Below are 144,179 nucleotides of genomic sequence, written 5' to 3'. Positions count from 1 at the left end.
ATTTGTTTTGAATTTGAATTAGTGTCTGCCATGTTGAACAAGCATGTACTGGTGAGAGTGCGAGAGAGACAGAGAGAGAGATATCCATTAAGTGTAAGGAACTCAATCTATTGAGGTTGTGAGCCTTTTCCGTTGCCATTACACAGTTGCCGGGGCGTGAGCGTGATTAACAGACAGGTATGGCGTCGAGGATACACTAACTAGCGATGCCCTGTATGTCCCCATCAGTGCACACAAGCAGCAGTAACTCAGCAGAAGTGATTTGATGACCATGGCTTTGAAGTGATAAGGCTCGATCCTGAGAAATGGCCAATGATAGTGGTCACCAGGCCGTCCCCATGCGGCCCCGGGCCTGGTCTTTTTAATGCGCTTAATCAATTATGCAACATCATTGAGAGCTTGTCCACCACTCATTCACAAATGACAATGACTCTTTCAGGTACTAACCTCCAGGCTACAGATAGCTTCATCAGAGAGACTTCCTTGTTGTGATTGTCAGTAATGGTTGTGTTGGAATAGTATGTGAATCTGAAGCTATCCGCAGCCAACAGACAATAATGATGAACAATTGTTGCATTCAGATCTGTAATATGGTAGACGCCTCACAAATCTTGATCGGAGTAGCACCACGAAAGTTCATTCTAAACTGTTTGTTCATTAATTTGAAAAGATTTTAAAAAATATAATATTTCTCCAAATATCTCAGCTTTCGTGCACTCATGTACACAGTTTTTTAATCAATGGAAAAAAATGTTGTGGTATGTTGATGATTTTTGATTGAAATCTTAGTTAATTGAGTCCAATGAAGTTACATAAACTGCTTGTACATTCAATAGGGATTAGGGCTTTTGAGAACTGCCGGATCTGCTTGGATCCATTTTGTCCCATAAGACGGTAATTAATTTCTGAGAAGAGTAACGCTTCAGGGCGTGGTAAGAGTTGTTACCGAGCTCTTGACAGAAATGAAAGTCTTCCTCTCAGCTAGAAAATTTATTGAAACTTGAAACTCACCTTTTTCTGACTTTACCTCCCTTGTGAATGATTTCTCTACGGTAAGTTTTCCATTTTGTGCAAGAAGCTCTAAATAAGTGCCCAAATTTCAATTATTTATTGATTAAAGTTAAAAAATCTAGAGACAACCAAATTAATCATCCCCTACTATGCACATATAGTGTTATCTAATAATTAACCACAGACAGTAGTTTACTCACACATAATTAATACTGGAGAGCTTAACTTAAATGCTCAGCTCTTTTGCTTGGTTAGGTATTCCTTTAGTAACTTCTCTTTGAGGGTGCAGGAGAGAAGGTGAAGGGAAACAACTCATATATATTTGATTAATTAGGGTTTCAAAATTATTTATGGAAAGGATTAGTTTATCACTTTCAGAAAATCCCATCCATCCATCCATTATCTGAACCTGCTTATCCTGAACAGGGTTGCAGGGGGGCTGGAGCCTATCCCAGCATACATTGGGCGAAAGGCAGGAATACACCCTGGACAGGTCGCCAGTCCATCGCAGGGCACACACACCATTCACTCACACACTCATACCTACGGGCAATTTAGACTCTCCAATCAGCCTAACCTGCATGTCTTTGGACTGTGGGAGGAAACCGGAGTCCCCGGAGGAAACCCACGTAGACACGGGGAGAACATGCAAACTCCACACAGAGAGGCCCCGGCCGACGGGGATTCGAACCCAGGACCTCCTTGCCTTGAGGCGGCAGTGCTACCCACTGCGCCATCCGTGCCGCCAACTTTCAGAAAATGCTTTGAGCAAAACTTGTTTTATTGCGCATTAATTAACACTGCTTAATCTATTTTACATCAACAGTCATTGGACTCAACCTGTGCAGTGTAGCTTGATCATAGGTCTGTATTAGGAGCAAAACGGATACAAATGTGCGTTCAAGACAACAAATTTTTGCGCTTAACTATATTTGCAGCAAACAATCACTGTTGAACGATTTTAAATGAACATTCCATTTAGTTCACCACCAACGTCTTTATAATAGAAATGAATAGGACTAACAATGGCATCTAGCTGATTCCTTGCTTACCTGTGATTTATTTTTAACGGTAAGAACGAATATTACATTGGTTAAAGTATATTATAACGGACAAATAATCATCAACTTTTGTTCTCTCTCTGTTTTCCCCTTTATCAGCCATTTTTGTTCGTGGCACAACACATTTTCAAACTGTTAGCTTATGTCAGCTTTCCAGTTTGCCATCTGGAAGGCATGTCAGTACTGATACTTTAACTTTATTTTTGTTTATGGTACAATACAGAACAACATTTTAAGGGTTTAAAGGGTAATTACATTTTAGATCTGTAGACATGTTTGTTGTAGTATTGAGTGCAATTGCTCTTGAAGCCAGCTAGAGCTCCTCCTCACTGTATTGCAGGCAGGTGAACCAGAGGAGTGCACTTGTGTCAGATACTGTGCCCCTGGAATGTGTGTACCAGGAGCAGCCTGTAAGGGCAGCCTGTAGCCTAGTGGTTCAGGTACATGACTGGGACCTGGAAGGTTGGTGGTTCAAGCTCGATAAGATCCACACAGCTGTTGGGCTCTTGAGCAAGGCCCTTAACCCCACATTGCTCCAGGGAGGAGCAATGCGACTATAAGTCGCTTTGGATAAAAGCATCACCTAAATAACTATAATGTACATGTGGCACCAGAGTCACTCTTTGGTGATTCAAAATTGTATGTCTCATCTTTCTTTGCTGCTTACACGTTCATCTGCATTGACCGGTTTGAGCTCCTGGCTTTTCAGATACCTATACTACAGTTTAATCAGGGGAATGCTTGTTCGCTCTCAAGTAGATAATGTCGGACTATTGAGAGGTACTCGGAATTTTTTTATTTTTTTTATTTTTTTTACAGTACCACCATTATTACTTCAGAAACTTGTGAAAAGTGGCTGTTCTATCAGGAGAGATGGAGAGATTTCGGTAATGAATTAACATAGTAATTTTATAAAGCAATTAACTGGGGACGGAAAGAGCACCATCCATTAAAGCGTCCCTGGAAAGACAGAGCTCATTAACGGCTGGCTCTGTAATTAATGTGATTCAGCTCTGCCACTCACTCTGCTGAGCTGGAGAGTCCTTCAGACGTAGCCTGCCTCCTTCAGGAAGCCCCCAGTCAGCGAGCCTCCTGCCTAGGAAGGCAACTCTTGGGTTCAGCCCAAGCTGTCCAAATACTAGTTAATATCCCCTCTACAAAAAATAAATAAAAAAGCTACACAATGTCATGAGCAAATAAGGGCAGCACTTTATTTGAAGGCTCCTACAAAGAAGAGATATTTAACTCCTTCATTAGCTCTACACAGCGAATTCATAGGCACTACATAAGCATTCATAAGTGTTTATGTCAACTGACATAAGCACTTAACTGACATTGTCAGTTCACTTGATATGTCATGGTACGGTAATGTCATTTGGTTCATCAATGTTGACATACAATAACACGCCATATGCCTATTTGTGGTTATTGACATAAACGCATATGAATGCTTATGTCATTATTATTAAGTTATATAGCTCTTATGTAGGAACATTCAAATAAAGTGTTGCCCAAATAAGAGTCTATTAGCAAATGTTCTAGTTGATGCAGAATTATTATTTTTTTGGCGCTGTATTCCGTTATGTGACTTAGACACCACAAATACATTGTGGTTCTAGAAGAAGTACAATGAAGTGATAATAATACGAATTCAGTTTTTTAGTTAAAATTAACATCATTTAACATTTTCACCATTTGTTACGGGCATCTGTACAACACAAATAAATGTTCCTGTAACTGTCAATTTAGAGCTTTGCACAAGACAATGTAAAAGCCTATTGATTCAGACTTATTTTGGCTTACCCTGGCTTTTCTCTTGAGTAAGTCCAAGTCCTCAGATAAATCTGGGGTGAGAAAGGGAGAAAAAGGTTGCCAAATCACCTTTACATTTTCACAGCTTTTGAAAGGGCTTGGTTTAAATAAAAGGTGACAGGAAATGTCACAAAAAAGAAAAATCCAAATTAGATTTTTTCTCTTCTCTGTACCTTTGCATATCTATTCTTCTTCTTCTTCTTCTTCTTCTTCTTCTTCTTCTTACTTTTATTATTATTATCCATCCATCCATCCATCCATTATCTGAACCCGCTTATCCTGATCAGGGTCGCAGGGGGGCTGGAGCCTATCCCAGCATACATTGGGCGAAAGGCAGGAATACACCCTGGACAGGTCGCCAGTCCATCACAGGGCACACACACCATTCACTCACACACCCATACCTACGGGAAACTCTCCAATCAGCCTAACGTGCATGTCTTTGGACTGTGGGAGGAAACCGGAGTACCCAGAGGAAACCCACGCAGACACGGGGAGAACATGCAAACTCCGCACAGAGAGGCCCCGGCCGACGGGGATTCGAACCCAGGACCTCCTTGCTGTGAGGCGGCAGTGCTACCCACTGCACCATCCGTGCCGCCTGACTTAAAATAATAATAATAATAATAATAATAATAATAATAATAATAATTATTATTATTATTATTATTATTATTATTATTATTATTATTATTATTATTATTCACAGTAGTAGTAGTAGTAGTAATGTTGCTGATCTGGTAGCATTATTATTTATTACTGTTTGTATTCTTATTTGTTTTTATGTAACAATTTGTATGTGTCACCATTGAAATTAACATCCTGTTTGAACAGTTGACATCATTTTGTTCCAGATGTCCCTACATGTCTAAGCATTCTACTGGCCTAAATGTAGTCATTATTTTATACAACTAATTTATCAGCTTCCCTGTGTTAAAGCAAATTAAATGAAAGTGCTTCCGGCAAAACATATGTCGCATTTGCATATGATCTTGTAAATTAGGCATTGTTAAACATCTTAAATGCATTTCAAGGATGTGAGCAACATTCCCAAATGCAGTTTAATTGATAGAAATGTCGTACCACAGACATAAAATTAAATAAATGTTTCACATTAGCCTTTTTAAGAAAAATGAACAAATTAAAAATGTTCATAATGACTGTAGTGTCTTTGCTTTTCAACATGGCTAACACTTTTTCACTTTCTTTAAATACACTTTATTTTAGAGTCAAAATAGTACATTATGCACATAATATAATTATATTTCGTATATCACACTTTAAATATGTGGTATATTTATATGTACCAATATTATGTACCTACTATATAATATACAAATATATTTCTGCATGGCATTGTATTTAACCTTAATACAAATTGGATAGCAAGCGTTATAATATTTAGTATCCACCTGGCAGACAAATTCGATTATGAATGCTTTTGTAATGATGATTCAGAAAATCAGATAAAATAATAATAATAATGGTTTGTGGCTGTGATACTCTGCAGCTCTGTAAATGTCAAGCGTAAATCTATATTTACCTTTGACATATTGTAGAATAACAGGCGTCATTTGGGGCTTTAAAACCTGCCCCTTGCCCCCCCCCCGCCTGACTTCCTGGCCCGGAGTGGGAGCCGTTCTGCCGTCCTCAGGCTGCCAGGGCGCGGTCGCCAGAGTCGACTCAACCCTCTGAATTATTTACAAGCACCCTGATCTCCCCTGTTACCGAGGGACACCTCGAAGTCTGCCACTGTTTCTCTTTCAAAAGTTATCGGGAAGGAGGAAGACTTATATCCACTGCTGACATTATAGATGATTGCGCTGAATCCAGGCTCCACTGAGCAAGTGGATTTTCTGAATACCCTAAAAGGCATGGGTTGCCAAAAGTAATGATTTATGACAGCTGGCTCTTTTTGATATGCTACACATGAAAGAATAGGAATGCAAAAGAACAGAACTGCCATACAAAAAACCACAGCAATGAAGAATCAAACTGATGAATGGTGTCTTTTATGATACAATTCTTTGACTAATACTGTATTTTTTCACTTGCTACAGGAAAACTACGTAGGTTGAGATTCCTGCACGGTATGTTAGCATACACGCCATAGAGTGTGAAATCGGAGAGGGATGGGGTCCTCGCAGTGCAGCTTTTTTCATATTTGTGTGTCAGGATCTCTCTCTGTGTGAACGTGGCCCCTGTACCCTGAGAACAGGAAATTAAAGTTTCACACTGGCCAGGTTTCACCTGATTTCGGCCCTGATCCCACTCCCCTTCTGCTGCATGCTAAAGGAGGTTTTTCTTCTTCACTTGTTTTTACATGATGAGATATAAAGAATGCTCCTCACAGCAAGCTTGAGGGGGCTCACAAAAGCTCCTTCCATGGCATGCGTTTAAGCAGCTGTAATGGGAGAGCTATCTGAGGCAGCTATTGTACCTAAAAGAGATCCAAGGCCTAATCCTGCCTTTATCTGTTATGGAAACATGGAAAGGGTTGAGGGATGCCTGCCAAATATGAAGATGTGGTGTCCAGGCCTGCACCCTTCTGTCACTCCACTACACACTGCTCGCCCTGCTGAATTATGGGACAGAACCCACTACCCGCATGGGGCTGAGCCTCAAACCACCTTCATCTATCTAATGGCTTAATTTAAAAATGCAACACTTCAATAAACAATGTTCAAGCTTTATTTGAGAATCACATGCAGCATCAATAGAATAGACCTCAAGGTTAATGCAGTCACATGGAAAAACGAACAAAAATAGATTTTTTTTTTTCAGCGATGTTTATCGATACAGTAGACATTTGCTCAGAGTCAGCATTAATGTTGTCTGATTTATGTATTTATTTTGTTGCATTAATGGACCTGTAAACAGAAGGGTTGTGAGGAGATGGTGATGAGACGGCAGATGTCGCGTTGCCTAATTGTGAGCCACCGAACCCCACAGTCCACCCTCATGGGGAGGAAGCCTGAGTGAGCAGCCGTCAAAGAGCTGGGTACGCAGAAAATAGCCAAAGCTCATTGAGGTCACCTGCCCCAGGCTATGCAGCCTCCTCACTGAAGCTCAAGGTCAACACAAGGTCCACATGCTCCCAACGTAACCCCTATCAATTCCAAAGAAGAACGTGAGTAATCTTCATCACGTTATCATCTTTGGTTGGATGGGATGACGCTGAATGGCTGCTAAATGTTATTAGCTTTATTTTTAGCGAGAGGGGTCAGTGCAACCACAGTCCTGTGAGTGCAACCTTCAAAACATTAAGCTGTTTTACAGACATCGTGGGGTCCATTAAAATGTTTGAGACATACGTCACTTGTAGCAGGTATTTGAAAACACAGGACTAATATTGCTCAAGGTCAACACAGACAGTCCTTCACATGAGAGCAGGAGGAGGAGGAGGAGGAGGTCGAGGCCAGGAAAGGTTCTAATTAAGATCGGTCATCAGATAAAGACAGTGTCAAAACGACCGATAACTCAACACCAGCCGCTGTAATTAGTGCTGTGTGCTGCATTAGAAGGCGGGTGCAGGGTAGGGGGGGGGCAAGGTCACCGTCATGACAACAGTAACAGGAGGGGCCAGCTTGTAATATTGTAGCAGGTTGACTTCCTGTTTCACATAGGAGGACTAATGGTCAATTAGTAAGTGCACAGAAGGATGCCTAAATATACCCCCTAAATGGTGTGGTCATTGCCGTTGGATACGTACACTCAGGTGCCCATGTTATTAGGTAGACCTGTACACCAGCTTGTTAATGCAAATCTGCCAATCATGTGACAGTAACTAAATGCATAAAAGCATGCAGACGTGGTCAAGAGTTACTGCTGTTTTTCAAACCAAATATCAGAATGGGGAAGAAATGTGATATAAGTGACTTTGAGCGTGGAATGATAGTTGGCGTCAGAAAGGGTGGTTTGAGTATCTCAGAAACTGCTGATCTCTTGCACGACACAGTTTGCAGAGAATGGTGTGAAAAACAAAAAACAGTGAGTAGCAGTTCTGTGGGCAAAAACATGTTTCTATCGTTTCAATGGCAACACATGTGCTTGTAAATTCTCGAGAATTCCATCAACAGAGATGAGGTCTTGATTGGTGTACATACCTCAGTTCTTGCTACAAACAAAGCCGTGTAATTGTCAATAACCACAATTATCCATATACAATCAAATATCAAATTTAATATAATCATGTTCATTAATTATGTGGCTTAATCAGCTTGATGATTATAATTAAGACAAGTAAAGAATTTGTACTCTGATCTTAGAATGTAGAGCAGACTTAATAGCAGACTATTAGTAGAAAGTCGTTTAAGAGCTCAACACTTGCATGAGGATAATCTCAGAACTTTTATTAGAGTACTACTCTGTAGTGCACAGAACAGTGCGCAAATGTCAATTCCAATTCCAAAATGAGCCACAATCAACTCAGGTTCTTGTAATGTTGAAAAAATAAAATAAGTGGATGTAGGAATTCAATTTCATGTTGTTTGTATTCATATTCCTGTTATTGTTTCTGTGATTACACTTCATATCTACAGATGTATTTAATGCCAATAAAGCATTTTTAATTTGAATTTGGATGTAGTCAGATATCACTTTGGAGAAACTAGCCCCAGGTGAGAAAATATTTGTTTACTCAATTTTGAAGTGTATTCATTTGATGGTTTTCACATTGGACAGTTATCTACCACCTTGGTGTCTTGGTCCTTGAATTTTTAATTATAGTGATTGTCACATTCATTATTGAATTTTCCCTGATCCTCAGATCCCCATTGATCTAAAGAGATTCTGCTGCAGATTGGGCTCAGTGTTAGAGACGCATGGTGATAAGGAATGGCACATGTTCCTTATCCTGTGTCTCCTGCTCACACAGAGCTTGCCATCGAGGCTCGTAACAATTCATTCCGGTTTTAGCACCACATCTCTTGGCAAGCAAACCTTCTTCGGTTGGTAAGCACTTTGACTGTCTGATCGCCATGGAGATAAATCCTGACCACTCTTGGAGTTCTCAGTCTTGCTTACTGCTGCTGTTCTGTGTATCACCCCTGTACCTCAGACTGTTATATTTCACACCGTGTAAAACCGCCTTCTCCAAGGCTGCTTTAAGCCACTTAGGCCAAGATTCAGTGCAACAACACTTTAGCAGTGGCTGAAGAAATTAAACAAGATTCACGTTTATTTCTTCTTTTCGTTTCTAACACATCATTTTCCGTTTATTTAGTGGCTGACAGACCCATAGCACTGTGTACATGCTAATGTAGAGGTGTGGGGCCCATGTTAAGAAACTGATATGAAAACAGCCCTTGTCGTTGTGTTATATCTGTCACCTTCTTATTGGAAAATCTGTATTATAGATAAACATTTTGTTAATCATAATTATCACCTTCTTCTGGCCATTACTATTACAATTATTTTATTGATTTAATTATTTAACATTATATATAAAAATGATATCGTGTTAAGGTTAAGGTGGCAGTTTGAACTTGGGACTAGTCACATTGTGAAGGTGCAGTATACTGATAATCAGGCATTGTTCTCCATGATCTTAATTTTAAATTAATTCCAAATATACTTTTATTTTTTACAGAATCAATCATTTAGCTATGGTAAAATAGTATTTAGGGCCTGTTCTATATTGTTTTCATGAATAATCATGATTGTTATTGTATTGACACATATCATTATCTCTGTGCTTGTAGATTAAGAGACAAGTCTGTAAATGCTAAATTGGATGCAGTAGGGGATTGTTCCTGTTCTTATTTGTATTACTGGATGAAGGTAAATTACTGGAAAAGGTATCTACCTTTTTTCTTGTAAGGTACCTGTCTCTGTATGTCAATAATTATGCAATAATTTTGTATATGTGTCATTTGAAACAAAATCATATTTTTCTATGAGGAAGTACTCACCCACTGGCATGGATATTTTATTAAGTATTACTCATAGCTACATTTCCAATAGTGAACTATGGATTACATTTTATAGAATCAGATCAAAGTGTTTATAGAGCTGGGTTTTTTGTTATTGAACATGACACACTGAGGTACTGGAGTTTAATACCTTGAGATTTCTGGGGAATCGCAGATTTTCTGTGGCTGTTATGAGAATGTCAGCTCTCAAACAAAATTTCAATGGTACAATAAAATTCATGTTATTAAATTAGCACAAGGCTCTACGGAAAACTTACCCAAACCAAACATTTCATTGCTGCATGCCTTCAACTTTTTGGAAAAAGATTTTATTCCAAAAGCTCTAATCCCAGCCAGTAATGCTGTTTGTGCTCTGAAATCAATAATTACCTTCCTCCTGACCAATCCCATGGACACAATCAGACCTTAGATCCCAACCTTTCTCCAATGGCTCATTTTCATTGGACAGTTTGTCTCGTACTTCACCTGAGCATACTGCTTAGATTGTTCATAAATCAAACAGGGTGTGGTGGAGAGGGTTTTTTTAATGTATCTAATATCACCTTAGGGGCTCATAGTGGAACCTGAGGAAAAACAGAGCTGTGTCTGGGCTCATTGTTGTGAGGAAAAAAGTACGCCTCTCGAGCCTGCAGAAAATATAGACGGTTTATTCCAATACCAGCAGTGACAGAGTGCACAAATGACCCTTTGGAGTCAACAGAGTCAGACTGAACCCAGAACCTGCGCAATGATTACCATTTATACTTTACCGAGCCATGATCAGGAATGATACTTGAATGATACACAAGAATAGAAAGGATATAGTGAATCTGTGTGTATTGAATTAGCATGTCAAGCCAAGTCACATCTATTTATAAAGCACATTTGAAAACAAGCAGAACTTGACCAAAGTGCTGTACAAGTACAGTACTGCATAGGGAGTAAAAGTAAAAGTAAAAAAAAAGAGATCATATAAACACAGAGACGACAAAAGGCAAGGACATGACAGCTTAGTCTCTAAAAGTCAGAGAAAAAAGGTCTTTAGGTATAATTGAAATATTTGAGAAGTGAGGACAGTTCTAATGTGAAGAGGCAGAGCATTCCACAGCTTTGGGGCAGCAACTGAAAAGGCTTGATCACCTTTCAGTTTAAGTGTGGAACTGACAGGATGACATTTCTATTCACTCGAGTCCCAGCCACTATTCCATCATTAATCAATGGGTACCAACTCCTATAATTCCATCAGATATTTCTTACATTGTACGTAATGTAAAATATTCATTCTGACTGGAGAAGCCAAATGCTACCAGTCAAATATACTTTCTGCCAAAATAAGCAAAAATGCCATTCCTCTCTGATTATAAGGAAAGATGAGCGTTTGTTTTCTGGTGAAAGGGTGTTGCAATCCAAATCAAATTTGAACCACAGATCTTCAAGTTACAAATCCAAATGTTCTAAACAGTTGGTTTCAGCTAATGGGCTAATGGTCATGTTGACATAACTGATGTCTTCCTTGGGGTAATTGTGGTTGCACTGATGCAAATTGAAACAGTTCTTGGCATAATGACCGCTTTTCACACGTTTAAAATAAACTTTTCTTCCTTGAAACGCAGTGACAGTGTGGTGGCTGGGGACCACACTAGCAAGGAGATAATGAGCCGTACACTTTGGCCATTAAAAACAAACCGATTCTACAGGAAATGTCGGTAGTATGACTCCTTCCTGTCAGATTTGATAAATACACACAAGATGGAGGCTCTCAGATGGAACATCTCTCTCCAGTGGGCCGGGGAATTGATGTCTCCTGAATTCTGTTTACAGGAGCCGGGGGAATCACAGGCCCTACTTCGCTGGACTTTGTGCCAATCCACGAGGCAAGGGAAGGAATAAAAAACGACGGCAAGCGAAAAAGAAGAGAGCGCAGAAAAGGTGCCGACGAGTGCCGACATTGACGACGAGAGAGGTCCTTTGCCTCGGTTTGTTTCCCACCACAGAGTTTGCCCTTGACTCCCCTCAAAAGCTGATTTGTCTGGGTCATCCCTTCAAACCTCGGCAAAGATTAAACAAAAAAGCTTGCCGCCAAGTCGGTTTTTAAAGTCTTGTTATGTTCAGCTCATTTCCCATGAATCCAACTCGTTCTTTTGAAGAAGGCTAGTTCACGGTCTACTGGATGGTGTCACATAAAAAGAATAAATTAATGGCGATAGTCCATTTTCCTTTAACTCTAATAATCAAGGGCTTTCGAGATTTGTCTTTTTCACAGACCACGCTTGATTTACCCATATGTAAAAATTACATATACAGACATTTCTGGTTGTTTTTCAACAGAAACTCAAATTCATTAATTTAGCTTGCACTATTAATCCTGTCTTGACTTGAATGTTTGCATTTGTAAAAGGAAACAAGGTTGGTTTTTCAAGAGGAAAGGCTTTTGAGAGAGGCTTCACTCTTAGGCCACATGAGAAAAATGGAACTCTCTCATATCCAATCTAAATTAAAAGGAAATCTGTATATCAGAAGCTTACATGTAATGAAAATGGGAAAATTGTTATATTGATATGATATTGTTATATTTCCTGTTTTTTTTTACAGCAGTAAAAATGTATTGGAGCCAAAGTTTTTTCCGGGTGGCATAAATGTGCAGAGAATATAAATAAGTCCTGTGATTGAATATAAGAGTCAAAGCCCCAGAAAATGGAAGACTCCACTGGAGACATTAGACACTCCTGTCATATCCAGAACTTTTACCACCGCCCTCCAGTCCCTGTGGTAAACAGTCTGTGAGCAGGCCTTAGCTCTTCAACTCTTTTCCATACATGGGAAGAAAGGTTATTCATCTGGGGGTCACTGGGTGGGGCATCTAGGGGCCCACAGTCTGGCATCAAACCTCAACAATACCAGTGCTGACTGTGGCCTGAAGCCCCGGAGGTATGTACACTACAAAAAGTGACTGTCTTAAAATGCCTTTTAGTCTTGTAAGACTTTATTTTGTCTTATCAAGTAGAAAACATTAGCTTGTTTTAAGTTAATGATTACTTGGCAAGACAAATCTTGAGATGAGATTAGCTTGACAAATTCAATTTTCTTGGCAACTTAATCAAAATAGTTTTACCACATTGGCAATATTTTCATCTTATTAAGCTAAACTTATTTTAAGTCTTAATACAGTCCCGGCCAAAAGTTGTATCACGTGAGTGGACAAAAGTGACAATTGCTAATTACCCAACTTTTAATTAGCTAATACAGTTAGGAAACAACACAAATTAATCGTAAGTGTCTAAAGCTTATTTAGATACTAGCAAAAAAATTTTTCAAAGATGGTTATAAGGTTTATTGCTTGTATAAGAATAAAATACTTTGGTTTTCGCAGTGTATTGCCTACAGCATTGCCCAGCGTGGGAGAGTCAGTCAGCCGGATGACCGTGTCGCACTAAGTGGCCGCCCCCTACCAGTCAGACACCCACAGTCAACCCGCTGAACCTATACACAAAATGTCCTCCTCTGCCTCATATATGTGTGAGCTCTGATGTTTGTAAACAGCTTCAGAAAACAGCACAACAGTCTGCACTTTTCCAAATGAATAACAGTGGGTATAGCAGTGAGCGTGGATGGTGAATATGTTCAGGTATTGCCTTGTGTCAAAAAGAGGAAGGTTGTCATGTGTGCTCTGTCTCTTAAATGCACTAAGGCATCCTTTGTCATAATATTGCTACAAATGATTTTAAAAGAAATGAGAGCAAATAAAGCAAGAAAGTAAATGTTAAATTTAACCTGGAAGGTTTCATGAAACAAGTGCTAACCTATTATGCCCTGTTGCAGGTGGACTTCATAACGACAGGCATAGAAATTAATTCATGAAGTGAAGAAAGAGGACAAATTCTTTTGGTCATACTGTTTAAATTGTTAACAGAAAGATAAAAAAAAAAGGAGGTGATTCAAATTGTGCTTCTGGGTGCTGTTGTAGCCCAAGGCAATGCTATGTGAAGTTTGAAGTTTGAAGTTTGAAAAGAGCAGTGTGTTCTCCCTGTTTTGCAGAGAACCTGTCCATGTTCAGATCTAAGCAGCTTTTATGAGGCTATGCTAATATTGTGAGGAGATGTGATTTCAGCAGTACACCATGAAGCTGGAGAAAGATATGTAGTTTTGCATATATGTGAAAATCCATTTCTACACCTATTTATAGTTGGAGATGAAATAGGACTATGAAAGGTCACATTCCATTTTTACCATTGCCATTAATCGCCCCCTTTTTATAAAATAAATTATGAAACAAATCATTATTGGCATAAATGTAGTTTGCACTTTAAATTTTTAAAAGAGTGTCAGTGAGTGTGTGAGTTTTTCATATATGTAGTCATTCATTTTTTATTTTTAATATTTTACCACTCAGACGGAGCCAGTAGGGCGCAAAAGAGAAATCATAAAAAGCAGGTAAATAATTCAGCATATTGAATCTGCCACGCGTCACATCATGGGCTTTACGTGGTGTTTTATATTGTTCGAGACTCTGGGTGAAAAGCAGTTTTCCTTCCTTTAATGCTCTGTTATTGTCAGCACGGTTTAGTCTGTGTTGGAGGGCTGGCATTGCACCAGGAGGGGCTGGCTCCCAGGGGAGTGCAGGTGGCTCTGCGTGTGTGCCAGCTGCCGCTCCTTGTACTCATACTTGGCCTTAGAGTCAGAAGCCGCCGGGTTGCAGGTGCCCAGTGCCAGGTATGCCAGAACAGCACATCGCAGAGACCTTACAGCTCGGAATCTGCTCCTAATTAGGCCCGCATTTTTCTTTTGCCAGCAAGAATAATGGTTCAACAAAATGCCATTTAATAATGAAACGTTCAGTCAGAGAGTGTGTGTGTGTGTGTGTGTGTGTGTGTGTGTATGTGTGTGTGTTTATGGGGGTGGGGCATTCATGCAATCTCACCAATCTGGTGCTTTGTTCTAACTTCAACTTCAGCATTCACATTTGTTATTTATTCAGGGACATTATGAGGATGAAGTGACAGTGATGTGAATGCATGATAAAGTGAAAGTATTTGGGGAAAAAGGTTATTGCATTAAATTAATTCTCCAAAGTTAAATAAAAAGCAGGGAACTACACTGAATTTCCTTTTTAAATGAAATAAAAAAATAAAATGTGAAATTAAAGAATGTGTTTGGGATTTTCTCAGGTTCCCTTTGTCTAATTGTACATTTCATCTAAACCATTCAATTCAAACTATGCTGTATTAGAGGAAAGTAGAGTATACTTCTGAATATCTGAATGGTTCATTGACAGGATTTATTTGAGTATTCATTGGACTTTAGGTTAATTCACTGGTCAGCTTTTAAACACTTTACATAAAGTTGAATTATGACATGCACACATGGAAATTAGATGTGCCTAAGCACTTTAATAAATCAATTGGTTACTCAAGAAATTTGCTTGCACACTCAAAAGAAAGAGGCTGAGGTATCAATCTGTCATGAATTAAGGCAAGAACACTTGGTCGGAGGGAAGTCATAAACATTACGTTTCGTTCAGATTGATACTCAAGGTTTACCTCTGTGACCCTCAGTCACTTTACCATGCCACTCATTAGCAGGGGCTCTCTGACTGGAGAGGAAACAAGCCTCTTTAAACTTGAACATTTGTAATTGCAATGTAAGTTACATGAAATCATGGTCTAGAATTCAACTTTAGAAAATTATTTAAGCTGTTTCTGCATGGTTGCCCAGTTCTGTTGCTCAGAATTTGTCATCTTCACAGCGCGAACACATTCATACGCAGTGCATAAGCATACATACAGTAAATGCTTATGACAATAATCAACATAAGGATCAGTTTGATGTGTCAGTTCATATGTCTATTTGTACTTATGAATGCTATGTAGGAGCCAAATTTTCACACAGAAATACTGTTTTTTTCCCCTTTTCCCCCTCAAAACATTCCCCCCAACCCATCCACCCCCATGGCAACACCCTGCCTCACTCACCCTCCAGGGTGACCCTTTATGGTTAATGACTCAAAGCCTCCACTTCTCTCCCATTCACTTTCTTTGTTATCTGTTTGTAGACTGTGATTTCCCTATCTCTAAGGGTCTAAGGATGAAATGCAGGATCCTTTAGGAACAAGGGGTTATCCAGTCTACTGTTCAGTTACTGTTGTTTTTGTCACATTTCATGTTTGTCATTTCATGTTTTATGTTTAGTTATTGTCTTGGTTATGTTATTGTCATGTGACGTATTATGTTAGTCTAGTATCATCACATTTTTATGTTTCATGTCATGTTATGTTTCATGTTTAGTTGTTGTTACGATTTAATTGTTAGTCTTGCCATGTCATGTTATTTAGTTTATTGTCATATTTTGCAAACTTATGTTATGTTATGTCACAATTTATGTTTCATGTTACGTTGTACTGGTCATTGATTAGCATACTTTTTTTTGTCTTTCTGCAAATCTTGCATTCCTGCTTTCTCTCTCTCCCTTTCTGTCACTCACACCCTAATTGTTTCAATTTCCCTTGTCTAATTACTAATCTACTAATGCTAGATCAGGATTGGGTAATACTAACATTCTAATCATGTGTTCATGTTGCCTTACGTTTCTTGTGCATGTCATTTACTAATTTACTAATGCTAGGGCAGGATAGGTTTATTACTAACGATTACTAATTACCTCGTTAACTTGTCAATCCTCCACACTTGATTTCCATTCTCTTGCTGCTCTCAAGCTAATTGCTAGCTAACTGTCTTCACCTGCATATAAAGCTCAGTTTCATGTCGTTGCTTGGTAAAATTGTTTGCCTCCTGTTTGTCAGTTCATCTTTTGAGCGGTTTTGTCAAGCCATTGTCTACCCGTTATCATCCAAGCCTGTTTATTGACCAAAGATTATTGTCTTCTGTTTTGTTGGCCATTGCCTGCCTGTACCACGACTTTGCCTGCTGTTTTTGTACTTTTGTCCTGCGGAGCAGACTTCGGTCTTGACTCCGTCATCGACCCTGAGTCTGCCTGCCGTCCGCCTGTACTTCTGCCCCGCTGACAGCTTTCCTGGCTACTCGACTTTTTGCATGGTGTACCGATTATGAGACTGCCTTCTCCCTCGGTACTGCGCTTTGGTTTTTTGGCTGAATTTTTTTTTGTATGAACATTGCTTGTTTTTTTTTTGACCACGCTCTCTGGATATTCCCCAAATAAAGCCCTGACGGGACTTTATTACACCACTGTTTCTGAGTCGTGCATTTTGGGTCCAACCCCCTACGCACCCGTCTCAGTGGTCAGGCCTATGAGCATGCAAATGCCCTGATGCACACCCACCTCCATTTTCTCATAGCTTAACTCTGGTGACATATTCTGTCAATTTGTGTGCTCATCTTAGCCAAAACAATCCCCACCGAACATGAAAGAACGGACAAGAGGCATAACCCAGCTACCGAGCCAGGCATTTCTTATTCTAAGGCTTTTAATGCCTTACCTTATGAAATATGTATGGATGGTATAGAGGGGAACTACTTAAGTTGGTATACTGACTGTACATTCCTGCTTTCCCAGTTCATGGCTGCTTGGCTCCAATATTGCATTTTCTAATGGGTAGCTCTGTCCCCACTGACCTCTTAGTCTTGGCTAAAACAATGCTGTGCAATGCAGAGAATCCATTAAAAGCCGCTGAGGGTGGGTCTGTAGGAAAATAAAATCTGGGCAAAGTGTTTGCTTGCGCCAACCATAACCAAAATAAGTATTTTAGTGCCACTAGCTGGTTCTTTCAAAGTAAACAATTGTAGACTTTGTAGAGACATTTTAAACCGTGGAAAAATACTTATACTAATTAATAGTAATACTAAGTAAAGCTACCGTTTCATGTCTATGGACCGACCATTTTCTCTACTAAGATTTGAGATACATTTTAAATGAAGTCAAGATTTCATAGAATGTTCAATAAAACATAGATAAAATTTATATTGCCGATATGTGAGGTTGGTTTATTTTATTATTTTTTTGTTGGTGTTGGATTATAATTTTTTTGTTTTGCAATTAGATAAGGTGAATCCCCTGGGGAAGTTTTTTGGGTTAAGTGCCCAATGGCAGGGTTTCTTTTTCTCTTTAGAAACCCAGATGCAGGTCAGTCAGCATCCCTATATACCGTCCAGCGGCTCTAACCAGCAACTCCAGTTTTCAGTTCTATGCTCATCTCTGCCGACTGAAAGCCTCCCATCCCTGGGCAATGCTGCACCAGCTAAGCTCTGTACTGTATCTCCCAGTGAGGCTTCCAGCCTTAGCCAGCACTAGTATGGTCCTGGATCTGATATCTGACTGCAGGGCCCATCCATGCGCTAGAACAGGTGGCTGGGACTTTTACTCATTACCAAATTACTGGTAGGTTTAAAATCTCTGAACAATTACATTTACAAACACATTTCATTCAGTTTATTGTATTATTTCATTATTTATAATTATTTCATTGGTGAATGTGCTCTTTTATTCTTTCAGAAAAATTCAAAGACAAACCTTTTTTCTCATTTTGATGAGCCTCCTGGAGAAATATTAAATATTATGAATGATTTGCATTTCTTGTGTCCAAGCTTTCGTCTCTGTCTGGGTTGATCAAAGAAATCCAATTCTTTTTAGTCTGATGTAACTGAGTCTGGGGATAATGAGGCTAATGCATCAAAGGAAAATAAAAACTCAAAAACTCTTTTCCTTTGGTTTTGGAGCTTGTTTGGTGTATTCTTATTTGGCATTCTAGTCAAAGGAAGACCAGCTGTCTTTTCAAGTGTGCCTGTGTAGCATGGTTAGCTCAGCTAGTTCGCTAGTAAGCACGGATGGTGCAGTGAAAGCGAAGGCTGGTAGCAGGTTATCGCAACAACACTCCCCGATGACGTAACCCTCAAATTCAAAAGAACGTTGTTACCCTTGGCTAGAGGCGAGTTCATCTTTAGCTGACTGGTAACGTGTTTGTTCAACAAATATTTGGACAAAGTGAGAGGCTGGGGTTCAAATCGGAAATTTCTCACCTGTTACACCTGGATCAGAGTAATTTAGTTTATTTAGCTGATGCTTTTCTCTGAAGCAACTTAACAGTTGATTAGACTAAGCCCACCTCCCCCCTGGAGCAATGTGGGCTTAAGGGCCTTGCTTGAGGGCCTTGCTTATTGTGGCTATACTGGGGCTTGAACCACCAACCCTTCAGGCTACAGGCTACAGACAAATGACAGTTTATAGTGCTGTGAAAAAGTATGTCCCCCCTTCCTTGGTCACAATTATGCAATAATAGAAGAAATCAAGAATGGGGCAAACACTTTTTCTTGCCACTGTAAAAGCTTTTTTGCTGTGGTTTGTTGTCAGGAAACAAGAGTCAAAGTACCGAGAATAGTTGATCCTCGAGGAGATGCGGAATCTCTGCTCTGTCATTTTGAAAGTGCAGCCGGTGTATATGAGGGATCAATGGACAGCAGGGTCTGAATGGGGAGCTCTCCCACCAAACAGGGCGATGCTGACACTGCAGCCTGTCCATCTCCTGACTGTCCATCAAACCCAGAGAGGTTTGACAACCAGAACTGCCCCTACATCCCCTCACAACTCACCCACCTGCCTCCCATCTTTGCCTTTACTTCCTGCTGGCAAACATTTCTCGGCTCATTTCAGCGATGTCAAAATAATCTAATCAAAGTGGGGCTGCTGAGGTGGAGTGAGGCTTGGAGCGGGGCTGAGCAGGAGGCTTCCTGGTCGCGTCCCACGGGTCCTGCTCTCTTCCTTCTCACTCTTTACTCTCCCATGCTTTTGCTTATTCTGTAAAAACGACAGAAAGAAGATAAACAGTAATTCCAGTGTTTTAACTCAACCTGACGGATACTGCAGGTCAAACTCTTGTAGCGCTAACACAGAGGAGCCATGCTGTGTGGTGCCAGTGACCTTATCCTTCTCTCCAAGGTCTCAGTAAAGTGGGTATTGTTATTTTTTTTGAAAGCACATCAATGATTGCCCTCTGGTTGGAAGTGGGTAAAGTTGCTGGCCTGGCATTTAAAGCAATGTTTGTTTACCCCCATCCTCTTTCTTCGTGTTATCGCAAGACCAACATGTCCACTGCTCCCTGGTCTTTAAAGTAAGATGAATGCCATAGATTTTGCCCTATTTATAGATCACCATTGTAGTAGCCAATGGAGAGAGAAATGGAGCTAATTCTGAACCATCTCAGGTATCTGATTCTCCCCACCTCTGTACAGCCACTCAGCTGAATAGTTCACCGGTATGACTGTGATCTGAGATACACAAGATAGTACCAACTGTGAGGATCTGCTCAGAACATTGGTTCAGAATACTGATTGCTGTGGTCATCCTTTCCAGAATGTTTAAAAGCTGAAGTTCAGATTTTCCCTCAAACACAAAATAGGACATTTTGTATTTGAATGTCCTTAACTTGTAAGTGCAAACTGAAACACATTTCAATTACTTTTATGTATAGCACAAAATAGCAACACTTGCTTGAGTAACACCTTACTATGGTTTAAAATTGACCTAGACTCTGGTTGACCCATGTTTGTGTTTGATTTTAGCAATCGTGACATGCTCTTTTGGCTAATTTTTGATAATTTGTATTCGCCCCCCCCCAGGCACGATCTTTGTCCACCCCCCTGTCTCACAAGCAGACAGTGTCTACCACAAGCACAGACAGGATTACAGGAGTGGGAAAAGTAATGAATGAGCAGCCATTTCATTAGCCGTCTGAGTGTTTGCCACCGGCTTATCTCCGAGCGGAATGCCAGGGCTGCTCTCTGGCTTTGCCCGCTTCGCCATGCATTCCCCATTCACTGCAGGGGGCTGTGCTGTTAATGTGGTGCTGGAGAGATAACCGGGGATTGTTTTCCGGGAGTTTCTCTACACTCACCCCTCCCACACATACAATCACATGTACACAGTTCTTTAGATTTACTTCCAACTTCAGTGTGCAGCAAATACACATACTCTATTCAAATGTGAAAAATTTACATTCTACTTCCATCAGTATATCCTGAGTACGCTCTTGCTTTATTGTTCTTTAGTAGCTAGCTTTACAGAATTATTTCTTGGCAGGTATCTTAACAGAAATAGAGAGAGAGAATTACTGTCACATATTGTGTTCCTTTTGCATGGTACCCTTAATAATCTGATGTCGAGGTGATAATTGTGTAGGTAGGACTGCAGACCTGCACATTTCAAGTCAGCACTTGAAACGAAGGCTACAGTATAGTATTATGTTTTCTATGTTGTTGCTGAAGCAATTAGTCTTTAATTAAATGCAAACAAATGCCTTCCAAATACACAGATTGTATATTTAAAATATGATTTTGATGAAACGTAAAAGTAGCTTATTACTGTTTATCACAGCATTTAGTTAAGAGAATTATATCCATGAAAATCAATGAAAACCAAATTATTTCAAAATGATGGTCCTTTTATTATTTATGTAGTCAAAAATGCAATTGTACAGTCAATATATGAAATATATAAGCTGTACACTTATTACACTACAATCCCTCTCTTAACATTTGCCAGGTAAAAATGTACAATTCTGCACATACTGTACTGCACTTTTTTGATGTATTATTTATTATTCATAATGTTATATTTATTCCTTGTCACCACAGGCATCTTTGTATTCACATGACAAACTCTGTACTGTATGATCGATGGCTAATGCTCACACTATGAGCCAGGGATGGTCTCGTTTTCTTGGTCACCCTGAAGTGCTGTAGCTTTGTCAAAAATAGTTTAAATTCTGTTTCTTAATCAGCTTATTATGTCATCTGTAGAATCATCAGTGCTAGGCTAGTTGCTGGCTCAGGCATGCACAACTGCAACCCTCTGTTTTAATTCTTTATTATGAAACCTCTATTATGAAAAAATAAATAAAAAAACCTGTACGTCAAACTGAAAAAGCTGTCGCTGTAGTCGTAATTCACCCCCCTCTCTCCTCCGCACCCTGCTGTTTCTCATCACGACCCAGATCTGCTGACACGGCTTATTAGACTGCGTGACTTCCTGTTGAACTACAGTACGGAGGCTGGCTGTTACTGTACATTACGTAGGGCCGTTAGAACCACTGCTCATCATGTTGGTATTGACGAGCCTGTCCATCAACACCTACGCTAATTATGACTACCATTTCACGAACAGGGACCTCCCCCTCCAGAACTCTTCCTACGCAGTTGGAACAACAGGTCATTTTTCAAATGCTGTTGGTCTGCCTTGTTTCTGCTGGGGGAGATTAACTATAATGATATTTTAGCTCATCCTTTTAATGTGTAAAAGAAAACATCTCATAGGGCCAGTAGGAAGATGTGTGGTTTACTCACAACCAGCCGCCTAGCTTATCCTGCCTGAGTCTATGCACATGAAGCAGGGAATGTTTCACTCGTTTAACACTTGTTGACCCTGTAAATCTGAAGATGTTTCACCATTGCGTTTCACTATTCCCCAACCTACTCATTACTCCTGATGACTCCTAAGTCTTTCAGAAGTACGGTGTTGTCATAGCAAGAGATTGGTTGTCTTCAGGTCTTGTGCATGTGCAAATTAATAATGCTACTGGTAGTGTTACTAGAACTGACATTGCAGTGTGTGAATGTTACAGCTCATTAATTTTATCTCCATTTAATTTGGTTGTGACCTGCGTCTTGATTACACTCCCATAGATACATGTACACTGTATATATAGAACATAAAATTGAATGAATATAGCTTGGCTAGTACTAAACAGATCATACTGCTATAATGTGGAAGGACATATAACGTTTTAACATTTCGTCACAAAGAATGTATATTAGAAATAATTTACTCATATCAATGATTCCTACAATGTCCCTCACCCAGTAATACAAGAACTAGGTATTTTTGAGGGTAAAAATTCCCCTTGAGAATATTGTTTGGCTACATAATAACAACAGTCAGTTGCTAGACAGTAGCTGTCCGGTTGATTGACATAATTAATTCAAGTGAATATAACTAAATGCACTACCTTCTGTAGAATGTTCTATACATTGCTGGCTGTTGTGTGCGATGTAATATGCGTGAACACTGAAATATCCACAATACCAGACTTGCTGACATTGCGGCACATTTTCTGTCCTTGTCAATGTATGCTTTGAAGATAGACTTGTGACAACGCAGCCTGCTTGTAATTGTGCCGTTGTGTGCAGACGGAGCAGCTGGTTGTCACCGGATGCCCTGTTTGTGGTTGTTTCTTCTTTCCTGGCCTGATGGAGATAAATGGGGGAGTTGGCCTACCAGCTAATCAAAAACGTTATTGGATTTCCAGTCATGAAACAGCAATGTAAACGCGATAAAGAAATCAAATGTTCGCTCTTTTTTATAAGCACTCATCTGACTCCTTGCCATCTGGAGGGGAATAAGCTCTGGTAATTGTAATGTTGGAAGAGAGCTGAAAGTACAACAAAAGTAAACCTTTGCTGCTAAAGCAGGTAAAATGAACTAAAAATAATATGAACTAAATACAATTTTGCCTTCAATTTATCATCCTGCAAATGATTGCTTTTTTCACTTTTTATATTTTACCCTGCTTACTTGAAAGCAAACCTCAAATCTGAAATACTTTTCGGAGATGAAAAGGCTTAAACCCCTGTGTATATTTGTATGCAAGTAATAAGTATTTTCTTGTATTAGACTGAATGAGTCATACTGTTACTTAAAAGGAAATCCTTCTATTCATATCCCAGGCTTCCCGAAGGATGTAAGAAAATTGAAGTGTGTTTGCGTGTGTGTGTGTGTGGTACCTAAAAAAGAAGACTGAAAAAGAAAATATAGGACTTGTTTGTTATTGGACATTTTGCCTGCGTACAGCCAAGAATGACACAATAATGGCATTATTATGTTCAAGATCGAATGGCAGACTACTGCTTTAGACACCTGTGGCAAGTCACTGGCAAGTTAACACACACTCCTGCTGACAGCTGTCGACAATGGCAACCCACCCCACACAGCACGAAAAGTAGTCCCCGCACTGTAGCACAGAAATCGCCTCTCTCGCCTCGGCTGCGGAGGAGGAAAGCCGTCTCTCTATCTCGGCCTATTTCGGTGAAGGCTCCAGAGATTGTCTCCAAGGAGGTTTCTCCAGGTTGCAGTTTCCCCCACGGCACAGGAGCCAGCCAAGCTCCCAGTGCTGCAACATGTCTCACTCTTCCTTCAAGTTTTTATGTGTGACAGACAGCAGCCTACTCCTTCCCCTGCCCACACTTCAGAGCGGGTCTGTTCTCTCTGGAGAGCCCCTGATAGAGGCGTAAAACACGACAGGCTGTGGATACCCTGGCGCTTTCGCTCACTGCCAGGACTTATGGCCGCATTGTGAAATATGTAAAATGCCCCAGATGCCCAAAGCGGTCAGGGGTTTTTGTAGCCCCCGGGTTCAGACTTGAGTGAAAGAGATAGATATAGCTTCTGCTCGAGCGGAGGGGCGATCCAGGGAAGTAGTCTCTGACAGCTGGGGTGTGGTCGGAGCCCGTGGTGAGATCATTTAGCATGCTTGATAGAGCTGTCCCCATTTGATTGATTCTGGAGCTCCAGGGTGGGAAGAGCACCTGTTTATGCAGCCTCTTACTGCAAAAATGTCTGCCTCACCAAGAATTTTTGGTCTTGTGCTGAGACCTTTTTAATGTTATTTTGAAAATATACTTATTTTGCACTTTTCTAAAGCATGCTTTATTTCCAACATGTCCATGAGTCCTATTTGAGACCACATCCGGAAAGTATTCACAGTGCTTCACTTTTCCCACATTTTGTTATGTTACAGCCTTATTCCAAAATGGAATAAATTCATTTTTTTCCTCAAAATTCTACACACAACACCCCATAATGGCAACATGAAAGAAGTTTTTTTGAAATTTTTGCAAATTTATTAAAAATAAAAAACTAAGAAATCACACGTACATAAGTATTCACAGCCTTTGCTCAATATTTTGTTGATGCACCTTTGGCAGCAAATACAGCCTCAAGTCTTTTTGAATATGATGCCACAAACTTGGCACACCTATCTTTGGGCAGTTTCGCCCATTCCTCTTTGCAGCACCTCTCAAGCTCCATCGGGTTGGATGGGGAGCGTCGGTGCACAGCCATTTTCAGATCTCTCCAGAGATGTTCAATCGGATTCAAGCCTGGGCTCTGGCTGGTCCACTCAAGGACATTCACAGAGTTGTCCTGAAGCCACTCCTTTGATATCTTGGCTGTGTGCTTAGGGTCGTTGTCCTGCTGAAAGATGAACCGTCGCCCCAGTCTGAAGTCAAGAGCGCTCTGGAGCAGGTTTTCATCCAGGATGTCTCTGTACATTGCTGCATTCATCTTTCCCTCAATCCTGACTAGTCTCCCAGTTCCTGCCACTGAAAAACATCCCCTCAGCATGATGCTGCCACCACCATGCTTCACTGTAGGGATGGTATTGGCCAGGTGATGAGCGGTGCCTGGTTTCATCCAAACATGACGCCTGGCATTCACGCCAAAGAGTTCAATCTTTGTCTTATCAGACCAGAAAATTTTGTTTCTCATGGTCTGAGAGTCCTTCAGGTGCCTTTTGGCAAACTCCAGGCGGGCTGCCATGTGCCTTTTACTAAGGAGTGGCTTCCGTCTGGCCACTCTACCATACAGGCATGATTGGTGGATTGCTGCAGAGATGGTTGTCCTTCTGGAAGGTTCTCCTCTCTCCACAGAGGAACGCTGGAGCTCTGACAGAGTGACCATCCCCATTGGTCACCTCCCTGACTAAGGCCCTTCTCCCCTGATTGCTCAGTTTAGACGGGCGGCCAGCTCTAGGAAGAGTCCTGGTGGTTCCAAACTTCTTCCATTTACGGATGATGGAGGCCACTGTGCTCATTGGGACCTTCAAAGCAGCAGAAATGTTTCTGTACCCTTCCCCAGATTTGTGCCTCGAGACAATCCTGTCTCGAAGGTCTACAGACAATTCCTTTGACTTCATGCTTGGTTTGTGCTCCGACATGCACTGTCAACTGTGAGACCTTATATAGACAGGTGTGTGCCTTTCCAAATCATGTCCAATCAACTGAATTTACCACAGGTGGACTCCAATTAAGCTGTAGAAACAAGATCAAGGTTGATCAGTGGAAACAGGATGCACCTGAGCTTAATTTTGAGCTTCATGGCAAAGGCTGTGACTACTTATGTACATGTGATTTCTTGGTTTTTTATTTTTAATAAATTTGCAAAAATTTCAACTTCTTTCATGTTGTCATTATGGGGTGTTGTGTGTAGGATTTTGAGGAAAAAAATGAATTTATTCCATTTTGGAATAAGGCTGTAACATAACAAAATGTGGGAAAAGTGAAGCGCTGTGAATACTTTCCGGATGCACTGTATGCTGTATCATTCTTTCAACATAGTTTGCCCACTAACTGTTTTGGTACCTAAGATGCCATGTTTAAACTAGTGTGATTAATTGATAGATCCTGCATTAAAGTGTATATTGCAGAGTATAGAGTGTATATTGCTATGATCTCATTGATATACACCTCATTCACATCATTTAACTTTTTAACCAAATTGTCAGGATTCAGACAGAGGAACCAATCGCTGACTCAGCGATAATATAATAAGGCAGGCTTTTGACAAAGGGGCAGATCCAAAATGTAGTCCAAACAGGCAATGGTCATAATCCAAGCAAACAGGTGCATGCAGGGCAGGCAGAGTACAATCGGAAAACAGGCAGTGTTGAAAAACCAGGAAGTCCAAACAAGCGAATGTACAAGTAGAAAGTTCAAAAACCAGGCAGAGATCAGAACCAGAAAATCCAAGAGCAGAGCAGAGCAGAGCTTGACAGAAAATAACAGGGCACAGGTACAGGGAAGCTAGAACCGGGGTATGGAACAGAATAACAAAAAGACAAACTAACAACCAGAAACAGAAAAAGACAGGTTTAAATACACTACTAACAAGCACTAAACCAAAAATAGGCAGAATCAATGACAGGAGACAGGAAAGAACTACATATATTGAATGGGGAGGCGGAGAAACAAAATGGGACACAGCTGAAACCAATGGATGAAGGTGAATGGAGCAGGAAACAGACTACAGAAAGCACAGAGGTTAACAAAAGACAAAAATGCTGGGGACTTAGACATAAAATAGATAACAGAAAAACACAGTACCTGACACAAATATAGCCGGGTTTTCACGTTCAGGTGAAAACTTGGCTACATTTGGTTGAAAACTGCTTCTATTTGGACATACCCAGGCTATATCCAGTTGAAACCTGAGCTAAATTGGGGCTGAATGAGTCAGTTCATGTTAAATTGTCTCTCAATCCCAGATTTCCTCCTCTCTAGATGTCTAGATGTCTTTTGCATCACTGGGATGTTATAGGGGGGTGTTCAAATGGTCCTGGCCTCAGTAGTGCTGTTCTATAATCCTCACTCTTTGTAGGTGCTTAAATAGTAACAGGGCTGCCCTGGCTCACTGTGCACATTGGCGCTGGGACACGTCTGCCTCTGGTTGTTTTGTGGTGGTATCTCCCAATAAAAGTGAGACCTGAAGTTATTGCCTTGCCATGTTTCATACGCCTTTGTCAAATTCTGAACCCCAAGGAAACATTATAACATTTTCCAAGCGCTGTCAAATGAATGGCCCCTGTCTGGTTTCATACAGAGGACAGCCTGTGGTTGATTGAATATATTCACAATATCAGGGAAAGGGAGGCTGAGAAATAAAACCGGATAAAACTATAGAGGATATCACGTTCTGCAGGGAATCAACTGTACAGGAACTGACTGCTTCTTTGATCAAAATAGTGTACTTGCTCAGTGTGCTAAATTAAGGAGGCCTGCCTTCTGACAGGGCGGGCGGTGCTTGTTTTTGTGTGCGCATTCGTTCTGTGGTTAGCCCTCGTTATTCATGCAATAATTGCGTTTTGATGAATGGCTTTATTTGCAATGCTAATTCGGCTTACTGTCTTACTTACTGTGTTCCAAGCCCTGCCAACCGCCACCCCAGCCCCCAAGACACATATACACTTCAGCATGCAATGCACTGGTAATACTGTGATAGTTCTGTGCTGCCTTTATGGCATATACGATGCTGGATAATGACAGCAGTAAATAATCAATGTTCCTTTTCTTTCTTCATTTCAATTCGCAAAGTGTTTTTTTAAAGGCGGATCGACAAGGAGTTACATAATTGCACCCCTATTTATACACAGCAGAAATATTAGAGCCACTTTACAATTAGGTTATATGAATTGACATTAATTCATGTACTGTAGGTGTTCAACTAACTATCCACTGAGAAGTCAATCTGTACAGTTTGCCATGCACCTTATGATAAAGTGTGACCAAATACTTTTCCTGTCCTTTTGAAAATTCAACTAATATCAGAATTGAATATGCACTCCCATCCAAAAGATTATTTCAGCATCTTGTTTTCCCCAGAAGAGTCATTTCCTCAGTTCATGGAACAGAAAGACAATATTGAGTCAAAGAAATCAGTAAAATTGAACGCAACATGAAAGCAAAAAGTCTCATTATTACAACAAGATGACACTTGTTACTGACAGCAAAAAACCCACAGACCATAGGGACATCAAAATGGTGATGGGCTTGACTATCATCATGGCAAAGTAGTTGAAGAGTGATTATTAGATGAAGGCTCCTTCATTACTTTTCACATTATACCCCCAGTAAAAAAACACACATGCACACATTAAAGAGATTTAGGGAGCTAAAACAGTCTGCCTAGCCCATAGCTGAAACATTCCACCGATAATATGTATGTGTGCATATGAATTCAATGTTAATAAACTGTGTAAATAATAATGTTCATTTTTTGTCATTCACTTTGAAACATTCTGTTGAATTAAATCATAATCTGTAGTATTAACATGTCGTCTAGACATTTGTTCCTTTAGCAAGTATATAACAAGTATTTTGTTCTTTAGCAAGACATAATAAAAGTCAAGGAAGCCATTATGAGGCTGAGAAATAAGAAAAAACAGTCATAGGCTTCCACAAATCAACAGTTTGGGACATCATTTAGAAGAAAGAGAGCACTGGAAGGAAACACTCTTCGGGAGGCAGCCATGGATGTGTCAGTGACTTCTGTCCACAGAAGACTTCACCAACAGAACTACAGAAGCTACACTGTAAGTTGCAAACCACTAGTTAGCTTCACAGAATAGCTAGGTTACAGTTTGCTCAGAAGTAGCTAAAGGAGCCTGCAGATTTCCGGAAAGGACATTATGTACTGTCATTTCTACAAGGGTATGGTTAAATAAAATCTGAGAATGTGTGATTGCATATGTCAAATTGTGGAGTAGACAGCCAAATCAAGAAAAAATATATACAGTACCTTTGTTCCAAATGTTTTGGGCTCACTATACATTTATATTTATACATATATTCATATTTATATAAATATTGTCAAAAGCACTCGGGTACATGGAACCCCATCTGAACATGTTGAAGCAGAGGGGATTTACTATACCAGAGTCTTGGGTTTGCCATCCGTATTTTTACAGGGTCATATTTCTTAACTCACTTTCCAGAAACTATACTCCACCAAACTTGTAATCAAATTTGTATGGCCTTATTCTATGCTTTCTTATGCTATCAACTGGAAAATGGTTACCACATGTTGCAAACTGAAACTAGTTGGACTTGTTTGTATTCCCACAGAATGCACTGATTTATGTCACCAGCGCTGTGACTTATCCATACAATTATGCAAATCACAATAAACCACAGGAAAATGCTACAATTATCCTATGTATGTCTAATTGTAAACAAATTATGATGTTGAGTTCAATGAAATTTTATTTGTCGAAGCTGCACGTGAGTATTCATTTTGTATTGTAAAATATTTATATAGAATTATGTATGCTTTTAATGCACTTGTGATCCTTTACATACTGGCAAGAATATAGACTCAGGATTGGTACCTGCCAGCTGGGATAAAGCATAACAACACATAAATAGAACTGATTTCCCTGCAACAGAGGGGAAAAATAGAGTGTATGGATTCAAAGCCATTAGGCAGAATGCCTCAGACCTTTAATTATTTGTTTTAGCAATCTCCGTAATCGCTCTCTTAACTGCATTCTGAAAAAGGCAAAATAATATCAGCTTACTAGAAAGGGCAGTGTAGGGGCTGGGGTAAATATTTTTATTATGTTTAGTTTAGCTTTTTTTGTTTTGCTTTTTACTATAGGCCTCCTGAAGAGAAGGTTCCATTTGCACAGCCCAGCTGCTGGTGCTCCATTTCAGATGGCTTTACTGTACAGACAATCTACAGACACACAGCACAGACTCAAACTGAATATACAGTGTCATGTGTCCATATTCTGCTGGCTTTTCTGTTTCTACACAAGAAACAAAATGTAGCCATTTCATTGTGGCATAAAGTGTGAGGCAGTGGTTCGTCCTGGCTCATTTAAAGCTTCCAACCTGCAATATCTTTCCTACCAGACAATCTGCAATTACATCTTCTTAATTGTGGTACGATTGCTTTGTTTACCCTCTTCTTTAATATCATATGGACATGCATCAAGTCAAAGATGAGTTTGTTTTCATCAGTGTCTCTTCCACTCAGTAACAATAAACTTTAGATTTTCTGCAAATTAGTTAGCAATGAGTGGTCTCTGTACTTGGGCAGACAACAACTATGACACTTTTATGGAAGTGTATTACTTTGGACTATTTCAAGTCGTAAACACAGTCCCGGTGAGGTCATGATTGGCTGGAATTGTACATAGCAATCGCACAAAGGCGCATCAGAACCCTATTATTGGCGTGTAATTGGGAAGAAAGGCATTTTAGCTGAAGAATCCATGTCCAATGAATGTCTTGGGTTTGTTTACAGCTGTTGGACCCTTGCGTAACGCCCTTAACCTCCATTGTTCCTGCTTAGACTAATCAACTGTAAGTTGCTTTGGAAATATTATTCACCTGATCATAGGTTTAGCAGCTCTGCATCCTGTTAGAATTGAACATATCACAGTACTGTTTCAGTCACGAAACAATTACATTGTACCAGAGGTCAGTAATCAGTACAAGAGCTATGTTATGGAGCTGTATTTGCCTGTATTTAAAAATGTTATTTATATGTACTTCCCGATAAACATTTTCTAAAACTTTGCCTGATTGAAAAATCAAAGGAAGCTTGTAGTACAGTTAACACGTGTGTTTGTTCAATCGTTAAATGTCCTGTTTGGTGTGTTGTGTAATCTAAGCACTCGGCAGAATTCCTGTGATTCTATCCATCATTTCAGTAGATTAATTTCAGATGTTACTCCAGTTTTTCTCTGTGGATGAAGGATAATTACGCCCAGGACACGGATTCTGTGGCATTCCGTGGCTTTCCGTGCCCCACCGTCCCCGCAGACAACTTAATCCAACCATCTGAACAAGGGGTCACAGTGATCAGGCTAAATACGGCTGCAGGTCTGCCAGATGTCTGTCGGACTCCTGCCAAGCTATGGGGAAAATGGAGGCCTGGACTGCATCGGAGCACCTTGGAATTCACAATCAATACCTTTGTTCGGCAAGGTTTCATTTTTAGGCAGGTATATCAGGGCTGACCTAACCCTGGGGCGAGGTTTCAGTTTTGACCTTGTACCTGCATGGCTGGAAAGGTGGCTCGATTAGCCCCTGTGGACATATCCTTATCAACAATGGTGGGTTGTTAAAAAACGACTTTTGAAATCCACTGTGGTATAAAATAAAAATCCGAAATAGTGAATATTAGCGATGACATCAGTCTGAAAGTGGATGGAATCAATGAAATGCACAGCTCACTTCAGGGAAATGTAGGCCCTCTCTTTCTCCTCGCTTCACGTCAGTAGAGATTGATCGTTGCCATTAATCTCTAAAGGACAGGCCATTCCTAGTGGGATTGCATTACACCCCCTCCCTCTCTCCCTCATTTCACTTTTATTTGGGAAGTTTCCGTAGTGGCTAATGATGTGCCACCTGATGACTTTTTGCAATCATTGCTGCTGATTCTTCATCATGATTGGATGATTTTCATTACTACAGACGAAGAGTGGCATAGAACTGTATATTTTGCTTGATATTGGCACATTGACACATCAGCTGGCTCGTAATGATGTCTGTGCAGATATTACTTTTTCAGACATTACTTGTGGTAAGGTATAGTTGTTGTTTTGTGTACATTTGAAGATTCTGCGTAATAAACTATATTATAATCTCAAAGGGGTAAAAAGAGAAATTTGTTCATACTGGCAAAACCTTGTTCTTTGGTTTTGTATTTGTATTTATGTGAGCTCATGTTAGTGCTTGTTTATGTGTGTGTGTGTGTGTGTGTGTGTGTTTATGTGTGTGTGTGTGTGTGTGTGTTTATGTGTGTGTGTGTGTGTGTGTGTGTGTGTGTGTTTATGTGTGTGTGTATGAAATATATTTGCTGTAAATCAGTGGGTTAATATCTTGTACACCTAGGAATTTTATGGGGAGAAGGGGCAATTTAATATAATTTAATGGCTTTGACAATCATGTATATGAAATATATAGTACACTGTGTACAAATTATTATTTATTATTATAGTGATATTATAGTGATGATATACAGAATTGAGGACATTGGCCATACTAGGTCCATGTGTATGGGTACCTGTATATGTAGACAATATAAAAGTTGACATAGGGGAGCCAGCTATATTGTCAAAATATCTTTTTGTGCATATAATTTGTAATAAGCATAATTTATCATTCAAGGCTTCTCACACAGTGACTGAAATGCACAGATCATTAATATGTTTTATGGTTCCCGAATGCTAAATCACCACGTTCGCTTGATTGCTTTAAGTCCTAGAATGAGGTGATCGATTGTAAGCACAGATCTAACATGTGCTATAGATCTCTGCTCACATGTTCTATGGAGCACTGGAGAGGCACACATAACGGGCCCCAGAGAAAGCAGAGGGAATGAGAAGAGCTGTAGCCCATTGGCAGCAGTAGCAATGTAAATAAGACAGGCTCCATATATTTCTGCTCAAGAGGACATTATCTTCTGCATTATCATACCCATATGTGCAGCTGTAATGCTGCAAAATATGTATTTTTTTCTTTCTTTTTTGATTTGAATGAGATATTATCACCACTGTTGCTGTCGATAATGACTTCCTTGTAGGCATTAGTGGCAGAGATGGCTTCCGTCTGACTCAGTGTCACTATTTGTATCGGTCTGAAAGAAGATGTGTGCGGCACATAATAATGAGGGAACATTGGTCAATCTGATACATTAAAGAGGGGAAATATCAAGAACAAGCAAACTCAATTAACACGGGAGGTGCAGCCTCTATCGGGTAATGCTTCAGTCAGACAATCTGGGGAATGGCTTCGTGAAAGCAGCGAGTCTCACACTCAAAATGGACGTATTGTTCTCGGTGACATTTGCTGAACCACGGCTGTAGGTAGAAGAAGATGAAAAACCATAGATTAATGTCACCGCTAGCCAACAAGAGAAAGGCTACATTTCACTCATTCCATTAAAAAGAGGTCCTTCCTCGACAGTTTCAAATCTCTTAGTTAATGTCACTGCCTACAGGTGTAATCTTTTACTAGGTGTGGGAGAACAAGGTCCGTGTGGCAGTGCCGGTCCCCGATCATCCATCAAATCCCTCTTTGCGGGAAGCGGACTCTCAACATCACCTCTGGTGCCCCTTTATAATTCACTTAATTAAGATTGTGCTCAAGCAGGCGATGGCCTAATTGGTTTTGAAATAAAGGCTCTTGATGCCTGGCTTAGGTGGCAGATCCATGGAGCTTCACCATCAAATCAAGTTGGGCTCTATCCTCTCATATTCATCAGAGGTGTTTTTGCACAGAGCTGATCCACAGAAAATATCCGGTGACTGGATAGAGCTCAGGTGGAGGTAAGCTCTGAGAAAATGCAGACACACACTTGAAACTGTGAATGAATACAGTTTTCTTTTCTAATCAGCCTCCAAGAATGCCAATTTCCACTTTTCATAATGTGTTTAAAATGAATAATTAATCTTGCATTTAAAAACCTGTGCCATTTCGAGATCAGCAAGGTTCTTCTGACTTCCTTTAGATCATTTTTATTGAGAGCACCCGTCTTTGCTGAGTGATGGGAAATGCATAATGGGATAAACTGATATGGAGAGAACACAGATGGCTGTGTCTCAAAACCCTATACTAATGGGTGTGTGGTGTTTATGTTTTATTTTTGGTATATTTGATTTGTGAACATAGTTTGGAAGTTAACATTTTGGTGGTCCCCTTGTACTTGTCTGATAAAGACTTCAATTATCAGGTGATTAGCGCCCTTATCACAGAAGAAAGAGAAACAATATAGTTATTACGGAATAAGAGATTGACAAGGCCTGGTGTTACAGGGAGCTTCCTGTTATTTTAGCCTCCATTTTGTTTCAGAGCAAATGAGATGTTCAGCAATACCAATTAGCATCTGATATTCAACAAGCAACAGAGATAAGGGGGAATTGACTGAAATACATGTGCGCAGAGAGACAATGCGCACACACTTGTCGCTCCATCTGATAACGTGACATCTAAGAGGCTTCTGTCCTGTGTTTCGGTAGAGAACGTGAAAGGTCAAGCAGACATGGATGACAGATTAGTCTCATAATTGCATATAAGCTCCAGTAATAGCTCTGGCCCATTTTTCATTCAGCAAAGCATGTAATTGGCGTCCCCAAAAATCAAAATGAGTGTTGTTGATGCATAGGAGCTCCCTCGCAATCAGAAAGGCACTCTTATTTTTGACACGCACACACACACACACACTCATTATTCGCAATTTTGAACCGGATTGGCGTTTGCTGCGGGGGTTTAATTATAGTCGGGCCTGGGTAGGGAGGAACCCTGGGTGCCTGGACTCCCGAGGGGAGAAGGAGAGGCGGACTGGGGACGTGATTTCGGGATGCAGCCCCAGCACGTTCTCCACCTTGAACAATCAGAAAAGGGTAATGAGATCAATTACTGCCCCGGTGCAGCTTTTTAAAAAGAGCTCGCGCGTCAGACGGCGGGGAGACATGGACGGCGCGTCGTTCCGCGGTGCCCTTTTACCCGCCGCGGTCTGAGCGGGAGCAATCAATCGCCACTCCCCACGACGTCTTGGCTGGAGCTGGGGGTCGTGGAGGGAGGCCCAGCGTCGCGGAGACGATATCGGGGACGTGTCATTACAGTCCCAGTGGAGCCGGTGACTCAGGAGTGTGCCCTCTGTCAGCCGCCCGACATTCAGAACAGGAACTGCCTATTGATCTGGAGCCAGATTGAGCTCTGTTTGCATTAGGGGCTGATTGAGTGCAGGAGCGTGCGTTTGTTCTGCCTTCTCATGTCTTCATTCTGTCGCTGTTGTTGAAGGTTTTAACTTAGGCTAGTTTCAGAAGTGGTTAGATATGACTGACTAGTGTGCTCATATTATAATTTCTGGATCCCCTTTTTTTCCACTAAATAATACTTTTGTTATATAGCTGATGCTTTTATCCAAAGTGACTTACACTTGATTAGACTAAGCAGGGGGCAATTTCCCTGGAGCAATGGGGTTAAGGGCCTTGCTCAAGAGCCCAACTGCTATGCAGATGTTATCGCCTTGCCGGCCCTGGGGCAGGTAAGATAGAGGCCTCTATACACTGTGGCTACACATAGGTGGAATTAGTGTATTAGACACATTAGGAAAGGAGTAGTTGCCAACTGTGTAATTTGTGTTTTGTTAGTCAGATAGGCTTTTGTTTGTTTGATTGGTCAGTCAGCCTATCTTTGGTTCTAGCTTGGTTTTGTTTATTTCATTTATTTGGCAACATCTGTGTCCCTTGGCTTTGTGTTCTTTTGTAAAAACAACTGTAAATAGCACTTCTTGCACTTTTGTCACATATATACCTTTTTGCACTTTAATTCTTCTGTGGCCCTCATTATTTACACCAAACTCGCTCAACACCCTTCCATCTGGTCAAAAATATATCTCATGCATTCCCTCTTACCCCTAGACCCCCGAGGGATGCAACAGCAGCTACCACCAACCTTGCAGGTTCCAGGCATGTAGCTTAGCTACCAGGCTACAGGCTGGAAGATAAAACATTTGCCTGTTATTTGTTACCGGCATTGTTGTCAGCTTTTACCCACAGTTGTTAATTATTTCTGCGAACCGCACGCATAATTGCCAGGAGATAATTAAAAACATGACCTTTATGAGCATTTGAAAAATCATAGCTGTATAATATCGTGACTTTACGCTTCCCTAAACACAGAATGGCTATCCGTGGAGGGATGGCTGTTAAAACCGGTCTGGCAGAATTAGAGCAATGCTCAGCCTGGATTAATAGATGCAACACTAATTAAATTTCAAAGTAAATAAATGGTGTACCTAGCAGACCAGCAGCTGCCTGCTGCCGACTTATAGTTTATCTCTGCCTCGAATCGGTCATGGTGCCTGCCCCGTGCCACAGTCCTCAGCTCATCCAAGACATCTGCTTTATTTTTCTCATCTACTGTATGTTCCCCTATTTCCAAAGTGGTTTTTTTTTCTTGAATTCAATTTTCTTCACATAAAAGTAAAAGATTTTAAGTCTCAATATGAGACTAAATTACTAGTTATTTTACAGTCTTTTGTAATGTGGTTTATTTCTGTCACCTACGTTCCCCTATATCAAGGATACACGGCATACGCAGTGTTCTTTTAAACACCTTTACCCTGCCATTTATTCGTAATGACAGTTCTGCCAGGGATGCGTCATTTTGGGACCCCGCTGGAAACATTTCAAGCCAGTAATTTCAGTAATCATCACCTGACACATATCTTTCACCTTCAGCTGACTGCAAATTGGTGTACTCAATTCAATTCACTTGTATTTGTATAGTGCTTTTTACAGAAGGCTGTCACAAAGACGCTTTACGGAGTGCTACAGAATGGTAAAAAGGAAAAGGGCAAACACCATGCCAGAGCCTGAACATTAAACATTACAATTCCCCAGTGGGGAGAAAAACCTTCAAACAGTGGCAAGAAAAACTCTCCAATGGGAAGAAATCTCAGGAGGAACCCAACTATAGGGAACCCATCCTCCACTGGCCAGCTAGGATGGATAAAACAGAAATATAATAAATATATTACAGAAATTAAAATGGGATGGGACTGTAATGGGATACAGTTAAAGCAGAAGACTAGCTAGAAGTGTAGGATGTTTTGTAGGTGTACTATTGGTTTTCATCAGCAGTGATGTACAATTAGAGCCCATGGCCTTGTCATTGGCCAATTAAAAGAAGCTTGAAAGAAACCCTTATAACCTAAAACTGACTGACTGAAATTGCCTGATTAGTTATGCTGCAATTTAACATATGGGGATTAAACACTGTGCATATGCATGCATACATGCAAGATTGTTTGCGGAAAAAAAAAACCTTAAAAGGATTTCATTTTCTCCTCAGTCATTGTATAATATGTATATGCTGCAAAACATTTAAATGGCTTTGTGGCATACTGAAATCACAAATGAGATACTTCAAAGGAAGGATAAGGTTTTAACTGGACATGAAAGTGAATAATCCCCTAAGGTGAGAGGGTCATTGTGTGGGTAGAGGGGGGGGGTTTGTGCGATGCCGTATATTGGACATGAAGTGATTTAGCCTCCCGCTGCAACTCCTTTGGGCCCCTATCGTCTTAGTATTGAGCCCTGTCAGCAGGAGTGCGGAAAAAAAGACGCGCTGTAAACATTAAAGTCCTCCTTATCCTCGCGGGGCTGTCCTTTTCAGCTTTAGTGCCGTCCCTTCTGAGTACAGCGGGGATGGAAATAAATCCATATCTAATCACGTATGTAAAGGAACCAGGAGAGGAGGAAGGAGGAATCAACATGCGTCCACTCGTGCCCAGAATCTCAATGCAACATGTAGTGAGGATTACTTCACCTCTGAGATCTATAAAACCTGAGCAGCGCAGGCACATTATGCAGTGTGTGTGTGTGTGTGTGTGTGTGTGTGTGTCTGTGCATGTCCGCCAAGGTGTTGCTCCAGAATTCCTTTCCCACTGATATGTATCATCTCAACTTCCTCTTGGGTTCATCTTTATGGTGCCTACAGTTTTTTTTATGTTGAAGGGTGAGCCAAACTATGTGCTGGACATTAAACACACATGAAAGGAGCGCAGACAAATTGCTTCATTTCAAAACTTTTGCCAATGTCTATTTTTTTCTCTCGCCCAGGGGTTGGTAAAAGGTCACTCTCTTTAATCTTCTTTAATACGATCATTATTGCATTCATGTGAGTTTCATGAATATGTAACAGCAGGCTCGGCTGATATTACTTCATATAAATACGTTATATTTTTCAACATTTTGCAGTCATTTACTAGAAATGGAAAATATTGGATATGAAAGTAATCTGTCACAAAATGTGTAACCATGAGGGTGAAATTTCTGGCTTACTTTGGTAGAAACGATTTGTGGGAATATCCATCTTCAATACTAAACATACCAACAATAGTTTTATTGCAGTACATTTAGTATCTAATTTTTTTAATTATAAATTTGCTGTTTCTGTCATGGCCCTCGTCTTATTTGCGGGTTTCCCGTTTATATGCATTTTATCAGTCCGTGTTTCATTTCATGTTTTGAGTTTTCCCGCCCCAAGCTCCTTCGTCCTGCTCCAGTCCCTTCACCCAGCCCATGGTCCTCCGTCCTTTTCCTCCAAGCCCCATCTCCATTCTTGCCTTCCCTCTCAGACTGATCTCCTGGTTAAGACCCTCACTTGTGACTGACTTTGTCTCGCCTGCTCTCCATTGCCCTGTCTCTCTGGATTCTGACCCTTGCCTGTCCATTCATTACAAACTGTATATCCTGTGTTGCTCCCGTTTGCTGGCTATTGAACCTGGACTGTCAGACTCTGTCAGAGTCTACGCTTGGTTTCCGATATTCTGTATGTGAGTCTATATGTACAAGTATAATTCACAACAAAAAATTATCCTCCAAGCATGCTCATATACACACCCTGTTGCTGGCTCAGGAGATTGAAGGCAAATCATGATTCTCCTCTTCAAAACATATGGTGCCAGCCAGCTGCTTCTTCTCACCCTGCAGAAACAAGTGGGGATTGAGGAGACCCAATCATACACATGCACAGAGTGAAAGCAATAGGAACCTGGTTGGCCAACAGAAACACAAAGTGACTTGTGCCCTGGCCCTGCCAGGTTTCCCAGCTACAGAGGGCTCACTCATGCACAGCAACTGCCGCTTTTAACGAGTGAGCTACTCAGCACTGCATCATGCCATTCACCTTATGTTTTAAAATTCATACTTTTCCCAAAATAAATTGCCTCAGGATGAAATGTTTATTGTTGGATCAAGTCCAGGGGGAGGCACAGTCCTTTTTGAAAGCACAGCCCATGTATAAGAGGGATCGGTGATCACCGGCAATGGCAGGGTCTGACGCCGAGATTACCTGCTGAAGAGAGCGATGCCGACATTACACACTCCACACGTCCGTCTCCTGAATCCCAGAGACGCCTGACACCCCAATCAGAACTGCCCCCAAACATAATTACCATGATAACCATCCAGTCTTAGATTGACTGAACAATACATTAGAGAAGTGTTGTCATCATTCTTGAGCCGTGGGAATTTGTATTTCCATGAATGTAAGAACAATCTCGTATGTGTTGCTTCATAATTGGCCATGAATACCCACCACCTCATTGCATGATCTTCAAAGTACATACGAAGACGAGGGGGCTAATAGTTGAGCAGACAGAGCATTTGCTCAATTGAGGCAGCAATTGATCAACCAACTGGCCTGCACCAATCATCTACTGGTTATCCTTATTGTTGAGCAATGAAATTAAATGGTTGCCATGTTGCTGCGCACTCTTTAGACAACAGATTGAATGGCTGCTGTTGCAGAACATGAATGGTCATTTTCGCCACAGAGCGCTATGCCCCCTTGTAGCTATGGCTACAAACTACATTTGTAGTGTCAGCTCTTATCAGTGTCATTCTGTCAGTTGTGTAGTCATTTGCATGGGATGAATTACCTCTATCATTGCTGGTTTCAGCAAGTTCACTTGCTCTCTGTCCCTAGCAAGACTTATACTTACATGTCTCCTTAAAAAGGAACAACAGCAAAATAGGCTGTTGATGATCCTGAATGTTAAACATTTTATGATCAGATCAGATCATTTCAAGGATCAATGTGTTGTTCCAACACTAATTAACAGACCTGGCTTTAATATAATTGCCATTGTGATCAATTCAAGGAATGGATGTTATGATTTTCAGATTCATAAAACTTTATTTATTCCCAAGGGGCAATTATAATGGTAAAATAGTCAACCGCAACATTGGCAAACATCCGACAAACATCATGATTTGATATTTAAATGTCAAATCAGGTTTTATTGCCGTATTTGTACCTAAAGTATTGGATGAGAGGAAAGTGTTAATGGTACACTCTGGATTTTAGTCATTATGTGCCCATAGACTGAACTTCAGTCTTGCTGTATTGATTTTGCAAGTATGGTTGTGCATGGAGTTGGTCATCAGAGTCTTTCCAGTCAGTGTTTATACTGTGGTGAGGATCACTCCTTGAAATTCCTTTGTTTGAGACAAATTTACATAGTGCTGATGTTTTGAAGGCTGTGGTATTGACTAGATGCAAATACTGAACTGAATGACTAAGCATTGCCTCATGATTGCCTTGTGTTTATCCTTATTTAACCTTATCTAAGTGGACTGCATCCACGATATGCAATGCAAGATGATCAACGGGAGAATTCCCATTTTGAAACAGAAATCTTGAAGTTTGATTGTGTCTCCTGAACAGATTTTTCCCCACAGAAAGATATTAATGAAATGCAAATGTATGTGAGTGTGATGTGGCCTCTACTTCCTTGTCGAATGGAGGGGGAGTGAGTCACAGAGAGTTTTATTTCACATTTTAATGCACTGGGATGGTTTGGACGACGTCCTTTCACGCAGCAAATTAACACAAGCTAAAATTAAAACTCGTCAGCCTCATTTTAAGGAGATACAGGCTAATAAATAATTGAGTGTTCTTCTGCCTGTGACATCTCTTATTTATGAGACAAAATTACAGTCTTAATTTGATTCTTCATCGCTAGTTACCATGTACGTATATATCCAGCTCTACAATCCAGGATCCGTGTTGTACAGTATTTCTGATTGCTTTATTCTCCTACGTGTTCGGTTTGAATGTAAAGACATGACATTGTAAAAGCATGAAAGACCACTCTTTCTCACATTTTTCCTCACAATGCGGTAAGCTGAAGTAAACTCACGTGTGTCTATAAATGGTTTCAAGTCAATAATTCATGCGAGCATTTTTCACTATCCTTTCCCAAACACACTCACAAAAAAAAAAAAAAACATTAGGCTGCAAGTCTGCTTGATTGATTTCCATGTTAGGGGAAGATTGACTGCTATTTCATGTCTATGTTCTCTGTTTAGGTAGTCTTGTATCATCCAGGCTTCTAGTGCAACTGGACCTTCCACTGAATATAATCAGGTCACTGGTCCTTGTAAACACAACATCCCTCCCTGTTTTCATAGGGTTTCAAGTGAGCTTTTGATACATTATTGTCCATTACTTGCACATGAACCCTGGTGACTGTTAGTGTCCTGACCCCACCAGTGTTTTGAGTGATGGTTTCAACCTTGACCCTGCTGGAGGCTCTCAGAGTAATTTAAATGCTTCCAGCTGTTATGGTATTAAAGCCTTGTTGTGCTTCCCCCCCCTACTTTCTATAGATTTTAACTGATTTTTAGGGCTCCGCTGAGCCTCAAATTTTCCTAGCAGAGTTGGAGGAGGTCAATTTGTGGCACTGGAAAGTTAGGGGAAGGGGGAGGAGGGGCACAGTGAGTGTGAGCTGAGCCCCAGCATTGGAGCTGCTATTTGTCACCAGACACACCATTAATTGAGACAGAATGTTCCTGCATTTCATTGTAAACTTCCCATTAGCTTATGCTTCCTATCTGTTATGGAAATGTGGGCTAAATATAGCATGTCTCTTGTTTTTTCCCCTTCTTTTGTCTCTATACTAAGGCCCAATGCTGTCTTGCTCTGGTAAAAGGTACAATCAACATTGATGAAAAGCAGTCCTCTGTACTTGATTCATGTGTGGTGGCCCGGATCATGCTGAAACAGGACATGAGCGCTTATAAATATTTGTCCATTTCCACAGAGGTCTGTCTGGATTGGTTGGTGTTCATCATTTCAGCTGGCCTCATTTTTATCCCTGTTTCCTCCTCTCATTGGTTCTCCTGAATACTCTCTAGTTCCCACAAAATCCAACCAAGCATAGCTATTACTGCAAATTATACACCAGTCAAAGAACCACCCCATTCCCCTTCAGATGTAAACCCTCATTTACAACCAGTAAATTACCTCTGCTGGTTGTGATTGGCAAAAACACAACACATACAAATATAAAGGAGCAAGGAAAGCAGATGTTATGAACTCACACTGGTTATATCACATACTACCAGTGATTTTAGAAAGTAATGAAAGCAGCCTGATGATAGAAGTAAAAGTGAACAATACGTTTGTCCTATGCTAATCGAAACAAAACAATAAATATGACTACAAGTGCAGACACCATTTTCTGTTTTACATATTTAGATGAGGTAAAGATGGGGATTCATTAGGAATAATGAATAGTCATGGTTAACTTTCAGCTTTGGTATGAGGTGATGTTACTTTGCAGAAGCAACCTTATTGTGAACATACACTGTACTATTAATATAATACTCACTGTTATTAATGCATTTTAGCCCAATGCATTAGCTAATCTCAAATCCTCAGCATACAGTATGTCTAAAAATAACCTCTAGCTAAAATGGTGGTGGCCAGAAAAGAGTTGATTATGAGGCATTGTTTCTAAATGCACAGTTGTAAATTCCATCCAGTCTACTTCACTTTGCAGCAAATTGTGTTTGACTCTCGCAGGTGGTTTCAATTAGGGAGGAAAACACAATACATGGCTGGGGATGAGAATTTCCTACCGGGAGAGTCATGTGCAGTGTTCTCTGTATGGAGGGCTTTCTCTATTCAGGGACGAAAAAGAGCGCAGTGGGTACTATTCTTTGTCTTGAATGCTGCTGCTCTCTGCAAATTGAGTTTTTTTTTTTTTCAAATTTGTGCTATTGATTTACAGTACAAACACAATAAATAATGAGAAATATTATTTTTACCTGATGCTGTTATTCTTTCGCATTACTTTATTTTAGCGGCCTCTTTCCCACAAGGCTTTCCTGACAGAAAGGCTGCATTACAAATATGGTAACAAAGACCCCTTTAAAGATAGGGTTTTAATAGACCTCTCTCCTGATGCAAAGGCACTTTCGGCAACACAAAGTGTACCTGAAAAAGAGTTGAATTACATCGGATGAGGAACATTATGGTCCTCCCCTGCCTATTACGGCAGGGTAAAGTAAAAGGAGAGTGAAAGAATGGACCTTCGCACTGCGATCTCTCTACGTCTGGAGCTGTGTGAAAGGGAAGGAACTGCTATAGATGCTGACAGGGCGAAGTGATAGCCAATGATCTGCTCGTGGGTTCCAGGCAGCACTGTGTGTCTGTTTCTTTCCACATGTTGTGGTTTTGTAGACCTACAGCACCAGTCCCTGCTGAAAAAACAGCTCAAGCTAGGTTTTGAACCAGCTGGTAGCTAGTTAACCAGTTGAGACCAGCTCCCAGCTTGACATGGTTTAGCTGGTTGACCTGTTCAGACCAGTTCCCAGTTTGGCATGGTTTGACCAGCTCAAGCTATGTTTTGAAACAGACAAGTAACCAGCACTATCTTGTTGACCAGCTCATACCCACCTTGACCTGCTTTATGACCAGCTTGGGTATGCTGGTTAACCAGCTCATACCCAGCTTGATCAGCTCAATTTTCAAGCTGGTCAAACTGGGATAAGTGGATTTTACAGCAGGGGTATCACCCATCTGTTTGCTATCAGGAGTGATTCTGTGTAGCATGTATGTAAAAGTTCCTTCTCACTTCCCCATGAAAAGTTTATTTTCCAGGCTCTGAACAGATTATTGTGATGAAGATGATTGGTGGAATGAGTTCAGTCAGAGTCATCTTGGGAAAATTGTGGTTGCAAATAGTAAGCCTTTTTCCTGTCTGCCACAGGCCACCCAATTCTTCAGTTTAAATCTCATTTAGGGGATGGCTGGTATACTATGCTACAACCCTCTTATTAGTTTTTCGAATCTAAGCGGATGCATGACTGATTCAGACTTTTATGACCTAATCCTGCTCTCTCAGCATTGTGCAATTTACGAAAGTGAACGGCCGGCATCTTCCAAATGCTCCACTATTATGAACGGCCATATTAGAGCACCATCTTTCACACATGCCTAATAAAGTAGCCTGATTAGCTCTTCACAACCTTCCATGTAGCAGTTTAGACAAGATGTGGTGCAGTCCAATTGCTTTGTGTGTACCATAAACTGGACAATAAGAACAGATGTTTATCAATTTGTTGTGTAGTGGTACAGTGGTACATCTATTTGTTGTTTGGTATTGGCTCTTGATTGTCTATCAAAATTGTAAATGGCAATACCTTTTTCCAATGGGGGTTACCTTTTAGTAAAAATAAATCTGTTTGCAATCCAAATTAATATGATTAGTTAGTTTCTGTTGAGAAATTCAACCACTGTCGATGTTTGAGCTGTGAGTTTATCAAAGCAAAACAATCAGTTTTATCAAAACAATCAACAATTATATTTGATTAAATGAGATGTCAAAATAAAAGTATAAAAGGAGTTCCATTAGATTACATTTTATTGCTGTCAATGAGTAATTCACAGTCACAGGAAATATAGTGAAGTCATTCATTCATTCATTCATTCATTATCCTAACCCGCTTATCCTGAATAGGGTCGCAGGGGGGCTGGATCCTATCCCAGCATACATTGGGCGAATATAGTGCAAATAAATATAGTGCCCAGCAAGGCTTTAATACCATAAACAGCTGGAAGCATTTAAGTTAAGTGCCAACTATAAATGTTTGAAATTCTAAAACACACAAAAAAAAATATTGTATTATTTTTTGAAGTGGATGCTGTGGAAGGTGAATGGATTTCAAAAGTTATTTTATAGATAAGTTTTTATATATATAAAATACAGTTATGTGTTTTCTTTATTGCTGTTTTCTGTGATGCTCTGCTTTCAAATGCATTATGCATGCATATTTAATGCACACGCACACACACACACACACACACACACACACACACACACACACACACACATACATTTGGTCTTGGGGCTTGGGTTGTTTCTCTGTGAAGGATCTGCAGTTCAAGGTCCATTAGGCCTCATAATTCATGTCACCTGGTGCATGTCATCTCTAATCTCACAGTAGAGGTAATTCCTGTTGACATTCCATACTAATTCTTACCAGTACCTCTGCAACATCAATATTCACAGCAGAGATCTGCATTTTGAAATACGACAACGAATAATTTCTGCAATATATAACAAATGCAAAATCATTATTGTTACTTTTCAGGTTTAGAACTGTAATCACGGACTGATCTGTAAACATATGGTTCTGTAATGAAAAAATTTGCGGTAACTCTAAATGTAGCGCTCAAGCTGTTTTCAGATTGAGGCCAATGTATCTGGAGGACCAGTCGATGTTTAATAATAGAATCCGCTGTTTAGTCTACGAATCTCAACGCGTACCCATCGCACCAAGGCAGAAGGGTCAGACGTTCATTTCAGGAGCTTTGCTGACCAAACCGTGATTTTAACTCAAAACCTTGATCTGTGTAATCGTGCGGGCAGGACTGCTTCCACTGCCTATAAAACTGATTATGCTCAGGTGCACGACCATGTGGCTGGAGCACTTATAGGGTAAACAGAATGATACCCCTTCAAAAGTATTAAACGGGTAAACTATTTACTCCGTCAATATACAGAATTCTTGTTTTTATATGCAAGGTGCATGTGTTGTGTCTGTATGTATCTTTTAAAATACTCCAAATAGCAATGAACTTTTTTTTGTTTACATGATTTTACTGCCTGGGGTCATTTTTTAATGATGTGGTCAAATATGTAATCATGTGAGATTTTATTTGATGAGAAAGAATTGTATATATCATCAGGGAAAGGACAATAAAACAGTCTACTATGTACTGCTTAATTATAATCTACTGCATAATTATTTTTGGAGGTTGTTTCATTAGCACATGTAGGAGGATATTCAGATATATAGGCTTTTTTGCCTATGTTCATGCTTTCATTTGTACATTTATAATCTCTCAAGGTGAGCCTAATGTGACAGAATTGTATTTGAATGCCAATTTCTATGACATGACATTATGGAAAACCCAAGAACTTTGTCTTGGAGATCCACAGTGTCCTCAGGTTTTTATTGTTACTTGATCCTTAATTAAAGCATTTAATTACACAGATAACTTTCCACAACTTGCCTGAACTTGTTGCTGTTTTATTTTTCTGCTGGTTTGCAGACCCCTGTTCTATGATGTATTTTGTAAAATTTCAACAATTCTCTCTTGTTTCTTATTGCCATCGCTGTTCTGCTCCAAGCTGCAGATTGATAATGTTCTAATAATAATAATAATGACACAAATAATTCCAATATTTAGATGACACTCTTATCCAAAGTGACTTACAGTCAATTAGACTACAGGGGACAATCCCCTTGGAACAATGTGAGCCCAACAGCCATGCAGCTACACCGGGGCCGGAACCAACAACCTTCCGGCCCCCAGGCAAGCACCTTAGCCACAAGGCCACAGGCCATGCCTTTTCACAAAATAAATAAAATATATTAGATTTTAACATGCAAATATATCCATAACCCATCCACTCCCCTAAACCATTAGTTCTTGTGAAATAGTCTGCATACGATTTCCTACAGGCAGCTGAGCTGAGGCCACAGAGACAGGCTTCTCTGGCAGAGATGCAGGAGGACGGGAAGCCAGCGGTGCTGCTCAGGCCACAGTGGCTTTCCGTATCGCCCCGGACCCCAGGGAGCACTTGACTCTCATGATTCTGGGCAGAGGCACTTGTTGTCGGATTTGCCTCTCCGTGTGAAGTTCGGTAATATGGACAGGGCAAACAGGGAAACAGAAAATCGATATTTTTTTCCCTCGACCACATTAGGGAACGTGCGTGAAAAGACAGTGTGACAACATGCCTTTTCAAAACAAATTTGTGCCACAAAGCTTCAGAGCGCCGTGTAATTGCAAGGGGGAACCTGAGAGAGCAAAGTAATTTGTTTATTAATACGGTAATAAAGGAGCGGATGTTCCACATTATCAGATGTCCTTCATTTGTACACAATCTCGTGTACCTAGGGACAATGCCTACCACAGCACAGACGTTCTGGAGATTGGATCGCTGTGCCAAGATGACGAGCAGCATAAAGGAAATGCACTTTGTGTCATTTCTGTTCAAACTGTATGGAGGACTTTGAGTTGATTGAGGTCATTGGAGACCAGATCAATTTTCTTGGAAACTGCTGTTCTAAATGCCATATTGTTCTTATGATCTGAAATCTTTGCGAATTACATTGCGGGTGCTAGTTCTAAAAATAATAAATAAATACATAAATAAATAAATAAAAATCAATTTATATTGGCTGAAACATACAGCTTATCAGTTTCTGATATTTATTTCATGGGGGAATACAAACTCTTCTTTTGATGAGGGATGAAGCGTCAATGTGTTTACTTGAATCCATTCATGGCTTTACACCTCAGTGAATTAGAAAATTAGCATCAATAGTTACCCAATGATCTGACAAACTAAACCACAAAAGAAATAAAGAAATAAAGAGAAATACGTAAATGTATGTCATTAACATATATTGAAAAGGACAGTCATACTGACTCATTTATTAGAAGTATACTTTCTATTTTATTAATGTCTGAGCATGCAGTCTTTCTTTCCAGGCATCTATGTAGGCCTTGTCAGACAAGTTGGCTGAATACTTTAAAGGCTTTTAACATTCACTGGTGCTCTTCACTTCCTCCACAAGTGCTCACACAGAGCTGGCCTACAAAAGGCCCTGTCACAACCTGTCCTTCACCACACACAGTCAGCCCTCAACACACAAAGAGCTCTCACTCTGACCCTCAACAAACACACAGTCCGCACGACAACCCTCAAAAACACACACAGTCCGCACTACGACCCTCAACAACACACACAGTCCGCACTACGACCCTCAACAACACACACAGTCCGCACTACTACCCTCAACAAACACACAGTCCACACTACGACCCTCAACTACACACACAGTCCGCACTACGACCCTCAACAACACACACAGTCCGCACTACGATCCTCAACAAACACACAGTCCGCACTACGACCCTAACAACACACCCAGTCCCCACTACGACCTTCAACAACACACACAGTCCCCACTACGACCTTCAACAACACACACAGTCCGCACTACGACCCTCAACAACACACACAGTCCGCACTACGATCCTCAACAAACACACAGTCCGCACTACGACCCTCAACAACACACCCAGTCCCCACTACGACCTTCAACAACACACACAGTCCCCACTACGACCTTCAACAACACACACAGTCCCCACTACGACCTTCAACAACACACACAGTCCCCACTACGACCTTCAACAACACACACAGTCCGCACTACGACCCTCAACAACACACACAGTCCGCACTACGACCCTCAACAACACACACAGTCCCCACTACGACCTTCAACAAACACACAATCCACACTACGACCCTCAACAACACACACAGTCCCCACTACGACCCTCAACAAACACACACAGTCCGCACTACGACCCTCAACAACACACACAGTCCCCACTACGACCCTCAACAACACACACAGTCCCCACTACGACCCTCAACACACACACAGTCCCCACTACGACCTTCAACAAACACACAATCCACACTACGACCCTCAACAACACACACAGTCCCCACTACGACCCTCAACACACACACAGTCCCCACTACGACCCTCAACAACACACACAGTCCCCACTACGACCTTCAACAAACACACAATCCACACTACGACCCTCAACAACACACACAGTCCCCACTACGACCCTCAACAACACACACAGTCCCCACTACGACCCTCAACAACACACACAGTCCGCACTACGACCCTCAACAACACACACAGTCCGCACTACGACCCTCAACAACACACACAGTCCCCACTACGACCCTCAACAACACACACAGTCCCCACTACGACCCTCAACACACACACAGTCCCCACTACGACCTTCAACAAACACACAATCCACACTACGACCCTCAACAACACACACAGTCCCCACTACGACCCTCAACAACACACACAGTCCCCACTACGACCTTCAACAACACACACAGTCCCCACTACGACCCTGAACAAACACACAGTCCCCACTACAACCCTCAACAAACACACAGTCCCCACTACAACCCTCAACAAACACACACAGTCCACACTACGACCCTCAACAACACACACTGTTCACACTGACCTTCAGCACACAGCTCACCTACTTCAGAAATATGCAGGGAAAAATGACCCAGTAAATCTATTTTTACCCAGAAAGCAGAATGGCAGGAGCAAAAAAAATGTTTCTGTATATTCACATTCATGTCACTATGTCACTATCAAATTCAATTCTACAGAGTGAATACAGAGAATACGGAATGCAGTGTGTCGGTGGAATATGATTTCATACACCTGCATGATGTTCCTGTCTCTTTGGCTATGTATTTGCTTTTTTCTACTTCTTTCCTGCTTGGGCAGGATTATTTGAGTTTCAGATAACTCAAATAATCCTAGTAAAACCTGGAACTGCTCTTTTTACTACAGCCCCAGATTTTGGGCCATTTGGCTTTTACTCAGTGCTGCTGTCTGACCAACTCAAATAGTCTTGCTTTGTGCGACGACCCCCTGGAGCACTGCGGAGTGTAATAAGGAGTGGTAAATAAACTGTTGAGTTACAGTCCCTGCCTTTTAGCTCCTACTGCCAGGTATGCAGTTTGCAACATATTGTAAGTGCATGCATTACTTAATGCACAGATTACTGATATGGAACATGCCAATTAAGATCTGGCTAGCAATAAATCTTCTGCCAGAACATGATCATTACCTTTCTCCATATGTCATGAAGATTCAAAATATGAACATTATTATAGTGTGCATTATGTTCATTATAAGGCTTGGTTTTAGATCTTGAGACATGGTTTAATTAACATTTAATTAACGTTCTCCGTTAAATAAACCCATAAAAAACTGTTCTCAATTATCTGAAACTCAAATAATCCTGCTTTGTGGAATGACCCCCCAGTTCAGCTTCAGAATCAGTGCATCAGAGTGTTGCAGGTCATGCATGTTTGGCACAGGCAGATTACAGATGCCCAGTGAACCAGGTACTCTTTTTTCTTTTCTCAGGTAATTATTATTATTTTTATTTTATTTTTTTGCAATGATACATCATCTGATGGAGCTAACAGCCGCAGTTGGCGAGGGCTCATCCAATGACCACAGCATGGAGCCTGAACTTGGCATGGCAGGGAAGCCTATAGCCTAGTGGCTAATTTACACCACTGGGACCTGGAAGGTTGGTGGTTCAAGCCCCTTTGTAGCTATGAAAAGATCCATGTTGGGTCCTCAAGCAAGGTCCTTAACACCACATTGCTCCAGGGGTGTTTTCCCCTGCTACAGGAAGTCTAATCCACTGTACAGTAAGTTGCTTTGGATAAAGGCATCACCTAAATAACGACACCCAGCAGCCTTTGATCTTGCATACACTCTTATAAAAAAGGGTTCTGAAATGGTTATTTGACCTGATTCCTTTTTAGTCCTTTATAGATGTCATAGATGTCAAGTGAGAAAGCTCAGAGACAAAGAACCCTATTGCCTGATAAAGAACCCTTTAACTAGATAGGGTTCTTCTATGGCATCACAGGGTTCCTATTTTTCCTTTTTTTTTTTTGAGTGCACTGTAAGTTAAAACAGGGGGCAACCAAGCCAAGTGGAAACCCTCATTCTGTGGGTGACACAATGAACAATTACGCTCCCGTACCACGGGACAGCCTCCAACAGTCAGCCCTGGCATGGTCAGGCTTCAGTAATAGACCGTGGCACAATCCTGGACCCAGTGATTTCGCAGGAAGAGCAACGCGGCAGCCCTCAGGCAGTAAAACTTTTGAGGGAAACAAAAGCAACTGCCGATGTCACAGGGCCACAGAAGCCCTGCCAGCCTCTCACGGCCATCCAGAAAGATGCCCGTTCAAGGTAAAGCAGAATGATGTAGTCTTTTGGAATGGGTTCAGAGCAGAAGGAACACTCCTTTAATCAAAAGGCCTGGTGCTGGAGGACTCACAGCAAACTCAGCTTCTGTTCTGTTCGGAGGACGCTGTAACCTGAGGAGGCAGTTCTACTTATTTCAGAATGGCTGTGTGAAATCAAATTTATGATTCGTGCGGCATGATTATCGTTTAAACGTGTAATCTGTGGATACAAGTTCTCTTTTTGGAACAAATTTTGTTAACGTCCAGTTGTGTTCTCAGGCCTGTCTCATTACTGGAACCTCCTAAAGAGCTACATATTCTTTTTGCTGTATAGTCCATCAGCTAAACTGCACAGCCATTTTGATTCAGATGGGGACATTTCATGTGCATCCAAGCAGATTTCGCTCAACTAGAGGAATTACTGGTCAAACTGATTTAAACCACAGTCAGGATTCAATAGGCATATTGCTAGATTGAAGCTCTGTAATTAGCAGACAGCCCAAACTATTTTTATTATGTAGATTTTCCGCTGAACTCAAACTGATAGGTATTTAAAATGCGGTTTTGAATATTCACCATTAAATATTCAAAACCACAATGCCACTTTGTTAAAGTCAAATAAATGGCATTGTATATTGACTGTTGATTGTCTGCAAACATGCTTCATTTTTAATCAAAGGTTTGTGCCCTGTGAACAAAAAAATATTTTATTCACTTTATTTTCATTGGTTTGGGAAGAACATAAGAATATTATTCAGTTCTACTTTTCTGAACTACTAAATCTCTGGCTCAGAGAGCTGACGATACACTCAGTGAGCACTTTATTATGTATCTATTAGACTTATTGGTCTTCTGTTGCTGTAGCCTATCCACTTAAGAGGTTTGCATTGCATTGTGTGTTCAAAGATTCCCTTCTGCATACCACTGTTTGATTTGTGGTTATTTGCATGACTGTCACCTTCCTGTCAGCTTTGACCAGTTTATCTCTTCTCCACTGGCAAGTCTCCCATTAACAATGCATTTTTGCCCGCAGAACTGCTGCTCATTGGATGTTTTTTGTTTTTACACCATTCTCTGCAAACTCTAGAGACTGTTGTGCATGAAGAACCCAGGAGGTCAGCAGTTTCTGAGATATTGAAACCACCCAGTCTGGCACCAACAATCATTCCACGGTCAAAGTCACTTAGATCACATTTCTTCCCCATTCTGACATTTGATCTGAAAAACAGCTGAACCTCTTGACCATTGATTAAATATTTGCATTAACAAGCTGATGTGCAGGTCTACCTAATAAAGTGCTCAGTGAGTGTAAATGTAAGTGAACATACAGACCCTGGTAGATGAAAAGTAATTTAGTTTAGTTTTCACATTCCACGACTTCACAGATAATACCATTGAGGAAGAACTGTGGAAGCCTTTTTGTTACTTGTAGAATGACCATTACTTTTCTTGCGTATTATATATTGGGTTAGTTGTAGAATGATCACACTGGTTGAACTTGAGATTTGCCCTCTTCCTGTGATGAGAGAGCAGGGGCTGTGTGACATCACTGGCACCATTTCACACAGGTCAAGGTGAAGGGCCAGGTCCCTAATAAATCCCCAACATGCAGCAGTGCAGGTAGCAGTTAGAGTACCTCTCATAGCGAGCCTCATTCCGTAGTACGGCAACGTAAATCTGTCGTGGCCAGTTATGGGACATAGGCTGTGGCCAGCATTTGGCGTTTACCATTCACCATCATTCATTTTTCATAAATCTGGGGTTGGTTGTCGGGTTGTCGTTGTATTCTTGTGCGGCAGCTGTGCGGCGCTTGATGAAGAGGCAAACGAGCTTGGAGTGAGCCCTCCAAACGGGAAAATGGGTTTCGATTTACGGGCTGATTAGTGCTGGGAGAGGTGCAACGATGGAATCTAATCTCGGAAAAGAATTGCCGCGTAAGACAAAAGGAGAAAACGTGTGTCACTGGCCATTGGCGAAGCGCGTTGTTGTATGCCAACTCCCCCAGCCAAAGGCTTTTTATGCCACACAAACCATTTAGCGGGGATGTGAAAGGTTTCTGGCAAGAAATTGAACTGCTTGGCTGCCGTACAGTTTTTAAAATGCATTTCATTTGGAGTGTAATCACAACAGTTGTGAGATTGCATTTCAAAGCACTTGAAATAATTCATGCCCAGAGTTAAATTTCTGGCACGTTTCGGCAGCTAATAACCACATTTGGTCAATGTTAGCCCTCTCCGCTATGTTGGATAATGCATCCCAAAGCACATTTGAGATGACATTATTATATACTACGGATGAACACGGTTGTGGGTGTACACTTTAAGTTCAGTAAATTATACAAGGAAAGAAATTATGAATAAAGCTCAACATTTTCATGCTTTCTCAAATAAGCAGTAAAGAGATGCTACCTCCGTACAATTGTTTTTTAGTATGACGCATTGCAAATTTTATCTGGTCTTTGCCTCTCCCTGATGGTCACTGAGGTGTATTACATGCCCATGTAAAGGCTAAAATATTAATTCATTCATTCATTCATTCATTATCCTAACCCGCTTATCCTGAACAGGGTCGCAGGGGGGCTGGAGCGGGGAATACACCCTGGACAGGTCGCCAGTCCATCGCAGGGCACACACACCATTCACTCACACACTCATACTTACGGGCAATTTAGACTCTCCAATCAGACTAACCTGCATGTCTTTGGACTGAGGGAGGAAACCGTAGTACCCGGAGGAAACCCACGCAGACACGGGCAGAACATGCAAACTCCGCACAGAGAGGGCCCGGCCGAAGGGGATTCGAACCCAGGACCTCCTTGCTGTGAGGCGACTACGTCTACTGTACATTTATTGGTGTCGTAATTATTTTCAACAAAAGTCTCATGGAAAGCTGGCCATACACCCACCTATATCACCACAGAATTGGCTAGATGTTTTCTGCCATTGCTCAGTATAACTTGAATATACAGTAGGCTATATGCCATGCAATGTGTTTTTAATATATGTGTTTGACCATTGTACATTATTGTTGAATGTGCATGTAATGCATTGAGTCTGTCACTGTATTGAGTTTGCACTTGAAATAAGAGTTTTGATGGAAGACCAAATCACAGCAAATGCACCTGTTAACACCTGCGCCACTGTTCTATGGTATTACATTGTGTATTATACTGTGATTTCATTCAGATGTCAGGCATCTTATTTTATTCAGTGAAGGTCAGCTTGGCCCGCTTCAGATAAGACATTTTGCTGATTTATTTTGCAGATTGCAGATTGTAGATGCATTACTGGCTTTAAACTCATTGTCCCTGTGATTCCTTTATGACACTTGATTACAATATTAGGAAAGTAGTTCTGTAGTGATTGCACTGCAAAAACAAAAGTATAAGTAAAATAAGTATTTTGAAATAAGTATTTATTCTTATATTGAGACTTAGAATCTTACTTATTTTAGTTCTTAGGTTAATAAGACAACAATATTTCAAATGAGACTCATTTCAAGATTTGCCAATGGAATAAGAAAATTTCACTTGTCAAGCAAACATCGACTTAAAACAGGGAAAAAAAGATCTTAAGTCTATTACAAGACTAAAATGTTTGTCAACACAGTCACTTTTTGCAGTGTGTATGCCTCTATAACACTCCCAATCATATTCTCTATTCCGTATGTATGTACAGTAGTGCCTTGCATTGAAGATCAGTGTTTTTCCTGTGATCCGTCAGCACATAAAGTGTGGGTTTAATGCGCTCGGTAAACCGTAAATAAGTACAGAAAGCCCTGAATGTAGCACCAGCGGTGCCAGCTCTGTTAAAATGCGTCTTTCCTGGGAAACTGAAATATAGTGGCCTCCCTGCTCACCCCATTATTGACGGGACCCAGGGGCTAGTTAAAGATTTAAATGCTGGCTGATTTATGGAGGCCGTGGCACAGTCCTTTAAGACTGTCTGCTGAGCTCTCAACGGATCCTGTTTCACTGGCACAGTGTGCAAACAGGCTTTCACCCACATAACTCTCCGTCTTTAGTACGCTGCCCCTTGTCATTTTTCCCAGATTAAAGGGGAAGTAGTACAGTATCACACTCTCTTAGGCGAGAATGAAAGGCCCTTAGTCGTACAGAACATATGGCAGGATTAGCTCTGCTCTCTCTGTGTGCACCGAAGTCCTGCCGTTCTCCAGTCTGCCACTGAGCCATTTCCCCCTGCATGTCTACAGCAACACCATGCTAACAAAGAGACTACGGCCCTGGCACTGTTCTTTCATAAATATGTGAGCACATATGAATATTACAACAGTTAGTACAGCATTTTCTGATTAAAGTGGTCACATTTAGCTAGGAGAAATCACAAACTGCAGCGAGGAAGGATTGAAGGTGAAAGGTGGACACATGAAGCGCTCGTGTGGCTCTTTGCCTGCTGCAAGCTGCGGAGGGTCTCGCGCACGAGGACCTGGCAGGAACACCCTCTGTAGAAAGGCCAAGACGCTGTGACGGGCCCTGGCCTGGGTCAAGATCACTCCGGCCCGGAAAATCATCCATCAAATTTGTTTTTCTTTTTTTTTCTTTTTTTTTTACATAGAAAGCTGTCTGTTTCAGATAATCATTGATCTCTGGTGTTGACAACCACTGAAGCTTGTTAAGATTGAGAGCCAAAGAGGAAGGTTTCTAAAATAAAATGAAACATTTAAACATATACAGCAATTGTGATGACAAGCTGCACACTTTTTCACATGTCACTAGTGTCCTTTCCTCATCCTGAACCCCTAACTTGCAACCAATGTCTTTTCCAATGTATGCAGCACTCAACCAAATGAAACATTCTTTAATATATTTGAGTAGGTTATTCAGAAAGAACAGAGACAGATTCAGAGGGTACTGTACCCTCAAAAGAAGAGCCGCATAACCTCCTTTCATATATTTCCCTGTATTCAGACAGGAGGAAGCAGAGAGGATAACAGATAGAGAAAGGATCACAGCACAGAGGGAGCCAAAGCAAGGAGATCGAACCTGCCACACGGTGTGAAGGCTTTGGAGCCGGCTTCTCTACATGCCTCTCCAGACTCCAGATATTAAATATTGCTAATAAAGTAGTTTCTCTTTCTGAAGCTGAAGTCAATAAGAATATCATGTACTCAACAGAGTGTACTCAAAAAGTCATTTTTAATTGGTGTTTCTAATGCATATCTGCATTTTTCAAGGGATTTCCAATTATTATCACTATTATCACCAGTTGTGTCCCAGTCTTTATTAAAAATATGTGTCTGCGTCCCAAATGTGGCCAGCCATACCTAATATACAGTATCCCTCATCCCTGGAGAGAAGATATTCTATATGTCACAGCCATCCTTTTGGTAATCCCTGATAATCACTAGCATGGTGGAGTACAGTTACAAACTGCAGCCTGTTGCCTAGTGGCTAAGGTACGGTATGTGACTGGGAGCCGAAGGGTTGGCGGTTCAATCCTAGGTGTAGCCATGATAAGACAACTGTAAGTCACTTTGGATAAACGCATCAGCTAAATTAATTTAACGTAAAAACCACACTGGACTTTATTGAGTCTAATTGATTATTTTTCTGAATGCAAACAAATCTGTATTCTTGTCAGAGGTATTTTCGAGAACTCCCTTAAATACTTTTCACCTCATTTCGATTAGATTTTCAGCTACTTCTTGACCACTCAAAGGAATTAAAGGGCTGCAAGCATTTTTGACAGTTGGGTACGTTGATCTGAGAACTGTTAGCTGAGTGCATGTTTGATTTGTGAAACACGTGCACCACCTACTGTCCATTGTAAGTAACAGCAAACGTCAACCAAAAATCATCTTAAGTAGAGCACTGGGCAACAGAACAACAACAACAAAAAGAAAATGAACATGTCATAATATTGCAAACACCTTCTGTTCAATATGTAAGAGAATCTTCCTTTCAAATTAGCATTTGACTTATCATTCCTCTCCATGCAGATGAATGCCATTATCAACTGCCATTAGTTTGTTTTTCTTTGCTTGCAGCTTTTAGAATGAAAATGGTAAGAGAAACCTGTTAGTGAGTTCGCAGAAGACAGGAAGGACCATCAGGTGGGTGAGGATAGATGGGGGCAACCCAAAGCAAGCAGGGAAAGTCTTCCCTGGTGTAAAATCCAGATATGACAGATTTGATTTGACCAACTTGAAAATTGAGCTGGTCATAAACTGATATGTGCTGGTGAACCACCTAGTGGTTGAAGCTGGTAGCTTGTCTGAGCTGGTAGCTGGTTGACCAGTTTCAAAACATAACTTGAGATGCTTAAACCATGTTGAGCTGGGTGCTGGTCTGAACTGGTCAACTAGCTACCAGCTGTTTCAAAATCTAACTTGAACAGTTTTGTTTCAGCAGGATTCTCTTTCATTCAAAAAGCTTTTTTTTTTTCGAACACTGAATTCTTTCATTTGGGCGTTATTTCAGTAGAAGCAGTTCAAAAGCATAAACACTGTGCATTATTATTGTTGTTATTTAACTGGCGTGTGCATGGCAGCATTGGGGTGCAGAGTGCATGTGTTACTGGGGACACGGCCTTCTCACTCTGAGAGATGACAACTATACGACTTACCACAGTCTCCGAAGTGACAGCAAGGCACTGTCTGTTACATATTTTCAATAGCATACAGATAATGGGAGAAAAAAAAGATAAATCTTGCTGAGATTTGGTACCCTTTCACCCTGTCACCGTCAGCATACTCCACACTTGATCACTTAGCAATGCACCACAGTGACACAGAGCAGAAGGCACCAAAACAAAGAGAAAAACATAAGACAACATTAATTCAGGCGAGAGCGTGCATGTGAATGAGAGGCATCTATTGTAAAGTGCTTTGGATAAAAGCACTGTATAAATGCAGTCCATTTACCAATAAGCACACTAATGGAGTAAAAGGTTGTTCCAGAATATACAGCACAGTCTGCACATATTTGGACACTGATACCAAACTGTTTTTTTTTTCTTATTTCTCAGCCTCTTAATGGTTACCTTGACTGACATTGGCACAACTCTGGTCCTCATGTTGACATATGCCAATAGCAGACTCCGAAGGCAATCAAAAGCCTACAATCAAGACTAGATACTGAAATCTTTCTTATTCCTGCACTAAGGAAGCGATTGAGTACACCTGACCAATCAGAAACAGCTGAGAAACTCACTGTCCAATAAGGTTTGAACCCCTAAAATGGGGGGACTGTGTATAAAAAGGGATGTAATTCTCACAAAGATCACCCAATGTGGATGTAAATACCCTCAAATTATTCATTCCAATGTGCTGGAGTACAGAGCCAAAAGAATCGCAATTGTACCACTCTCCACCACTTCTGGACTGCACTGTAAATAGGAATGTAACCAACACAGGCAGACATGCAGGGATTAATGATAGAAAGAGAAAAGAGACATTTGCAAAAACATACTCATATTCTCTTGCACCGAACATGCAGACAATGTTCATGATCAAAAATTGTAATTTGGTCTCATCTGTTCATAGCACCTGGTTCTAGTCATAATTAAAATGATGGCAAAGCTCAGATCCTAGAATTTGGTTGTATTTAGGCCTTTATTTATTCACCGTTCGTGCTCTTCCTGGCCAGTTTACAACTGTACGTTTAACCATACAGTATTTTTTGCATTAATTTCTTTATTGGTTTTTTGATTGAGAGAGTCATGATGTAAGGCAGACCAAGACTTTACAATTGTTATTTACAATCTATCTTGTAGGGCGGATCGAACTATTATTTCTAATTATTTCCTCAACCTCTGGTGGACTGCCAAGTGAAAGGAAGCTTGTGCAAGACTCTGCTAGCATGTACTTCTGGGTAAAGTACTTCTGGGGACTAAATATAATTTCTAGTCATGCTGACTACATTACATTATTGGCATTTGGCAGACGCTCTTATCCAGAGCGACGTACTGTTGATTAGACTTAGCAGGAGACAATCCTCCCCTGGAGCAATGTAGGGTTAAGGGCCTTGCTCAAGGGCCCAACGGCTGTGCGGATCTTATTGTGGCTACACCAGGATTAGAACTACCAACCTTGCGTGTCCCAGTCATTTACCTTAACCTTAACCTTAACCACTACGCTACAGGCCGCCCCTAAATGTTGATGTTCAGACCTGTTGCCTGACACTCGGTGATATTGTGTTGATGCTTAGTCTTGTAGTCGTTCAGTTTGTGATACTGATAATATTCAGGCATATTCCATTTACTGTATATTCAAAATTCAGTGTACTGTATGTACACGTATATACTGTATGTAATGTCTGAGTCATCAAGGGGTGCCTTAACTATGCTACGTCTAAGGCTCTGATGTTTTAGAGCAGGCAGTGTGTGGCCATGGCAGCTACAGGGCTTTTTGCGTCCACAAAGAGGAACAATCCTTCCCAATGCTGAGGGCAATGGAGACCCTCACTCAGGCTCTGTTACTGTAGCCCTGTGACCTGCGGAGGATGGTCAGGGATTACGCCATCCTGGCGCTTTTTCAGTCACCGCCTGGCACACAGCCAAGCCCTTCAGTCCACCCCATCGGCAAAACTCTCAGAATCTGCTTTCTCTCGCCATCTGTTCTCATCCGTGTGCATTCTCAACGGGCCTGCTCAATTTAGCCTCCTGCACTTCGTGGAAAAACCTCAGGATTTCTCTGAAGACACAACAGAGATGCCAAGGGAAAAGAATAGTGACCTTTAATTTGCCAGTGGAAAAAATATTTATCTGTCATACAGCGAGGTATGAAAAATAATCCCGTAATTATTAGAAGGGACAAACAGATGCACTTGGATATCTGTGCATGCTGTGATATTGAATTCCTCCTTGATGACAAGCACACTCCTAGGAGTTTACTGTGAAAAAGGTTTGATTTATAGCTGAAACAGAAAGAAAATATCTCATTGTGGCCCCCAAGCAAATATGCATTAGAAATCCCAGTAACATAATCAGTGTCAAGTTGAATTGTTGTGTCACCCTGAGCTTGTAGCAGAACGGCCTGACCTCAATAAGGAGGGCATCTGTTTTACTTTATTGCTTTTTCTCCGTGGAGAGACTGCTTCGGAGATGTGCATTGTGTGTTATTGCCATTGTCTTTTATCTGATTTATCAGTCCCCTAATTTCATAATAATTGCATAAATACAAAGGTTATGCACATCGGTCATGCTAGCTTCTCTCAAGACATCCGCAGCTTATCAAATCGTAATGCCATGCAAACGGGCTTGGGTATAAGGACTGGCTGGAGAGTTCAGTAATGTGTTTTATGGGAGTGAAATGCAGTGGAATTGAAAGACCTTGTTGTGAATCCTTGGAATGAGGGGAGACATAAAGTCAGGGAACATAGCACCGATAAAACTCAAAAAGGACCCAGTTTAGTACCTACGGCACCTAGCAGGCTGTAAATAAGCCCAAAAAATGAAACGAAATCCTCTGAATTTTAACAACAGATAAATAAATGAGATGTGCAATAAACCTCTGTAAGGATGCACAAGCCCGTGGCTTTGAACAGATGTGTTGCAGAGGAGGCTGGGTTTTCTGCAGTGAGAGAGAGAAACAAAACGTATTGAGATGGGGAAAGATTTGTGGGAATTGGTGCCATCAATCTCTCCGGTGTGTGAGGAACACACAGATCCCTGCGAATGTGAAATGAATTAAGCATGAATCCCAGCCACAGGAATAGCAGGGGACGGGGTGGCAAAAAAGAAAGATGCCTATCCTAATGACAAAGAAAAATAGATGAGGCATTTTTGGACCACATACAAAAACAGTGAGCAATAATGGCTGAAAAAAGAGATTTATTTTAAACGAGTGTAGATCTTGTTAGCTCCATGAATATATTCTCTTTGGCAGTTGAGTTTTCTCCTCATGAATTATAATGAAAGCTTCCTTTCCTTTTGATAGCCATCTCTCTTCTCAAAGCGAGTTCACACATCACTGTAAGGTGTTGTGCAAGGAGGTGTTTGTGACGATTAAAGAATTTTAATACTTTTTTTCCCCAGGAATCATTTCAGGGATCTGTTCAAAAAATAACTTCTGAGGCTGAACCCTTGTCATCACACATGCTGTAAGCTATTCATGAAATATGAAAACATATATTGATATTGCACAATATTGAGATAGTTATGCTTTGTGAAAATGTTGAAAAACATGTTGAACAATTAAGATGCTACTCTCACAGGGAGAGACAGGGAAGCACAGTGCAAAGAAAATATAATTACAGGGAAATAAATTTCCTAATTTCCTAATTACTGGGAAAGAAAACAAAGTGCACACACAAGACATATTCAATCCATAGTAGCTGTTCCTCTGTTCCTGGCAAAACTGTTTTCCCCTTATGAAATGAAATAAAGAAAAAATAAAGAAAAAATCTGACTCTCTACTTCACAGTTAAAAAAATGATGTTAATTGTTAAAGACTCTCAGCTTTTATTAAAGGGAAAATGAAAATTCAGCGAGTGAATGCCCTGTAAAAATGAAGTGAAAAATATTTATGTAGCGCATACTTTATTATTAGGACATAGCACAAAATTCTTACAGTACGCAGTCCTCTCTTTCACACATCCATTCATTTATTCTTACAGTACGCAGTCCTCTCTTTCACACATCCATTCATTTATTCTTACAGTACGCAGTCCTCTCTTTCACACATCCATTCATTTCTGCACTAAAGTGGAATAAAATGGGGATATACATATATGCAAGCCTTTTTTGTAATTAATACTTTAGTTTAGTCAGTATTTCTACAAATACTTTAATATGGTCAGATCATACAGTACATGAGGAAGATATAATCACAATATCGTTTAAAAGAGGAGGGGTCATTTGTGTAATTGTGAAGATTCTGCATTCTGCGTTCTACATTTGACGGTGCATCCCCATGTAGGCTTGAGTTGTGGTACATTTACATATCATAATATAGTCCTAATTTATGGCTATAATGGGAACCACATTAACATTAAATCATAACAAATTACTTCAAGCAAACATAATAGCATTGCCCTCCAGAATTATATTTGGTAATAAAATCACCATGAACATTTTATATATTGACACATCTCTTGAATTCATATTTGGTATTAATCTTTGCAGCCTTTTGTTCAATTGAATGAATAGATTTCAGCTACTGTGAAACAATCGTTTTGACCAAGCACACATAATATACTGACACACATGCACGCACGCACACACACACACACACACACACACACACGGTGTATGTGTGCACGTATAAATTAAAGTAGTCCTTAAATAAACTTCCATAGTAATAACTCTCATTACCACATGACAATATCTTTCCAGTGGTTCTTGACCTGCTCTTGCTCTCACTTTCAATGAATATACTCCTTCAGTTCCTCTTCACCTTGTCCACGGGGTGAGAATCCCACCAGGGCATTGTAAACACTGAGCATCCCAATTTGAATGAAGGAAGGGTCATTCACTGCCTAAAACCCACACTCTTTCTCCTGCTTGTAGCTAGTCTACAAAACCTCCTCAATGCAAGAGTACACATATGTGTATGTCTATATTCTGTCTTTGAGAAACTACTTAAGTTTATAGCTTTTAGTACATTTAACCAAAATGCCTGAGCACACCCAAATTATGTCTATGGTCCCAATTTTAGATTGCAGCAATAATTCAGGGGATGGTAGAACCCATATTGTGGACGAGCATGCACAGGCATGCAGTGGTATAGCACAATGTGGCCTGTACGCCTTTTTGCTACACACTCATTTGCATCAGCTCCATAAGCCCAAATTGTATGAACTTTGCCAAGAATAGTCTTCCCTGCAATAGTCCTGAGAAGTATGTTCCCCTCAATCTTTGATTCTTAAATAAAATTAATAAGCATACATTGTGGAAATCCAGCCTCTATTACATTTTTTGACAGTTTGGACCCTTGTTGGTCAGGTGTCTCAAATTCTGTTCCACGTACACACTAGGTGGTGCTACAGCACCACTTAAAAATCATAATTTTCAAATAATTATTACAGATCTACCCTTTAAGCCAATATGCACCAGTTGGTATGGATGGTATTTTGATTTTGCAGTCCATGACTAAGTACCCCCCAATGTGCTACAGCTCTCCCTTGGAGCTTGGCCCCCAACGTCACTGCTTGCAGCTATACTCTCCCATCGTGTTAGAGCTCATGCAAGGCTCATTCCATGAAGGGACTTCATATAAACACAGGCTGAGCTCCACTACAATAGTCTGTGGAGTCTTTCTAGCTGTTAAAGCTATCTGCAATTTGTGATTTTCTTTTTCATGTATTTTTAAAATTTTGAAGCTTTCTACTGCTACCGATTAGTAATTCAGTGATGCTACTGATGGACAATGGACAACTTTGTCACATTCTCAACTATAATTTGTTTTCTTTTGTTGATGTTCACAAACATTTCTGTTCAACTTTGACAGCTCTTTATGTATGGGTCCATGATGCATAAGGTTTACAGAGAACACAAAAATAGAAACCAATAAATACATTAAATACAAAGACTACAGCATTGTTCAAATTTAATAAAGATGCCATAACCAGAAAATAAAAGCCTGCCAGTGACAATACATGATCATATAAGATTACAGGACGGATCATATTTTATGTGTATAACAACATTTGAAGTCACTGAATATCACTTTAAGAGACAGGACTTACAGCATGTCATTCCATCTGGCTACTCTCTGCATCAGGGCTGCATCTTAGAGCTGAGTTGTCAGGCAGGATCACCAGTGATCTGGGAAACCTGTTTAACAGAGCTACAATGTTTCTGATAATACACCAGGAGTGAAATGGCTGTTATAGGGAAAACATCAATACTATCAATAATATACTACTCCGCAAAACTGTATTATTTTTATTTGTTATATTGTTATATTTAATTACGTTTCCAACTTAATCTTGTTATGATGAAATTGGGCTCTTGTTTTGCTATATCTGCATGCAGAATATCTTTAGGATGGACTGGTGTTAGAATCATACTCGGCACTACATCCCTACAGTATGCTTCACAGGCATAAAGTAATGCTGAAGGGAACAGACTGAGGCTGCTTGTCCATGGATGCCTCTTTGGGGAGACCAGTGTAGCACAGTGTGACCCAGAATGCACCAGTGGCTTTACCTGGGTCACAGCATCTCTTTCCCCAACACACACTCGACATATTCCAAATGGGAGCTGGATATATTCTATATTCTCTCTCAGTTCAATTTAATGTGCCTTATTGGCAGGAAATGGAAATACATTAGTAAATATTTTCAAAGAGTCTCTCTCTCTCTCTCTCCTCTCTCTCTCTCTCTCTCTCTCTCTCTCTCTCTCTCTCTCTCTCTCTCTCTCTCTCTCTCTCTCTCTCTCTCTCTCTCTCTCTCTCTCTCTCTCTCTCTCTCTCTCTCTCTCTCTCTCTCTCTCTCTCTCTCTCTCTCTCTCTCTCTCTCTCTCTCTCCAAAAGAAATAATCTAATTATTTTTGGTGTCGCATGCTACGTGAAATGAGTTGTAGTTGAAATTGTGCTGTGAATTTTTGGTGTCGCATGCTACGTGAAATGAGTTGTAGTTGAAATTGTGCTGTGAATTTTTGTTGCGCCAGATCCTCAATCACAGTTTTTGTCCCGGACATTAATTCAAGAAAATGTGCATTGTAACAGCCATTTTCTTTGCAGTAAGTTGCTTTATGTGGCCTCATGTTGAAAAAAAAATCACTGGGTTCTCTAATTAAATAAAGCTGTCCACTGCTTCTTGCCAAGAAGTACATTGGCAAATTGCACATTAGGCATCTGGTTTTTAAAATGCAGCATGCCATAAAATTGAGCTGATCCTGAAAGATCAAATTGAAACAGATATATATATATATATACAGTACTGTGCAAACATTTTAGGCAGGTGTAAAAAAATGTAAGAAGTAAGAATGCTTTCAAAAATAGAAATGTTAATAGTTTATTTTTATCAATTAACAAAATACAATGTGAGTGAACAGAAGAAAAATCTAAATCAAATAAATATTTGGTGTGACCACCTTTGTCTTCAAACCAGCATCAATTCTTCTAGGTACACTTGCACAAAGTCAGGGATTTTGTAGGTATATGATCATCAATTTAATATGTAGGTTGAAACACAGTCATTAACTGAAACAGAAACAGCTGTGTAGGAGGGTTATAACTGAGTGAGGAACAGCCAAACTCTGCATCCAAGGTGAGGTTGCTGAAGACAGTTTAATGTTAGAAGTCATAAACCATTGGCAAGACTGAGCACAGCAACAAGACACAAGGTAGTTACACTACATCAGCAAGGTCTCTCCCAAGCAGAAGTTTCAAGGCAGACAGGGGTTTCCAGATGTGCTGTCCACGCTCTGTTGAAGAAGCACAAAGAAACGGGCAACATTGAGGACCGTAGACGCAGTGGTCCGCCAAGGAAACTTAGTGCAGCAGATGAAAGACACATCATGCTTACTTCCCTTCACTGTCCAGCAGTGCCATCAGCTCAGAATTGGCAGAAACCATTGCGACCCAGGTACACCCATCTACTGTGCGGCCAGAAGTGGTCTTCATGGAAGAATTGCGGCCAAAAAGCCATACCTCCGACGTGGAAACAAGGCCACGCGACTCACAGGAACTGAGGTGCAGAAAAATGGCAGCAGGTTCTCTAGACTGATGAGTCAAAATGAAAATATTTAGAAATATTTGGCTGTTGCAGAAGGCAGTTTGTTCGCCGAAGGGCTGAAAAGTGGTACAAGAATGAGTGTCTACAGGCAACAGTGAAGCATGGTGGAGGGTCCTTGCATGTTTGGGGCTGCATTTCTGCAAATGGAGTTGGGGATTTGGTCAGAATTAATGGTCTCCTCAATGCTGAGAAGTACAGGCAGATACTTATTCATCATGCAATACCATCAGGGAGGCATCTGATTGGCCCCAAATGTATTCTGCAGCAGGACAATGACCCCAAACATACAGCCAATGTCATTAAGAACTATCTGGAGTCCTGGACGTGATGGTATGACCCCCACATAGTTCCTTCAAAAACTGTGTGCAAGTATACCTAGAAGAATCAATGCTGTTTTGAAGGCAAAAGGTGGTCACATCAAATATTGATTTGATTTAGATTTTTCTTCAATTCACTCACTTCTTTTGTTCATACATTTTGTTAATTGATAAAAATAAACTTTAACATTTCTATTTTTGAAAGCATACTTATTGTACAGTATTTTGTCACACCTGCCTAAAACTTTTGCACAGTACTGTATATTAAACATTTCTTTTAGAATTTACAGGTGTACGTAATAACACTTTTTTCTGAAAAAAAAAAAAAAAAAAATTCTCAAGAAGTTCAGTTGAGTGTCAAGTGATTCTGATAGTGGAATGATTGTTGATGGGTTGTTTGAGTAGAAATTCTGAATCTCCTGGGAGTTTCATGCAATCAGTCTCTAGAGTTGGTGATAAAAACGAAAAACAACTAGTGAGTGGCAGTTCTGTGGGGGAAAAAAAAACCTTGTAAACGAGAGAGGTAAGAGGAGAATTGGTTCAAGCTGAGACTGGTTCAAGCTGACAGGAAGTCAACTAACTCAAATAACCATACGCTACAACAGTGTTATGACGAGGAGCATCTCTGAACACACAACGTATCAAACCTTGACGTGGATGGGCTACAGCAGCATAAGTCTAAAAAATATGTCAAATAAATATCAAATAAAGTGGTCACTGGGTATATACTAGAAATGTATCCTTGAATGCAATGCATTGATAGCATTATGTTACATAATGCATAACATTAATCAGAGATAGCAAGAATGCCATTGAACTTCGTGGAATCCAATATAGTATATTATACTACACCTAGAACAGTCTAAACTTCATAACTCTTAGTAACATAACTCTTCATAACATAAAACTTCAGAATTCAAGAACAGCAATGGTCAGTAGATATGCGTCGGTTTAACCCTGTTATTACACGCCCTGTTATTTGGAGCTGTGTCTCTGCTCCAAGCGAGAGTGCCCTGGCTCCAGGACGTTTAATGCCCTCGGTCACCCTTGCTCATTCTTGCTCATTGGCCAGCCAGAACATCCCGTTCTCTACGGCCGTGTGCAACCCACAGAAAGCGCTAACAGGGAGTAGCATACAGTGACTCACATTCAGCAAACGTCACACAACATCAGTGCCCTCAAAATATAGCCTTATGAATAAAATAAAAAAGTTCTGAAAATATATAAAAGACAGATAAATATGTATTATTTGCTGCAAACCTAAGTGACACATCTTATAAGTGGTGCTTCTATTGTATTCCTTTTCACGTAATTATTTTATCATTCAACGTTAATGAATATGCGTTCATGAGTTATTCTAGGCAGTCATTGAGTATCTGATATCAGTGTCAGACCTTTCTACCAGAATGCACCAAAGTGCTTTTCCTGTAGGGGGTGGGGATTCCCTTTCCCTGTCCTTTTGCAGCGCTGTAGGCGAATGTGACAACATTCAGATTATGTTTTTAAATGCATGCCCATATTTCAATTTTCTAGCCATAGAAATTCCATATGTGTTAATTAGGTTCCAATATTAAATGCAGGTTTTTAATGACTTACGGTTTTAGCCAACACCCCACTCTTTTTAATAATCAACGAACGGTGCGTCGTCATCACAGTGATGCGCGCTCCTCCAACCTGAAACGCTGACGTGAAAATGGATATAGCACAACTAGCTCAGATACAGGTGTCTTAATGTGCATTGAAAATGTCCGTTAATTGATGCAAATAAACGTGTTGATATATCCCCAAATGAAATTTACGTAGCTTCAGTCTTCGGTTTAAACATCAGTGCCTCTTTCAAATAGCAGGGACTGTATGCTTTATAAGAAAGTGTTCATCGGAGCAACCGATCTAGGAATTCTATATCTATGGTCACGCAGCCGTGCCTGGGAATATCGAGAACGCGCATACTAGCGCCGCTGCGGAGATCCATCCGTTTACTGAAGGAGGTATATAATCCGGGCGTTTGTGTTGAAGCCGAACCAATGCGAGCATTTCCAATAGACATTTTAAGGAAACTGTAAAGATAATTAGCATACTTCCAGAAATATAACACTGTCAATGTAAAGCAGTGTTTTGAAAAATATAAAATAAAACAAATAGCCTACACTGACAGGGCGGAGACAAACGGATGGGATTCTCAGTAGTGTAGCTGGCTAGATGGATGGAGAGACCGAGAGGGTGGAAGAGTGTCGGTGTTGTAAATAATTAAATATCCATCTACTGTTATAGAAAGCAAGATGCATCTACATCAAGTGTTGACTGGAGCGGTTAATCCTGGCGATAGCTGTTATTCCGTGGGAAGCGTCAATGACATTCCTTTTACGGTAAGTAGCCTGCTAGTATTATTTTATAATCCTGGGTAGGTAGGGGATCGGTAACCACAGATTCAGCGGCGCAAACTGCACGAGCAGATTCTAGGTAGCTTGCTAGCTTGCAAGCATTTCTGCTCCCGTCATATCTTCAGCATCGTTCTTTTGGTATGACATTGTGCGTTTTGCAGTGGATCAGCTCAAGGTTATAATTTCTTGCTACTGTTGCGGGAAATATCGCATAATCCAACTGGTTAAGACGGCAAGTTTGAGCAATGACCTTTACAAGATAATGTGGTCCGAGGGAAATCCCATGACGAGCTGCACAAATAATTCATAATTAACGATTATGCACGGAGACATTTTGCACATTTCTGTCCATTTCAGCTTGTACGTTCAATTAATTGTGTGACGGTGCGGCTCAATCAGTATTGCAAAGCGTGAATTGTCTTAACATTTGGCTTCAAAGCGTTCCCCTAACCACCAGAATGGCTGTCATCGTGCCCATCAGCTGGAGAGACTATGACGTAGAACTACGCCTGATGGTTAGCCTACACTATTTCAATTCATACAACCACTATACTACGCACATAAACAGCATATTCCATAACAATGCAAAGTGCATTCAACCATCAAAGTGAAAATGTAGCCGGCAGACATTGTGAAAACGTTTGATACAACCAGAGGGAAAGGAGCAGCCTACACTACAGTGTTGCTTGAATTTTGGCTGGTGGCAGTCACGATGTATTTTATTTTGTCACGATCAATAGTGCATTGTTCAACAGTGCGTGAACAAATTGTTTATTATTGCAATTAAGCTCAATACCATTGTAACTGTCGCATCGAGTTTCTGAATTGTAATAAACCTAGCTGAAAGCTTTTGAAACGACTGCCTAAAATCTGCACTTGCCTAAAGATGTAATGCGCAAATCCTCGCATTTTACAGGTTTTTGTCCTCGGCATAGACATCTTGCTATTACCACTAGTTTCAGTAGCCAGCACAATACATTTATAATGCACTGACTAATTCTAATAACACTGATTATTTACTAATGAACAATTAATGCCAATCACGCTACTGTCTGAAATAACTCATACATAATAATAATAATAATAATAATAATACATTCTGGGAGGTATTATGAAGATATTGTCTGATTGTGAATGTGATGTACATCGCTGTCCTATCTGTGAAACTAGACACATAACCTAAGCTAATTCAGTTAGGTCTATCTTGGAGAGTTTGAAATAAAGCCAGTACACCATTTAAATGGTGAAGAATGCATGCTATGCAAATTTCCCTTAATCAGGACTTGGCAAATAATGAGTAATACGGTCCTAAATGCCATATGACTGTGTTTATTGTTCCATCCATGTAGGTGAATGGAATTGAATATGATTTCCATTGTGTGGCGTAATGGGAATTGTTGAGAAGCGGAAGTTACATAAACAGTGGTCATAGGCCCATATTGACAGTTTGTCCAGAGGTATATGGGTCATAGTGATTGGTGTTTGCTGGCAGGCTGTCCCATTGTGATTGTGATCATGGCCGCTCTCAGGAGGCCCAGCTTCCTGCGCTCCCTGTAGCTGGGAATGAGGGAGAGGGCAGCCATGGTGCTGTCGCCGCCATCGCGGCTCAGGTGCATTCGGGGAAAGTGAAATCTCTGTCCGCCCTGAAGCATGGCACAGGATTTGGTCACGTCTGCTTGCATCGACAGAGAGGGACTCCTGGGTTGTGGATCACCGCCAGAGGCTGTGCAAAGATGTGCATGTGCGTGTGTGTGTGTGTGTGTGTGTGTGTGTGTGTGTGTGTGTGTTTGTCCTATGCTCAGTTTATTTCAGTGATGTTCTGAGTTCCAGAAAACTGTGTTATGGTTGATTAGATCTTTAGCGCTAGGCTTTCTGATGAGCAGACACTGTGGCAAGTGACCCTGTGCGAAATGGCTGCTATCCTGAGACTCAAGGTAAACCCAAGGATCCACGTCCCACTCATCTGCCCGAGTCTTCCTCCAGCTTCTGATTTGAAACCCAAGTGTATTTGCAAGCAGCAGAGTGCTATGCTTTGTCATGGTTTAAGCATGTGTTTAGCTGTTGAAGCAGCTAGCTCAGGCAAGCTACCAGCACTAGCTGGTTGACCATCTCACACCCAGCTAGACCTGCTTATGAGCAGCTTGACCAGCTCAGTCATCAAGCTGGTCAAACTAGCATAACTGGATTTAACATCAGGGCTTACTGAGCAACTAGTGCAGACAACATATGATGAAAACATGTCAGAGGTGCAGACGAGAAGCATAGGCGAGTCCGGCTGTGATCTGTATCAGGTTTCTCCAGATCAATGAGGGACATAACACTGTTGAGCAGTTAAACCCTGCAATAGGTACACAGCATCTAAGCAGCAAGCAGAAAGCGTCAGCTTGGCCACCTCTCAGTATGTCAATTAAGCTCTAGTCTAGTCTGTGAAGCTCAGGAGGTCACTCAGAAATAGCCGTATCATTCAAAAAGGCTCTGAAAGGAATGAATAAAGCAGAGGAAGCAAAATGAAAGTCTTTGAGAATTTCTGCTCTTTTAAGTGTGCTCGGCTGTGTCATACACTGTACCGTGGTCCAGAGGGTTGTGGAGCATGGAATTGAGAATGCAAAATAACAAAACTAGGTGCGTATGTGGGCCTATAGTGTGTGTTTGCATGTGTGCGTGTCTGTGGCTGTGTGTGTGGGGGCTCGTCTCTGTGTGTGTGTGTGTGTATGTGTCTGCGTATGCATGTGTGCACGTGTGTGTGTCTGCCCATACACAAGTGTGTCTATGTAGTGTATATTATGCTTTGGCTGGTTCTCCCTCCTGCGGGCAGGGTGATTTGTGAGGTATTGCAGGACATGGCTGCCGTGTGCGTGACGGTGACTGCTCTTAATTCTGCTGTAACGTGTGCACTGGCTGTAATGCCCTGACAGGATCTGCAGCGCCTCCATTGCTCCCTCTCTCCCTCCACCACTCTCTGTCTCTCTTTCTTTCTCCACCTCTCTCTTTCACACACAGTCTCTCATGTTCTCTCATGTGTATTTTCTCTCTCTCGCACACACAATCTCTCTCTGACTCTCATGTCCTCTGTCTCACTTGTGTTCTCTCTCCCTCTTTCTCTCTTATGCGCGTGCGCGCGCACACACACACACACACAGTCTCTCTTAGTTTCTCATGTTCTCACTCACTCATTCTTCTTTTCTCTCCCGCCCTCCCTCATGTCCCTTCCTCCCTCTCCTGGCTGAGGCTCTGCAGGGGCTCTGGAGCTTTCTGTCTGATCGCCACGGTAGCCCACTTCACTATTCTTACTTCCTGCTCTGCATTTCCCAGAGGCATTCACACAAAAACCCCACCACTGCCCTGCACAAAAGTGTGCCCACCATCTCTGTACACGCACATGTGTAAAGTACATGTACGCGTTTTTGTTTGTTTGTTTGTTAATCATCGCAGTATGCTGAAAAGGTACTGGTTTGTACTCATTCTGTAAATGTCTCTGAGGTTCTCTGCTTCTAATGTTCCCATTAATAAGGCATGAGGGCCGTAGCGGCTGTGCTATCCTCAGGCTTGGGTAACAACAGGTGCTGCATTGTGCATGCTCAGGGCTGGGCCTTGAGCGCAGGTGTGTCAGGCTTTTATCATGAAGCCCTGTGCAAATCAGACCCCAGTGTAAAATAATATTCACGTTTCTCGAAAAGCAGACGTTGGTTGATGGCTGGGGAAACGCTGATCTGGCATGCTATTTATGAATTTTTTTGCTCAATCGTTCTAAGCAGAATACCCACGCACGCCACATCATAAAAATGCAGCCAGGCATGACAAACTGAGAACTCGTTTGGTGTGTCTTTGTGGAGTCGCCCATTGACGTATCCAGTGCCCGCGCCTCAGGTCACCTGCTGCTGTGTAACACTGAACAGCCACAGCCAGGGCTGTTGACTGATGGTTCCTCTGGGCAGTCATGCCGCCTGGCTAAGCGGTTACAGTACAGTTATTTGACTGACGCTTTTATCCAAAGCAGCTTACAGTTGATTGGACTAACAGGGACAAATCCCCCCTGGAGCAATGTGAGGTTACAGGCCTTGCTCAAGGGCCCAACAGCTGGACTGGTCTTATTGTGGCTGCACTGGAGCTTGAACCACCAACCTTCCAGGTCCCAGTCAAGCACCTTAGCCATGAGGCTGTAGGCCCAGCTGCAGCGCCTCTCGCAGAAGCAGTGCAAGGCCTCCGCCTCACACCACGTCGCAGTGAACGTGCTCTCACGCGATTGGTCAGCGAGCCACGGTGGTCAAAGGTCACTCCTTTCTTCCCCCGCACCTCTAATCTGCCCCCTCCTTTTTCTTCGCCCGTAGGCCTATGGATCAGGCTGCGATATTGTTGTTCTGGCGAGCGACTTCGAATGCGTTCAGATCATCCCTGGCGCCCACCACGGCAACATCCAAGTGGGATGCGTGGAGTGTTCCCATCAGCTAGGAAGGGTAAGTGTCCCGGGAATACTCAATTTTGCCTCCTCCAACTCACATTTCACTTGGTTTTGGACATAACTGGTTCCCTGTGACTACGTTTATGTATCTATTTTTAGATCGCGGCGTCCTACGGGAATGCTGTGTGCATTTTTGAGCCAATCGCTACCAACCCAAATAAACGACATGATGTAAGTAATGCTTTTTTCATTGCACTCTTTACTAGTCAGTCAGACGGTCTGCTCTTATCCACACTGAATTATTTACTGAACCATAGGCAATGGACTGTAGTGCTGTATGTATGTTCTGTATGTGCTTCGTAAGGCTTTTGAATGTCTCAGGCTCTTTAATTCTGGCTGTCTTCCCCATGTGAAATACATAATAACCCATTTTATAATGAACAACTCCTGTTATTCCAAGTGTATATTTAAGTAATTAAAATGTGGGTCCTTCCTCACTTCTTTGATGTGGAAGAAATGAGTATTGTTTTGCAGTCTTATTCTGTCTAATTAAGTTCTTTGTGTGCATAATATTCCTGGTATGAATTAATTGGTCATTGTTTGCTCATTCTAACATTAACTTACAGCATGATGTCTGTTTGCATAAGCTTATTGCGTTTCTGCTCACGTCTTTTCATGAACAGCAACTTAATTATCAGTGGCAAAAGACAGGACAGTTCTTCCTCAATGCCATGGCCTACAATTTGGCATGGGATCCACAAGGTAATGGAGCTGGCGTCTATCCATTTTTCTGTCAAGTTTGAACACTGTCTTGTGAAAAGCTCTTAGTATATTAATTATGTACAGTAAAATGTTCAGAATTTCACTTAAATCTCACAGAGTCAAAGACGGATCAAATGCAGTCTCCCGGAAAAGTACTTCTTACAGAATCTATCCACTCTCAGAAATAAGGGTACAGTGGAAGTGTATCTTTGTTCTTTAAGGAACACATTGTATAAATCTAACCTGGAAGGTACAACAATACCTTTCTTTGCGGTAGAAATAAGTACATTTTACAAACGAAAAGGTGCTGTACAAATTAATGAGTAATCTAATGATCATTTTATGTAACTATTGGGCACCACGCTAGTGACAAGCTTTAGTACCTTTTTTCGCACTTCTCACTTTGAGTGTGTAGAGCTCAGTTAATGCTGAAGATTTGACTGTATTGGGGATTGGAAGGTGGTGGTATTGTGTAACTATTTTTACCGTGAGCCCCATTCTATCCCGTTGTGCCTGTGTTGTCTGGCTCGAAGCCTTCGAAGGCGGCACATTATTGGCCATAATCTCATCCAGGGAGGGGGGGATTTCCGAGGGTTTCAGTCAGAAGGGCATTAACCGCCTCACCGCACAGTATGAAGTCGCTCGCTCGCTCACTCCGATGCGTTCTGCGGCTCTGCGGCTCTGCGTGCCTCAGCTGTCTCGTACACGCTGTCCTCCGGCCCTGTAACTGCACAGCCCAGTGTGTGGCTCGCCAGCTGCAGGGGAGTCTGGCTCTCAGGCTCCCCAGCTGATGCAGGATGTTGGAACTAGAGACATACAATAACTATTTGGGACCGCTAATTTGGGGGAAAAACACTGAGGCAAGCGGGGATAAACCTCAAAACCTAAGAAAATCACTATAAGATGAAGGATTATGAAGAATGAACTCAGCCAATGTTATTCTTTCTTTCTTTAACATGCGTTAATTTAATGATCACCTAATGCAAAAGCTGTATGAAAATGCAAAGACAATATTCTATTTAACTGTGTCACTCAGATTGAAGAACAAAGCACATTGCACTGGTATTCTGCTATGATTTCATGACCTTCACAAACTCAATCATTCTGGTGATTACTGAGCTCTCCAAACTGCGTTTGTGAAGAATAATTATTCTTGCTTGTATTTGTAAGCCAATGTTAAGAGCAAGCATAGTTTCAATCCCAGCCACCTCACTAACTGTTCTCAGTGTGTGTTTTACAGCATGTAATGTAATGTAATGTAAAATCAGGCAGTTATTAAAATGGTGACGGCTGTTTGTGCCCCAGGTAAGCGGACCCTCACAGCTACGGAGCACCTGCAGCTGTGGGCCCCGCCCTCTAGCGACACACTCGTGGAGGAGGAGGACAGTCAAATGGCGGATGATAAATTACACCCGGTCTTAAACGATTGGACATGCGTTTGGCAGAGCAAGTGAGTGTCATTCGCCTGGCGTGAGCTCATTTAAACAAAATTCTGTTTAAATGAGCTGAATATCAGAGAAGCCATTCACAAACTTGATAGATTTGATGTTGTCTGTGTGAATTTGTGCTGCACAATATGAGGAAAATATGCAATATGCGATAACGTGGGTGAATATTGGGATGACAATATGACTTATAACTGATAAAAAAAACTGTATTAAAGCATGCACAGTTCTAATGTCTCTCTGTTTTAGGTACACTGTTAACATAGAGTCCAGGCAATTAATAGCCTATGCTCACTGAATAAAAAAAACATGCTTTTATTGAACAAATTGCACATGAATGGCCAATAAATTTGTCAGTTTATCAGATGTTCATTTGTCAATGATGATAAATATACAATATATCTTGCTGCCCTTGTGTGACTGTGAATGCATTGCAATAAGAACTTCAGAATCTTTATGCATCCAAAAGTTTACCGTACCTGTTCAGTTTAGGTGTTCGCTAGTGCCTTTTTTAAATGTGCAAGATTTAACAAGGGAACTGCAACTGATGAAACTGTTTGTAACCTCAGCCCTCCTGGAAAACATACCCGCTTCCAGTTTCTAAAGTATTTGAGTTCCATAATCTTATTTTAGTATTTCTTTTTCATTAAGATGTGAGAGGAGGGGGAAAGGCTTGTGGATAAACATGAAATGAGTATTTGTGAGATCTGTCTGAGGTATATTGTGAATATGGTGCACTTCTGGACATCTCATAGTTCTTGTTTTGTTCTGTTTCCTCTAGGACTGCCGTGTCTGTCCATATAATGGAGTGGTCGCCTGACGGGGAATATTTTGCCACGGCAGGGAAGGTACAATAGACTTCTGTTTTTAACTGAACTTTGTTTCCTGTACAGGATATGTAGCAACTCCCTTTTTTTCCCAACGCATTTACAACCTCAACCTTGACTTCTGAAAAGCCCTTATTTCCCCATTTTGACAGTGTATGTCTTTGTCTAATGATTCAGTGGGATATGTCTGAACAGACTCAACATTGTGTTATGGTTTAAATATATAAGTATGGTTTGTCAAAATTTTGGATGTACTGTACTGCAGTTAAAGCACAGAGCAATATTATAAAATATATATTTTTTATTTTTCAATGACCGTGACGATATTGATATTGGTTTGTTCACTTGCGGTGGTAATAGAGCTGTGCTTCCAACACAGGCCTAACCTGAGCTCCTTGTCTGGTTCTCCTACAGGATGACTGCCTCTTGAAGGTGTGGTATCCCACCACAGGCTGGAAGTCCGCCGTGGTCATCCCGGACCTTCCCGACAAGAAGGCTCCTCCGGTCCACTTCTCCTTCGTGTACCTGGCACATCCCCGAGCTGTCACTGGATTCTCCTGGAGGAAGACCAGCAAGTACATGCCCAAGTATGTACTGATATCTTTTGTTTGTTTTAAGGGACCTCATCGACCCAGGGGTTGGCAACACTGGTCCTGGAAAGCCACAGGATTTGCTGTTTTTTTTTCGGTTTGAATCCCAGCCAGCCAGATCCTCTGTCTGTTATGCATGTTCTCCCCATGTTTGTTTGGGTTCACACCAGATTCCTCCTACACTCAAAGACATGCATGTCTTGACCATGGCACTGGCCTCAGAACCAGAGTTGGTCCCCTGGTGCTGTGGCTGCCCCCTAAGAGTCAAATGTAGAGGACAAATTACCCTGTGGGGCTCAATAACGTATGTTATTGAATATACTGTAAGTCTGTCTTCTCCCATGTCCATGCAGGGGCTCGGTGTGCAACGTGCTGCTGACCTCGTGTCAGGACGGGGTCTGCCGGCTGTGGTCAGAGACGCTGCTCCCTGAGGACAGCCTCCTGGGGGGGCAGATCTCGGAGAACGCCACCAGCTTCTGCAGCAGCCTGCCCAACCTGGGGGGGCAGAAGGATAAGATCCAGCACGCTCTGGAGGTAAACCTCGACAAAGAATGCTAATGCTATAGCGAGTGTAGCATTTTCTTTGGTTTCAATTGTAAAAATAGATTTCAACTGAAAGTGTGTGACAGTGCAGTCCATAAGTATTTGGACAGTGGTACGATTTCTGTTGTTTTGGCTTTGTACACATTGGATTTAAAAAGGAAACAATGGATGTAAGGCTTATGTACAGACTGACACTGATCTGAGAGGTGATCTTGGGATATTGGGTGATCTTTGTGGAAATTACATTTTTACACATAATCCCCCCCATTTTAGGGGAACAAACATAATTGGACAGTTGGCTTCTCAGCTATTTCTGATTAATCAGGTGTATTCAATTGCTTCCAATGTGCTGGAATACAGAGCCAAAACCCCCAAAAAATGTGTCACTGTCCACATACATTTCATTCAGTTTGGACATCTACACAATTCTCCTCTTTTTGGCTCTATACACCACCACAATGGATTTTAAATTAAACGAACAAGGTATGCTTTAACTGCAGACTTTCAGCTTTAATTTGAGGGTATTTACATCCAAATCAGGTGAACGGTGTAGGAATTACAACAGTTTGTATATGTGCCTCCCACTTTTTAAGGGGCCAAAAGTAATGGGACAATTGGCTGCTCAGCTGTTCCATGGCCAGGTGTGTGTTATTCCATCATTATCTCATTTACAAGGAGCAGATAACAGGTCTAGATTTCATTTCAAGTGTACTATTTGCATTTGGAATCTGTTGCTGTCAACTCTCAATATGAGATCCAAAGAGCTGTCACTATCAGTGAAGCAAGCCATCATTAGGCTGAAAAATCAAAACAAACCCATCAGAGAGATAGCAAAAACATTAGTTGTGGCCAAATCAACTGTTTGGAACATTCTTAAAAAGAAAGAACGCACCGGTGTGCTCAGCAACACCAAAAGACCCGGAAGACCACGGAAAACAACTGTGGTGGATGACAGAAGAATTCATTCCCTGGTGAAGAAAAACCCCTTCACAACAGTTGGCCAGATCAAGAACACTCTCCAGGAGGTAGGTGTATGTGTGTCAAAGTCAACAATCAAGAGAAGACTTCAACAGAGTGAATACAGAGGGTTCACCACAAGATGTAAACCATTGGTGAGCCTCAAAAACAGGAAGACCAGATTAGAGTTTGCCAAACAACATCTAAAAAAGCCTTTACAGTTCTGGAACAACATCCTATGGACAGATGAGACAAAGATCAACTTGTACCAGAATGATGGGAAGAGAAGAGTATGGAGAAGGAAAGGAACTGCTCATGATCCAAAACATACCACCTCATCAGTGAAGCATGGTGGTGGTAGTGTCATGGCGTGGGCATGTATGGCTGCCAATGGAACTGGTTCCCTTGTATTTATTGATGATGTGATTGCTGACAAAAGCAGCAGGATGAAGTGCAGTAGAGGCCTGGCAGAGCATCACCATGAAACCCAGCGTATATACAGTTGTGCTCATAAGTTTACATACCCTGGCAGATTTTGTGATTTTTTTGCCCATTTTTCAGAGAATATGAGTGATAATACAAAAACTTTTCTTTCACTCATGTTTAGTGGTTGGATGAAGTCATTTATTATCAAACAATTGTGTTTGCTCTTTTTAAATCATAATGACAACAGAAACTATCCAAATGACCCTGATCAAAAGTTTACATACCCTAGTTCTTAATACCGTGTATTGCCCCCTTTAACATCAATGACAGCTTCAAGTCTTTTGTGGTAGTTGTGGATGAGGCACTTTCTCAGATGGTAAAGCTGCCCATTCTTCTTGGCAGAAAGCCTCCAGTTCCTGTAAATTCTTGGGCTGTCTTGCATGAACTGCACGTTTGAGATCTCCCCTAAGTGGCTCAATGATATTGAGGTCAGGAGACTGAGATGGCCACTCCAGAACCTTCACTTTTTTCTGCTGTAGCCAATGACAGGTCGACTTGGCCTTGTGTTTTGGATAATTGTCATGTTGGAACGTCCAAGTACGACCCATGCGCAGCTTCCGGGCTGATGAGTGCAAATTTTCCTCCAGTATTTTCTGATAACATGCTGCATTCATCTTGCCATCAATTTTGACCAAGTTCCCTGTGCCTTTGTAGCTCACACATCCCCAAAACATCAGCGATCCACCTCCGTGTTTCACAGTAGGAATGGTGTACCTTTCATCACAGGCCTTGTTGACTCCTCTCCAAATGTAGTGTTTATGGTTGTGGCCAAAAAGTTAAATTTTGGTCTCATCACTCCAAATAACTTTGTTCCAGAAGTTTTGAGGCTTGTCTCTGTGCTGTTTGGCATATTGTAAGCGGGCTGCTTTGCTTATTGTGCATCTTGAAACCGCCATACCACTTTTTTTCAGAGAGTCCTGTATGTCAGCTGAAGTTATTTGTGGGTTTTTCTTTGCATCCCGAACAATTTTCCTGCCAGTTGTGGCTGAAATTTACCTGACCGTGGCTTGGTTTCAACAGAATCCCTCATTTTCCACTTCTTAATTAGAGTTTGAACACTGCTGATTGGCATTCTCAATTCCTTGGATATCTTTTTATATCCTTTTCCTGTTTTATACAGTTCAACTACCTTCTCCCGCAGATCCTTTGATAATTCTTTTGCTTTGCTGGCTCAGAATCCACCAATGTCAGTGCAGCACTAGATGAAACATGCAGGGGTCTGTCAGGAGCCCAGCAACTCACTGACTTTTTATATACACACGCATTGATTACAAGCAAACAGATCACAGGTGAGGTTGGTTACCTTTAATAGCCATTTAAACCTGTGTGTGTCAACTTGTGTGTATGTTATCAGGCGAAAACCAGGGTATGTAAACTTTTGATCAGGGTCATTTGGATAGTTTCTGTTGTCATTATGATTTAAAAAGAGCAAACACAATTGTTTGATAATTCACCCAACCACTAACCATGAGTGAAAGAAAAGTTTTTGTATTATCACTCGTATTCTCTGAAAAATGGACAAAAAATCACAAAATCTGCCATGGTCTGTAAACTTATGAGCACAACTGTATATATTATATTGTTGTATATCAGGCAGTTTTAAATAAAGGATTTCAAGGTGAACTTTTGAGTGTTTTCATACATGTTGACTTGTTTTGCCATTCCCAGTCGATCCACCACCTGAAGCACCTGCGGAGGGGTCGGAGGAGGTCCTCAGCCCTAGTGGCTCACACAGAGCTGCTCCCCAGCCAGCTGGGCTCACAGGAAGTCCAACGACACATCTCCCACCACGCCAACGCGCTCTGCCACTTCCACATCTCCGCCAGCATCAACCCCAGCACAGGTAACGGGGAACCGCTCTTGAGCTGTGTGGACGGTTCACATTCAGAGAGACAAATCTATGAAGACGCCCTGGGTTAAAATATATATTTAAATGTGCAAATCCTTGGTCTCAAACCGTTCATTGGGTTGCCGATCTGTGCCCAAACACAGAGGTTGCAAAATTGAGGGTTGAGATTGGCAACACGAACACACAGCTTGCAAAACTGAGGGTACGGATTGGCACACTGAAAGAACGGATTGCAAAACCAAGAATATGGATTTCTGCATTTAAATATATTTTTTTAACTTGGGTGTCTAGGGGGGGCTCCATAGAAATTACCAGCTGTGTGGTTTGTTCAGGCAAAATTCATTTTGAAAATAGCAGCTGCTCTACTTAGTATGATCCAAATGAATAGATCCTAGCCGCCCGTGCCAAGCATCTCTTTCTGCTCATATCTGGACATTAAATACAAATGAGAATCCTTCATTGGAGCCTGTTTTTCAAGTGGAGCTTCCCTTGAATTAATCTTTATTCAATTTAGATAATAATGCTCATAATAGCATAATAACGTCACCACCATATTGCGCTCCTCCAGATATTCCCTCTGCGCTGGCTGGGGCAGCGTTCTCGGCGGATGAAGCTAGCGGGGGGTTTGTAGTTCACTGGCTCAACAACAAGGACCTGAGCTTCACCACCTCCATGGACCTGTTCATGCAGCAGCTGCGCAAGATCTCTGAGCAGCACCTGGAGCACGGCCCCGAGGAACTCGACCAGGAAGGGTCCCCCATGAAGTTTGACTTTGGTACAGTAACACACCCACCAACCTAAGCACAAATCAGTACACTATTGTAGCCTTGCTGATATTGCAATGACTGCCATTTATCAAGTGAAGGATGTTTTTATGGTTCCAGATCTGGATGAGATGTCGGACAGGGGGTCATCTGAGCATGAGGAGGGGGAGCAGGAGGGGAGCACCAAGGCCTCCTCCCCCGGCTCCAGTAGCAGTGTCCCTCTGCCCTCCATGATGCTGGACCGCAAGATGGAGGCCCTCACTCTGGAGTGGAACAAGAGCCCCGATATGCTGTTCACCATTCACCCTGCCGATGGGTCCTTTCTGGTGTGGCATGTCAAGTACCTTGATGAATTCATCCCGGGGATCTTCCGACAGGTCCAGGTAGGCCCTCAATCAGCCTTGAAGTTTCCCTTTAATTGTTCAGTTACTTTTTGTTCTCTAAAATGGGGGGGCTGTGTATAAAAAGGGATGAAATTCCTAAATGCTTCACCAGATATGGAAGTAAAAAGGCGACCGTTTGCACTTTAACCTCACATTCATTGTTTAATTTCTATTCCAATCAGCTGGACTACAGAGCTAAAAGAAAATAAATTGTACTACTTCCCAAATACTTACAGGAATGCACTGTATTTCACAGTGGTGTACATCCATGTTTAAATGTTTAAAATCAGAAAATTGGGTATTTTCACAAAATGTGATAATTGTTTATTGAGATAATGACAGTACTGATGATTAAGTGGCTGTATGGCGGAATAATGAGGAGCAAATATGAGGAGTTTGAAACCAGAGCGGCGGTGGGAAGGATTGATTCATACCGATATTTAGCACCCAGCTAAGCGATAGTAGGCCGCCATTTGGCAGCCAATCCCAATCACTGTAGTTAATGAAAATGTTTTCTTTTTCCTTTTTTTTTCTCTCCAGGTATCCTTTTCCTCCCAGATTCCAGTTGCGTTCCCAACCGGAGATGCCAACTCCCTGAGCAAGAACATCATGATGTACGCCCACACGTTGGTCGAATGCGAGTCCGGTGGTGGTGCCCAGGACCAGAAGAGCAAAGCCCGGTGTGTTCCCCAGAGCGCCTCGGCCTCCGTGGGCCTGGGCTCCAGTGGCGTCACCCAATCGCTGGCCACCATCATCGGCCCGGCCGTCATGATGGTGTCCAAGCACATTGATGGCTCCCTCAACCAATGGGCAGTCACCTTCGCAGAGAAGTCAGCCTTCTCCTCCGTTCTGACCGTCTCTCACAAGTTTCGCTACTGCGGTCACCGCTTCCACCTGAACGACCTGGCCTGCCACACGGTGCTGCCTCTCCTGCTGACGTCCTCTCACCACAACGCCCTGCACACGCCTGAGGCCGACCCCGGCTGGGACTTGGAGCAGGAGAAGAGCGTCCTGAGGGCCGTCAGGCACCAGAAGAGCTTCCCCAAGAAGCAGCTAAAGAACGCCGCCACGCGGACCTTCCACGACCCCAACGCCATCTACAGCGAGCTCATCCTGTGGCGGGTGGACCACATCGGCCCGCTGTCCTGCACCGGGGGCGTGTCGGAGCTCGCCCGCATCAACTCCCTGCACACCTCCGCCTTCTCCAACGTGGCCTGGCTGCCCACGCTCATCCCCAGCTACGTGCTTGGTGAGGGAGCTCTGTGTTTAAAATGGAGGTCGTCTAGAACCCTATTGTTTTTTTTATGTTTTTTTTATTAGTGGTCCAAGCATGTAATGCTGGAACCTTATTGTTTTTGTTCTGTTGTATATTTATATTATTTTTCTTTGCTAAAACTGAATGGGCAGCAAAGACTAAGCTGTTGAGTTACGAATCTTGGCAGGTATGCTCCTATGCCACACCACAAATCAGGTTATTGCATTGATGCCTATCATCCACATGGTGGCGCTGTAACATTTCAGTCCATCACTCCTGAACCATTTGGCCTAGAATCAAAATCCCCCCCCCCACCCCCAGATTCCTTAGCTCATGCCAGACAAAACATTTATTTGCTTCTGCTTTTGTTTTGCTGCTACAAATTAAATCTAATCTTCACCAAATCTGGCACAGAGCATGCGGGAAATACCCTGTTATCACTTTGTTGGTGCTGGAAACCATTTGTCCAGGACAAGTCAATCATTTGTGGGCATGGTAATTTTTTTCTAAAACAGCTGTAACTCATGAACCTTATGTCTGATCCTCACCAAACATGGTACCCCTATGTAGTTAATGATTCTGTGGATCCATGCCTATAACACTTCAACCATTTTAAAAAAGCAGGTTGAAATTTGGTATCTTCCATCTCTGCGCAAGTGTCCAACAGGGTATTCAAAGATTAAAAGATATTTTAAAAACATGGCCACCATAAGCTTATTGGGTATCAGCAGCCTGCCATTTGACAGGCTTAGCAATGTCCGATGCGTCAATAGAGCCTACAAATGAGTAACTTGCCTCAAGAAACAACAGCACACAATCAGCAACCGTTTCGATTTTCTGTCATTTTGATTTTTTTGAAACCCCCCTTTTTTTTTTTGGCTAATCCAAGGTAATCCAATCTTCACCAAATTTGACAAGGAGCATCCCATGCTTCAAACCGTTGTTGCTTCTGGGGCATCATGCAAATTTTCGTGTAGTTTCAGCAATAGGTGGCGCTGTAAGAGCAATATAAATACAATTACAACTCCTCAAGTCCTTCACCGATCCAATTGAAACTTTGCATGCTATGTACTCACAATGGCTCATCGTCATGAATCGTGTATGTATCTTGACCTCCAACTAGGAGAATACCAGTAACATTTTGGGACAGATGTTTGTACAATTCATCAGTTATGTGTCCTTGCAGCTTAACAGTTTGTACTGGCCGCATGCTGCTTGGACCCCGTTAATTATCGCTTGCGGTTATATGTCTCTTTGCTTTGCTTCCTCTGTATGTAATAGACCATTACTGACTTAATGCAGCCAGTAAGTAGTACTCTCCTCTTCATTTAAAGACTTTAAATGGTTTTAATTGCAGCTTTAAATAGTTTTGCTGGGGTTATGGGGTTAGTGTAATAAAGGCTGTCAGTCTGATGTATGAATAGATTACCAAGATCTATGTAAATCTTCTGAGGCACGGCACCAGAGAGGCTCATTATGTTCATAGGGATTCTTATTTTGAATCTGCTAAATTGCTCCCGTCAGGTACGTACTGTAATTCGGCGAGCGCGTGCTTTGTGGCATCTGATGGGACAAACCTGAGGCTGTACCAGGCTGTGGTGGATGCCCGGAAGCTTCTAGATGAGCTGTCTGACCCAGAGACCTCTGTAAGTCAACGAGTTCTGCCAACTCTCTGTTCATTTTCTGATTTCATCTACTTAATTGGAAAGTTTATGCTGGCCGATAACGATGGCTGTTTTTGGCAACAGAAACTTGTTGGCGAAGTGTTCAACATTGTGAGTCAGCAGTCCACTGCCCGTCCAGGGTGTATCATCGAACTTGACGTCATTACTAACCAGGTGAGTGGGCTTTGGTGTTGGTCTCCTATACGTTTTGGACATTAATTGTTTGCCCTTTGACAATAGTAAAAGGGCAAATGGACTGCATTTGTATAGCACTTTGTTCCGGCAACTTGGGCTACACAAAGCGCTTTAAAAATCAATGCCTCACACACACACACACACACACCAACAGTGATAGGCTGCCATGCAAGGCCCAACCAGCTTGTCGGGAGCAATTGGGGGTTGGGTGTCTGGCGGATGTCTGATCTTCCCTCCTGAGCTAATATCACCCTCAAATATCGAATAAACTGGGGCCACCATTAACATTAATTTCCTCCACCCCCCTAGTGTGGGTCCAACACACAGCTGCTCCACGTCTTCCAGGAGGACTTCATTCTGGGCTACAAGCCCCATGACGACTTCCCTGAGATGCACCTTCCCACCAATTACCCCTCTGAGGGTAGGAGGAATTTCCACACATTTTTTAATCCATTTAATGTTGATGTTTTGAGTCATTGAGCTATATGCTGGTTCGTTATATTTTGGTACATTCTGACCATTTTTGTTATCAACTTTATTCTTAGAATGAACAATGAATATATGCGCAATATTAGCTATGGGCTGTTGCACCACAGCACCACCACCTTTTCATTTTTTGTGTGTTGAAAATGATGAGATGCAACACTCAAGAAAATTTGAGCTTCATACCCTGTTTTGTTTTGCAGGTAGAGCCATTTAGTTTCATTGTTATTTTCTTTTTTTTTATCACAGAGTATCACGCTCCACCCTTTTCAGAAAAGTTCTTTTTGGTGGTTATTGAGAAGGATGAAAACAGGAACTCTGTTCTGCAAATGTGGCACCTGCACCTAAAATCTGTTCAAGCCTGTATGGGTATGTATCACAATGCTTCTTCCTTAGTAACTATAGCAACCTGACATTATCCAGTACTCTCTGATTCCTTTATCATTTGTCTGGAGTATACAACTGAAACCAATTTACTTTATACTATCGTTTAAAAAAATTTAATGCTAGCGCAGAACTCTTTGTCAGAAGAGTTCATCTGCATGTTGACTTTATTTATCATGTTTCTGACTTTATTTAACATCATTAGAGAAAACACTTGGGCCATCACAGTTCTCTGTATTACATTTATTAGTGAGGACCTTTGGCTCATCTTGGTCTCCCTGAGACTCTACAGTATTGTTGTGATTCATTTGATTAAACCTGTATCTGGCAAGTGTTGACGTTCCAAGATTCCGTGACCAATTGACATGGCTGTAGATTTTTTTATTATATATATATATATATATATTTAAAAAAAAAAAAATAATAATAATAATAATAAAGGTTTGATGTGTTTGAAGTAGTCTGGTTAAAAAATTGGGCCGCATGGATGGTGCAGTGGGTAGCACTGCCGCCTCACAGTAAGGAGGTCCTGGGTTCGAATCCCCATTGGCCGGGGCCTCTCTGTGTGCAGTTTGCATGTTCTCCCCGTGTCTGCGTGGGTTTCCTCCGGGTACTCCGGTTTCCTCCCACAAAAAGACATGCAGGTTAGGCTGGAGAGTCTAAATTGCCCGTAGGTATGAGAGTGTGAGTGAATAGTGTGTGTGCCCTGCGATGGACTGGCGACCTGTCCAGCGTATATTCCAGCCTTTCGCCCAATGTATGCTGGGATAGGCTCCAGCCCCCCCTGCGATCCTGTTCAGGATAAGCGGGTTAAGATAATGGATGGATGGATGGATGGTTAAAAAATGTGTGTGTGCGCGAGTTAGAGAGAGTATGTGTGCGCGTGTATTCTGTATAATTTTAATACTACTGCCACTCTTTCCATTCTGGTTCAGCTGTCCCATTTTAATTCGTATTGATTTCCAATGCTCCTGTAATCGCTTTGTTTGGGATGTGTGGCTCTGCTGTGTAGATAAATGAGCTGCCATACACCTTCCTGGTTAACAAATGGGAAAACAAACCAAATAAATGAACGTTTCTTCATTGAATACTGCTACTCTGATTGTGTCCCGTCATCCATGTTTTATATTTAAAGATGTTTTGGGGTTTTTTTTGGGGGGGAAGCTGAGACCACTCTGCCAGCTCAGGGCTTTCAGAACCAGCTGATGGTCCCAATGCAGCATGGGAATGCTGAGTCCTCCCCGGAAGTCTCCCCAGGACACAGCCCCCTCCCCCGATCGTCATCCACCGCCAACCTGCAGTCGGCCAGCAAGCTCATCTTAAGCTCCAGGCTGGTGTACAGCCAGCGCCTGGACCTCCCCGCTGGGGTGGAGGTCATCCGGGCAACACCCTCAGCAGGTAGGCCACAGGCCCTAAACCATTGAACAAGTCAACTCAGTCCATTAACTTGGTTACTGTATAATATGATAATAGTCAGCTTCCGTAATAGACTTGCCTTCACTCTCATAAATAAAGTGACAGTGGAGGTACATTTTTATTCTTCAAGGATCCAATTTGCCAAATGTACCCTGGAAGTACAGTAATGTTCTCTTAGGGTCCTAATGAATATGTTTTCCAAGCAAAGGAGGTACAAATGAGTTGTAGATTGCTGGGTAGGACTGAAGTTCGGCAGCCATTTTGTCCTTGGACACTGGAGAGCGATGTATGTGATCATTCCTGCCTGTCTTTATGTTCTCTCTGTCCAGTCTGCAAAAGGTATTGATGGATTAGAATGAAACCCAGTCATGTGTTTAAATGTCAAAAAAGGCTGAAGCATTCACCATGGTTTGACCAACTCAAGCTATGTTTTGAAACACTTGGTAGATGGTAATTTTAAGCTAGTCATAGCTGAATTTTACTGCAGGGACTACACTTCGGGGTGTTGTTGAAACTGTTACAGTTGTGGGATATTCTCCAAATTACATTTTTATGATTTGATTGCATAAGCTTAACATAACCTTTTTGCTTTTTTAAGGGCACCTTAGCTCTTCTTCAATCTACCCAGTCTGCTTGGCTCCATATCTGATCGTGACCACCTGCTCGGACGGTAAGGTAAGATTCTGGCGATGTGGCGTGGAGGTTGACCTGGGCTCGGCCAACCCCGAAGAGGGCCGCACGTACCGCTGGGTGCCCTGGTCCCTAATGAACGAGGAGGATGACAATGACAGCGCCGTGCGCGTCTCCGGGCGCCCGGTCGCTGTCAGCTGCTCCTACACTGGCCGGCTGGCCATCTCCTTCAAGCAGCTGTCCCTTAGCAACGGCTTGACCCCCAAGGAGTTCTCCATGCACGTGTCGATCTACGAGTGTGAGTCGACGGGGGGGTCGGAGTGGGTGCTGGAGCAGACCATCCACCTGGACGACTTCACCAAGGCAGCCAACGTTCTGGATACCAGGGTCAGTGTGGATAGCAACCTTTTTGTCTACAGTAAGTCCGACCTGTACATGAACAAAGACAGCCCCAACATCAAGCACTTCGTCCACCTGGACTGGCTGTCTAAGGAGGATGGGTCGCACATCCTCACCGTGGGCGTGGGCTCCAACATCCTGATGTACGGCCGCATCTCGGGCATCGTGACCGAGCAGACCAGCAGCAAGGACGGCATGGCGGTCATCACCCTGCCCCTCGGGGGCAGCATCAAGCAGGGGATCAGGTCCCGCTGGGTACTCCTGAGGTCCGTGGACCTGGTATCCTCAGTAGACGGCACCCCGTCCCTTCCTGTATCCCTGTCCTGGGTAAGGGATGGGATCCTGGTGGTGGGGATGGATTGTGAGATGCACGTCTATGCCCAGTGGAGGCAGGACAAGAAGCCGGCGGACACGGAGGGAGACGGGCAGTCCCCCTCGGAAACCACTCAAAGTGGCTCCATGGTCCCCGAGTCTCGGCCCAGGTCCAAGAGCGTCTTCGAGGGGACCACGGCCATGGATGAAGCCTTCCGAGCCCCCGCGGTACTCCAGGACGGAGGCTTGTTCGAGGCGGCGCACTCACTCTCGCCCACCCTGCCCCAGTACCACCCCACCCAGCTGCTTGAGCTCATGGACCTGGGGAAGGTCCGGCGGGCCAAGGCCATCCTCTCCCACCTGGTGAAGTGCATCGCAGGGGAGGTGGCGGTGGTGAGGGACGTGGAGGCCGGGGAAGGGGGCACCAGGCGCCACCTCTCCCGGACCATCAGTGTCAGCGGGAGCACGGCCAAAGACACCATCCTAGCAGGCCGGGAAGGGGGCCGTGACTACACCGAAATCAACTCCATCCCACCTCTGCCTCTGTACGCCCTTCTGTCTGCTGACCTCGACACCTCCTACAAGGCCGGCGAAGAGGCCACCAAGGGCAAGGGTCCTGAGGGCGAGGACCAGAAGTCAGGCGAGGACCAGTACGCTGACCTGTTCCAGGTCCCGGCGGTGACCACTGACGACTTTGTGAGTTTTGCCGCCGAGAAGAAGGAGAAGAGGTCTCGCGTCATCAACCTGTCGCAGTACGGACCTACCTACTTTGGCCCGGAGCACGCCCAGGTGCTGTCCAGCCACCTGATGCACTCCAGCCTGCCAGGCCTCACGCGACTCGAGCAGATGTTCCTGGTGGCACTGGCTGATACCGTGGCCACCACCAGCGCTGAGGTCAGCTCCGGCATGGACAAGCAGTATAGCGGTAAGTGGGGCTTCTGCTGCTGCTACACAGCTGACTCTCAGAGTTATCCACAGCCAACCACAAATAAGGGTTAGTTGGTGAATTCTCTATTAAAGAGTAATTGCACTGTATCAGCCTGACTCTGCCTTTTACACAGTTCTGAAAAAATCCATTCTGGGGTGGGTAGAGTAGGTGTGAATTTTCTGACTGGATATCTGATTGACATCTATATGACGCAGAGGTACCTTGACATTACATTATTGGCATTTGGCAGATGCTCTTATCCAGAGCGACGTACAGTTGATTACACTAAGCAGGAGACAATCCTCCCCTGGAGCAATGCAGGGTTAAGGGTCTTGCTCAAGGGCCCAACGGCTGTGCGGATCTTATTGTGGTTACACCAGGGATTGAACCACCGACCTTGCGGGTCCCAGTCATGTACCTTAACCGCTACGCTACAGGCCGCCTTGAAATGGGTGTGCTTCCATCACAATTTGGGTGGGGCCTAAGTAGATTACAAATCATTTTTAAAACCTTATAGGGCAGCAGAACACTCTTTTCTACCATATCATTTCATAAACGTTGGATGAAACGTGCCATGGATGAAAATGTTTCACTATGAAGTATCATGTTTACAGCTAAAATAAATCTAGACTGTAATTACCCTTTAAATGGTCCATGCGCAGTGAAACTCGACTCGAAATCCTGTTTGAATTTAAGGTCTTGAAGGTCTTGACTATTGTCGTTCGTTCAACACAATAAATATCCCTAGGGGATAGATGAGGTTTATTTTGTACAAAGTCTAAAACAGACTTTAGCTTAGTGCTTCAGGCTTTTAACAAATTGATGTGAGTTTAGAGTGAGTAAGAGACGGTTGGGCCTATATCCGTATCATACTGTTGCCCTGGTGTTAACGCTACCCATAATTGACCATTATTTTAAACAAGTTGTAAATTAATTTCTAATGTCTTTTTTGATTTTTTAAATTAATATTTCACACTTGACTATTCAGTGATTGCAAGTGTGTGACACATTAGTCACGTCACCTACAGCACCGCTTTGGTAGTTTCAAATATCTGAGTGTTGCTGCTGGGCTGATCTTTTCAGGTCTGCCAGTGGAAAACTTTATTGATCGCCGCATGAACGGTAAATGAGCAGCCATTTGTTGGTTTTGGATGCTGCAGTTTGCATGAATGGTGTGACTTTGATTGGACCCGTTCCTGCTTTAATCAGGGCCAGACAGACCTCAGGGAGGAATGTTTGGATGACAGCTGATATGGAGCAAACCTGAACCTGACCTGGTCTCTCTTCTGTGTGCTGGTGTTTAGGGGGTGAACCTGACTTGGTCTCTCCTCTGTGTGCTGGTGTTCAGGGAGTGAACCTGACTTGGTCTCTCCTCTGTGTGTTGGTTTTTAGGGGGTGAAGGGCTCTCTCTGACTGGTGTCTCCTCTGTTCCTCTGCGTGCTGGTGTTTAGGGAGTGAACCTGACCTGGTCTCTCCTCTGTGTGTTTGTGTTTAGGGGGTGAAGGGCTCTCTCTGACTGGTCTCCCCTCTGTGTGTTGGTTTTTAGGGGGTGAAGCTCTGGACGAGTGTGGGCTCAGATACCTGCTGGCCATGCGCTTACACACCTGCCTGCTCACCTCCTTACCCCCGCTGTACAGGATGCAGCTGCTGCACCAAGGTACGATTATATACTTATGCTATACATGCACTCACACACACACATACTGCATATGTGTGTGTGTGTAGCGGTTGAATCAGTTCTACAATTTTCTAGTGGCATGTCCTTGTTAATACTTCACCTTATTCCATTATTACCACCTAAAGTGTTATAGTGTAATTCAGTGAAGTGCACTTCCCATGAACTGCAATTTTTAATCTTTTAAAGGTCTATGAAGCATATTTGGCCTATTACTGAAGCACCATCTATGTTACATGAATCAGTGCTTATGTGTTGGCGCTTGTGTATGTGTGTGTGTGTGTGTGTGTGTGTGTGTGTGTTTGTTTGGCATGCGTGTGTGGTATGTGCACGGTGTGTGCGCTTGTGTTGACATGCTGCTTTGGCGTGTTTGTTTGTGTGTACCTGTGTGTACCTGTGTGTCTCTGTGTGTCTGTGTGTGTGTGTCTGTGCATGTGCGCGTGTGTGCATTGCATATGTTTGTGTGTGTGTGCTTGTGCCTGTGTGTGTGTACGCACTGCTGTGTGTGTGTGTGTGTATGTGTGTGTACGCTTGTGTGCATTGCATACATGTGTGTGTGCGTGTGTGTGTCTGTACACACTGCTGTGTGTGTGTCTGTGTCTGTGTGTGTGTGTGTGCGTGCGTGCGTGTGTGTGTGTGTTGTGCTCACAGGCCTGTCTACGTGCCACTTTGCCTGGGCCTTCCATTCGGAGGCAGAGGAGGAGATGCTGAACATGATCCCGGCCCTGCAAAGAGGAGACCCACAGTGGTCCGAGCTCAGAGCCCTGGGAGTGGGCTGGTGGGTGCGCAACATCAACACCCTGCGCAGGATGATGGAGAAGGTGTGTGTGTTTATTATAACTTCTTTTTTTGAACACTGTCATTTTTACTGCTTTTTTCCAAGTCATCAATGTCCATCAATCCTTATTTTATTAACTTTCTTAATAATTAATTCAGGAAATAATGAAAAATCTTCTCATTATCTCTTAATTTGCACTTTATTCTTCATATTAATTCATTTTAATTGTCCTGTGTTTTGAGTGGTGCTATAGAAAAAAAGATTAAGATTGTGATTGTTATTGTCATTAGTAGTAGTAGTAGTAGTAGTAGTGCTGCTGGTGGTCGTAGTGGTAGTAGTAGTATAAGGTGTGCTCTTATGCAAAATCTCTACAACCACAGCATGCAGCATAGCGCCAAATTATTTCATGAGCTGTCCACTCCAAGAGCAATGTATTTTACTGTCACCACTGGCAGTTGACAGTATGCCAGACGCGTGACACACAGCTGCTGACTGACTGTGTGCTGAGTCGGAGTGTGGAAGGGTCTGTTATTTCCCTGTGTTCACTGTTTGCCAACCCCCGCTCTCACTGTTCTACTGTAGGTAGGAAAAGCAGCCTTTCAGAGGAACAACGATCCATTAGACGCAGCTCTATTCTACCTGGCTATGAAGAAAAAAGCTGTTCTCTGGGGACTATTCAGGTAGTCAAACTCACTGCTCTCTCTTTCAGTTACTATACTGTACTATACTATACTATACTATACTATACTATACAGTTATTTAGCTGACACTTTTATCCACAACAATGTACGGTTAGACAGTTAGACTAATCCCCCTTGGTTCAGGGTTTTGCTCAGGGGTTCAACAGCTGCACTGTTCTTAATCTGGCTACACTTGGACTTGAACCTCCAACCCTCCAGGCCCCGGTCAAGCACCTTAGCCACTAGGCTGTAAGCTGTGCCAGTTAGACTGGTTATGAATGCCTTCATGCACGTTTGATTACAGTGCATTACAGCCATTTTACACTTAAAACCAGAGCCTACAGACCACACACACCCCCCTCCCCCTTTTTTAAAACAAATTTTTCATTGTTTTCCTCAGGTCCCAGCACGATGAGAAGATGACCCAGTTCTTCAGTCATAACTTCTCAGAAGATCGATGGCGGAAGGCGGCTCTGAAAAACGCCTTTTCTCTTCTGGGAAAACAGCGATTTGAGCAGTCTGCAGGTTTTTTCCTTCTGGCGGGTTCCCTCAAAGATGCCATTGAGGTTCATATTCTTGCTTATTTCCCCAGGTTTTGAAGGTTTTTATGACCTTCAAAACCTGTGTGTGTGCCGGGGCTGTAATTCCTACAATTCTCGCCTGATATGGATTAAAATTAATACAAATTCACTTCAAAACTCAAAAAACAATAATTATTTTATGTATTTTAGTCTTATATTGAGAAATCTTTTTTGCAAAATAAGACTAAAATATTGGCAATGAGGCAAGGCAGTTTGACTCATTTCAACATTTGCCAAAGGGATAAGAAAATGTCACTTCTCAAGCAAACATTAATTAAATTAATTAATTAAAAAAAAAAGACCTTAAGTCTTATTACAAGACTAAAATGCTTGATAAGACGGCCACTTTTTGCCGTGCAGTTATCAACATCCCTACAATCCTTTGCACCGTGTATGTTGCAGGTCTGCCTTGAGAAAATGGAGGACATCCAGCTGGCCATGATAGTTGCTCGTCTCTATGAGTCAGACTACGAGAGCTCCTCTACCTGCAAGGGGATCCTTTACGAGAGAGTGCTGGGTTGCCATAGGGATGGGTCCGGCTTTGCCTGCACCAAGCTGCACCCTGACCCCTTCCTGCGCAGCATTGCATTCTGGATAATGAAGGACTACACCCAAGCCCTGGACACTCTACTGGAACAGATACCAAAGGAGGACGCGGAAAATCCCAGTGAGGAGCTTGCGATTTCTGACTTTTAATGATTAATGTTCCGGGTATTTGCTCAACAGTTCCTCATTTAAGGTCTTAGTATCAGGTACTGTTTTAAAATATTTTTTGACCAAGGCACTGGTGTCAGTGCTGGAGTTGTTCCCTGGGTGGCACACTATGGCTGCCCACTGCTCCTAAGTAACTAGGATGGGTCAAATGCAGAGGAGAAGGCAATGACCATAAAATTAAATCTGAATCTACAGTATTTGTTTATTGTTATGAACATACACTCATTGAGCTCTTTATTAGGTATTTATTAGACTGCTGTAGCCTATCCACTTAGAGGTTCATGCCTTGTGTGTTCACAGATTCTCTTCTGCATACCACTGTGGTAATGTGTGGCTATTTGCATTACTGTCACCTTCCTGTCAGCTTTGACTATTCTTTGGCCATTCTCCTCGGACCTCTCATTAACAAGGCAATTCTGTCCGCACTGGATGTCTTTCTTTTTAGCACCATTTTCTGCAAACTCTACGTACTGTTGTGCGTGAAAATCCCAGGAGATCAGCAGTTTCTGAAATACTCAAATCATCCTGTCTGGCAACAAACGAAGTTACTTATATTACATTTCTTCCCCCATTCTGATGGTTGATTTGAAGATTAACTAGAGCTCCTGACCTGTATCTGCATGATGGTATGCATTGCACTGCTGCCATGCAATTGGCTGATTAGATAATCGCATGAATAAGTAGGTGTTCCTAATAAAGTGCTCTGTGAGTGTATAATACACTGCAGTAGTCATGTACAATCATTTCCCACTCCCTTAAAGAAACTGGTATTCTTCGCAGATGTTATGGTGAAGTCCTGCAACCCTGTGGTCTTCAGCTTCTACAACTACCTGCGGACGCACCCCCTGATAATTCGCCGTCACTTCGCCTCCCCAGAAGGCACCTTGGCGACCCTGGGCCTGACCTCTGAGAAAAGTGGCATGGACGAGATCAACCTCATCGAGCGGAAGCTCTTCTTCACCACGGCTAACGCTCACTTCAAAGTGGGCTGCCCTGTCCTGGCTCTGGAGGTCCTCTCCAAGCTGCCCAAGGTCACCAAGAAGGCTGGGTCGTCCTTGAGCAAAGACTCCTCCATGGTCAATGTGGGGTCCTCCCAGCCCCAGGAGAACGGCGGGAAGGCCGCAGACCTGGACTGGGGTGGTGGTGCAACCGACTCGTTTGCCGGGCTGGACTGGAGCCAGCCAGCACTGAAAGTTGAAGACGAGGCCTTGCAGCTGGACTGGGGGGACAACAAGGAAGAAGATGAGGATGAGGATGAGGACGGGGGGCTGATGATGAAGCCAAAAGTCGAGGAGCAGACGGAGAAGAAGAAGGAGGGCCCGGGGCATGCTGGGACACCCGGCCTCAAGAGGGCGGACTCGGCCGCGGAGTCGGAGGTTGACGTGATCGCCGAGCAGCTCAAGTTCCGGGCATGCCTGAAGATCCTTATGACCGAGCTCCGGACGCTGGCGACTGGCTACGAGGTGGATGGCGGGAAACTGAGGTTCCAGCTCTACAACTGGCTGGAGAAGGAGATTGGGGCCATGCACAAGATCTGCAACTACAAGGTAGACAGGTCACATGCTGCAAACATGTTCAACTGTTTAAAATGTCGAAATGACTAATGTATCATGAGCTAAGCTAATAATAACAAAAATACTTGACTTTTATTTTTTATTTTTTTATAGCATTGAAATGCTTGCCATTGACCAAGGCAATTTAAAATTCTGAAGGTCACAACTGCCTAATAGGCAGCAAATTACCTTTGGGACACTGTAGCTAATTATATGAGAAGGTGATCTGCTGTGGTGGCATAGGAAAATCTGCTTTCTTGCAAAATACCAAACAGGTATACCTGGATCAAGAAGTACACACCTATGGGTAGTGCTGGGTAGTTTGAGGATTGAAGTCCAGTCCACAGTTTCAATATCTGTTGACCCGTTGACTTAATGTATCCATGTCTTGTAATTCAAAAATACATATTTGTTCAGGTAATTCTGGGGCCTCTTGGGTGGCCAACGTTCTATTATAGTTATCGACCTCTATGATCTGGAATCAAATCCTGACCAATGTCCATTTGGTCTCTTTTTGGCAGACCCACCGGGTGCACAGTTTCTAGACTGGGGACGGGAGCGATGCAGTTGATTGGAATGGATTCTTTGTTGAGAAGAGTGCATGCTTGCTAAATCGATAGGAGAGTTTGTGGCAACATAAGACTAAAAGGAGACTAAAATACCTGCTATTTTTTGGGTCTTTGCTGTGTATTGTCTTTGTTGCAGTGGTTGAGTGGAACTCAGAGATGTGAGTTGAGTAGAACTCAGAGATGTGGGTTGAGTAGAACTCAGAGATGTGGGTTGAGTAGACCTCAGAGATGTGGGTTGAGTAGACCTCAGAGATGTGGGTTGAGTAGAACTCAGAGATGTGGGTTGAGTAGACCTCAGAGATGTGGGTTGAGTAGACCTCAGAGATGTGGGTTGAGTAGAACTCAGAGATGTGGGTTGAGTAGAACTCAAGAGATGTGGGTTGAGTAGAACTCAGAGATGTGGGTTGAGTAGACCTCAGAGATGTGGGTTGAGTAGACCTCAGAGATGTGGGTTGAGTAGACCTCAGAGATGTGGGTTGAGTAGACCTCAGAGATGTGGGTTGAGTAGAACTCAGAGATGTGGGTTGCCTGCTCTGTGCCAGGTAGAGGGGCAGGAGGCCTCGAGCGAGCTGGAGCAGTGGCAGGACGGCGAGGCGGAGCTGAACGGGGCGTTCGGCCGGGCGGATGCTGGAGCCTACGAGCGACACCAGCTGGAGCGACGGCGGCTCCAGGCCAAGCAGCAGCACAGCGAGCGGCGCAAGGCCTGGCTGAGGAAGAACCAGGCGCTCCTCCGAGTCTTCCTCAGCTACTGCAGCCTGCACGGGGCCAAGGGCGGGGGAGTGACCTCCGTCAGGATGGAGCTCATCTTCCTGCTGCAGGAGTCTCAACAGGTCAGTGTCCTAGCAACAGCCTCAGTGCTGGTAAGCATAGACCTCACCATCGCTTCCTGCACTGTTTAGCTGTTGAATATTAAATGAGTATACTGTTCTTTGATGGCAGGAATAGAGGATTTTTCCTTTACTGTCTAGAGTCAGGAGTGATCACCTCGCACCTGACTCCCAGGTAAAGGGAGGGTGGAAAACCTACAGTTCTCAGACCTCGAGGACCATGATTTGATGAGCCCTGCTCTATGCTATAAATTAGATTTGACCTGCACTGTTTGGATTCACTAGGATTTCACTTAGCTATAGGGGCAGTGCCAGTGTAGCCACGAGAAGATCAGTGCAGCTGTTGGGCCCTTGAGCAAGGCCCTTAACCCCACATTGCTCCAGGGGGGATTGGCCCCTGCTTAGTGTAATCAACAGTAGGTCACATTTGATACACCTGTCAGTTAAATAACTGTAATGTAATGTTGTGGAGTAATTTTCCCGTTTTACTTTGCCCTGACCCAGGAAACGACGGTGAAGCAGCTGCAGTCACCACTGCCCCTGCCCACCACGCTCCCCCTCCTCTCTGCCAGCATCGCAGCCACAAAGACTGTCATCGCCAACCCCGTCCTGCACCTCAGCAACCACATCCACGACATCCTCTTCACCGTCGTGCAGATGGATACGCCACCACACCCCAACATCATTGACGACCGGGTAACAGGCTCATTTTAAAATGTTGTTCATTACTAAGAAGGCTCCTCCGTACTTCGATTTGTCATCCTGCAAATCAAATCTCCCTCTGAGGTCATCAGACAAATCCTTGTTGGGTCCAGTCCAGTCTGAAGGAAAATGGAGATTGTGCCTTTACAGTTGCAGCTCCAAGGCTCTGGAACAATCTCCCACCTCTGGACATTAGAACAGCTGAGTCTTCTGAAGACAGATTTGACAGATTTGCTTTTATTGGCCTTTGTTTTCTGTTTCCTTTATCACCATCTGTATTCTGTATTTGCTTTATCTGTATATTGCCTCAGCCTTTTATGTTTTATTTAGATTTTTAAAGCACATTGTCATCTCCTAAATAAGGCCAGAGCCCAAATTAATATGAAGTTGTTTACCTTCAGATAGTCACACTTGTCTGTTTGTTTTCTTAGCACCTGGAAATGCATGTGCAATGCATGAGTTACTGTAGGTAAATAAATCTGCTGACTGAAGTGTTTCTCTGGCTCAGGTCAATGCTCTGCACACCCTGGCTGCCTCCCTGTCTGCATGCATCTATCAGGCCCTGTGTGACAGCCACAGTTACAGGTACCTCTCCCCCCAACACACACACACGCACACACACACATACACACACACACACTCACACTCACACACACACACACACACACACACACACACACACACACACACATACACACACACTCACACCCTCACACACACACACACACACACACACACACACACACACACACACACACACACACACACTCACATACACACACACACACACACTCACACCCTCACACACACACACACACTCACACCCTCACACACACACACACACTCACACACACACACACACACACACACACTCACACACAAATTGACAGACACGCCCCCTGGTACGCGATAATGTCATATTCTAAGTTAAATTATTTTCCAGGAAGTGGAATTTAGATTTCAGCTTGTCTTTAATACTCTGCCTGCAGCAGCCACGCAGAAGCCAATCAGTTCACGGGGATGGTGTACCAGGGCCTGCTGCTGAGCGAGAGGCGGAGACTGCGCACGGAGAGCATCGAGGAGCACGCCACGCCCAGTTCATCCCCCGCGCTGTGGCCAGGTACGGAGCCCGCTGCCCGAAACCCCTTCAGTCAGGCTTAATTCTACAGCACGTTACTTACCTAGTATTTCTGGGTAAGTACCAGGTATGGAGCCCACCACCACACACAACGTTTACCACAGTAACACCCTCTCCACCTCAGCTGGTGTGTGGTGAGAGAATTCTGGCACAAAATGGCAGCCGTGCATCACTGTTTGTACCCAAAGAGACATTACTGTACTTTAATGTACATTTTGGAAATTTGATCCTTCAAGACAAAAATGTACCTCTGCTGTCACTTTATTTCTGAGAGTGTATGGTACTTACTGACTTTTTTTTATAGTACTCACCACTGAAATCAGAGTAGTTGATTAAGTACCTAATAATTACACGAGTGGCTGTGTACTGTATTTGCCCGGTAAATACTAGGTAATTAACGGGCTGTAAAATAAACCGTTCCCCTCCCTTCTTTTCCCACTGAATTCTGTCCAGTAGGGTGGCCATTTTCTGCTCTGTCTTTCCGATCACCCTCCATTACAGCACACACTGAGTAAATGTGCACGGACGTCACTATAAATTAGCCCTCGCCGTTTTTCACTGCTTGCTACTGTGGTGTGAACAGCAACCAAATAGCACCAGATGGTGCTTAGTATTAAGGGCAATGTTGCCTGCAGTCAGTGAAACCCAGCATCACTAAAATATGTCAAAATTTTTCATTGTATGTTCAAGAAAACATCTGTTCATAGGCATTCATGTATGGCATCCAATTGGACCGTAGAGTGTTACTAGTCTCTAGAGCCAAAACTGAACCGAAACGAAACAAGTAGTGTCATTGGTCCCATCTAATAGGTATAAAATCCATTTCATTTTTTCTTTGAATGCATACCTTCAATAATATATTTAATTGTTAATGTTACTTTCTTGGGTGAAACGGGTAAAGCAAATTCTGTTTTGGTTTGAAGAAATCATCTACTGTAGATTGGGCTGGACGTGTAGTCTTACTGTTGAAAGAGAGGCTTTGTGTTGCCTACAGTAGGCAGAAAAACAATAGCTCTTTCTTTTCAAAAAGAGCAATGTTTTTCTACCTAGAGGTGTATATTGTTAAATGGATGTTTTGTGTGTGTGTGCGTGTGGTGTATGTGCGTGCGTGCGTGCGTGCGTGCGTGCGTGCGTGTGCTGTGCGTGTGCGTGTGCTGTGCGTGTCTCCACAGGCGTCTCCTCCCTCATCACCCTGGTGGCGTCGGCGCAGGGGGAGGACCAGCCCAGGCTGAGCGTGATGCTGTGTGAGGCGGTGGTGGCGGTGTATCTCAGCCTGCTGATCCACGGGCTGGGCACGCACTGCAGCAACGAGCTGTTCCGCCTGGGCGCCCACCCCCTCAACAACCGCATGTGGGCCGCCGTGTTCGGAGGGGGCGCCAAGCTCATCGTCAAGCCTAAGCGCCCCCCAGAGCCCGCACCAGGTACTGCGCCGCATCGGCCATTCTTCATGTCTGCTTGAGAGAACTCTGTTCCAGGGACGGTGTGCAGGCCAGTTCGTAGTCCGGTGATAGTGAGTCACTTGACTGGAATCACAAAATGTTTTAAGTTCTCTACACTGTGGTATATACAGTGCAGTCCATGTGTATTTGGACGGTTGGTACAATTTTGGTTCTTTTGGCTCTGTAGTCACATTGTTATTGAAGTGATTTAATTTACTACTGTGACTGGAGTAAAGTTCCAATTAAACAATAAATGTGGGGTTTGAGTACAGAGTTGGGTGGTGCATGTAGGAAGCGCATCCCTTTTTATACATAGGGGACCAAAAGTAATTGGACAGTTCTCAACTGCATTGGAATAGTCAGGTGCATTCAGTGCTTCCTTAGTGCAGATTTCCGTATCTAGTCTTGATTCTAGGCTTTTGATTGCCTTTGGAGTCTGGAATTGTCAACATGAGGCCCAGGACTGTGCCAGTGACAGTCAGAGGCCATGATGAGGCTGAGAACTAAACCAACATTTAGTATGAACCAAACGTCAACCGTGGACTATAAACTGACCGTAACACCATCTTTGCATCTAACAGCGGTGTTTGAGGCAGTTCAGACAGAGGGCTCTGAGCAAAGTACGCCCGCCCCCAACAAGCTGCAGGTCCCTCTGATCGCCCCCGTGGGCATCAGCGACGTCGCTGACTTTCAGCCCAGTCGTGAGTAGTAACGACATACTGGGTTGCTGTGCAGTTTTTAGTTTTCCTTGCCCCATAAAGTTCACCTTCTGGTTCTCCCTGTACCTCATGGAAACGGAACCCGTCTTCCTGAGGCTGTTGTTGGGGAGAAATGTTTTGTGTTTTGTCTTCGCCTGTCTTTTATGTTGTGTGTGTGTCTGTCTGCGTTTTCTGTGTTCGAGTCAGACATTTTGAGTTCATTTTCTCATGTTTCATTTGTGTTTTGTGTTTGTCGAAAATGCAGCCGCTAAACTTAATGTGGATTCTGTGGGCCGGGGAGAGCTGCCGGTTCCTTTTTTTATTAAGAAAAGAAAAAGGTTTTTGTCTTCATCTTTTCTGTTCTTTTGTGTTGTGTGTGTGCCTGTTGTGTTTCAGTCGGCCATTTTGAGTTTTCATTTTCTCTTAAGTTTAATTTTTGTTTATTTGTCAAATATGCAGCTGTTAAACTTAATGTGGATTCTGTGGGCCAGGAGGAGCAGCATCCTGGGTCTAAATCAGGTATAGCCGCTGTCATTCTTTATTCTGTAATTGAAACTGTGTTTGACGTGTCTGTAGCTGAGCATTACGAAAATAGATTATAACCCTGTTAGTAAGTGGCTTAAATCAGATCAGCTGCCCATTATGGTTGAGCATAGTCGCTGCACGATCCTGGGCTGACTTACATTGATCATCTTGTTGTTTACTGCTAGCCGTCTGAGGTGAAATGGCCATTTCATAACACTACAGTCTGCTTAAAACAGGCAGCATTGTGTGGCTTCATGAAAATAGTTTGTGTGGACAAGTAGTTCAGTTCGTGGACAGTTCGTTGACAATCTGCAGTGTAGTACAATAACCATACATTTTTTTGTGGTCTTGCAGTGACCCATGCTTATCCCTGCTGTAAAATTCTGTTGTGACCAGTGAAATGACCAGCTTCCAGCTGTTTCAAAACCTAGCTTGTTTTCTTTTCAGCAGGTATACCTTATACATTACATTTCAAGGGTTATGGTTCCTGCCACTAGCAGTTTTTTTTTCTTTTTTTTTTTCTTTTTTTTGGGGGCGGGTGTTGGTCCATATTTGGCTGATGTCTCAATGGAAATCCATGAGATTTCTGTAGTTTTTGTACCACAAAGAGCTTTCAATGTTTCACAAGCCTGTGAACATTGCAGGCGGTGGACGCTGAATATTTTACCATAATGAGCACACTGCACAAAAGGATGATTTTTCAGTCATGGTTGTTTTGGATTTTCAGTTTGCAAAAGACCTTTTCATGTTCATATGCCACGACCCCCCCCCCCCCTCATGGCTCTCTCCCTTTGTGTCTCGGAGCCTCGTGTTTGTTTTTAAAGCTGGATCCCAGATGAACCCATCTATAAATGCTTCACGGTTGATGGGAATTATCCCTCTAAATGTTAATGGTCTGCCCCTCAGCACTGTTGAGAATTGAGACTCCGCCGAATGACTTTAAAAAATGATTTCATAAACCCTCCTCGAAGAGCCAACGGCCCCAGATATAACCGCATGATCACCCTTGATGTGTCTGTCCCTTTGGCCAATCAGACACCACCTCCCCTTCCCACTTCTTATTGCACAGCACCGATAGCAGTGTTTGGTTGCCATTTACACTGCAAATAAATGTAAAAATGTAATAACATTTAAGATTTTAGTTTTTCTTCTAGAAAATATTAGCTTCTTAAGTTATTTTTTGCTTCACAAGGGACATTTTCTTACCCCATTAGCAAATCTTGAAATAATTACTACTTTGGCAATATTTTTGCCAAAAATTTAAAGAAGTAGGATTTTAAGTCAGGCGGCACGGATGGTGCAGTGGGTAGCACTGCCGCCTCACAGCAAGGAGGTCCTGGGTTTGAATCCCCGTCGGCCGGGGCCTCTCTGTGCGGAGTTTGCATGTTCTCCCCGTGTCTGCATGGGTTTCCTCCGGGTACTCCGGTTTCCTCCCACAGTCCAAAGACATGCATGTTAGGCTGATTGGAGAGTCTAAATAGCCCGTAGGTATGATTGTGTGAGTGAATGGTGTGTGTGCCCTGCGATGGACTGGCGACCTGTCCAGGGTGTATTCCTGCCTTTCGCCCAATGTATGCTGGGATAGGCTCCAGCCCCCCTGCGACCCTGTTCAGGATAAGCGGGTTCAGATAATGGATGGATGGATGGATGGATTTTAAGTCTCAGTATGAGGCTAAAATTCTAGTAATTATCTTTTGGTTATTGCAGTACTCAGTGCATAATATACAGCACAATAGTATATAGTTCTGAAGATCACATTGTTGGTTGGTTTGTAAGACAGATAGGGGGCTCATGAATTATTAATTGACTGTTTGACACGAAACAAAATGCATAGTTCAGATACTTTGCAAAGTTGTTCCACAAACAAATGATCATTCTGTTATTTCAGAAAGTAACACTTACTGGGGGAGGAACACTTATTACTAAGGAGGAAAAGAAAGAGGAGAACTATTATAATAGTATGACATAAAACTATTGTCATGAAGGGGGGGAGTAGGGAGCTGAGAGAGGGAGTGAGAGATGGCGGTTGGAAATCATTTTCATCCTTTTGTGCAAGAGCTGACTGTGGCCAGTGGTTTGTTGATGTGTCTGTACAGTCCCGGCCAAAGGTTTTGTCGCGTGAGTGGACAAAAGTGACAATTGCTAATTACCCAACTCTTAATTAGCTAATAAAGTTAGGAAACAACACAAATTAATCACAAGTGTCTAAAGTTTATTAGAAGCTAGCAAAATGACATTTCATGAACAATTTCATTGTTACTAAATGTTACAGCTTGATAATGATCAACAGGCCAGTTTTGGCCGGACAAAAGTCTTGTCGCAATGGCCAACTCCAATTTCTGGGCCACAGTGAATAAGGAAGAAACAAGGGGCTTGATTAGTCAGCTGTAGATAACTTTGAGCTATAAAAGCAGAAATTTGACACTTTAAGCCATCAAGTTCATGCTCAACATTGCTTCTGTCAACGTGCCCAAGATCAAACCAGAAACCAAAGTGCTGATCATCAAGAATCTCAAGTCCAAGTCTCCTGCTGAAGTTGCAGACATCGTCAGTGTGTCTAAACGGCAGGTGGAGAGGATTCGCAAGAGCTACCAAGAGACTGGCGACGTCCATGAAAGACCCAAGTTGGGCAGACCCCGCAAGACAACTGCTCGAGACGACAGCTTGCTGGTCCGACTGTCAAAAGCCAGCCCCATGTCAACCGCCTCACAGCTCCAGGAGGAGTGGACGCCAGCAACACCTGTTTCGTCAAGAACTGTACGTCGGATTCTTGCTCGCAATAGTCTCTACGGTCGTATTGCTGCACAGAAACCAGCGCTAAACAAGAGGTTTCAAGGTCCTTCAGGGATGGCCAGCACAGTCTCCAGATATGAATATTATTGAGCATATCTGGGGAAGAATGAAGGAGGAAGCTTGGAGGTCCAAGCTGAAGAACTTGGAGGAGCTTTGGGATGCCTGCAAGGTGGCCTTCCATGCCATCCCCGACAACTCTGCCAAACCGGATGGCAACTGTTCTGCAGGCCAAAGGAACCCATGCAAGATATTAATTTCTTAACTTATAGTCCATGACGAAATACTAGACTGATTTTTCATTTGGTATTTTATTTACTTTTTGAGGAAGATAAAATGTATTGATTCTAATTTGATTTGCGACAAGACTTTTGTCGAGGTAGAAACTGGCTTGTTCATCATTATCAAGCAATAAACCTTATAAGCATCTATGAAATTTTTGTTTTGCTAGTATCTAAATAAACTTTTGACACTTATGATTAATTTGTGTTGTTTCCTAAGTGTATTAGCTAATTAAGAGTTGGGTAATTAGCAATTGTCACTTTTGTCCACTCATGCGACAAAACTTTTGGCCGGGACTGTATGTGTAAACGTTTGATTTTTCATTATGTTTTTATCTCTTACTGTGATGGTTGGCCACAGTGGTTCCTGAGATAGTGACCCAGGATACCGGTGAAGGTTTGTGTATACGTGTGCGAGTTTGTATGTGTGTGGACTGTACATTTGTGCTGTGCCAGCTCTCTCTGTTTGTTGAAGATCTTGGAGAAAGCTCTGACTTGCCCTCCAGGGTAAGAATTTGTAATTGGTGCTTTCTCATAAATTACAAAGAGTGTTCAGGAAGCATGGGGTGCCATGCAGAGGAACTGACAGCTTTCACTGAAGATTATGTGATTCGGTGTACACTGTTATTTCACCAATTTCACCAAATTCAGTCCAAAAATGTTGATGATGAAACTCATTAGGCTGTATTCAAAGATGGGCATGCATTTCTGGGTGGAATGGGTACATGCAATTAAGAAGAAACACTCTGCATATTTTTCTTGATTGTGTTGGAAGTATGACGCACTTATTTTTACCCCCCCCCCCCCCCCCCCCCCCTCCTTGAAGCCCCAGATGATGATGAAAGCTAAGCAGTTCCTCTTTCTTCTTAGAAATGCCACGTCTACTAATGTTTATGACCACTGACTGCGCCTTCTTAACGACCTTCCTTTTCTCAGGCTCGCAGGCTTTCTGTTTTGGTGCATGCTTATTCGTGTCAGAAGTCAAACCTTTATTAAGGTTTATTAAATTAGTGTTTTACCATTCTCTTCCTCCCTTTATCTGTCCTTAGCACTCCTATTTTTCTGTTTCTTACACATTCCTCCTTTCAATTCTACTGAACCTCTTTCCCACCATATCAGCTTTCTTAATAACATTTTTATATTCTGTCTCTATTTCATAATAATAGTTTTATGTTATACTATTATAATAGTTCTCCTCTTTCTTTTCCTCCTCAGTTACAAACGTTATTTTCTTTCTCCCTTCTCAATACTCTTTAATCTCTCAGTATCTCTGTTCCTTAATAGTTGTATCTCTTCTCTTACCTCCCCCAATAATGCTGTTAGTCTCTTATCTTCTCCCCCTCTGTCTCTCCATAATAATGCTCTTATCTCTGTCTCTGTCTCTCTCTCTGTCTCTCTCTCTCTCTCTCTCTCTCTCTCTCTCACTGTGTCTCCCTCTTGTTTTCTCTCTGTCTCCCTCTCTCTCTCTCCCTCTATCTGTCCTCTTCTCGCTCACCCTCCTTCTCTCTCATAACACTGTAATGTCCTTGCCTTATCATTTTTCATTCTTATATTAGTTTAATTTTTTTTCAGTCTCTCCCCCTCCGTAACCACAGCTGTACTGCCTGGCAGTAAAAGGATGGTGATAACGTTGCCCCCCCCCCTCCCCCCTCCCGGCTGTAGCGCCCCCACCTCCAGCAGAGGAAATAGACAAGCAGCGCCGCAGGTTCAACATGCGCATGCTGGTCCCGGGGCGGCCCGTGAAGGAGACGCCCGCCACGCCCCCACCCGTCCCGGCGGAGAGACCCACGTACAAGGAGAAGTTCATCCCTCCGGAGCTCAGCATGTGGGACTACTTTGTGGCCAAAGTACGGGAAAGGCCCTGTTCCGGTCATTACGTGACGTTGCAGTTATTTACCTGACGCTTTTGTCCAAACCGACGTACAGTTGATTAGACTCAGCCCCAGGTCTGTCTTCCTTCCATGTAATTTGTAGAGCTGTGGGATAGTGTCATAATGTCATGTATTGTGATTATGTCACATCTTGTACTGTATTCTCATAGGCCCATATAGGCTATGTCGGTCTGTATTTACAGTTACGGTGGTGATAATGTTCTTAATGTCAAACCGTCTGCGGTGTACCTGAGCAGATTTGACGTTTCTCTTTGCGCTGTGTCTCCCACAGCCTTTCCTGCCTCTCTCGGACAGTGGCGCCCTGTACGACTCGGACGAGAGCGGGCCTAGCGATGACGAGGATGACGATGATGCCTTCCTCTCTGACACCCAGGTCACAGAGCACAGTGATCCCACTTCATACAGGTCTGTGCCACGTCAACCTCCGTGCTTTCCATGGTTCTGTAACATTCTTCATTTTGTCTGCTTTAGTAGTTACCTGCACCAACTCCTCTCACTGCAAAAAAACTAAAAATAAGTCAGAACAAGTATCTTAGTCTTATATTTAGACTCAAAATCTTATTTGTATTACTTCTTTGCTTAAAGAGTGTGAGGTGCGAAAAGTTGACTTGTGAAGCAAACAGTGACTTAAAATAAGCTAATATCTACTTGAGAGAGAAAAATAAGATCTTAGGTCTTATTACTAGACTAAAACATGTGTTAAGACAGCCACTGTTTGCAGTGCAGTGACTGGAATGGTAGTAAGCATATGATTGGCTGGTCTCGGAAAAGAATATGATGGGGATAGCAGATATTCTCTTGCTCGGGTTATGGGTTTAGCAGGGCAAGGGAAAATGGATTTGGCTGCCTTTCAGGTTTTCTTTCTGTTTTTCCTTCCCTGTAGTTGGGCACTCATACGGCTGGTTATGGTCAAGCTGGCTCTCCACAACGTCAAAGGCTTCCTCCCTCTAACCGGGCTGGATTTTCCAGGTACTGTTCCTACATTAACTGCTAGTGTGTCACCAACTCATCCAGCTGGTTTCTCCAGTATTTTAGTCCTGTATATTACAGTACTGCAAAGATACTCAATCTAACCCAGAAAGGGCCAGTGTGGGTGCAGGCTTTTGTTCCAACTAAGCAGTTACACACCTGATTCTACTAATCAACCATTCAAGTCTTTGCTAAGGACCTTGATTAGTTGAATCAGGTGTGTAACTGCTTCGTTATAACAAAAACCTGTACCCACATCACCCCTTTATGGGTAAGATTGACTATTGTATGGCCATGTTTATTTTTTGTCATTTGCCCCTGTCGTGTGCATTTCAGACTTACCGGTCACCTCCCCGTTGGTGAACGCAGTCCTGAAAACGCTGGAGAACTGGGAGCAGTTACTGCTGGAGAAGATGAACAAGTTTGACGGCCCTCCGCCCAACTACATCAACACCTACCCCGCTGACCTCAGCGCCGGGGGAGGCCCAGCCATACTGAGGCACAAAGCCATGCTGGAGCCTGAAAACACACCCTTCAAGTATGTTGCCTCACCAAGAAAGGGGCCAAATCCTCCATATGTAATGCTAATAGATGGACTGATGCATTTATATTGTGTTTTTTTCTTACACTCAAAGCGCTTTACAGTGATGAGGGGGGAAACTCACCTGAAACGCCACCAATGTGTAGCACCTTGCTGGGTGATGTAACGGCAGCCATTTTGCCCCAGAATGCTTACCACACATCAGCTGAAGTGGGGAGAGCGCAATTGTTTAGCCAATTAAATCGGGGGATGATTAAATACTTATGGACTGCACTATTTATTTTATGGCTATATTCAATATGGTTAGCCATGCTTGCAAGGGCAGGTTGAAAGAGCCAGGTTGGGAATTTAGCTAGGACACAGATGGTTTAATGTCTCATCCAAAAGATGGCGTCTTCTATAGCACAGCGTCCCCATCATTGCACTGGGGCATTGGACTAACGTATGTGCATTGTGTGCTTATGTTGGTGTGTTTGTATTGCTGATTCAGGGCAAAGAGTCACCAGTCATTTCCAGTGAGGCGACTGTGGCACTTCCTGGTCAAACAGGAAATTCTGCAGGACACTCTGATTCGCTACATCTTCACCAAGAAGAGGAAGCAGAGTGAGGTATTGGCCAGAGATGGAACCTGAGCTCTCCTGTCCGGCTCCCACCCTCATAAGCATTCCCCAGTGACCGTTCATACTCCCTTTCATTCGTATTCTTCAGATGGTTGTGTTTATAGATTTTCTTTCTCAGTGTTTGGGAAATGTACTTCATCATCTAAGTTAGGTATTTAAGCATGTTTGTTCCTTACAATAGTTTTTTTGGTAACACTTTATTCGAAGGCTTCTACATAAGAGCTATACAACTCCTTCATAAACACTACATAGCACATTGTTAAGCAGTACATAAGCATTCAGTAGCCCTCATGTCAAAAATCACAAATAGGCATGTTTTGTGGTATGTTTTGTCAACATTACCAAGACATATCAAGTGAACTGACACAAGATCCTTTTGCATGCTTATGTAGTGCTTATGAAGGAGCTACACAATTATTCTATAGCTGTCCCTTCAAATAAAGTGTTACCCTTTTTTGTTAACTCCATTGGCCAAGTGCTTTTTATTTGTTTATTAACAAATAAATAAATAGAATATTTTAAGGACATTTAAATTGTGCACAGGCAGTTAGGCATAGGCAGTACTTGACGTAATATGACACACCTTCAAGATCCAGACTAGCACTCGCTGTACAGAAAGTCCTAGCAACAGATTATCAAAACTAAAATATAGTTAATCTATAATTTTATTATATACAATCAGATTTCTTTTTAGAGAGGTACATCTGGGCAATGAAATGACGTTCACATTGCATTATCACCACACTTTTAAGTTATTTTCAAGGTCAGTCCTGATTTTTGTCTAACATATCAAGAAAGTCACAGAGAACACAGCGCCCGTGTCTCATTTCTTATTTGATTGTTTTGGTCAATTTAAACAGATTAAATTATGACCTCATTTCTTAACAGACGCCGTTATCTAGAGTGTGTTAGCATAGGTTACGACATCTTTCAAATGCATTGTGTTTTATTATGGTGTTAAGCACCTTGCTCAAGGGTACAATGGCAATATCCTATTGTGAACCAGTTACAAGGCCAGCTACAGTATACCACACTGCCAGCCATACACCAGCACACTATATAATCATGTAGAGTATGAAGGAAGTAAAGATGTCAAAGTGACTGTTTGTTTGGTTGTCAGAGGTAAGTGTGCAGAATGTACAAGAACAATATCAGCACGTATCATCTTAACAGCTGGGGAAGGATTCACTGTTCATAGTGTGAAGCCCATGGCCCGTTGTCTGTGTGTTCTCTGCCAGAGCGAACCCTTTTCATTTTTTCATTTCATGTTTGTGTTGTTTGTGCATGTGTTTTGTGTTGTGCCCGTGTGGTGTGCTGTGTAGTCATTAGAAGACCATGTGGACCGTGTAGCAGGAGATCGCAAATCCAGCAAGGTAGTATTCACGTGCCCGTGGCCCTGCTACGAGCAGACTCCCGCTTCAGGCTTTGGGTTCCTGTTTCCTGTCACTCATAATATACGTAATAAGTTCACGCATACAGTGCAGTCCATAAGTATTTGGACAGTGACATATTTTTTGTTGTTTTTGCTCTGTACTCCAGCAAAAAATCAGTTTAAATAAAACAATCACTATGTGATTTAAATGCCTATGTAAATGACTATGTAGAATAAAGGCTGTAATTCCTACACCATTCACCCAGTATGGATGTTATAATCCTCGCATTTATGCTGAATGTCTGAACTTTAACCACATAGTAATGTTTTATTTCAACTGTTTGTTTGCTGTAGTAAAGAGCAAAAACAACTAAAACAATTTGTCATTGTCGAAATACTTATGGACTGCGCTATTTATTTTATGGCAATATTCAATATGGTTAGCCATGCTTGCCAGCACTAAAGTAATTTACCAGCTGGGTTTTTTTGCATTTGCATTTAATTGCAATGAATGTGTATACAGCAAGGCTGACCATCATTGCAGAAGTGCAAGAATTCCTCTGCCAACTTTAGGAAACTGCTAGAACATCCGCCTAGATGGAGCACCTGGTTTCAGAATGCATGGCATTGGGTTGCTTACTTTCTGCTTGCATTGAACAATTCTACTTCTCCAGGGGATAATGATGGAGGACAGGAGGAATGGTGACAGGTGCTACAATATGGATGGTTTATTTCAGGTGGAGGCGGACCTTGGCTACCCAGGCGGCAAAGCGAAAGTTATTCACAAGGAGTCGGACATTATAATGGCGTTTGCCATTAACAAGGTACAGAACATATCTTCCTGGACTTTTTTCAGCATCAATGCACTGCAAAAAGGCTTAACACGTGTTTTAATCTTGTATTGAGACTTCATTATTAAATATTAGCTTGTTTTAAGTTACTATTTGCTTACCAAGTGAAATTCTTACCCCACTGGCAAATCTTGAAATGAGTCAAGCTCTCTCACCCCATTGGCAATATTTCTGTATTGAGGTATTCAGAATAGAGAATAGAAGTAAGATTGTAAGTCTAAATATAAGACTTAAGTACTTGTTGAGATTGGCTTATTTTTTAGTTCTTTTGTTTAGTTCGTTTGAGACACAGCCAGGTAATACAAGGTAGCAGGTGTGTCACCTCTCTGTTCTCTCCCCATCGCAGGTCAACACTAATGAGATCGTTCTGGCGTCCACCCACGACGTGCAGGAAGTGGACGTGACCTCACTCCTGGCTGCCCAGCCCTACTCCTGGATCGGCGAGGAGTTCGACAAGGAGTCCCGCAGGTTCTCACCCACGCCTTTTTGTTACTTTTATTTATTTATTTATTTATCAATGTGTATCGTCAACAGGGATGATACACATTGATCAACATCACTATTCTATCACTACAGGGCAGCTTGTAGGCTAGTGGCTAAGGTACGTGACTGGGAACTGGAAGGTTGTTGGTTCAAGCCCTGGTGTAGCCACAATAAGATAAATTCAGCTGTTGAGCCCTTGAGCAAGACCCTTAACCCTGCATTGCTCCAGGGAGGATTGTTTGTTACGCTGGGTAGTCTGATGAACACATTAATAACAACACAGTAATAAGCATACATTGGCAATATGCTTGGCAAAATGCTTATTTAGAAAAAAAGTCAAAGAAATAACATTTGAAGTGTCAATATAAGAATAAAGCAGTGTGTTACCGTGGAAATGACCATTATTTTTAACCATTGTTCCCGTGGTCAAGATAATTGACCCATGCTCGTAATCACAGAAATAGTGTTTGAACCTGCTTTCCGGTCGTGCCCCTTCCTCATAGTTCTGATGACCAGGACTACCGGTCCTCCCACACGAACATCGCCCAGGCCAGCGCTCCTCCCTTCGCTCCTCAGCAGATGGCAGCCTCTTCGTCTATGCCATGGCTCGGCTCCGGACAGACGAGCATGGGAGGCAGCGTGGTACGTGTCTCTCCTGACAAAGAGGCCTCATCTGTGGGGACGTGGCCGAGGCCAGTTTATAGTCCAGCTATAGTGTCGCTTGCTTGAAATCCCGAAACTCTCATGAACATTCTGTTGTCGCCCGACGTAGGCTGTTGTTCTTCGCTTAAAGTAGAAAAGCACTCCAGTAGAGTATAAACCAAACGTTGCTGTGACCTGCCACATCCATAGCATATTTTGTGGTATAATGACAAAAAAATGTATGAGTGGTCTGAATCTCCAGCGCTCGAGGGCCTCGGGCTATGCAGGTATTTGTTTTATAGTTTTTTAGCAAGGTGTGCAATCTCTTTAGCCAATCAGGGACTTACATTAAATTAATCACTCGTGCTGAAACACGCCAAACACCAGTGGATACTGCGGCCCTCCTGTGCTGGAGATTGACACCCCTGCTCTAAAAACTGGAAACGCTGCAAGAACAAATGCATTGTTTTGCAGATTATGAAACGGAACTTGAACAATGTCAAGAGAATGACTTCTCATCCCATTTACCAGTACTGTAAGTATTTAGGATTCCTGTGAAATGGTACACATTGAATTACACATGCTGTGATGATTGATAATGATAATTGTTTTAGTTTTTTTTTTTACCAATGACAGTATTTGCAGTAATATGATTATTTTAATTTCTGTATTGTTGGTGGTGTTAATGGTTAAGGCCTGTCCACAACATGAACTATAGCTATAATGATAATGATGTGAGCCTCTACAATGATGAAAAATAAGGTGTGAAAAACAGCTTGAAAATATTGCTCTAAGAGTGAACCCAACGATATCGACATCACTCTCATTGTCGTTATAGTTGTGGCATGGAGTGCCACCCACTTGCGTTGTTTTTAAAATGATCGGTATAGTTACTGCTCTTCATGTGGACGGGCCTTCATAATGGTCATATTAGCATTGTCATCATCGTTGTTAATGGTGTGTTTTATGCTGCATTTTCAGACATGACCGGGGCGCAGGATGGCAGTGTGCGCATGTTTGAGTGGAATCGACCCCAGCAGCTCATCTGTTTCCGCCAGGCGGGCAATGCCAGGGTCACCAGGCTCTACTTCAACTCCCAAGGAAACAAGGTCAGCAGTCATACTTCAGTTCGCTTCAGTTTTATTTGTGTCGCGCTTTTTACAGAAGACTGTCACAAAGATGCTTTACAGAGCAGCAGAAGAGCTAACACAAGACCTGAAAATAGCATTGTAAAAAAACTCCTTAGTTCCCGGGAATTATTTCCCCAATGGGAGGAAATCTCAAGAGGAAACCGCCTACAGAGGGAGGAGCCCATCCCCAGCTGGCCGGCAAGGTGTAATGGGAGATATAGAAAACCATTATAGCCAATCAAATGGGTTGGACAGGTTACAGTTAGGTTGTATATTAACTGGCAAAGCAGGAAGTCCAAATGAGGGGAAATAATGATCAGTTTGGAGGGGTATGGTGAAGCTCCTGGATAAGTCGATGCGTGGCGTAAACCGGGGGGGAACACTGCCTTTCCGCTGGCTTCTGATTCAATTCACCTGCTTGGGCATGTGCCTATTATAATTTGTTTTTTTAGCTGATGCTTTTATCCAAAGTAACTTACAGTTGATCAGACTAAGCAGGTGACAATTAATTTGTCGGTTCCATTGCGTTTATCTTTTCATTCTGGATGGAGACGGTGCTGCTTTTCTGAGTGACAGTATTAACAATTATGATTTCTTTAAATAGAAATGCTTAATCTCCTCGGCAGTGAACCAGGTTGTTGGTAATACGTTCTGTTCAGCTCAAATCATTCGGTTTTGGAAAAGAAAGATCGTGGGACGTAATGCCCTGTTTGTGTATTAATCAGACTGAATGTAGCTCTCACCAGGACGTGAACGACACTGTGTGCTGTACATGCCCTTTGTAGCCGTCACAGAGACTGCTTTCTCCGCCTCCAGCGTTCGGCTGATTCATTACATGGGTAGCAGTAGTGGGTAATAATAATATCACATTATTTTTCAGGCTGACTTTATTATAAATGACAAGAATTGCAATTCACACCTTACAACCAATCAAATAATTGAATGTTGGCCCAAGATAATTTTGCTATACTTACTAAACTACAATTGTGGTTACGTACCCAAAAAAGATTTAATACTGTATAATGAATATCATTAAGTATGCTTGATTTCTCTTCTTGGATTTTTTTTGTTTGTTTTGTTTTGTTTTCAAGCAGTCGTATGATTATCATCCCTGTATTTCCATTTGTACTGATGTTTTGTTTCCTGAAGTAAGCTGTGAGGTGTAATTAATAATTTTAAAAAAAAGATGCTGTATGAATACCCAATTTCTATTTTCATGGCTCAATATATGTTTGTACATATATTACATTTTCTAGTCCTTTTTTGTGTATGGTTTGTCAGACAACTATTCCTTTCTCTCTCTGCAGTGCGGCGTTGCAGATGGCGAAGGGTTCTTAAGCCTCTGGCAAGTCAACCAAACTTCATCAAACCCTAAACCTTATTTGGTAAGTTGGGAAGCAAAGTCCTGATTTTATTTGCCAGAAAATACTGTAGCATGGCTTTTAACTGAAGTGTGGTGAATCGAATATGGGCTGTATAGCTCTGCTGCACCTAGAAGCTGGATCCTTTCAAGCTGCAAGTGGATGCTGTTCCGGGATAGTGTGCTAGACCATTTGGTTTTGTGCTAGACGGTTTGGTTATGTGCTAGATGGTTAGGTTACATGCTAGAACGCTTGGTTATGTGCTAGATGGTTAGGTTACATGCTAGAACGCTTGGTTATGTGCTAGATGGTTCATTTACGTGCTAGAACGCTTGGTTATGTGCTAGATGGTTCATTTACGTGCTAGAACACTTGGTTATGTGCTAGATGGTTAGGTTATGTGCTAGAATGCTTGGTTATGTGCTAGACCCAGCTCATTCCGGTTCCTCTAACCACAGAGCTGGCAGTGCCACAGCAGGACCTGCGGAGACTTTGCCTTCATCACATCCTCCAGTCTCATCGCCACGGCCGGCCAGTCCACCGACTGCAGGTCATTATACCAGCTGCATGAAAAATAACAAAATAGCTGCCCTCACTTTACTGGGGCAGCCATTTTGATTTTCAAGTTATTGCAGTAAGTTTAAATAATTCAATTTTAGTCGTTATAGAAATGAGATTCTGGGATGGGTGCGGGAGGGGAGGGGGGGTCTCAAAGGTAAATATTTATTGTTACTTTGAACTTCACAGAAATGTCTGCTTGTGGGACACTCTTGTTTCACCCAATAACACCCTGGTACATGGTAAGTTATCTTCCAAAAAAAACAGTTTGATATTGAAACAAAACCTGGAACTGCACTCATGTGACCGCTCATTTTTACCGTAAAGGCACAGTGATCATTTTTTACGTTTAGGTCCCAATATTGTCCATTGTACTGCACATTACAGCTAGGACTCTTGTCTATAAAATTGCCAGTAGTTAATCTTATACAGTTATTATCACAATATGGTTAATAAATAAGGACGACTGTATTCTAGCCAGATATACAATGTTTTATCACAGTATAAATTTTTTTTTTTTTTTTTTTGCCAGATTCAAGACATGATCTGTAAATACTCTGTACACCCGGCACATCTCCTGGGTTTATATTTTCGGTTAAACATTAAATGGAGGGTCTTTCAAATGCTATTATACCACAGTTGGTTCCAACCTCGCATTGTGATTGGCATTCACAAAGACATTCAAACGAGTGACATTATCTTACAATAAGGCACTCTTAGCAAAACCAAACCACTATGTTTACAGTTGGTGGATTCATTTTATCAAAGATATCATAAACTCTTAACCTACTGTAGCAACAATTCAGAAGCGTCTGTTCTGTCATTAAAACGGCATAATAAAAACAAGTTTGAACCTCAGTTACTGTATCATTCTTTGTTTTATTGTTTTATAAGTGAGTTGGTAATAATACCGTCAAAGTCGTGACTTACTGTTAGATAATGTCTCTGCTGTGCTGACAATATCTGAAAATAAGTCACTCCTCCTTTATTATTGCATAACAGTCTCTCCAGCAAAATGTTAGCCACATTAGCAGCACCGTTACAGTCCCAGTGTGTAATCAGTAGACGTTCTGCGTATCCCAGCATTCCCCTGTCACGAGAACGGCGCCACCGTGCTGCAGTACGCCCCCAAGCAGCAGCTCATCATCTCCGGCGGCAGGAAGGGCTTCGTCTGCATCTTCGACATCCGGCAGAGGCAGCTGCTCAACACCTTCCAGGCCCACGACTCGGCCATCAAAGCCCTCGCGCTGGACTCCACGGAGGACTTCTTCGTCACGGGGTCCGCCGAGGGGAACATGAAGGTGCCCGCAGAATATCCATAAGCGTTTACACACCTGTGGTTATTACACACCTGTGGTTATGGTCCTGGGGACGGTCGTTGTTCTGGGTCATCCCGGCAGATAGCATGAAGAGGCACAAGAAGCACCTAGTGACTAAAGTGTGTGACTGGGACCTGGAAGGTTAGTGGTTCAGGCCCCAGTGTAGCTACAATAAGATCTGTGCAGCTGTTGGACCCTTGAGCGAGGCCCTTAACCCCACATTGCTCCGGGGGGTATTGGCCCCTGCTTCGTCTCATCAACAAAGCGACTAATCAAGTCGCTTTGGGTAAAAGTGTCAGCTAAATTAATTTAATTAACAAGTATTGTATAATTATTTGGACAGTGGTACAATTTATGTTAATTTGGCTCTGTACTCCAGCACATTGGATTTGAAATGACACAATGAGTATGAGGTTAAATAAATTGTATCACTGTCCAAATACTTATGGCCCTCCCTGTCTGTGGAGGCATTTAGAGGTGTATACTGTACAGACCACAATCTGTGCACATTGTCCGTGTATTTTTCTGTTCAGGTGCAAAATTCAGTGATTACCGTACTTTTGTTGTTTTGCAGGTGTGGAAGCTGACGGGCCACGGTCTGATGCACGCCTTCAGCACCGAACACGCCAAGCAGTCCATCTTCCGCAACATCGGCGCGGGCGTCATGCAGGTGGAGACGTGCGCGGGGAACCGCATCTTCACCTGCGGTGCCGACGGCACTCTGAAGATGAGGGTCCTGCCCGACCGCTACAACATCCCGGCCAGTATATTCGACATCCTGTGAAGCGTAAATGGGAGCATAGTGCAGCAGGAAAGTTTTAAAAAAGCATTCAGCAATTAGCATTCACGTGTCCTTCGCTGTGGATTGCAACAACGTGGCGCTTACCGTAAATATTTTTTTCCCAAAGCCTGATTTAAAAATTTAAAATTAAAAGAAGCTTTAAAAGAAAAGTGACTGTAATTTTTAAAAAAGCTGAATTTGTTCCAGAATCTCTTATAGAGTGTATTCATAGGAAAGCTATGCATGTACTGTTATTGTAAAAGAGGTGCAATCACAGGTCATCGATAGTGCTCTAAAATTACTAAAAGCAAAAATTTTATAAAGTGTATCTGTCGTCATTTCGTGGCCCACTGCTAAATCTCTTAAGAATCTTCTACCAGCACTGTGGTTCTGTATGAAGTCAGTGGTTTCCAGCGTGAATTGAGTTGTTGGATTTGCGTGTTTATTTACTTGGTTTTGTTTGCTGCTCCTGTTGGAGTCAATGGCACATAGTCCTTGTAAGCCAATATGGGGTTTGCAGGGAAAACTGTTTTGTTTGCACATGCCACCATTACTGCAGTCAGCACTGAAATGCCTGTATCAGTGACACATCACCTATGAAATGCCCGATCAGAACAGAGATATACAGTACTGTAAATGTCCTTTACGTTTTGTCTGTTTTGGCTTATGTGTTTCCAATCACAGAAATATACATTTTGACCAGAATCGTTTTTGTTTTGCTCAAAATGTTTTGTTCCTTTGCTTCATTTATTTTTTTTCCTTCTCTTTTTTTGTTAATTTATTTGCAGGTGGTTGTACTTAACTTATTGCCTTTATATTAGGAATGTAAGGTGTGTTAGTGGATGGGGATGAGGTGTAGCACTACTGAGGTTGGTGTTATTTTTTTTTAAATAATTTATCCATGAAAATGAAAGTTTGCACTCAAATCTTGGGACACTATAAAACTTTATTTAAATATACAAATGCTATTAAAGAGGAAACTGTTACAAATGAATGTCTGGCTTTATTTAGCCAAGTAGTAAATAGTTTGAAATAGTTTTAATACATCTATATATAAATATAAATATAAAGTACCACAACAGCTTGTACAAACATAAAAGCTTTCTCTTTATTTTTTGGTTTGTATCATACCAACTGAATTAGTTGTACTTTGGTTAAATGTACTGTGTTCATTAAACAGATTTGTGTTTGTCAGAACTGGTTGGAGCCACGTCTGCTATCTGTGTGTACCTGTTCAGTCCTTCTCAATGTCTGTGTTGTGTATTTATCTAAAGAATATGATGCTGTGTCAATGTGAGAGGTGAACAAAATGTCTGCAAGTCTCTGGAAGAGCAGGTAGTTCCATCGTCGTCAAAGTTTTACCTTTGTAAGTTCAATAAATTATTTTTATTTCATTAAGTTGTTTTGGTTCCATGCTTTTATTTTTCAACGATGGTAGAAGACATCTTGTTTCATTGTCAGGAAGTTTAGGCGGAAAATGTCCTGTTTTTGGAGATAAATTATTTACATTTTCCCACTGGGTTCAGCGTAATTGAGACCTGGGGCCTCATTAATAAAAACTTGGGCAATACCTTCTCTTACCCACAACTGTAAAGCAATTTGAACGAAATGTTAACCTGGTGGCCAGATTCATTCATCAGACCAGAAATGCACATTATATATCTTTACATAGCTGCTGTCCCAGGCGTACAGATGGCGGCTCTTAGGAATATAGGACAGCATGGCCAGCACACCGCTTGGTGATCTCAGGTCAAAACTCACACTGACCGCTTTCATTTTCAGCAAATCAAAGGCATATGTTACTTTAGCATCTTTCGTGTCCGTGACGTAAAGCACTCCACAGGCAATGAACGCGTTTCCCGCTTTCGTTCTGGGGAAGGTGGTGTTGATGTAACTAATGACGGAAAAGGTCTTTGCATCCAGGTGAGCCACCATTATGTTTTCATCCATCCTTGAAGCAAATACGAGCCACAGTCCATTTTCGTCCACTGCTAGTTTGAAGTAGGTCTTTGAGTTGTTGAAGAGATAGGTCCGGTTGTGGTACAGGGCATTGTCAATTGCCAGGGTGTGCAATTTCTTATTTTGGAGCTCAAACCTGTTACATGGAATGAAAATCAAATCAGGAATGGGAAACGGCTCACCGTCTTACAAATGTGTCAATAGAATTCAATCCAACTGGAACATACTTGCCAACTTTGAAAGTCCCTGCAATGTGGAAGTAGATGGAGCCATTGTGTACAATGTGGCCACAGCCTTGGAAGTATTTCTTGATGTGGATTTGGCTGCTGCTGCTGTTCTGGAACGATGCGATATCTTCATATTCCTTCATATCGCCACCTGCAGAGGGATGACATGTCCCAATAATACGGTCGCAACGATATCAGCACGAGAATTGATATCAATCTATTCAGAGCTGCACTTTAATGACAATTGTGGAATTGTGTGTAAAAATGGAAATTGAGCCAGTTTGTTATAAGAGACCTAAGAAGTGCTCCGCCACCCAAATACGCCCGTCGTCTGGTAGAGCCGTGTCTGGCATCCATGTTCCAAACGTGAACGCCATTTTGGCCACATTTCTAGCACTGGTCACAGATTTGATGATGCATTCTGTGTGGACACAAACCACATTTTTCAAAAGATGATCAAACTCATAGCTGAAATCTAAGAGCAAGTGATTAAGCCAGTAATTCATACCAGCTTTCTTGAAATGCTGCTCTCTCATGTGCCCAGCCACTTTTATATCTAAGGTGTCATCATTTGGCACGGAGTTTGACAGCCCTGAAACTGGAATCAAAATGGAAGTCCTCCTTAATTCATCAACATCGATAGAAGTTCTTCTGTTAACAGTCATATGAAACATGTTAAAGTCAATATCCAGAAGAAGAATTACTATCAGTATTTGCACTAAGAGAGTTGGTGTTCTGCAATGTTTGGTGTTGTTGGAAGATGCAATGGGACAGGGTTTATGTTGTGATTAGTCATCCCAATTTGGAAAAATGGGGGAATATATGACAATGAAAAAAGTTCATTAATTTGTCTGCCTTTCAGTGCTTGGGGATGGATCCAAATAAAAGTCTTAAAATCTTATTTCCTTATTAATGTTTGGCTAAAAAAGATGAATATCGTCAATGAATATCGTCAATGAATATCGTCAATGAATATTGTACGACGGTTTGACTTATTTAAAGAAAATTCCACTATTTTCTACTTCAGAGGGGGAAAAAAAGATCTTAAGTGTTATCACAGGACTAAAATTATTCAGTCAGTAAGCCTAAGACTAACACTTTTTGCAGAGGATTTCACTCACCCACAGTCTTCTGGGCTGAGTGCAGGGTCGCCCTGTGGCTCCTGTTCCTGGGGGGTCCTGGGAGCCCTGGAGGACCAGGGGGACCGACGGGACCTGGAACACCCGGAGGACCCACTGGGCCTGGTGGACCTTTCAGAAGAAGGAGAAGAAAGAAGGTTGCATGAGTTTCCACAAAAAGTCATAGCTTCCACTTCCAAAAAGAGATGCTTCACCACCCGTCTGGCACCACCACTTCTGGCACTTTTATAACCTGAAGTGATATTAAGCATACAAAAAGTGGGAACATTTATTGATAATAATATCATAGGCTGGAAATGGTATACATTATGTATGAATGGGGGCTGGTGATGTCCTTACCTTCAGAAATTATGTCATTGGAGGGCTCTCCTTTCTGCCCTGGAGGACCCTGATCTCCTGTCTCTCCTTTTTCTCCAGGATCCCCTTTCTCACCTGAAAAAGAACATATTTTAGGCCCTTTAGTATTATGAGCCACTTAAAGGCAGGTTTTCTGCAAGTAGGTTTTGTTGGGTGAGTGGGAAGGAGCACAAATGGCAGCACTGTATGGTTGAAGGTACCATCTTTCAGGTAAAAAGATCAAATTGCATTGCATATTCATAGAGTAGAACTGTTATATCTCCCGTTAAAATTTTTGATTTCTGTTTTTCAGGAATAACAATGGCCATCCCTTTGTCATTGCTGTAAAATGCTATTTATTCTTATGGTGACCTGGATACACACTGGTTAATAAGAATACATTTTAAAAGAATCCTAAAGCTATCTGGAAAATGTTCTCACCCATGGCATTCACTTTTCAGCTTTTACATCATGAGATATTTTTTCTTTTAGAAGCTAGGCATTCATTGAAATGTCATTAGGGAGGGACAATGTCCAGGCATTCATCCATTTTAAACCTATTCATGAAATGCATTCTTTGAGGAGAGAATGGCTCTATGCATCTTGGTCACTGCTGCTACATGACTGCAGCAGACAATTGTAAGCTTTGCCCACGTTTAATAATATGCCCCCCTGCTGCACTGTACCAGAGTCTTTTAAAATGGTGGCACATTGTGGAACCATAATGGTCTGGCCACACACTGGTTTCACAAAATGAAAAGAGCCTCATTCTGATTAAGGCCACCATCCAGGGCACTAATGTGAATCTAGGGCAGGGATCATCAGTCTGAGATCTGCTGGTTTTCCACCCTCCCTTTACCTGAGAGGTGTGAAGACAGTCTGGCTAAGCACTAGCACTGTTTGTTCGCTTCATTACCCAGGAGAAAAGAAAACCATGGCCAGATTTGGATTTGAGGGCCAGATTTGATCATTTGCGATCTAGGGTACAAGCCCTGTAATACAGAAGTGGCTGTGTGTTCTGTCTGAATTTACAGACAAAAAAGGAGAAGCTCAACAAGAACCTTACCTCGTCTCCCCCTTTTCCCCTCACTGCCGGGGTCCCCTTTTAGTCCTGGGATTCCATCTGTTCCATTGTAGCCTGGAATTCCATCCAAACCCGGCAAGCCTTGAGTGGAAATAATGAGTCTAGCGTGTCAGTTTGGAGAGGTACTCCTACAGTCATGGCACTTACTGTAAAATAAATGGTTCCAGTATGAACCTTGTGATTCCATATAATAATCTAGTTAGATGGTTCTTTATCAGGTAAAATGGTTCTTTGTTTGGGAGTTTTCACACCTATGACAGAGGGTTTCTTAAAGAACTAAAAATGGTTCCTCTATGGAATCAAGCAAAATAACCTTCTCAAAACCTTTATTTTTGTTTGTAGTCTACACAGTTCCATGTGCGGTGCAACTGTATACTGTAAGATGACTGATGTAATGTGCAGATTAGCACTCATAGCATGTGCTATTTTTCTTAGCTGTAACGGTGAATGTGCTTTTAAATCTCATCTGAGTTCTTACCAGGAAGTCCAGGAGGTCCTGTATCAAGAGATGGCACAATCGGAGGTCAACACCATACTTTTATGAAACAGATCTATACCATACATCAAACTGTGCTCTCTTTTGCATAAATGCTTTTAACTGAATGATTATTATTGATGCTCAAAAATGAATGGCTAAATAAGAACACTTGAGAAAATAAAGAAATAAATAAGAACACCTTGCCGCATACCTGTTAGGCAAGCCCCTTTTGTGCTGTTACAGAGGTCTACTAAGACTTTGACCTATAAAAAAGGCACATATGAGCAAAACGCATGCAAAGAGGCTACATATTACTTAAATAAATTAATAGCATTTAGTATACAGCCTCTGTAAATCACAATGCAATGTCTATTTGAATACTTAACAAAAAAAGAAAGTTCAGTCTCATACAATACTAATTCACTAATTTAATATTGGATTAACTTGAATGTCCAAATAAAATTAAAAAAATGCAATCAAATTAGCATAAGGCAAATCAATATGAGAGCAAACACCTATTTAAGACTATATTTAGGCTACACATCTTTAGAATAATATGGCAACATTCACGCAGAGTAAAAGATGAAGAAGATGTACGAACGGGAACCATGGAGTAGGTCATCATCATCATCATGTCGCCCTGCTCCTCCCGGTGGAGCTCCGGGGGGTGGTGACGCTCATGGCTACGCTTGTTCCGGGAATACTGGAACCGCTCCTCCCGCAGCTCCGGATTGCGAGCCACCTCGGACACAAACTCCACCACCGAAGTCTCCGACAGCTCCTCCAACTGCTCGTCCAGCTCGGCGAGAAGAAAGGCCAGCCGCGACTGACGGACGAACACTACGAGTAGACCGGCCGAGTTTAGCACGGTCAGCAAGCAGATCCCAAATACCAGCACTTTCAGCTTCCAGGTCAGGTTAGGGCTAGTCTCCCTCATTTCTCCCAGTTATATCCAATTACTGTTTTAATGCAGTGTCCAGTCAAAAATAATATAATCCCAGTTCAGCAAAGCAGGCAAAATGAACACAAGCAATACAATCTCTTTTACATCTATCCGGGCAGTGGTGTGTATGTAAGATGCACTACTTCAGTAAATGCAACAACCGCTGTTCTCCAAGGCATCAAGCAGACTTCATTGTCCTGTTTTCCTCTGGGGAAAGAAGCTCTGCATTCATGCACCCACCATACAGTATTTATATTCAGAAGCCTCCATATCTGCTCTGGGAGTTTAGCAGTGGGCTGGTTTTGGCACAATTCACATATTCACAGAGCAGTCGCTGAGGTGGAAGAGGATGAGAGGGATACAGTCCTCAGGCAAGCCTCTTATACAATGACTCTTACCAACCAAGCTTCCAGTCTCACCAACACACAAGCACCAAAATATCCCCCTCAGCTTAAGATTTTGAAACAGCTGGTAGCTGGTTGACCAGTTCAGATCAGCTCCCAACTCAACATGGTTTAGCTAGATGACCAGATCAGACTAGTTCCCATGGTTTGGCCAGCTCAAGCTATGTTTTGAAATCAGACAAGCTAAGCTACCGGAGCTAGCTGGTTGACCAGCTCATACCCAGCTAGACCAGCTTACTGTATCTGGATTTTACACCCGGGTTTTATAAGAATTCTAACTAAAGATTGGTTTAATTAATATCCTTCAGTAATTTAATGGGATGTTAATCTGTCAGCTCAGTCATTCTGCTTTATGGTTTTCCAACCACGTTCACAGCAAACTGTAATATTTGACTGAAAAAGTTATGATGATCCTTTGCTTATGTTATTTTGGTTAATGGGGGTTTTGAAGAGACTGACCTGAATGTGGACCTCTTAGAAAGGTGAAATTATTTTAGTCCTAGTGATAATGTCCTAATGTCCTAATGTTTAGGGTGTGTAGTTATGGAAATAGGTTGAATAGCACATTTAATAAATACAGTTCCAAATTGTTATTTGTATTAAAATGTATCATCTGTCAACCTACATTTCAGTATCACAATCAGCTTACTGCATGTAGCATCTCCTACTAAATATGCATTTACTAAATATGCATTCTCCAAATTTGCAGCTTTTGCAGCAAACAGAAAAGGTGCTATGTGAAGAAGGTGGAATTTATGCCAGAATTAACACTGTGCAAGTGTACCTGACAGCTGTGAATATGGATAGCCACTGATTGCCGGCCATGAATCCAGAGTCACATTTCAGTGACTCCACAGGGCCTGACGAATGGATTTTCTCACTCTCCTATAACACTGTACTGAGGAAAAGAGCACTCACTCTCCTATAACACTGTACTGAGGAAAAGAGCACTCACTCTCCTATAACACTGTACTGAGGAAAAGAGCACTCACTCTCCTATAACACTGTACTGAGGAAAAGAGCACTCACTCTCCTATAACACTGTACTGAGGAAAAGAGCAGCATTACCCCCTGAATATGTCAGCTAATTTGTCAGTCTGGCTCAGGACAATGAAATGGGATAGAATGAAATGAAAGGTTCTGTATTGTTGGGAATATCCACCTGAATTAAAAAATCTTATTTATAGACTACAGTGTAATGTATTTTGCTGTATATATATACACCTATAGTGTTACACCCCACTAATTAAAAGTCTTTGCCCGTCAAAAATCTAAGTAACCCCTCTGCTTTTCCTAAACTCCTGAATACTAGCATAATATTTTCTCCTGCCCTAACACTACAGTACTGTAACACTAACCTTAACCCAAACCTTACTTTCTTCACAAGGAATCATCTTTGTATTATTAAAATGTATTTCACTGAACAAAAAATATTAAGATAGAGTATAATATTAGTATTAGGCTTAGGCCCTTTCCCTAACCGTAGCCCCAGTTTGTGCTTTGTGGGCATGTCCCCTTGAGGGGAAGTGCATGGCCTTCCTACCCTCAGGCTATAGGTCAAGTATTGCTGGTCTATTATGGTTCTTCACCAAAAAAATATTGATGATGAGAGATTTGGGTTAGAAAATGATTTCCAAGCTACTGTTGTAAATGCACTGAAATGTCAAAGACAGTAAGGGAAGAGAAAGTAAAACGTACCTACCCAAAGCATTCTGACCCCTGACCCCTACCCCATTTAGGCTAATTCCAGATAATGAAGTGATGGCACATCAGTAACCTTTTAAAGGAGATCATTTTGTATCTGAGTCTTAGCTGCACTAATGTTTATTTTCCGTAGAAAGTTCAAGCTGTGCTTAACCAATTGAAACAAATGAAACAACTTGATGAGAAGTGTCATCAATAGGTTTTATATAGAACGGGTATCAAATAACGTCTTCTGTCCCCATACAGTACACTGTCGACAGAGACACAGAGTATGGCATATCTTGGAGTTATATCCATACATCTCCAGCAATTAACCCCCTAGCTATGAAAATGATTCCACCTGAATGGACATGTACACCAGTTCTGGGATAACACAAACTCCTCTCAGCATGAAAGAAGCAGGATAATTACAGCTCTGCATACTCACTCCTTTCACAATTCAAAAATAGCTTTAATTATCAGAACTTCTGAAGGCTGTTGCAATGTGTGATATGCAAATTGGATTTAGACAAGGACAGAAATCATTATTCTGCCACCTTATTCACTTCCTGAGGAAATATTTAGGAAAATATACTATAATATATGAAGTGTTAGGTTAAGCATCTATAACAGGAATGCAGGCAGTTTTACTGAAAAAAAGTTGTATTATTATTATTATTATTATTATAAACATTTTTGAGGTCCTAGGAAGTAGACAGTTATTATCAGAAACACAATAGACTTGACTGACTGAATACTTGCTAAAGTTATTGGGAGTAAATATATGAAAAGACCGAGTTAGCTGGATAACCGCACTGAGTAAACCCCCCCTCTCCCATTCAAGTGCATCTATGAACATGTACGTTTTCATGTATGTGCCCTTCTGTATGTGAAATCGCTTTGAGACGACAGCGTTCCCATACATTACAGTTTCATCACTGACACTAATTTTACAAGTTTGTGCTCAATTTTCAAATCTTTAGACACAAGACTCAGAATAGTAAGCACTTGTAACACAGCCTGTTCATCTGTTCAAAACATGCATTGTGCATTCATATCTCTGAAGAAATCTTACACTTCCACACTCATTGGTTCAAGTAACTCATTTATTGAGTAACCCACACAAAAGATACCTTTAGCTTCACTGTTTAGTTGTTTTTACAATACTTAATATTGCAGTTTAAAATACTTGATACATGTTTCAAAATTGATTTTTTTGTGGTTCTAAATAAAGGGAATAGTGGAAAAGGTAGAAGAGAGTGGAATCATTGAACAAAATCAGAATACTGCAAAAATATATAATTACAACATATCGGTTTGTTTCACTGATTTTTACAATTGGAAACAAGCAATTTTTTTATACAGAGTTTACTATTTTAGAGCTTTTCACACAGTTCACACAAGAGCACTGTATACCGACCATTTTCATTGCTTTTACAAAAAATCTAACCACCAAAAACTATGCATGTATACAGCCCAATTTGCAAATCACTGACAGAAAATATTGATCTACTGTAATGCCATTTAGATCATTGTTCTATGACAAAAAATAATCTTGTGCTGGGGCTTTCCCTTTGAGACATATTTGCAGTGGTTTGGTAGTTTTGATCCATTTTGTGAAATTAACTGTTGTACCAAGCTGCATGTTGGTGCAGAGAGCTGTATGAAGAGTTTTGAAAAAGTGAATTGTTAGCAATTTTAAAACAAAAACTGTAATCATAGCAATAAAGTTTTATAAAATCCTGAACTGCAGTGAAAGACACTGTCAGACTCTGCCAGGGTAATGGAAGTAATCCATTTCCATAAAACTATGCTTTAGGAGTAATGTTGCAGTTACTTATCATTTTGAGTAGTTGGGTACATTGGTAGTTAGATGTGTTGTAATGAACGGAAACACAATATTTTCAAATGTAATGTCTGTATTTTATTTTGAAATGCCAATCTTTGAATGTTAAGCTGTGTCATTGTGAAAAAGTGATTTGGTTGAGCGAACAAATGATTTTTGGTTGATATATATATAGGGTTCTGAATTTCTGTATGTTCACACTCGGACTTGGAACAGTACTGTCCTCTCAGGTCCACTTTTGCACTTGTTCTTGTGTTTGATTTGCACTTTGTTGTACGTCGCTCTGGATAAGAGCATCTGCTAAATGCCACGTGATGTAATATTGTATTCAAGCAATTGAAAAAAATTGTTTAGAGTTTTGAAAAATGCATTTTGATTATTCGTTTTGAGTTTTGTGTCTACAGTTTTGAAAAAGGTTCTGAAATGAGTGTCAAAGTGATTGTAAAAAACTGTAAAGCAATTGGCATAAAGTGTGAGAAAGGACCTTGTAAGCCACCTACACTTGCACATTCACGCAGATTTCCAGCTGGCTGTGTTTTCATTTTGACAGCTGCTGACCGACAGTAACAATGTTTAGCTGTAGCGGGGATGGTCGGGTGGGGACTAGCCGGGTAAGAGGAGACAGAGGGGCTCAAAGCTAGCCGGCCGAAGAACAGAAGCTCCACTCAACATTTCCTCCACACTGCGGAGGTGGAGAGCGTGGGTAATACAATTCCAAAGACTACTGTTTTCTTTCCAAATCTAAGAACCTGTGTATTATTGTAGATGTATGACACACTATTCACTGACATTTCTCGTGCTTTGTGGTGACTATACGGTTGGTCAAATCCGGTTGCTGTGGGTGGCTAGAAAATGCTTAATAACTTTTATCAAGCATTCTATAGTATAACTGCATTATGATCACCCCAATGCATTACATTTTCCCATTGTTTCCCTTACATTGGGTGTATCCACCCTTAAGCCTTACTGTACATAATTCTGTTTTTTATATAGATACCCAGAGTACAATCATCTCTACACACAAAGCATCAAACCTCTAAGTAGATAACCTAGTGCAGTAGAAGTCTAATAAATACCTAATAAAGTGCTCACTGAGTGTATAAATAGGAAACAAAATGATAGGCTTTGAAACCATTTTCTATAAATGATCTGCCTTTCTATATTTTATGCAGGGATAAAAAACGAAAGAAGCACTGTATGATTAACTGCATACATAGAGGCATACAATAAAATATTTCATGAAAAGTAATGACTGTGTTTTTCTGTGCCTCCTATTCTATTGTGAATTAAAATCACTGGCTTACAGATATAATTTTACAGAAAGAACTGCACTGCGAGAGGACGAATGAGCCAGAAGAATGGTTAAATGAGTTTGTGTAAAGTCAGATTACGCAGCGTTCACAGTCTTCAGTCGTCAGCATCAGCAGAGATGCGGACAGATTACATTCACTCATCGTCAATGCATACCATGGAAAACTCACACTATGCTTTTTCATGCCAAAGAATCTGGCCCTGTGTCATCATACTGCTAGCATTATCCAAGCTGTTGTTCACTACAAAGATGGCCAGTTGAGCTCTGCGCATTCTCTCATGAAAGACGTGGGTGTGCGTGAATTCACAGTGTTCTTTCATTCTTATTAAATGGCGTAAAGGTCCTTTCATTGCATAAAAGGCCTTTGTTACAATAGCAAAAAAACAATGTTAAGAAATGTCCCTTAGCAAGGTATGTTGATAGGAAATGAATTATTGTAGATCGAATATCTCATTTGTATTGAAGGCACTAGAAGAGATAAAGAATGCTGGTTGGTTAGAATAGATCTGAAATGTCACATCCACCTCTAAACTTAGATGGCACTGCTCTCATTTACAAATCTGTAATATATAGTGTGCAGGTGCTGTATTATCCGTTATGATTTAAATAATTATACATTTCTTATAGTGTTCTCATTGCTGTGCAGTTGTTTTTATTTGTTTTAAGAATTTCATAGACAAGTTTAGATTTTGTTTAGAAAATAATTCAGTTATTTTCATAAAAGCCTTATTTAACACTGCCATCATGTGGTAAAATAGGAGATTACAATCACTTCTCAAATTCGGTTTTGGGCCCCCTGTGTATGTTGGGTTTATTCCAACCACAATTGTAATCCCTGAATTTTAACAAGCTGTTTATTTTTCTCATTACTCTTTTTCTGTTTTGAGGGATTATTTACCCTTGAAAACCTGAAATATCTATCCATGTTATGAAGACTAAAAGAATAAATAATATTCACATTGTGCTATATTTAATTACAAAAAGAGAGGTCATTTTAAACTGGTAAAAGTACAGACAGAGGTGAATTAGTAGGCTTCTAATTAGTGACAGTGTGTACACTTGGCCACTTACAGAATAAATGAAAATGAAAAATTCTAATTCACACATTTTATCAGTTTCATATTTTTGTTACCTCTTTAAATTTTTCTCCTCTATTTCAATCCATTTTCGACATGTTTTGGGGTGGGAGGGGGGAAGGCTTCTCGGTTTGTGTCCCTAGGAAGTGACCACTCAGCATAACAAACATGCACGTTGAAAAGGGTGGGAAATAAAATTTTAAAGCAAAAATAAGTAACACTCGTCAGTACCTCATCTCATCATATATTCCAAAGTCCTATCATACAAATGGTTTTTTGATATTCATTGCCATCAACATTGCTACTTCAGTATGGGAAAACTTAATGCAGGTGAACGCTGACAGCAATTGTCTCTGGTAATTTTAACAGACGCAAATTACACTATACCTTTATAGGAGGAAGAATGGAGAAAACAAACTTCTAGGCATGGAACATTACACAGCTGAGCCACCAGGGGGTGCTATAAGACTATGGCTTGCATTGCAGAATTAGAATTTACAACAGTGCACTCAAATGAGGGGAATAAAAGCCTATGTGAAAAGTGTTAACGTTACAGTAAATTAAGAGGAAAGTGTATGTGGGCGGTAAACTGGTTACTTCCCTGGAAATCTCGAGAAAAAGAAGCCAATTGACTCTTTGATGTTTTCCCAGGGTTTGTTAGCTTATAAAATCTTACACCCAGCCCTGCAGTGCATAGGGTGGTCTACAGTTCGCCTCCACAGTGCTGGCATTAAAGAGAATCATTGGATAGATGACAAATTGCCAAATATACTCATGAGAGAGAGAGGGGGGGGGGAGAAAGGGAGAGAAAGAGAGAGGGCGGAAGAGAGGGAGAGGTGATAAAAAGAAGAATAAAAAGGAGAATAAATAATGATCTTTCTCTCTGCCAGTTGACCTACTGGCATACAGTAAGTGAGGCAGGAATCATTAACAGTGTTCATTCTAATGGAATTGTTTTCTTCAGGAGACTTTGAAAATTGACTCTATTCTCAAAAAACACAAAAACATTTCCTGCTCAGTGAGTATTTCCAGAGAGTGTCTGCTGATTCCCATTAACAAGCCGTGCCTAACTACCACAAGGCCCAGGAGATGCCTCATATTCAGCCACAGTTGAGAGTGGTAAAATTCCATCTGCTCTTCCACTGCAATATAGCTCCAGGAAATGTCAAACCTTTGGGCACCAGCGAAGAAGATTGAGTCTGACGGGTTTCCCACATACAGCCAGTAACAATTAAATACTGTCCAGAGCAGAGTTATAAATAAAACATTTACACGTATCGACAACATACTGACCCAAATGCAGTCTATCACAAACATTAATTAATAATAATTATGACCTGAGGCAACCCACATTATTTTTACTTTTATCTCATGAAATAATACATCCACCAGGAAGGAACAGAATACATTGAAAAATAAATGATATTCAGTGAATTAATTCTGCTGCATTCTCATAAGATATCCGAGAATACATTTTAGTGCAAGTATCCCTGTCACTTGGGAGTTTTAGAAAAAGCAGTGTTTTGTGAATGTGTAACAAAAGCCCAGGGCAATCAGTACAGTTCACTACCAGGGCCCAATAAGGCCATCTGGCTCTGATACTGTTTTATCTTAATATCTTGATGATACATACAATAAGTACAGACATGGTGTTGGGTAGATTACTTAGAAAACGTAATTTGCTACTGATTACAAATTACAAGCCTGAAAATGTAATTAGTAATGTAATCTTTTAGATTACAGAAGAGGTGTAATCTAATCTGATTACTTCTGGATCACTTCTGGGCAGCTTCTGACATAACTCTGATTTATTTGGTGCAATACATATTTTTAAACTTATAAGAAAAATTATATACAAAAGGGTACAGGGAACATATTCACTGACTATTCCTTTTATTATCAACAAAAAGAAGCATGAATAGTATCTCACTGCTTTGTGAACATTGAACAATGACATCACATATATTCCAACAATGAGACACTGACAATTATCTCAGTGTGACTGTGAACAAAGATAATTTGTAGGGTTCTCTGTCAGAGATGTCCAGCTCTTATTCCCAAAAAAATGCCAAACATATTCAATAGCTATAGCCACATTTTGGGCAAGGGATAGGGTTAGGATTAAGGACAGGGTTAGGATTATGGTTAGGAATAATGACATAATGACTGTAGCTATTTTGCAGTTTATGGATACACTACACTAGATCACAAACAAATGTGACCAAGTGTATAATGTAGGCGCTTATTTACCAAATATGCATTTTTATTTTTTCACATGATACTGAAGTACATTACCTTGGCTGTAATGTTCAACAGAACATTATGCTTTTGCAATCCACAGTTTTAGTTTTTCAGTTTTTCATACATATTCAGAACAAAATAAAAGGAATTGGTGCTTTACATGGTTCAATTTGGTTTGTGCCAAAGACTGCGCTCCTCTCCGTCAGTGAATCACTCCATGCCGCACGAGCAGCCTCCCTCTCCTCTGTCCTCATTCTTCTAGATCTCTCTGCTGCCTTCGACACTGTGGATCACTCCATCCTCCTGTCCGCCCTATCAGCAACGGGAATCTGTGGCACAGCCCTGGACTGGATTGAGTCCTACCTCTCTGGTCGCTCCTTCCAGGTTGCCTGGGCTGGTACGGTATCGACACCTCGGTCCCTTGCCACAGGAGTTCCCCAGGGCTCAGTCCTAGGCCCGCTTCTTTTTTCTCTTTACACTCGTTCCCTTGGCCATGTTATCACTGCGCATGGGCTATCCTACCACTGCTATGCAGACAATACCCAACTCTTCATCTTGTTCCCACCATTACACAGTTTTCAGCCTATATCACTGCTTGCCTGAATGACATCCAGAGCTGGATGGACAACCACCATCTAAAGCTCAACCTAAGTAAGACTGAAATGATATTCATCCCTCTTAATACCTCTCCTCATCTGGATCTCTCCATTTCCCTCAGGGATACCACACTCACGCCATCATCCAGTGCAAGGAACCTCGGCGTGATGATGGACAGAAAACTGTCCCTCTCCGAGAACATTGCGGCGGTGACCCGGTCATGCAGGTTCTTCCTATACAACATACAGAGAATCCGCCCCTTTCTCACCACCTACTCCACCCAGCTCCTGGTCCAAGTGATGGTTTTGCCCTGCCTGAACTACTACAATTCCCTCTTGGCTGGCCTCCCAGCGTCCGCCATCAGACCCCTCCAACTTATCCAGAATGCAGCAGCTCGTCTGGTCTTCAACCTTCCCAAATACTCACATGTCAACCCCCTGCTTACTTCCCTCCACTGGCTGCCTGTCATGGCTCGCATCAAATTCAAAACACTGGTGCTAGCCTTCCAAGCAGTTAAGGGGTCTTCCCCAGCTTACCTCCAAAAAATCATCAGACCCTACACCCCTGTCAGACCTCTTCGTTTAGCCACCACAGGCCACTTGGCACCTCCCCCTCTCTGAACTTCCACCTCACGACCATTACAGTCTGTGGCATATATAAGGCTAATCATGGTGGTGAGTTAGAACTAACTGTGAGGACTGCATGGAGAAAGGGAGGAGGGATTTACCACATGTAATTCAAATACATTAAGAATAATATACATTCACCATGCCTAATTAAAATGCAATCATGGCATCCTTAAAAACGTAACTGTAATCTAATTACTATTGTTTTCAAATGTACCGTAACCATTTGAAAATTAGACAATTCAGATTCCATTCAGTCCATTACTACCGGACAATTACTACAGACATACTGTTTGCACAACAAATATCAAAGAAATCCCCTAAATAAATGGCTTTCAATGGATAGTCTTCACTGTTAGAGACACTTTGCTGTTTAGACTTCAGGAACAGCATTAGCGGAAGCTAAATTAAGAACGGCCCATCTGTGGAACATTACTGAGAACATGGAGCCAGCTCCAGCCCCTCTGCCACCCTCGGGGAAATTGTGGATTCTGGGGGGCTGGGGATTTGGGGGAGGGAGGGTTCATCCAATATCATGAATGTAACAGATTCCATTTCCAATTATTTCTCTTCATTTGGTGGCCCCCTACCCTTAAGACAGTTGGCACCTCTCCCAATATGCATGGTGTTGAGTGCCTATAATCAACTACGTATGTCTAGAACTGGCACGGAGTATACCCCCTATTTGCATGTTTCCGCCATTATCACATGAGAGTGAAGGTGGTTTATGGTTTCAGTTGTACCTAAATTACTCACTATACCTGTGCCAAGTGCCTGAGTATGCACTCCCAAATAATGTCATGTACAAACAAATGAATGGTGCTGTATTGAAAGCCATAAAAATTTCCATATCAGTGGGTTTGCCACTTTAACCGCCAAACCACAAATGCACATCATACAGAATTTCAACTGCCTACTTCAAAAAAAGGTCATCATAATTTGCGACTGTTTGTGTCCATACAAAAGTAGACAGAGAGCTCTACTGAGCATGATGCCAAATGTTTCAGTTTTTCTATATAGATTTGGCACATTTCTGCAAACTTGCTATCAGAGCAATTAAAAGAGCCGTCCAAGCAAGACTTTCACTTTGTGAAACAGCACAATTCAACTGCAGAATTAATTATTGTTTTAATTTAAGAAAAGAGAAGCAAATCATGTGGACAAGCAAGGTGTCCCTGGGGTTTTTTGGTGACAGAGGAAGTCAGTCAAAAGGGCCCCATGGGATATTTTTTTTTAGAGAACAGAAACAAAAGAGATAGGTCCAATCTTAAGGCTTAATTGCTCCATGCTTAAATGCTGACTTCAGCGCTGTTTTACAATGGGATGACATGGGAAAAGATGAAGAGATTCTGTACTTGATCTGTACTTTCTGAGTTTCACATGAGTCGTTGGATAGCCTAGATTGTTAGGTACAAAACTGAAGATTTATTCGGGTGACGTAGTGTTAACACAGAAAAAAAGCTATTCGTCTTGCAGTTGTTCACCATTGCATATGTTCAGGGTCTTGAAATTGAACACTTCCTCTGGCTTTTCTCAGAGAGGAACCGTCGGCTTGTGTAACTACGCATGCCCGGCCTTCCTGGCTAGGCTAAAGCAGAATAGGAGCTGAGAGTTGAGATTGCCATCTTTCTCCTTTACAATCTTTGACCTTAGTTTGCAGAGATACGCCAGATCATTTGAGACAAACTGTAAGTGGCAAGTACAGTGGCTACTGAGATTTTATGATAATGAAGATAAGGCTAAAGATGAGCATCATTAAATTGGAAGACAATTTAATGCTATACCTCACAGAACTATAGTTTCCAATCAAGGGTCTATCTTTTGCTGAGCTATAAATAATATTTAGCCCAGTGCAATATCTTGCATGTGAATTAGAAATAAAAGGTCTTCCTCCTTTCAGCTACAAGAACATCCTGCCCCTTTTCCAGCGTTTGATAAACATTGTACAAAGCATGATAAAAGTGGCTATCCCACAACGCTGATTTAATTCTGCATCTAATTAGGTTTATTATAAACGAAGGGGGCTCCATTCTGGGAACATTTTCTTGTTGTTGTTTTGGTATCGTGTAAACAGTCATGGGAAACTACAGTAGAAGTTTAAAAAACATCAAAGAAGTCCCACAAGTACATGTACAGCTGTGGAATCTAAACAGCATACTGTCAGTGTTCTATAACATCCCATGTATTCACACAAAAAGGTTGGTATTTTCCAGAAATCTGTGTTTTTTGAGAAACTTCCTTCATTTCCATAGTGTTGTATCAGCCCTTAATTTATCACCCTGTGTTGTTTTACATGTTTAATTATAAACACAATGCACAGTAAACAAAAGACAACCACTTGAAAAGTTAGGAGACATTGTACTGTGCTTTTGTACAGAAAATAATATTTCTCAACAAAAGGTCTGCAGGGAAAAACCTGACTGAAAGTTTGAGAAGACAAGAGGAGAGGTCAGCTTAACTCTTACAGCACTTGAGCCGCTCCTGATTAATGAAACTGCAAAATTAGCAGATGTGGCCTTTCTGCTCTAGCGCATTAGCTGGAGCTGTTGTCTGCACTCTGTAATTACCACCCACATGTATTTATATACATGTCACCTTGTGTCTCTGCTTCTCCTGCTAACGTGGATGGCTGCTTTAATTATCACCTTCCTGTTTTAATGGCCACATTCCTGATTTGGTATCTTCCCTGATTATCATTAGATGGGTTGGAATTGGAGGAATTATGGCATGCAGTATTTTGTGGTGGAGTGGTCAGGAGTGGGGTTAACCGGCTACTGTTCACGCCTATTAACTTTGCCAGCCTGAGGTGTGAATCCTTGAGAGCTGTTTTCTTAGGAAAGTGTTTTCTTAGGAAAGAGACAAAGAAGTATATCTTCTTCATATTTGCTGTTTGCTGTGTATGAGCCATAATTTTTAAGCTGGGAATATGTACTTTAATAAACTGTAAAAAAAAATTTTTAATTGATCCTGCACAACTTATGGGGGCGGCACGGATGGTGCAGTGGGTAGCACTGCCACCTCACAGCAAGGAGGTCCTGGGTTTGAATCCCCGTCGGCCGGGGCCTCTCAGTGTGGAGTTTGCATGTTCTCCCCGTGGGTTTCCTCCGGGTACTCCAGTTTCCTCCCACAGTCCAAAGACATGCAGGTTAGGCTGATTGGATAGTCTAAATTGCCAATAGGTATGAGTGTGTGAGTGAATGGTGTGTGTGCCCTGTGATGGACTGGCGACCTGTCCAGGGTGTATTCCTGCCTTTCACCCAATGTATGCTGGGATAGGCTCCAGCCCCCCTGTGACCCTGTTCAGGATAAGCGGGTTAAGATAATGAATGAATGAATGAACTTATGGACCAAATTACCAGCACATGTCACCTATCATTTAAAAAATCATCAGCTCCCAGTCCAGGTTACAAATAAAATGTTAGATTACAAAATATACATGTCCTATTGCTAAACTATGCCATATCTAACAGAAAAGATTCTGTACAGTACCAAACCAATGGCATGTTACAGTAACCTGCTCATAATCTATTTTGAATTGCGTGAAAAGAAATTCTAAAATTATGAAGTGACAAACATGAAAATGGTTATACTGTATGAGTATTTTTGTTTCTGTGCTCCATGATAACCACAAACCCAGTGTATTTAAAATCCTATCATGGGGGCCCACAGAACTGAGCACGCACTTCCAAACTGTGATCGAAAGCGAGAGCAAAGTGTGATATCACTCCACAGTCCTCTTAGAGGTCTGCCATAACACAAGAAGCTACAAGGGCAATTTCACAGTGTGACAAAATGAGGTCAAGGGGACCACATTGATTATTTATAAAGAAGTGTGCCCACAATGCTAACCTGTACTCTTGCTTACTTCATATTGGAATGTCAGGAGTTAAATGTATCCAGCTAATCAGGGGCCCATTCTAAAGGATAACTGCACAAAGTAAAACCCTGAACAGTTCTTTTTACTTCAATCCATGTTCCAGATTCGGGTGGGGTCCAGGTTTTACTTATTGCAGTTATCCAGTTATCCTGCTTTGTGGAACAAGCCAAGTGAAGTAATGAGTTGTTTTTATCATACCTTTTTGAAACTTACCAAGATAATAAAAACACCAATATAAATTATACATGTATTATATAAATGATCTAATTTTAACAAGACCTGTGATTCAGCACTGTAAGATGTGAAAGGGAACACATATTCATCATTCACCTGCATTATCATCACCATAACCTGCCAAGGTGTGAAAACATGGTGAAAGAGGGTAAGTACATTGGAGAAATGCACTGTGTCTATCAGTAATATGGACTGAATTTTCATTTGATGGTATTGCAAATTTATTATATATACTTGAATTTTACTATATCAGATCAGTTAAGAGAGTGCACATAATGCACTAGAAATAACTAGCAAGCAACTAAAGAAATAAGTACTGTATAACATGCTATTTATATAAATAGCATATTCCACAAACTGCATATCGAGACACACAACAAAAAAAAAAAGTGATACTTTACATCTCTCCATATGGACTTTCTAGTTTACCTACTAGTTTAATAATAATAGTTTAATACATCAAACGTTACCATTTTAACCTATAGACCAGCGGAGGATGGGCATCCCTCTATAGCCTGGTTCCTCCTGAGATTGTTGAGGGTTTTTCTCCATATAAGGGAGTTGTTTACCTCATTTGCTATTTGGGGGCTTAGGCCTGATATTTCCCATTTTTCATCCCTTCCATTACTCTGTAAAAAGCAATATTCAAATAAAATGTAATTTAATTTAATTAACGTGTCATTACTGCACCAAGGTTCTAAAAAGGTATCTATTTTAAAAAATTAATTTGGAAGGACTGAGTAAAGATATTCATTATTTTAATGTTATTTCTTTGATATTTGAACTTGCAAGATGTGCAAGATATTTGTAATAGTCTACTGTACATCGAATGGTTAGTTGCACAGCTCAGCTGGTGGACTGCAAAAAAGATGGCGGCTGGTTATTGTGATTACCGTATAGAGGACACAAGCTGGTCTGCATGCTCCTAAATTATCCTGAAGCATGTCGCTTGAAGCATGCATCCGATGCATGAGCATCCTGATGTTCTGCAAATATGAAACATATAAGAATATTCTAAATGGGGGAATAATAATAATAATAATAATAATAATAATAATAATAATAATAATAATAACTACTGACTGTAGTTCAGTGTGATAGAGACATCCGTATTGAAGCATTTATTTTTCAACAGACAGCCACTTGCACAGAGGCAGGTTTCTGGATGCGATAAACGTATGAATGCCAAAAAGGTCAATATCCCAGGATCTGAGTGAGTCCCAGAGCTCTAAACACAGATATCCCAATCCATCTGTCTCCAAAAAGCAATATATGTTAAAATATGAGATTTTAAATATTTTGAAAACACTATTCAAAAAGGCATGTATTTTTCATATATCCTGCATTGTTATATTTATAATCTTTTATATTGAATATAATATTATGTATAATCATCGCATGACAAGTAGAAGAGAAATAAATTCTAATGCAGAATATTTTGACATATAATAAAATATGGAGGCAGTATCTGCTTTTTGCAGATCCTGTCACCCAGTCACCATTTCAGGATCAGATAACCAAACCCTATCATGTAAACCAACCATTATACAAAAAGTTTAAGTACTGGTTACTCCTTCCCCTGTCAAAATGGCGACACCTCATTCGTTGTCTGAAAAATTATAGTGAAAAAAGAATGATCTTCCACATTGTTTTCTTCTTTTTCTTTTTAAAAAAGTCATGCTCAGGTTAACATTTATATCATTGTAAAGAGGACTACACCCCCAGTTGCCTGGCAATTAGCACAGTAAAAATCAAAGGAAGTTCATCTCACTTCAGTTATCAAGAATCGTGTTTCATGAGGACAGTAAACATCCCTTTGTTTGGGTCTCAAGTGCAATGCGAGTTAATAAGCATACACTCCATGTTATTATAGCCTTGGCTCTAGAGCCAGCGCCCAAGGGTAAAGCTTTACCACAGACTTACTTATTGCAGGTGAACTCAGTTTGAGAGTCACATGATATTGCCTGCTGACCTTGAGTTTGACACCCTCTTTTTCAGAGAAGTAGCAGCTCTTCATTCAACCATCAGCTGCAGTGTACTATGCCATACTGCAGGGGGAGCTGTCAGCTCATTCACCGCCAAAGGGCTTTATCTGATCAAGAGCATTCATTTATGATATCATATCTAATAAAATAATGGGTCGGTCAACGTTATTTTGAGATGAGTGTTTAGCAGTGACAGTGGTACCCAATAGCACTGGACTGGTAACTGGGATGCCCCCTGCTGTCCGACAGGTGAAACTCTCTCCCTCTCATCACTTTTCTATGGGATATGGTTTATGAATCAGAAAGAGAAGAGAGGTAAAGAAGTGAGAGAAGGAAGGGGAAGAGACAGAGAAGGAAAGAGGAAGAGAGAGTAGAAGAGGGAGAAAGAGAGAGAGGGTGGGGGCAGGGAAAAGAAGAGAGAGAGAAGCAGAGAACTGGGTGAGAGAGAGAGAGAGAGAGAGAGAGAGAGAGATAGAGAGAGAGAGAGAGAGAGAGAGAGAGAGAGAGAGAGAGAGAGAGAGAGAGAGAGAGAAGGGGAGTCAGAGCAGAGAGAAAGCAGAAGGGAGGGAGTCAGGTCTGGGAGAGAATGAGAGAGAGGAAGGGAGGAGGGACAGAAGGAGAGAGAGAGGAGGAGGGACAGAGAGAGAGCGATAGAGGGACAGAGAGAGTGAGAGAGAGGGAGGGACGGAGAGAGAGAGAGTGGCGAGAGGAACGGGAGCCCACTAAGCAGCAGGCAGCCTCCCTGCCAGGTCCTTTCTACCCACAGCTGCTTCTCCTCACAAACGTCCCGCTTAGAAACCACGTCTCCTGGAAGAAGAGGTCCTCAGGGGAAGATGGATTCTGACTCCGGAGAGCTGAGTGAAGGAGAACTCTCTCCAGGTAAGGCTGGGGGGGTTCAAATCAAAACTTCACATAACCCAATCTTAACTGGCAGCCCGCTACTGGGTCTGCTATGTGCTGACTGCAAGCACACGTAACGTTAGGAGCGGATCTGGCAAGCTCAGGCACATGTTGTCAAGCTCTGTAGCAGCACGTTGGGTTTCCTGGGATTTTAGTTCTCTTCATTTAGCTGTACACCACTCTGTGGTGGGTACAGACTGTATTTGTGAATGCCTTCTTATTAATGGAAGACAAAGCTTTTTTTCTAGTAATAATGTGCTCCTGTGAGATTTATAATTGGAACTGAAAAGGGTTGAGCCAAGCAGTAAAGATGTATTATTGTGGTGAAAGATGAAATATATTATTGTTTCCTTGTCATAGATGTACCAGATGTACACAGTTTTCAAGATATTTTTATAGTGTTGTGTAAGTTCAGCATGAATTCTTGAATGGTGATAAATCTCCAGACTCAAAAAGTGTTAGCAATGTGTAAAACAGTAAGTGGGAAGATTTGGAAAAAATGACAAAATGCAGTGATTAATCAGATTGTTAGTGGGATTATATTGTGGGGTTATAGACAAGGTTTGGTCCACTGAAATACAGATTGGATAGTCAATATCTTGTGTCTGAAATCCAATTAGAACTGTGTAACACAGATGCATTTTTAAATGGAATACCTTCTGTATAATTGCTGCTATAGTACAGTAGATGAAGACATCGTAGCATTCTATAGCATCGTAACTATTCTATCAAGGGATGCTGTGGGAGTACAGGTGTAGTGGGGGAAATTCCAGAATCCAGTCCCATGCCAATGCCCATCAGCAAAGAGGCAGTGTATAAACACAGATGGTCATGAATCAGTATTCACAGGTGATTCCAAACCGCATGAAAGGACTCACCACTCCACGTCTATGGTATGAAAACAAATTATCAACATAAAGCACTTTAAAATTCCAAAAAACGAATTGATGAATTCAGGGTTACTTTACTGGGAGAGGGAAACTCTGTAAGCCTTAAAGGGCTGTGTGAGCCCCACCACAAAAAACAAATCATCAAAGAAGGACTTCACTAATAGCTTGTAAGCAGCTTTCCCAAGAACTTGGCCATTCTTCTGATTTGAAAGGGAGATTTTTACAATTAGATATGTTGGTTAATCTACATTTTGACTCAGCAAAGCAGCAGTGTTGCATTACAGCCGTGTAAGCAGCGTGATATCATTACACCCCATAGTTCCAGCTCACGCTCCGGCATCTTAATCCGCTCTAAAGCTCTGGGTGAGAGCTGTGATCTTTCAGCTGAATGCTGGCCTTTGTGTGAAAAGTGTCCCCTTCAGGTGTTATGGCCGTACAAATGCATTCGGTGTGGTTATTAAGCATAAGCCAATTGTTGTTTCAACACTTTGTGAGCGTTTTCTATCGGGTGCCTTGTTCAATTATATTTTTGTCTGGAACATCTGAATTCCAGAGACACAAGAGAGGGGTCGTATCAGTCAAAAGCCTTTCTTTTTAGACTGCACGAGTATAAAACTGTTTCAGATTCTCTCTGCTGTTTAAACATCAACACCTTAGGGCTTTTGTGTGTCTCAAATTTGCTACCTCACTCCCTTTCCGTTCTCCAATGCTGAGTATCCACAGAGACAGGCTATATTCCGACAATATTAACAATAGCATAAATATACTAAAAATATCCAGGCAGATATATAGTGTTTTAATATAACATTTCAATATGAAACACTACTGAAGATATAATATTCACTGTGGACCAAAACTGAAAGGATTACGTTCACACTCAAAAATGACAAATTGGTTCATCAAAAACATCAATTTGGATAAGCTGCTGCATTGTAGTGACTGCCAAATTCATGATGATATGAAAATTTAAATTCAATATTCTGAATTCATTAAGCTTTTTGTGTTTTTTAAGTGTTTAAATTGAATAGAAGCCTATACAAGCACTAAATAGAATAGATATGTAAGGTACAGTTAAATCATCTCGGTCTGTGTTCTGCACTGTGTAGACAATAAGGTATATCTTGGGAATATCCAGTTAGCATAGTTTATTATTAATTTATTGAGCTGTGTTTTATGAACTGCATATATGTTAGTCTTTCAGTCTGTCAAAAAAACAGAGGTTGCTGTTAGAATGGTATTCCACACCGAAACACAGTCTTTCCGATAATTTGCTAAGCATTTCTTTCCAGTGAAAAGATGGCTAGTTTGACTTTTCCTCCTTTGAGAGTAATAGTACTGGAGGCCTTCGAGAGTAAGTCATGTGGTCAGATGGAATGGCCACATTCCAGGAGTCTAGCTAAAACAAACCCTCGTTTTCTGCCCCGTAACGTGATGCAGCGCCCCTCGCACACCGCGTGACGTGTTAAGGGAGGTGAGTTTTAACGGGGCGCCAGGTTGCCGAGTCTTTCGCTCTCTCTCCGGAGTCTTATTTCACTGCAAACACCTGGCACTGACACCCCCAATCAAGTGCTTAAATAAATGACTAATCATAACGCGTGAAATAAGCACCATATTGGTGACGTTTTTTGGCCAAACGTCTGAGGGCTGAGTCTGGTACAGTACACTTGCACTGGGTCCCTCCCTGGTCTTTAATCTGCTCCACAGATGTAGTTTTGCCTTGCCTTGTGTCTGCCGATTGAAAGCATATGCTGCCAGAAACTGGAACTGGAAAATCTGTCAGAGCCTTAAAAAAAGGGGGCATCCAACTGGAAAAGATGAGGCGGGAGAAAGCAGCTATTTCTCCGCAGATAAATTAAATGCTGAATTTCAGCTCTGAAGCCCAGTACTCTTTTTCAGTCGGCTTAACAAGACACTCTGCTGGTAGCATTGGGCAATCTCTGACTCTGCCAGGAATACTTTCTCTGCCATTTATTGAAACATTTCAGGAAACACAAGAAAAACCATTGCAGGTTTCTAGAGGATGGCTGGGCATTACTGAAACTTATAACATACATTTCAGATTCATTAGGCTACAGGTGACAGGGAGCACAGTACAGTCATCATCCTGCTGTATTTTATTGAGCCTATTTTAGTCCTGGCATTGGGTAATGTGACCACAGTCATTTCCTATATAGACCCAGGCTCGTTTGGAAGTGGGAATGACGCAGAGCGAAGTGAGGAGCAGCTCGACAGCTCAGTGCATCAGTGAGAAGAATATATTGGGCAAACTAATGAAATATAGTGAAAGCCAGTTCTTTGTGTTATAGGGGTTCCCAGTCCCTCTGAGAAAAGCATATTATTTCTATTTGTTTGTGTCTGCTGTTATTGTATCAGCCATGCATGGCTGGGTTCGCTGTGTCACTTGGCACTTTGAGAACCTGTCTCCCTGAGGCTGCTGGGAGCCAGGGAGGAGAGAGTGCCACTGTACTGACTGTGACCAGCAGAGACAGAGAATAGGGCCCACTGACACACACACTCACACACTCACACACACACACACACACACACACTCACACACGTACACATATACACACACACTCACACACTGACACACACACACGTACACATATACACACACACTGACACACTGACACACACACACACTCACACACTCACACACACACACACGTACACATATACACACACACTCACACACTGACACACACACACACGCGCACACACACTCACACACTCACACACACACAAACACACACACGTACACATATACACACACACTCACACACTGACACACACACACACGTACACATATACACACACACTCACACACACACTCACACGTACACACATACACACACACTCACACACTGACACACACACACACGCGCACACACACTCACACACTCACACACTCACACACACACACGTACACACACGTACACATATACACACACACTCACACACACACACACGTACACATATACACACACACTCACACACACACACACACACACACGTACACACATACACACACACTCACACACTCACACTTACACATATACACACACACTCACACACTGACACACACAGACACGCGCACACACACGCACACTGACACACACACACACGCGCACTGACACACACACACGCGAACACACACACACACACGCACTGACACACACACACACTCACACACACACACACACACACACGCGCACTGACACCCACACACACTCACACACACACGTACACATACACATATACACACACACACACACACTCACACACACGCACACACACTCACACACACACACACACACACACACTCACTCACACACACGCACACACACTCACACACACACACACACACTCACTCTCACTTTCTCTCCCACACACACACAGTCCAGCCCCCCAGCCCAAAAATATAACCCGCTTTCATTAAATTTAATTTTGTGATGCTTTTTTGTACTGAGCTAGCAAGTTTAAGCATATTTGAAATGTGCTGCCTCGTTAATATTGAATGCAGCCATTGACGGCATTATCTAAATGAATGGTCAAGCAAACAAGCGAAAAGAGGCATGAGTTATGGACTGGCCGTCTATGCCAGGGTGGAAAAAGCTTTTTGGGAAATGATGCTCCATGCTGAGGCTTGGCGGAGGCCTACTGTATCTCTCGCTGGTCCTGAAATGGAGATTCATTCATCCCTGGCTGTGACATCACCGCTCCCGTCAGACTGCGTTTCCCCACTGGGGCAGGGTGAGACAGCTCTGAACCAACTCAGAGAACAGAAGGCCAGTTCTGCTGCGAAAAGTGACTGAACAAG

The 144,179-nt window shown here is 41.9% G+C and overlaps 3 protein-coding genes across 4 annotated transcripts in view; 2 read left to right on the top strand and 1 right to left on the bottom strand.

The window, feature by feature from the left end:
• Positions 1 to 67,887: 67,887 nt before the first annotated feature.
• On the top strand, positions 67,888 to 117,916 carry LOC133130231 (dmX-like protein 2). Of its 2 annotated transcripts, XM_061244640.1 has the most exons (46): positions 67,888 to 67,989; positions 68,273 to 68,367; positions 72,711 to 72,836; positions 72,941 to 73,012; positions 73,465 to 73,543; positions 74,849 to 74,993; positions 75,770 to 75,836; positions 76,230 to 76,402; positions 76,759 to 76,939; positions 80,060 to 80,234; positions 80,809 to 81,015; positions 81,125 to 81,387; positions 81,928 to 82,636; positions 84,167 to 84,288; positions 84,391 to 84,480; positions 84,811 to 84,922; positions 85,234 to 85,353; positions 86,533 to 86,766; positions 87,383 to 89,050; positions 90,600 to 90,710; positions 91,380 to 91,549; positions 92,089 to 92,186; positions 92,587 to 92,752; positions 93,170 to 93,434; positions 94,262 to 95,028; positions 96,146 to 96,433; positions 96,935 to 97,126; positions 97,641 to 97,717; positions 98,122 to 98,252; positions 99,443 to 99,691; positions 105,666 to 105,850; positions 106,167 to 106,300; positions 106,779 to 106,864; positions 107,201 to 107,402; positions 107,896 to 108,013; positions 109,348 to 109,398; positions 110,135 to 110,221; positions 110,595 to 110,716; positions 111,235 to 111,373; positions 111,848 to 111,908; positions 112,355 to 112,482; positions 113,811 to 113,888; positions 114,323 to 114,414; positions 114,612 to 114,664; positions 115,506 to 115,723; positions 116,316 to 117,916. In XM_061244640.1, the coding sequence occupies exons 2-46, from the start codon at positions 68,281 to 68,283 to the stop codon at positions 116,523 to 116,525; spliced, it is 9,108 nt and encodes a 3,035-aa protein (XP_061100624.1). In that variant the 5' UTR covers positions 67,888 to 67,989; positions 68,273 to 68,280; the 3' UTR covers positions 116,526 to 117,916. The 2 variants fall into 2 exon arrangements, with proteins under 2 accessions (XP_061100624.1, XP_061100625.1); XM_061244641.1 differs by lacking the exons at positions 67,888 to 67,989; positions 109,348 to 109,398 and having other exon boundaries at positions 68,006 to 68,367.
• On the bottom strand, positions 117,460 to 122,887 carry LOC133130232 (gliomedin-like). The gene is made up of 10 exons (XM_061244643.1): positions 122,347 to 122,887; positions 121,957 to 122,008; positions 121,746 to 121,763; positions 121,250 to 121,348; positions 120,187 to 120,279; positions 119,830 to 119,958; positions 119,217 to 119,306; positions 119,004 to 119,129; positions 118,709 to 118,859; positions 117,460 to 118,617 (listed from the first exon to the last, which is right to left on the bottom strand). Exons 1-10 carry the CDS (start codon positions 122,680 to 122,682, stop codon positions 118,152 to 118,154), a joined length of 1,560 nt encoding a protein of 519 aa, XP_061100627.1. The 5' UTR covers positions 122,683 to 122,887; the 3' UTR covers positions 117,460 to 118,151.
• Positions 122,888 to 139,163: 16,276 nt separating this feature from the next.
• LOC133131186 (tumor necrosis factor alpha-induced protein 8-like protein 3) overlaps positions 139,164 to 144,179 on the top strand; it is a 23,298-nt gene continuing 18,282 nt past the window's right edge. Inside the window, exon 1 of the mRNA XM_061246406.1 lies at positions 139,164 to 139,448. Within this exon, the coding sequence (XP_061102390.1) occupies positions 139,403 to 139,448 (46 nt within the window). The 5' untranslated portion in view covers positions 139,164 to 139,402. The remainder of the gene's footprint in view (positions 139,449 to 144,179) is intronic.

Source organism: Conger conger, chromosome 6, assembly GCF_963514075.1.
Source record: "Conger conger chromosome 6, fConCon1.1, whole genome shotgun sequence".
In the NCBI taxonomy this organism is placed as follows: Eukaryota; Metazoa; Chordata; class Actinopteri; order Anguilliformes; family Congridae; genus Conger; species Conger conger.
This window is presented reverse-complemented; position numbering and strand designations above follow the sequence as displayed.

Excerpts from the sequence above, each read along its gene's own strand:
- LOC133130231 (XM_061244640.1), top strand. The coding sequence starts at position 68,281 with ATGCATCTACATCAAGTGTTGACTGGAGCGGTTAATCCTGGCGATAGC. Across the intron at positions 106,865-107,200 it reads AACCGGGCTGGATTTTCCAG|ACTTACCGGTCACCTCCCCG; the intron begins GTACTGTTCCTA and ends TGTGCATTTCAG. Across the intron at positions 115,724-116,315 it reads CCGCCGAGGGGAACATGAAG|GTGTGGAAGCTGACGGGCCA; the intron begins GTGCCCGCAGAA and ends GTTGTTTTGCAG.
- LOC133130232 (XM_061244643.1), bottom strand. The coding sequence starts at position 122,682 with ATGAGGGAGACTAGCCCTAACCTGACCTGGAAGCTGAAAGTGCTGGTA. Across the intron at positions 120,280-121,249 it reads GGGGAAAAGGGGGAGACGAG|GTGAGAAAGGGGATCCTGGA; the intron begins GTAAGGTTCTTG and ends GTTCTTTTTCAG. Across the intron at positions 118,860-119,003 it reads GGTGGCGGAGCACTTCTTAG|GTGGCGATATGAAGGAATAT; the intron begins GTCTCTTATAAC and ends ATCCCTCTGCAG.